At 41.4% G+C, this 144,179-nt stretch overlaps 6 protein-coding genes, 1 long non-coding RNA gene and 5 pseudogenes across 11 annotated transcripts; 7 read left to right on the forward strand and 5 right to left on the reverse strand.

The window, feature by feature from the left end:
- Positions 1-23,099: 23,099 nt before the first annotated feature.
- On the forward strand, positions 23,100-24,528 carry LOC129628243 (RNA polymerase II subunit A C-terminal domain phosphatase SSU72 like protein 3-like). Of its 3 annotated transcripts, none has more exons than XM_055547660.1 (2): positions 23,100-23,881; positions 23,989-24,528. In XM_055547660.1, the coding sequence occupies exon 1, from the start codon at positions 23,267-23,269 to the stop codon at positions 23,849-23,851; it is 585 nt and encodes a 194-aa protein (XP_055403635.1). In that variant the 5' UTR covers positions 23,100-23,266; the 3' UTR covers positions 23,852-23,881; positions 23,989-24,528. The 3 variants fall into 3 exon arrangements, with proteins under 3 accessions (XP_055403635.1, XP_055403634.1, XP_055403636.1); XM_055547659.1 differs by having other exon boundaries at positions 23,105-23,732; XM_055547661.1 differs by having other exon boundaries at positions 23,115-23,556.
- A 4,405-nt stretch (positions 24,529-28,933) lies between these two features.
- LOC129628244 (RNA polymerase II subunit A C-terminal domain phosphatase SSU72 like protein 6-like) lies at positions 28,934-30,310 on the forward strand. Its single transcript, XM_055547662.1, has 2 exons — positions 28,934-29,674; positions 29,774-30,310. Exon 1 carries the CDS (start codon positions 29,062-29,064, stop codon positions 29,644-29,646), a length of 585 nt encoding a protein of 194 aa, XP_055403637.1. The 5' UTR covers positions 28,934-29,061; the 3' UTR covers positions 29,647-29,674; positions 29,774-30,310.
- A 5,167-nt stretch (positions 30,311-35,477) lies between these two features.
- LOC129628245 (RNA polymerase II subunit A C-terminal domain phosphatase SSU72 like protein 3-like) lies at positions 35,478-36,854 on the forward strand (annotated as a pseudogene).
- Positions 36,855-40,672: 3,818 nt separating this feature from the next.
- Positions 40,673-41,893, reverse strand: LOC129627848 (olfactory receptor 52B4-like; annotated as a pseudogene).
- Positions 41,894-56,862: 14,969 nt separating this feature from the next.
- Positions 56,863-67,077, reverse strand: LOC129628248 (uncharacterized). The gene is made up of 2 exons (XR_008702748.1): positions 66,737-67,077; positions 56,863-57,065 (listed from the first exon to the last, which is right to left on the reverse strand). It is a non-coding gene; the product is annotated as an uncharacterized LOC129628248 (long non-coding RNA).
- Positions 65,071-66,014, reverse strand: LOC129628247 (olfactory receptor 52B4-like; annotated as a pseudogene).
- Positions 67,078-70,469: 3,392 nt separating the features above from the next.
- On the forward strand, positions 70,470-71,851 carry LOC129628249 (RNA polymerase II subunit A C-terminal domain phosphatase SSU72 like protein 5-like). Its single transcript, XM_055547665.1, has 2 exons — positions 70,470-71,204; positions 71,305-71,851. Exon 1 carries the CDS (start codon positions 70,590-70,592, stop codon positions 71,172-71,174), a length of 585 nt encoding a protein of 194 aa, XP_055403640.1. The 5' UTR covers positions 70,470-70,589; the 3' UTR covers positions 71,175-71,204; positions 71,305-71,851.
- Positions 71,852-89,083: 17,232 nt separating this feature from the next.
- On the forward strand, positions 89,084-90,128 carry LOC129627849 (olfactory receptor 52B4-like; annotated as a pseudogene).
- Positions 90,129-94,526: 4,398 nt separating this feature from the next.
- On the reverse strand, positions 94,527-99,663 carry LOC129629145 (RNA polymerase II subunit A C-terminal domain phosphatase SSU72 like protein 3-like). Of its 2 annotated transcripts, none has more exons than XM_055548918.1 (2): positions 97,947-99,663; positions 94,527-95,729 (listed from the first exon to the last, which is right to left on the reverse strand). In XM_055548918.1, exon 1 carries the CDS (start codon positions 98,554-98,556, stop codon positions 97,975-97,977), a length of 582 nt encoding a protein of 193 aa, XP_055404893.1. In that variant the 5' UTR covers positions 98,557-99,663; the 3' UTR covers positions 94,527-95,729; positions 97,947-97,974. The 2 variants fall into 2 exon arrangements, with proteins under 2 accessions (XP_055404893.1, XP_055404892.1); XM_055548917.1 differs by lacking the exon at positions 94,527-95,729 and adding an exon at positions 97,314-97,847 and having other exon boundaries at positions 97,947-99,595.
- Positions 99,664-101,566: 1,903 nt separating this feature from the next.
- LOC129629144 (RNA polymerase II subunit A C-terminal domain phosphatase SSU72 like protein 3-like) lies at positions 101,567-103,051 on the reverse strand. 2 transcript variants are annotated; one of them, XM_055548916.1, is made up of 2 exons: positions 102,303-103,051; positions 101,567-102,225 (listed from the first exon to the last, which is right to left on the reverse strand). In XM_055548916.1, the coding sequence occupies exon 1, from the start codon at positions 102,919-102,921 to the stop codon at positions 102,337-102,339; it is 585 nt and encodes a 194-aa protein (XP_055404891.1). In that variant the 5' UTR covers positions 102,922-103,051; the 3' UTR covers positions 101,567-102,225; positions 102,303-102,336. The 2 variants fall into 2 exon arrangements, with proteins under 2 accessions (XP_055404891.1, XP_055404890.1); XM_055548915.1 differs by having other exon boundaries at positions 101,567-102,199; positions 102,303-103,050.
- A 29,730-nt stretch (positions 103,052-132,781) lies between these two features.
- LOC129629146 (RNA polymerase II subunit A C-terminal domain phosphatase SSU72 like protein 3-like) lies at positions 132,782-136,611 on the forward strand (annotated as a pseudogene).
- Positions 136,612-141,277: 4,666 nt separating this feature from the next.
- Positions 141,278-142,638, forward strand: LOC129628251 (RNA polymerase II subunit A C-terminal domain phosphatase SSU72 like protein 3-like). Its single transcript, XM_055547666.1, has 2 exons — positions 141,278-142,018; positions 142,118-142,638. Exon 1 carries the CDS (start codon positions 141,406-141,408, stop codon positions 141,988-141,990), a length of 585 nt encoding a protein of 194 aa, XP_055403641.1. The 5' UTR covers positions 141,278-141,405; the 3' UTR covers positions 141,991-142,018; positions 142,118-142,638.
- The last annotated feature ends 1,541 nt before the right edge of the window (positions 142,639-144,179 follow it).

Raw genomic sequence — 144,179 nt, forward strand, 5'->3', positions numbered from 1 at the left:
CGATGGGGTCAAAAAGAGTCGAACACAACTGAGCATGCATGCATCTTATCTAGCACCCAGCATAATGTCAAGCTCATAAAGTCATCCAATAAATATTTGTTGAATTGATTGATGAAAAGCAAGTTTTTTCTAATTCTAATAAGCTGAAATAGCACATACATACTTCTTAGCAAAAATTTGAAATAGATTTTGTACTAAAACCTATTTACTTAAGAATTTCTTTTTGTAATGGGAAATGTAGCAGCAGGAATTGATCAAATGCTTATAATAATTTGACACATTGCTGACACCTCCAGTGTCCAAATTTTGAGTCTACTTAATTTGAATCTAAGTACACACACCAAATCCTAAGGATGAAATCACCATAATTTTACTTTCTTTATTCAAAGTCAGATCATGACTTATTAACATTCTCAAACAGCCACTGTGAACATCAGTTAGTGTCTAAATCTCTAGTGTGAATAGTGCTGTTGTTGTTTAGTCACTAAGTCGTGTCTGTTTTCAACCCCATGGGAGCCCACCAGGCTCCTCTGTCCATGGGATTTCCCAGGCAAGAATACTGGCGTGTGTTGCTATTTCCTTCTCCAGGGGATTTTCCCAATCCAGGAATCAAATCCACATCTCCCGCATTACAGGTAGATTCTTTACAATTCAGCCACCCTCCTCTACCTGCTTAAGGTCTCTGCCTGAGCCTAAACATTAAACTGACAGGAGACAGATGAAGCAGACAGAAAAGTGCACAAGATTTATTCAATATTTCCCTGTGTATGAGGACCTTCACAACAGAATGAAGCCCTAAATAAGTGACCAGACCAAAAAGCTCTTATATTTTTAAGACAGAGAAATAATAATAACTTTGTGACGAAGTGTCAAGACACAGGGCTTTGAGTGAGGCACAGTAAGTTGTGGGGAAGTGACTAGAGAATATATGGTGCAGGAGTCAGGAACAAGGGGAAATAAGAATTATTTTATCAAACTTGTTTTTTTCAGACCCATTTCAGCATGGCTTCCCAGTCTCTGCAAACAAAGACAGTCTTCTGCTGCTGCTACAGGGAGATCACCTTTCTCCTGGGAAATTGTATAACCTGTTTTTAAGTAGAAAAAGTGGTCAGAGAGCCTCCCTGTCATTCATGGTTTTCCAAGCACCCCTGGAGAAGGGAAAGGCTACCCACTCAAGTAGTCTGGCCTGTAGAATTGCATGGACTGTACAGTCCATGGGGTCACAAAGAGTCAGACATGACTGAGCAACTTTTACTTTCACTGTCTTTTTCACTCCAAATAATCATTATTCCAAAAGTGACCTATTTGGGAATGGCAAGTCCTGAGCTCCTTCATATTCAAGGCCTTACCTGGGTCACCTTGCCTGTCTCTTAAGGACCCTCTCTTACCCCTCATATTCTACTTCTCAGACTGCCTACTTGCTATTTCCAAGTCCTTTGACCTGGGAAACTCTTGCTACTGGTCAACATTCAGCGCAGGAATCAGCTCCTATAGGACAACTCCTCTCACTTCCAGCTGGGCAAAGTGACCATCCTTTGTCTCACAATGCTCCACAGTGTTGTCTACATAATTTATCACAAGGCATTTTAATTGCTAGCTTTTTTGTCTGCTCTAATGTATGGCCTTCCTAAGAGAGGGGGAATATGATATTTATTTCTGTATCTCCAGATTTTAGCTTAGATCTGGTAAGTTATAAAGTAAGCATCCATTAATGTTTGTTGAGTCACTCTTTTTATTTACAGCTTTTAGTTTATTTGTTTAAGGTGTGGTTATTGAGAAATATGGGCTTTCCTGGTGGCTCAGACAGTAAAGAATTTGCCTGTAATGCAGGAGGCCCAGATTCTATCCCTGGGTCAGGAAGATCCACTGGAGAAAGGAATGACTACCCCCTCCAATATCCTTGCCTGGGGGATCCCATGGACAGAGGAGCCTGGCAGGCTAGAGTCCATGAGGTCACAAAGAGCTGGACATGACTGAGCGGCTAACACTACCACGACTAGACTATTAGAAATATATGTCTAAATATGTGGTAATCCTGAGAGTGTTTTTATATAAAAGGCTTGAATCCATTTATACTGTTAACCCTTTCCATACCTGTGGTAGTTGGGGTGGCTTGTGTTGTTTCTAAGCAAGTAGCCGGGGCAGGGAGGTGGGATGACATTTGGGTTTGTGGGCACTATTCAGGCTGAAATACAGATTCAAAGGCCCAGAGTAGGTGAAGGGAAAATCCACATGTGAGACAACTTCTTAAAGCACTTTTCTTGGGTGTTACTCTGGATGGCCACTTCACCCTGAACTTATGGCCATTTTTGTCCTTGTCCTGCCTTTGTGTTACATGCAAAGAGACTTCGTGGGAGTTGTGTAAGCTCCATCTCTATGGAATGTGTTTCCTGGGCACAATTATATCAGTTCTTTCAAAGGGAATGGTGTAGCCTTGGGTTCATGCAATGGTTCTGGTCATATTACCTGTGTGTCTAGCACAGACTCTATTCTATCTTCTAATATAACATGCTGCTGAAGAAGGAACCGGGAATAATGCATGTTGTAGTTCCTAGATTCAGGAGTTGTTTACAATCAGGCAGCTCAATAGACTGTCATGGGTTTCCCTTGCCCAAGAGTCAGTGTCATACCAGTGTACTCTCCCTGGTTAAAAATAGGAACCACATTTCCTGTGTTCACAACCAGTGCTCTACAGGCATTTCTCCTTTTCTTTTCAGATATTAACACTTACTCTTATGATTCACAACTTACAGATGTAAGTTATGGACAAGTTAGATAATGGCACACACAAAAATGTTTTCACTAATAGTTCACTTTTTTTAAATGTACAACTACATAAATGTCTGCCTATATTTATGAGCAGGCTTCCCAGGTGGCTTAGTGGTAAAGAACCCATCTGTCAAAGCAGGTAATGCAGAAGATGCAGGCTCAACCCTTGGGTCAGGAAAATATCATGGAGAAGGAAATGGCAACCCACTCCAGTATTCTTGCCTGGAGAATCTCATGGATAAGAGCAGCCTGGCAGGCTCCTCTATGGGATTGCAAATGCCAGACACAACTAAATATTTATGCACATATTTATGGATATGTTCATTTTTAATCCTCTTAATACCAAATTATTTACCTATCTAGTGGCTGTGTTTAGAGGAACTCTTTTTGTTCCTTCATCATTTAGCTATAATTTACCAATATAAAGTTAATACTTCTAAGGCATACAATGTATTATTTTAATACATTTATTTTGACATGATTAAGAAATCAAGCCAATTAACATATTCTATACCCTTAACTACAATTTATGTCTGTATGTGGTGAGAAAACTTAAGATCAAACCGCTTAAAATTTCAAATATATAATTACAATGCTATCCATTATATCTCTAGAAGTTATTCATCTTGCATAACTGACAAAGGTACCCTTTGTATGTGATTGTCCAGGGATGTCACAAGATGTCTCAAAGGGTGAGAAACTCAGTGAGGAATAGTTGAACAAATTTAAAATCAGAACACTGTATTTATTTCATCTATTAACAAGTCAAGACAGAGACATGAAAGATAAATGGCTTTGGAAATTCACAGGCTCTGTATAAGACATAGCATGCTCAGTCAAACATGGTATTACTTTATCTGTTGATCTGACTGCACAAGATGTAAGTCCCAGAACCTTCTTGGAGAACTTCCACTGGAATAGAATTCACTGTTTCCTAGTATCCAGTTTACCACTAGGGTTTCCACCCACCAATTCTACAGCTCACCTCATGGATACCTACAAAAGCTGAAAATTCTGTTCATCCTCCAAAGTTATCTTTGCCTTGGAATAAATATGTGAGTCACCTGCTCCAGATTTGCTTAGTCTTGATCCCATAAATGATGGGGTTCAGCATAAGTGGAGCGAGAATGTAGACATTAGTCAACAAGATGTGGATATGAGGTGGAATGTACCGACCAAACCTCTGAGTCAGGGTTGTGACAATTCCAGGCCCATAAAAGAGAATGATGATGCAGACATGGGAGCCACACGTGTTGAGAGCCTTGTGATGAACATCTTGGGAAGGGAAGTGGAAGAAAGCATGGAGAATCAGAATGTAGGAAACAAAAAATTAATAATACATCTAAGACCACTGTTGACATTATGACAGCGAGTCCATTGCAGATGTTCATTCTAATGTCATTACAAGCATATTTGGCCAATCCAGGTGTGTGGGATGACATTATTTTGACAGGAAGTCGATCTTTTCAAAAGAAGTATCTTGGGAGAAAATCATACAGTAACTTCTCAGAAAGATGATAACACCAATTTTCCCAATCAATGTATGTGTAAGAATAGTGGTGTATCTCACAGGGTAGCATATGGCAATGTAGCAGTCAAATGCCTTCACCAGAAAAATCCCTGACTCAGAACGAAGATGAAATGGATGAAGAAGAGCTGGGTGATGCAGCAATCCAGGGAGCTCTCCTCAACACCGAACCAGAAGATAGCCAAGGCCTGAGGGACTGTGCATGTGGAGAGAACAATGTCTGCTCCAGACAGCATGCAGAGGAAGAGGTATATGGGGTCATGAAGGTGCCATTCCATGAAGATAATGAAGATCAGTAGGCTGTTCCCAAGCAGGGTGATGACAGAGAAAATGAAGAATGGGTTGGAGATCCACATGTGCTGCTCATCAAGGCCAGGGTTGCCCAGCAAGCAAAAGGCTGTGTGGCTAACACTAGTGTGGTTTAAAGAAAGCATATATGTGGAGACTACCAGAGACATCACCTCAAACTCTCAGACAGGATGAAAATTCAGATTTTCCTGGAATATTCTTTGTGAAGTCACGAAGACTTTTGACATACCTCACACACTTCATCTGTGAACATGTAAAAAAGAAACATGAAAAGCTAGTAGGGTATATTCTGTGCCTCAGTGAGTGATAGTCTAACTAAAAGTTATTCACATCTCCAGAGTATGGAGAGATGAGAACTCTTCTACACTGCTGGTGCGAATGTAAGTTTGTGCAACTGCTATGGAGAACAGAATGGATATTCCTTCAAAAAGCTAAAAACGAAGCTATCACATAGCCCTGCAATCCTATTTCTGGGCATATATCTGGAGAAAAAAACACCATCCGAAAGGATACATGCACTCTAATATTCATTGCAGCACTGTTCACAATAGCCAAAACATGGAAGCAACCTAAATGCCCATCAACAGAGGAATGGATAAAGAAGATATTGTACATATATGCAATGGAATATTACTCAGCTATTAAAAAGAATGAAATAATGCCACTTACAGCACATGGATGGATTGGATTGTCATACTAAGTGAAGTAAGTTGGACAGAGAAGGAAAAATAAAACATGGTATCCCTTATATGCATAATCTTAAAAGAAATGATACAAATGAACTTATTTACAGAACAGAAACAGATTCACAGATTACAGAATGAATTTACGGTTGCCAGGGAGAAAGGGAACTATCACATTGTTAATCAGCTGTGAAAGGAAAGTGAAAGTGAAAGTCCCTCTGTCATGTCTTACTCTTTGTGACCCCATGAATTATACTGTCCTTGGAATTCTCCAGGCCAGAATACCAGAGTAAGTAGCCTTTCCCTTCTCCAGGGGATCTTCCCAACCCAAGGATCAAACCCAGGTCTCTGGCAAAACCAACTTTGTACTTACAATGTCATTAAATATTGAGTTAAATTAATGAAAATTAAAGTTATTTTCAATCTGCTATATCAATGCCTACAATTATTATGTAAAGATGATTTTCAAATTTTTGTCCTTCATATAAGGATGATTTGAATTATATTTATCCCTAGAGTTGTCATAAGATCCATATTATGGAGTTATATATCATGAGTCTTCATTTTTTCCTGAAAGTATGAAAATGTCCATGCACAGTTTGTAGAAACCTTGTGACTCCTGACCTTTGTAATGTATTTAATTTCATTTGCCAGCCTAGATTATCATTCCATTTACTTCTTATTCACCAAAAATTCACATTTATGAGTGTTGAGGGGAAAAAATGCTAATGCTTTTTGTGTATTCTTTTAAAGTAGTTTTACCTGCTCACTGTGAATGCATACATAAACTTTTTAACTTAAAAATAACTTTATATTCAACAAATTATACAAATACTCTTATACATTATTGTTTCTCAAGACAGAGGATGAAATTAATATCACCTTCAAAAAAATTTGTGTTTTGTTATAACTACACACAGCTTTTTAATAAACCAATTCTAAATCACATAACTGTACCTTTTTTATTTGTTTGGTCAAACACCCCTATACTGTTCAGTGTCCCTTACTGAAATGTGTAAAATAAAACTTGACTTTGTTGAACTGCAGGTTTATTTCTGGGGCTCTTACTGATTGGTAAGGACAATGTCACTAATCTCCAACTTCTCAACCCAGTATTTTACCCAAGTTTAATTGTTTTTGACAGCCAGACATTGCTCTGAGCATTGTGATCATGTACTTCCAGCCATAGGAGAAATAAAAATCATTAATTTTGCTGAAATAAACTTTATAGAAATAGCTCTGCTAGATAAAACCTTGAGCAAAATTTTAATTCATACTGATGTCTTAATTTAACAAATTTTCATCTAATTGGTTTCAGTGTAATAAAACACATAAATGATTCTAATATCTATGATGTGTATTTTCTTAACCTTCATACATATATGACCTGGTCAGGAACAAATTGAATATATACTTTCTAGTCTCAAGAATCTCTCCTCTATGAAAAATACTCTCTTAGGAATTTTTTTAACCCATGTGTTATTTGAAAATATTAATATTTTGTTTAATCTCTTAAGTATTAAGAGATTTTCAAGCTAACTTTCTATTATTGATTTCTGGTCTAAGAATATACTTTATAAGATTGACATTTTTAAAATATGTTAAGGTGTGCTTTATGGCCCAGAATGATGTCTAGCATGTCAAATATTCTATGTGAGCTTGAAAATAATCTTTGTTCTGCTATGATTGAAAAGACTGTTCCACAAATGTGTACTAGATCAAGTCAGTTCATAGTTTTGTCCTGACAACTAAATGTTCATGGATTTTCGGACAGCCTGGTCTATCAATTAGTCAAAGAAAGGTGATAATGCCTCCAACTATAATAGTGGATTTGTCTCTTTCTTCATGCAGTTTTATCCAGTTTTGGCTCACATATTTTGGCCTTCTCTTGTCAAGGACATATATGTTTCAATTGTTATGTCTTCTTGAAGAATCAACCATTCTGTCATTATATAATGCACTTCTTTATTCCAGATAATCTTCGTTGTTCTGAAGTGCACTTTATCTCAAGCAAACAGAGCTACCTCAGCTTTCTTTTGTTTAGTGTTTGCAAGGTATATCTTACTCTATCATATTATTTTTAACTCATCTGATTCTTTACAGTTAAGATAGGTTTCTTGTAGACAACATACAGATGGGTTTTTCTTCATTGTGGTAAAAAAAAAAAAATGAGATCTACTGCTTAGCAGAATTTTAAATGCACAGTACAGTGTCATTAACTCTAAGCACAATGTTGTTCAGGAGATCTCTTAGAACTTTTTCATCTTGTGTGACTGGAACTATACCCCCCTGAACAGCAATTGCCGATTCCCCTCTCCCCAGTGCCTGGAAACCAGGATTCTACTTTCTGTTTCTATGAGTTTGACTATTTAAACACCTCATATAAGCAAAATCATGCAGTATTCGTCCTCCTATGACTGGCTTATTCCACTTAGCATGGTGTCCTTGAGATCCATTCGTGTTTTTACAAATGGAGAAATTTTCTTCTTTCTCATGAATGAATAATATTCCCATGTGTGTGTGTGTGTACCACATCCCCCTTATGCATTCATGATACATGGACACTTATGTTATTTCCATATATGGCTATTGTGGATAATGCTGCAATGAACATGACAGTACAGATATCTCTTTAAGATCCTGATTTCAATTATTTTGGCTAGACATCCAGAAATAGGTCTGCTAGATCATCTAGTAGTTTTATTTTTAATTTTCCAAGGACCATCCATACTATTTTCCACAGTGACTGAACCAACTTATATTTCCAACAGTAGTGCACAGTGTTTCACTTTTACCCTCATCCTCACCAGGGTTTGACCTTTCTTTTTTATTAAATAGCCATTTAAGCAAGTGTGAAGTGACACATAAATGTCATTTTTATTTTGATTCATTGATGATTAGTAACATGGAGAACCTTTACATGGACCTGTTGGCCATTTGTATGTCTTCTTTCGAAAAATGTATATTCAGCCCATGAGCCCATTTTTAAATCAGGTGGTTTGGAATTTTTTGCTATTCAGTTGGACGAGTTCCCTACATATTTTGGATGATAACCTCTTCCAAGATATGTTCTACAAAATATTTTCTCTCATTCCATACTTTGATTTTTATTCTTATTTTGTTAGGTGCTTCTTCTGTGCAGAGCATTTGAGTTGATGTAGTCTCACTTTTGATTTTTGCTTTTGTTATTTGTGTTTTTAGTGCCATCCATTAAAACTCATTGCCATGACCAACTCAAGGAGTTGTTTCTCTGTTCTCTTTTAGGAGTTTTATGGTTTGGGTTTGATGTTTATGTCTTTAATCCATTTTGAGGGGATTTTTTTTTTGAGTGATGTAAGATAAGAGTACAATTTCATTTTTTCCTCCTAATTATCCAGTTTTCCTAATACCATTTATCATAGAGTCTATTTTTTCCCCATTGACTGTAGATGACCATACATGTAAGAGTTTATTTCGTGTCATCGATGAAGCCTGTGTGCTCAGAGTAAGGCACGCCTGCTCACATCTTAGTTTAGAACAAAGTTTAGAAATGACTGAAATTGTAAAAGAAAAGCATTACTGCTGGCATGCAAAACCATTATATTTAGAAGGTTATTCTAGAAGTAGAAAGTTTACTCTGTATTGGCTAGTGTATTTTCCTTCATTGACCAACACAGACATTCAGAAGTATATTTGGAACATTAACTATTTTTAAGCACCACATTACAATCTGGGGATGCAGAAAAATTTGGGAAACTTCCAGAATCCTAGAGACTTCAGGTTAACAGAGAAGCAAATTTTAAGTTGGTGATTTTAGAAAATTGGAGATAAAAGTTGATTCTCTCTGAAGAGAGTCTATCTTAGGATATCTATCTCAGTACTGTTATATCTTAGGCTCAGGAACACTATCTTCCATCCCAGGTTACCTCTCTTGCTACCTCTGCTTTTACTTTGAAGTGAGAAAAATCATCTCCTATTTCCATCCTCACAGCAATGAAAGAAATTTTTCTACTCTTAACTTACTGGTCAAGGGAGCCCCGTCACTGGCCTTGACACAGGAAACTCTCTAGAGCATAAGGCTGCTCGGTGAGGAGGAAGAAGCCAAAAAGTCACATTTCTACACAGACAGGGGCTTGAAACACAGGAGATGATAGTCCTAATGACAGTCATGTGTTTGGATAAAAGGGGAAAAAAAGGAAGTGTCTGTTTCTGTTTTTAACTTCAGGAAAAGACCAAACCCATGGAACCCAGGGTTATTTGTCAGGTTGCTCTTCTGATAGAACAACTTTGGTTTAATACATGTTCCTCCTAGATTCCTCCTATAAATCCCCTTCAAATGCCTCATCTCCCATGCTTTCCTCTGAAAGCTAAGAAAGCCTGCTTAAGAAAACCTAAAAGTCTCTTCTTTCCATCCCCTGCTTTGGGAACCCCAGCAAAGACTCTAGTAATCCTTGGGACTCTTCTCATTTTTGCCATGACATATCTGCAGGCTAAGTCAGTATCTCCAGCCTGGTAGAATTATTGGGCTACCTGTCATTTTTTGGAAGGTGTCTCTTTATTTACAAAATTTCAGGAACATCAGACAGACCATGTACTTCTGCCTCCCTTCCCAGACCTCACCCTCCACTGCAACTATAAATAACTAGATTTGGACTTCCTTGGTGGTCCAGTGGTTAAGAATCTACCTGCCAATGCAGGAGACACAGTTTCAATCCCTGGTCTGGGAAGATCCCACATGCCAGGGAGCAACTACTGTCCTGTGCCACAACTACTGAGCCTGAACCCTAGAACCCCAGAGCCACAGCTACTGAGCCTGCCTGCTGCAACTACTGAAGCCCATGTGCCAAGAGCCTGTCTCAAACTCATGCCCATTAAGTCAGTGATGCCATCCAATCATCTCATCCTCTGTCGTCCCCTTCTCCTCTTGCCTTTAATATTTCTCAGCAGCAGGGTCTTTTGAAATGAGTCATCTCTTTGCATCAGGTGGTCAAAGTATTGAAGTTTCAGCTTCAGCATCAGTTCCTCCAGTGAATAGTCAGGATCAATTTCCTTTAGGATTGACTGTTTTCATCTCCTTGTAGTCCAAGAGTCTTCTCCAATACCACAGCTCAAAATCATCAATTCTTCAGTTCTCAGCCTTCCTTATGGCCCAACTTTCACATCCATACATGACTACTGGAATACCATACCTTTGACTATATGGACCTTTGGCGGCAAAGTAATGTCTCTGATTTTTAATACACTCTCTATGTTGGTCATAACTTTTCTTCCAAGGAGCAAGCATCTTTTAATTTCATGGCTGCAGTAACCATCTGCTGATTTTGGAGCCCAAGAAAATAAAGTCTGTCACTGTTTCCATTGTTTCCTCATCTCTTTGCCATGAAGTGATGGAACCAGATGCCATGATCTTAGTTTTCCAAATGTTGAGTTTTAAGCTAGATTTTTCACTCAGCCCTTACCTTGGTTCTTAAACCACTCCTGTCTGTTGCTATCTAATTCACTCACTGGCCTTAGACCGAGTCTTCAGGAACAGACATTCAATTGGAAATGAAATTTACCTTGCTGCATAGTAGAATTTGGACTCTTGAGGGAAGCACTCGCACCAGGGCTCCAGGGAAAGAACTGTCTCCACCAGCCTCGCCCTCTTTCCAAATGTGCTGATTCAGTTCTTCCCCACTTCTTCTGGTTCCCTTTCTCTCTTGCTTATCTCTAGATACCCAATACAAAAATCATTCACCATGTGAACCAACCTTCTTACAACAGCAATATAAATACCTATAATTAAAATGGGCTCATGGTTTTTAAATTTTCATTCTTCATGGAAAGGATTAATGAAATTCACATGAGTTTCAAAGCCCAGAGTCACAAATACTGATGTTTATCTCTGTATCTAAGAGTCCATAAATGTACTAACCTAGCAGTTAATAGGATACATGGGAGTCTTGATTGCCTTAGACACGTTTCTATTTCATTTGCCTAATTAACTCCTTTGCAGTCAAGATTCTTCACTTTTTCATAATTTTCTTTTTTTTACTTTACAATATTGTATTGGTTTTGCCACACTTCAACATGCATCCACCACGGGTGTACACGTGTTCCCATCCTGAACCCCCCTCCCACCTCCCTCCCCATACCATCCCTCCGGGTCATCCCAGTGCACCAGCCCCAAGCCTCCTGTATCCTGCATCGAACCTGGACTGGCGATTCGTTTCTTATATGATATTATACTTACGCAGAGCTTCCTTAGTTTTTAGTGTCCTTGAAATTCACTGAGATTTTTGAATATGGAAATTGATTGGTTTTACCTCATTTGGATATATTGGGGAATTATTTCTTAGAAAACCTTGGCAAAACTAATACAATTATGTAAAGTTTAAAAATAAAATAAAATTAAAAAAAAAAAAGAAAAGAAAACCTTTTTCTCTCTTCTCATTTCAGTTGGAAATCCCAACAACAACACATATGTTAGACCTTTTGACATTGTTGCATCACCATTTGAAAGTCTTTTTATTTTTCTGTATTTTTCCTGTCTTCTCAAGTTGGATAATTCTACTGAAAGATCTATGGTCTATTTCTGCAAGTAGGGTTACCTAGATCAAGGGATAAATGCATTTGTAGTTTTGTCCTATATAGAAAGAGTCCTGTTGAACACATTATGCTACCTTTGAATACTAACAGCCATATGAAAGTAACTCTGTCCTCACAAATTTGCTTGTAGACTATCATCTCAAGTCTTAGAACATTTGTCAGTCTGATAGTGTGTCACGTGTGGCTGACGATCTGCACAAATGGATGCCAATAATTCTTCCCTCTGCTGTCCTTACAAGCCAATTCTTCCATCATGGAGTGAGTGGGTGAAAGTGAGTGAAATTTGCTCAGTCGTGTCTGACTCTTTGCAACCCCATGGACTGTAGCCCACTAGGTTCCTCTCTTCATGGAATTCTCCAGGCAAGAATACTGGAGTGGGTTGCCATTCCCTTCTCCAGGGGATCTTCCCAACCCAGGGATCTAACCTGTGTTTCCCGAATTACAGGCAGATTCTTTACAGTCTGAGCCACCCACTCTGTTACACCTGTGATGGCCTCGTGACTCGCTTTAGCCAATGGAATGAGGTGGAGGTATTATCCTCTGCCTAAAGGATTTACAAAGGTCCGTCTAGTCAAGGCTATGGTTTTCCCTGTGGTCGTGTATGGATGTGAGAGTTGGACTGTGAAGAAAGCTGAGCCCCGAAGAATTGATGCTTTTGAACTGTGGTGTTGGAGAAGACTCTTGAGAGTCCCTTAGACTGCAAGAAGTTCCAACCAGTCCATTCTGAAGGAGATCAGCCCTGGGATTTCTTTGGGAGGAGTGATGCTAAAGCTGAAACTCCAGTACTTTGGCCACCTCATGCAAAGAATTGACTCATTGGAAAAGACTCTGATGCTGGGAGGGATTGGGGGCAGGAGGAGAAGGGGACGACAGAGGATGAGATTGCTGGATGGCATCACTGACTCAATGGACGTGAGTCTTGGTGAACCCTGGGAGTTGGTGATGATCAGGGAGGCCTGGCATGCTGTGATTCATGGGGCCGCAAAGAGTCGGACACGACTGAGCTACTGAATTGAACTGAACTGAACTGAAAGCAGGAACAACAGTCTGAATGTGAATATATAATCAAAAAACAACATCAGGGTAGACTGGACTTGGGAAGTGAAGGATTTGAAATAAATACAAATGAAGCTGCTGCTGCTGCTAAGTTGCTTCAGTCATGTCCGACTCTATGTGACCCCATAGACGGCAGCCCACCAGGCTCCCCCATCCCTGGGATTCTCCAGGCATGAACACTGGAGTGGGTTGCCATTTCCTTCTCCAACAAATGAAGCTACTGACACACTATTATTGTTAGGCTGTTGGCCCTTGGACTATAAAGTATTTCTGTCATTTTTGGATTTTTTAAACTGTTACTGTAAACGTGCACAAATATAGAAAACAAAACGAATGGCTTAACAAATTCCTTTCTCTTTTTTTTTCAACTTTGTAATTGGACGATAATCACTTTACAATGTTGTGTTAGTCTCTACAACAGCATGAAAAGCTGTATGTATACATATATCCCCTCCCTCTTGAGCTTCCCTTCCACCCCTCATCCTACCCTCTGGGTCATCCCAGGGCACTCATAAGCTCCCTGTGCTATACAGCAGCTTCCCATTAGCTATTTTACACATGATAGTGTATATTATAGGACTTCCCTGGTGGCTCAGATGGTAAAGAATCCACGTGCAATGCAGGAGACCTGGATTTGACCCCTGGGTTGGGAAGATCCCCTGGAGGAGGGCATGGCAATCCACTTCGGTATTCTTGTCTGGAGAATCCCCATGGACAGAGGAGCCTGACAGGTTACAGTTCATGGGGTCACAAAGAGTTGGACACAACTGAAAGAGAAAGCACAGCACAGTGTGTATAAATGTCAATGCTACTCCCTCAATTATAAGGCAAACATCACCCAGGCCAAGAAATAAAACTTAGTCAAACACACTGCAGCAATGTCCATGTGCCCAGTCCCAGTCACAAAGCCATCACTGGCACACCTAACCTTGCAAGTTACATGTACATTCATATCTTTCTGCAATTTGCACCCAAATGCTGCTATTTCATCTCAACAATCTCTGAATATTCCATTTGCCTCTGTGTCTTAACTGGTACTATGTTTGTCTACTCAAGAAACCACTTTATTTTCAGTAACACATCTAAATCTTTATTTCCCATTCCTCATAATTAGACAGAAAGATATTGTTAGTTACCATTGCAACTTACAAACATAACTTCCACTCCCTTTATCAAAATGACCAATAGCAGTGGTGTTCATGCCACATGGGAAGTATCCTCCCACAGTATTTAACTAACACCTGATCTAGCCCCATCCTCCCCACACCTCGATATCTTTTAACAGCACACCTGGAGGGCCACAGAGAATTTAGCAGTCTTCTGGTCCGAACTCCGGCTGCTTTTGGTGGATCTGAAGCTAGAAAGACCTTTCCACAATGAGAAGCATCCTCAGTTCAGTTCAGTTCAGTCGCTCAGTCGTGTCCGACTCTTTGCGACCCCATGAATCGCAGCACGCCAGGCCTCCCTGTCCATCACCAACTCCCGGAGTTCACTCAAACTCACGTCCATTGAGTCGGTGATGCCATCCAGCCATCTCATCCTCTGTCATCCCCTTCTCCTCCTGCCCCTAATCCCTCCCAGCATCAGAGTCTTTTCCAATGAGTCAACTCTTCGCATGAGGTGGCCAAAGTACTGGAGTTTCAGCTTTAGCATCATTCTTCCAAAGAACACCCAGGCTGAACTCCTTTAGAATGGATTGGTTGGATCTCCTTGCAGTCCAAGGGACTCTCAAGAGTCTTCTCCAACACCACAGTTCAAAGCATCAATTCTTTGGCGCTCAGCCTTCTTCACAGTCCAACTCTCACACCCATACATGACCACAGGAAAAAACATAGCCTTCACTAAACGGACCTTTGTTGGCAAAGTAATGTCTCTGCTTTTGAATATGCTATCTAGGTTGGTCATAACTTTTCTTCCAAGGAGTAAGCATCTTTTAATTTCATGGCTTCAGTCACCATCTGCAGTGATTTTGGAGCCCAAAAAGACAAAGTCTGACACTGTTTCCACCGTTTCCCCATCTATTTCGCATGAAGTGATGGGACCAGCAGCCATGATCTTCGTTTTCTGAATGTTGAGCTTTAAGCCAAGTTTTTCACTCTCCTCTTTCATTTTCAGCAAGAGGTTTATCAGTTCCTCTTCACTTTCTGCCATAAGGGTGGTGTCATCTGCATATCTGAGGTTATTGATAATTCTCCCGGCAATCTTGATTCCAATTTGTGCTTCTTCCGGCCCAGGGTTTCTCATGATGTACTCTGCATATAAGCTGAATAAGCAGGGTGACAATATACAGCCTTGATGTACTCCTTTCCCTATTTGGAATCAGTCTGTTGTTCCATGTCCAGTTCTAACTGTTGTTTCCTGACCTGCATATAGGTTTCTCAAGAGGCAAGTCAGGTGGTCTGGTATTCCCATCTCTTTCAGAATTTCCCACAATTTATTGTGATCCACACAAAGGCTTTGGCATAGTCAATAAAGCAGGAGTAGACGTTTTTCTGGAAATCTCTTGCTTTTTCCATGATCCAGCAGATGTTGGCAATTTGATCTCTGGATCATCTGCCTTTTCTAAAACCAGCTTGAACATCTGGAAGTTCACGGTTCACATATTGCTGAAGACTGGCTTGGAGAATTTTGAGCACTACCTTACTAGTGGGTGAGATGAGTGCAATTGTGCAGTAGTTTGAACATTCTTTGGAACTGCCTTTCTTTGGGAGTGGAATGAAAACTGACCTTTTTCAGTCCTGTGGACACTGCTGAGTTTTCCAAAATTGCTGGCATATTGCGTGCAGCACTTTCACAGCATTAACTTCAGGATTTGAAATAGCTCCACTGGAATACCATAACCTTCACTAGCTTTCTTCGTAGTGATGCTTTCTAAGGCCCACTTGACTTCTCATTCCAAGATGTCTGACTCTAGGTGAGTGATCACACCATCGTGATTATCTTGGTCATGAAGATCATTTTTGTACAGTTCTTCTGTGTATTCTTGCCACCTCTTCTTAATATCTTCTGCTTCTGTTAGGTCCATACCATTTATGTCCTTTATCGAGCCCATCTTTGCATGAAATGTTCCCTTGGTATCTCTAATTTTCTTGAAGAGATCTCTAGTCTTTCCCATTCTGTTGTTTTCCCCTATTTCTTTGCATTGATCACTGAGGTAGGCTTTCTTATCTCTTCTTGCTATTCTTTGGAACTCTGCATTCAGATGCTTATATCTTTCCTTTTCTCCTTTGCTTTTCGCTTCTCTTCTTTTCACAGCTATTTTTAAGGCCTCCCCAGACAGCCATTTTGCTTGTTTGCATTTCTTTTCCATGGGGATGGTCTTGATCCTTGTCTCTTGAACAATGTCACGAACCTCATTCCATAGTTCATCAGGCACTCTGTCTATCAGATCTAGTCCCTTAAATCTATTTCTCACTTCCACTGTATAATCATAAGGGATTTGATTTAGGTCATACCTGAATGCTCTAGTGGTTTTCCCTACTTTCTTCTCAGACGGTAAAGCGTCTGTCTACAATGCGGGAGACCCAGGTTCGATCCCTGGGTTGGGAAGATCACTTGGAGAAGGAAATTGCAATCCACTCCAGTACTATTGCCTGGAAAATCCCATGGACAGAGGAGCCTGGTAGGCTACAGTCCATGGGGTCGCAAAGAGTCAGACATGACTGAGCGACTTTACGTTCACGTTCAAGTCTGAATTTGGCAATAAGGAGCTCATGATCTGAGCCACAGTCAGCTCCCGATCTTATTTTTGCTGACTGTATAGAGATTCTCCATCTTTGACTGCAAAGAATATAATCAATCTGATTTCGGTGTTGATCATCTGGTGATGTCCATGTGTAGAGTCTTCTCTTGTGCTGTTGGAAGAGGGTGTTTGCTATGACCAGTGCATTCTCTTGGCAAAATTCTATTAATCTTTGCCCTGCTTAATTCCATATCCAAGGCCAAATTTGCCTGTTACTCCAGGTGTTTCTTGACTTCCTACTTTTGTATTCCAGTCCCCTATAATGAAAAGGACATCTTTTGGGAGTGTTAGTTCTAAAAGGTCTTGTAGGTCTTCATAGAACCATTCAACTTCAGCTTCTTCAGTGTTACTGGTTGGGGCATAGACTTGGATTACTGTGATATTGAATGGTTTGCCTTGGAAACGAACAGAGATCATTCTGTCGTTTTTGAGATTGCATCTGAGTACTGTATTCAGACTCTTTTGTTGACCATGATGGCTACTCCATTTCTTCTAAGGGATTCCTGCCCACAGTAGTAGATATAATGGTCATCTGAGTTAAATTCACCTATTATAGTCCATTTTAGTTCACTGATTCCTAGAATGTCAACATTCACTCTTGCCATCTCCTGTTTGACCAGTTCCAATTTGCCTTGATTCATGGAACTAACATTCCAGGTTCCTATGCAATATTGCTCTTTACAGCATCAGACCTTGCTTCTATCACCAGTCACATCCACAGCTGGGCATTGTTTTTGCTTTGGCTCCATCCCTTCATTCTTTCTGGAGTTATTTCTCCACAGATCTCCAGGAGCATATTGGGCACCTACTGACCTGGGGAGTTTCTCTTTCAGTATCCCATCATTTTGCCTTTTCATACTGTTCATGGGGTTCTCAGGGCAAGAATACTGAAGTAGTTTGCCATTCCCTTCTCCAGTGGACCACATTCTGTCAGACCTCTCCACCATGACGTGCCCATCTTGGGTGGCCCCACAGGCATGGCTTAGTTTCATTGAGTTAGACCAGGCTGTGGTCCTAGTGTGATTAGATTGACTAGTTTTCTGTGATTATGGTTTCAGTGTGTCTGCCCTCTGATGCCTCTTGCAACACCTACCATCTTACTTGGGTTTCTCTTACCTTGGACGTGGTGTATCTCTTCATAGCTGCTCCAGCAAAGTGCAGCCACTGCTCCTTACCATGTCGAGGGGTATCACCTCACTGCCACCCCTCCTGACCTTGAATGTGGAGTAGCTCCTCTAGGCCCTCCTGTGCCCATGCAGCCACCGCTCTTTGGAATGGGGTTGCTCCTCCTAGCCACCGCCCCTGGCCTCTGGTGTGAGGTAGCTCCTTGTGGCCGCTGGCCCTGGCCTTGGGTGTGGGGTAGCTCCTCTTGACTGCTCCTGTGCTCTCACAGCCTGGCACTCTCGGCCGCCGCCCCTGACCTCAGACACAGGTTAGCTCCTCTCGGCCACTGCCCCTGACTGTAGACGTGGGGTAGCTCCTCCCAGCCGCCGCCCCCGACCTCGCACCAGAAGCATCCTAAGATACTGATAAAAGGAACGTCCAATAATGGAGATCAGAACTCGGCATCCTGGGATCCCACACACCACAAGTGAGACCAGAAAATGCCTTTGGAATGCCACTAGCAGCTCTCAGTCCTGGCTAAATTCTATATGTAACATCCACAGCTCCATGTAAATGACCTCTGAGTTGTGATCACCTCCTCTAATCTGTCTCTGACTTTCCAGGCAAGGAAGCCCCAGGTACTGCAGGATTTGAGAGGAAATGTGGGCCCAGGCAGCCTCCCAAGCAACCTTTTAAGTTAAGTCATGTCCGACTCTTTGCGAGCCCATGGACTGCGGCATGCCTGGCCTCCCTATCCATCACCAACTTCCGGAATCTACTCAAACTCATGTCCATTGAGTTGGTGATGCCATCCAACCATCTTGTCCTCTGTCACCCCCTTCTCCCCCTGCCCTCAATCTTTCCCAGAATCAGGGTCTTTTCAAATGAGTCAGTTCTTCACATCAGGTTTTACTCACATACTATTCTCATTCTTAGCAACTCCAGCAACCAACACATTTCCAACTCAGTGTCCACAATGTTCAGGGTTTGATGTCTTCCTCAACTACATTTTTTAAAGATTTTTTTTTGATGTGGAACATTTTTCTTAAGTCTACTGAATTTGTTTCAATACTGCTTCTTTTTTTTTTTTTTTTTTTTTTTTTTTTTTTTTTTTTTGGCTTTGAGGGATGTGGAATCTTAGCTCCTTAAGCAGGGCTGAAACCTGTACCCCCTACATTGGAAGGTGAAGTCCCAACCACTGGACAACCAGGGAAGTCCCTCAATTTTTTTTTCTAACTCTTCAATAGACATCAACTTCTACAGTTCCATTGAGACATATACCACTAGATCAAAATATAAACAATAAATTCACCACCATTAAAGTTCTAACTTTCCAATCTTTTTTATATTTTTATAACCTATAGGGCTTCCCTGGTGGCTCAGCAGTAAAAGATCCACCTGCTAATGCAGGAGATGTGGGTTTGACACCTGGATTGGGAAGATCCCCTGGAGAAGGAATGGCAACCCACTCCACTATTCTTGCCTGGGAAGTCCCATGGAGAGAGGAACCTGGCCTACTACAGTACACAGTGTTGCAAAAGAGTAATAAACAACTTAGCGACTAAACAACAGAGAGGATTCTCAAACCATGTTCCAAAAATTTTTTAATTCAGTACCATTCTTTTTAATTTATTCAAGTACACTTTATATTTTTTAAGTAAGTAAATTCTATTTTTAATTTCTTTTACACTGCAAAAGAATACAATGTTGTATTAGCTTCTACTGTACAACAAACTAAATATCTCCACTTTTTTAGGATTCTTTTCCCATATAGGTCATTAGAGACTTTCAGAGAGTTCCTTGTGCTAAAGTAAGTCCTTATTAGTTAACTATTTTATGCACTTTATATTTTGAAATTCATCACTATAATCTCTCCATCTAAGCACCTGCAGCATTTTAATCCTCTGTCATATTTGCCTTGCCTGTATGAACAAAGAGGAACTCAGAAACATATTACATTTTCCTCAAAATGGGTATTCTGGCGAAAATAATATCAGCTGGATAATACATTTCTATATTCAGAAGAACATCCAACACTACCTAAAAACCTACTTCAATTTGGTGTTCCCATCACATGAAATGAGAGCCTCAATAGATTATCCCCTCCAGTCACCAATCCTGACCCTGAGTACCCACCAGCAGCAGAAAGACTAATGATAAAGCCCAAGGAATCTACCAGGAAAGAAACCCTTATGCTCCTACCACCAGCACTGCCACATGCAGATATATACACATAATCACCTGTGGTGAAAGAAAATTGAGTGTTTCTAAATTACTACCCTCTCCCCTCTTCAGCAAGTCTTCTTATTTCACTTAAACATCTCTCTTGATCCCACATCTCCTCCACCTGTCCAAAGCCACAACCCTACTCCTGGGTCCACTCTTTACCTCAGGAATTACTGTACTAGCTGGTACCTCTCCAGGTCCACCCTTCACTCCAATATGCCTACAATGTGTGGAAAAAGTCATCTACTTGGTGACATAGCAAATAACCTAATTCAATCATGCCAACTTCCTCTCCTTTATTTTCTCCTTTAAGATACACAGGCCTTGGTGTTACTGCTGATCACAACCAAGAATAATTCATTTCCCAATAGTGAGGATGCACTTTCAGAGGAGCATAATACTCAAAACAATGAATACCAAGCATGAACAAAATTCTTTGAGGAAAGAATGCTTTTCTCCCTGGAATTTATATCAGTTCAGTTTAGTTCAGTGGCACAGTCGTATCCGACTTTTTGTGACCCCGTGGTGTGCAACACGCCTTGTGCAGGGCTTCCTTGTCCATCACCAACTCCCGGAACTTACTTAAAATCATGTATTGAGTTGGTGATGCCATCCAACCATCTCATCCTCTGTCATCCCCATCTCTTCCCACCTTCAATCTTTCCCAGAATCAGGGTCTTTTCAATTGAGTCAGTTCTTTGCATCAGGATGCCAAAGAATTGGAGTTTCAGCTTTTTTAGCATCACTCCTTCCAATGAATATCCAGGACTTATTTCCTTCAGAATTGGCTGGTTGCATCTCCTTGCAGTCCAAGGGACTCTCAAGAGTCTTCTCCAACACCACAGTTCAAAAGAATCAATTCTTTGGCACTCAGCCATCTTTATGGTCTGACTCTCACATTCATAGGAGACTACTGGAAAAACCATAGCTTTGAGTAGATGGACCTTTGTTGGCAAAGTAATGTCTCTGCTTTTTGATATGCTTTCTAAGTTTTTCAATTTTTTTTTTTCCCAAGGAGCAAGCATCTTTTAATTTCATAGCTGCAGTGATTTTGGAGCCCAAGAAAATAAAGACTCTCACTGTTTCCATTGTTTTCCCATCTATTTGCCATGGAGTGCTGGAACCAGATGCCATAGTCACAGTTTTTTGAATGCTGAATAGTAAGCCAGCTTTCTCTCTCTCCTCTTTCACCTTCATCAACAGGCTCTTCAATTCCCCTTTGCTTTCTGCCATAAAGATGGTGTCATCAGCATATCTCAGGTTATTGATATTTCTCCCTGCAATCTTGATTCCAGCATGTGTTTCATCCAGCTTGGCATTTCACATGATGTACTCTTCATAGAAGCTAAATAAGCAGGGTGACAATATACAGCCTTGACATACTCCTTTCCCAATTTGGAACCAGTCTGGTTCTAACTGTTGCTTCTTGACCTGCATACAGGTTTCTCAGGAAGCAGTAACAGTGTCTGGTATTCCCATCTCTTGAAGAATTTTCCACAGTTTGTTGTGATCCACACAGTCAAAGCCTTTACTGTACTGTAGTCAATGAAGCAGAAGTAGATATTTTGATACTTAGTGATTAAAGTATTATTATTTAGTCGTGTTAGATGGACTGTTCTCCTTTATTTCTGTATTCTCCTGCTTCATGATTAAGCTTATCCTTTAGCTAATTTTTTTCACAGACAAAACCAGGCAGAGGACATAGTGGGGAAAGACCATAGGGTCCTGTTCTGTTTCACTTTGACCCCAAGATCTTGCTATACAAGGTTTGTTAGACACCTTCAGGTTTGTGTCACTACTCTAATAACATTTCATGCTGTATGTAGCTTCTGACTACCTTTTCATTTATGCATGGTGTTTCTTTGACAAGATTTTTCTCTTTTGAATGTCCTGCTTCCCTTGTATTCTTGATGTCCTGTTTTGAACAAATTCTCACAGCTTCCAAGTATCAATCGAGGCTCAGAAACCCCTGCTTTGAGTCAGTTGCTCTCAAACCTTGGTGTACATTGCAATCATCTGAAGGGCTTTGTACATTCCAGATCTCTGGGATCCACTCCCAGATTTTCCAATTTGGTGGCCTGAGGTCCAAAGTTAACTTACCCCACATTCTGGGTCAATGTTAATGTCCTGGCTTTGGGACTCATACTTGGAGAAGATAAAGTATGTTCACTGAGGTAGGATTCCTTCAATGTGACAAATACTACAATTGACAGAGGCACAGAGACAAAAATCTGTGAGTTTCTAAATGGATGCTTCTTCTGAACGATTTTGAAGAGATAAGACTGTGTCTCCTTACTGTTTGGTGTATGGTTCATAATTTTTAGGTCTATAACCTTGATAGGTCACCTCTCCAAACTGACAAAAGAAACGGAATTTAAAATTGCTATATTTCAGCATAGAGTGTTCAGAGAGAGCTGTACTTGACAACATGGGAAAGCCATGGAGGTGGCTCCAGCCCCTGAAGGAACATCATGAACTCAAGAAAATCAAATGGAGGATGTGCGTGTTTTGAAGCTCCTGCAACACTAACAGGAGGGATGTTTTCGAAACAGTTGCTTTGTACACTGGTGAATCATGCTATTATTTATGGGCAAAATTATGTGCTTCCCCCATAATTTAACAAAATTACAATCCTATTTTATCAATTGTAGGATATAAATATGAAACAACTCTTGCAATTATACATATAATGAATTTACTGTAAGTTTGAAAACTTCAAACACACTTTTCATATGCATGTTCTTGGTTCAGTAGAGAGAATAATGACAAGCTTGGAAGTAGCCCAGACACATTGTCTTATATGCATAGTAGCCTCTTCCAAATGTGGTCCAGAGGATGAAGTGGAGACTACAAAACACTCCCACCAGGGATCCAGACCAGGGTGGAGAGCAGACGTTCAGGTAATTGAATTACCAAACTTAGCCTCATATACACAGGCACATACAGGGTTAACTGTACTTGGCAAAGGACTCTGGGGTGGCAAGGAAGCCGGATGGGCACCTCTTGGCAGTCGAATTGGGTGATTGGATCACCGGGTTGTTCTGGTCACCCTATTGGGTCCACTATCTCAATCCAATCACTCAAGAGTTAAGCCAATCACCAAATTAAGAGGTCTCCGCCCACCTTAGGCCCATGCCTCCATATGAAGGCCTTCTCTCTTCTCTGATTCAAATGCTCAAAAATGCACAAAAGTGGACCCAGCCAGTCATCTCCCTGGCCTTCAGAGTCCCTCTCAGACCCTGAAGTCCTCCTGTCCAGCTGGAGTCCCAGCAGGCTGCTTCCATGCCCTCCTCCCCGCTCAGGGTGGCCGTGGTCTGCATGAGCAATGTCAACAGGAGCATGGAAGCCCACCACATCCTCAGCAAGAACGGGTTCCATGTCAGGTCTTTTGGAGCCAGATCCCACGTGAGGCTCCCAGGAGGGGCACACAAGCCACCAGTGCGCTACAACTTCTCCACGCCCTATAAGAAGATGCACAGTGACCTCTCCTCTAAAGACCAAAAGCTCTACAAGAGGAATGGAGTCTTACACATCCTGAAAAGAAATGAGAGAATCAAGCCTGGCCCAGAAAGGTTTCAAGAGTGCCCAGATCCCTTTGACATCATCTTCACCTGTGGGCAGAGGGCCTATAACCGGGTGGTGGCCGACCTGTGTGCCAGGGATCAGGAGACCTGGCAACCTGTACTGGTCGTCAACGTGGACATAGACGACACCCTGGAGGCAGCCAGCCTTGGAGCCTCGATCATCTGTGAGCTCTGCCAGGGTCTCCAGCAGGCAGATGACATGCAAAGTCATCTGGCCGAGCTGCTCCAGGCAGTTAAGGAGAAAACAGGAAGGAGCTTTCTGCACATGGTCGGCTTCTACTGAGGAAGCATCTTGGCTGGTTTCAGCTCCTTTGTCGATAAGAACCCATGCCTGGACTCTTGAGCTGCTGGGTATTTTCTGGGAGAGGCTTCTTCAAAGCCGTTTCTGCTAAAGGCCGTCTCTGTATGATCTGTTGTCAGGTACACCCCACCCAGTGAAGGAGGTGGAGGAGGAGCGCATCGCATGGCATGGGGAACATGGAACACTGGTAGACATGCCAACCCTTCCAATGTGGGGAACGACAGTGTGGAACTGGACCTGGAAGGAAGAACTCAGTGCTCACAGGGTTCTGCAAAGATGTTAATCTTGAAGACTCTCTTTTCTGGATGGACAATCAAGGCTGATCACAGAGCCAGGGACAAGCAATATATTGAAGGATATTCTGAGAAAAAGGAACAATGTCTATTTTATTGATCTATATGGATACTAATTTCGTTTTGTCCTTTCGGCGTGGTATATGGATACGATGGGTTGTTTTTTCTTAAGTGGGATGGGAATAACATTGAGTAGAAATTATATTGAATTCAAAATATTTTTGCTTTTTGATTGTATGTCTTTGATGAATGCCTGCTTTATTAGAAACTTAGGGTAGATCATGTGTAGCTTTTTTGGTGGAAAATCCAAGCATGATTTGTTTAATCCAATAGCGTATTTATGAAATAAAATTATAAATTGGTGTAGTCCATGGTCACATTTATTACTAAAATCCAAGCCCTATCTGTTGAACTATGTAGCTTATTTAAATAAAACAAAATGAAATAAATCAAAATAACTCTTTAATTTAAGAAAAGTTATCCTCTATGACCCACTTCCCAGAATATTGGAAATAAAAGCAAAAATAAACAAATGGGACCTAATTAAACTTAAAAGCTTCTGCACAACAAAGGAAACTATAAGCAAGGTGAAAAGACAGCCTTCAGAATGGGAGAAAATAATAGCAAATGAAGCAACTGACAAACAACTAATCTCAAAAATATACAAACAACTCCTGCAACTCAATTCCAGAAAAATAAACGACCCAATTAAAAAATTGGTCAAGGAACTAAATAGACATTTCTCCAAAGAAGACATACAGATGGCTAACAAACACATGAAAAGATGCTCAACATCACTCCTAATCAGAGAAATGCAAATCAAAACCACAATGAGGTACCATTTCACGCCAGTCAGAATGGCTGCTATCCAAAAGTCTACAAGCAATAAATGCTGGAGAGGGTGTGGAGAAAAGGGAACCCTCTTACACTGTTGGTGGGAATGCAAACTAGTACAGCCACTATGGAGAACAGTGTGGAGATTCCTTAAAACACTGGAAATAGAACTGCCTTATGATCCAGCGATCCCACTGCTGGGCATAAACACTGAGGAAACCAGAAGTGAAAGAGACACGTGTACCCCAATATTCATCACAGCACTGTTTCTAATAGCCAGGACATGGAAGCAACCTAGATGGCCATCAGCAGATGAATGGATAAGAAAGCAGTGGTACATATACACAATGGAGTATTACTCAGCCATTAAAAAGAATACATTTGAATCAGTTCTAATGAGGTGGATGAAACTGGAGCCTATTATACAGAGTGAAGTAGGCCAGAAAGAAAAACACCAATACAGTATACTAACGCATATATATGGAATTTAGAAAGACGGTAATGATAACCCTGTATGCGAGACAGCAAAAGAGACACAGATGTATAGAACAGTCTTTTGGACTCTGTGGGAGAGGCAGAGGGTGGGATGATTTGGGAGAATGGCATTGAAACATGTATAATATCATATATGAAACGAATCACCAGTCCAGGTTCGATGCATGATACAGGATGCTTGGGGCTGGTGCACTGGGATGACACAGAGGGATGGCATGGGGAGGGAGGTGGAAGGGGGGGTTCAGGGAACATGTGTATACCTATGGTGGATTCATGTTGATGTATGGCAAAACCAATACAAAGCTGTAAAGTAATTAACCTACAATAAAAATAAATAAATTTATATAAAAAGAAAAAAGAGAAAAAGTGTCTTCTCATTTCTGGCAGGTGATGGATCTTACCAACTGGGTGTCCTGATTTCCTTTTTTTCAAAGCCTATAAATCCCATGTAGAAAATCATTCTTTTCTCTTGAGAATTTACTTCTTGCTTCAAACATTTGTTGTTTTGTGTTTTGTGTTCCTCCGAAAATGGATCTTCATTGCTTGTCAGTGAAACATTCTTGGTTCTGATCAGCTGTGCCACCAAGTCCTGTGTGACTCACAGGAGAAAATAAAAGAGAGGTAGTTGGGATGGTGAAGTAGTTTACTCACTATCAGAAAGTAAGTGTGGACTTTGTTATCTGTGTAGGCGACATGGAGTGCCATGGGTCTGGAGGGATTAGGGAGTACAGGACACCCTGAGGACAGGAGTGCACTGAGGAGTAGGGAGGTGGCTCTGCCTAGGGGGAGAAGCTGTGGGAGCAGAGGCAGGTGCTGGAGTTGAAAAGACTTGATGAAGAGAAGAGAGAGGGATGGATATAGAAGCACTCTCAATTTCTGTCTTCCCCACATGTGAGCAGGTGCATCTATATTGAAGGGGGCAGTGGTAGGGAGATGATGGTTTTCTTTCCTGGTAGAGTCAGTGGTATTCAAGATCAGTCTCTCATCTGATGGGGGACAGTCACGGTCAGGAATGGAGAGGGAGTAGGAGTCGGCTGAGATCATCTTTTCCAATGATGGGACCACAAAATTGAAGTAGGGAGATTTAGGAGCCCTTTGAAAGAAAGAGAAATGATTTGTCTAGGTGAACTTATTTTGCCAGAAAATCCACATGCAGAAAAAGCTGTTGGTTGAATTCCTGTCTGTAGGGATATGCAGGAGGCAAATATGAGACAGTGCAACTGGTTCAAAGTGCTGTAGATGTTACACAGGAGGGACTATAGTAATGCCACTTAACATAGTAGGTATCCATGGAAAAATAAAGGGAATGGAACTGGATGAAATGCATGCTGAAGCATAGTTTGTCTAAGAGCTATTAGAGTTGAAAAAAATAAAAGATTGGAACGTGGGTGGTTGAAGGTTGGTGAATATCCTGCTTTGGATTTTGATGTAATGGCAGAGATCTGGGTGGAAGTATGGAAACTGCTGTCACAGGGGAGTGTGGAGAAAAAGGCAGCTGGGGAAGAAGTGACAATACCAGATTTTGTCGGTGTTGAATGGGTGATGTGTGCACTTGTAGGGTTTGTTAAGTATTTGACCTGTATTTCTTGATTTTACATCCAGAATTGACAGAATATGGGCTTCCTCAGAGTGGTAAGTCCAGAAAGACAGAAGATAACTTTGAGAAGAGATTGTGTCTACAGGATTGATTTTAAGAAATAAAAAAAGAAAGAAAAGAGGAAGTAATCATAAAAAAGATGTTGACATCATTCAAAAGAGAACTGACTCTAAAGGAAATCAATCTTCGTTTAAATGAAAACATATTCAAGGTTATCTCAAGGTGAAAAACAGGGACGGTGTCCAGTTAAATAGTGCTCAGAATTGGCAGAAAGTGAAAGAAACCGTGCCCTGTAAGGTCTCCTCTGCCAGCACTGCAGACATCAGGAAGGCTTATGGAGTGACACAGGAGCACTGCTCTAGCACTAAGAGCTCAACTGTTGGCTGCCACAGTGCTGGCATGCTGATATGTGCGGGCATGCTGAACAGTGGGGGCATGCTGTCCCCACCCTGAGTCTCAGAGTTAAATTCAGGAGCACACAAAGCAGATCACAAGTAGAGGTTTTCACCACTGTGTGACCCTAGAGCCATCCTATGAAGAGAAAAGACCATGATGAAATAACTTCCTCCTGTAGTATCATGAATGTAGTTTGGACTCTGAGATCTTTCTTCTCTCTCTCTCTCTCTCTCTCTCTCTCTCTCTCTTTCTCTCAGGTCTCAGGCAGTGAATATTAAAAAACATTTTCACATCATATTTGAGAGCTGACTACCTTTTCAGGTATGCCTGGCCTTTTCTCTAATCTGGCTTTTCTCTTCAGAATATTCAACCCCCCATCTAGAGGCAGTGCTTCTCAGGGACTTCCGAGGTCAGTCAAGTTTCTGAAATCTCTGTTACTAATCAACTTCCTCCCAATCTTTAGTGCACATCCTTGTGATCCAATTCAGTGGTCTGGGAGTCAATTCCCAGGTTAAACAAGCTCCCCTTCAGTTCATGCTGATGCTCTGGGGGGTCACACTTTGAGTAGACTTGGGCTGTTTACTGACGTAGGACTCTTTGCACTCGGAGAATCACTGCAACGGACAGAACATTCAGTCTGTGGCTCTATGAAGAGATCTTTGCCCTCGCCATTTGAAGAGACAGCATTAAGTCTCCTTAGTGGTCAATGTCCCGGCCCCAAGTTTAATATCTGTACAGTTGCTTCACCAGCTATGCAAATGGAGAAAAGCAATGAAAAGGCTACTACTTTGAGTATGGAGTGCTCAGACTGAGCTGCTTTTGGAGACAAGATAAGGGAGGAAGATCTGTTCGGTTCACTCCAGAATTCTGATGAATTGAAGGAAAGAGAAAGGAGAAAATGTGGTGTTCTTGCAACTTGTGAAACCCTATCAAATGGCAGCCATATTTTCCAGAGGTTGCTATTGACACTGGTGCATGCTTTTCTTGACTGATAGGAAGAACCATGAATGCCTTCCTAGGATTTAGCACAACTGCTCTACTGGAGTATCAACTCTAACATGAAAATCTGGGGAATAACCACTGTGATTCTTTGCCTCATTGGATTAGGAGGCTCAGGAATCTCAAAGACCTTTTCCACATGCATGTCTTCAGCTCTTTGGAAGGCTGGTGAGAAGCCAGTGAGTAGTCTAGTTGTTTTGCCTGATACCAATTCTAGCCCCATACACACAGGCACAGATAGGGTTAACTGGAGACGGCAAAATGCTCAGGAGGGGGTGGGGGTTGTGTGGGCACCCATTGAGGTTGGGTGATTGCATCACTGGGATTATTCTGAAAACAGCACTAGGTTCTCTGCTCCCAGCCCACCGTTCAAATCCAATCTGTCAAGAGTTAAGCCAATCATCAATCAAGATCTCTACTCCCACTGAGGACAAGTGCCTCCATATAAATGCCCTCTTTCTTCTTTGAGTCTAACACTCCTTGGAAGAGCTGGACCCAGTCGGTCATCCCCTGGCCTTCAGAGTTCCCTCAGCCCCTGAAGTCCAGGCGTCTGGCTGGAGTCCCGAGTGGCCGCCACCATGCCCTCGTATCCGCTCAGTGTGGCTGTGGTCTGCATGAGCAACATGAACAGGAGCATGGAGGCCCACCACATCCTCAGGAGGAAAGGATTCCGAGTCAGGTCCTTCGGAGCTGGGTCTCGAGTCAGGCTCCCAGGAAGGGCACGCAACCTCCCCGTGGTTTATGATTTCTCCACCACCTATGAGGAGATGCGCAAGGACCTTGTGCGCAAAGACCGACAATGCTATAACAGCAACGGCATCTTACACATCTTGGGAAGAAACAAGAGAATCAAGCCTCGCCCGGAAAGATTTCAAGAGTGCCAAGATCACTTTGACCTCATCTTCACCTGTGCGGAGAGCGTCTATGACAAGGTGGTGGAGGAGCTGTTGGTCCGAGAGCAGGAGACCTTCCAGCCTGTGCACGTGATCAACGTGGACATGGCCGACAACGCGGAGGACGCCACGCTTGGGTCTTTCATCATCTGTGAGCTCTGCGAACGCCTCCAGCAGGCAGACAACCTGGAGGACTCTCTGGTCGAGGTGCTCCTGGCAGCCGAGCGGAAAACTGGCAAGAGCTTTCTGCACACGGTCTGCTTCTACTGAGGATCTTGTCTGCTTGCAGCTCCTCTTGGTAAGCACTTGTGTCTGGACATTGGGCTAGGTGGTATTTTCTGTCAGAAGCGGCTTCCAAGGCCTTTCTGCTAAAAGCCATCTACATGACTTTGTCCAGGTACACTCCAGCCTGGGAAGGAAGTGGAGAAGGAAATCGTTTTCTGCCAAAGTAACGTGAACGCCCTGGAGGCATCCAAACCCTTCCATGGTGGGGGACGATGGTATGGATTCTTGACATGGAAGGAACACTTCAGGGCTCACAGGGCTCTGTGAGGAAGTTAACCTAGAGACATCAAGAGACGAAGATTTAAAATGGACAAGTGATGTGCTGAAGGACATTCAGGGAAGAAGAACAAACAAACCCCACACCATTTCCATTCCATCATTTCTTTTTACTTCATCATTTTAATACAAATTCCTTTTGTCATTTTTGTATTGTGCATCAGTATAAATGAATTTTTCTTTTTAGTGAGATAGGATTATATTTAATATTTGAACTTTAAAAATCTAATTTTAGATTGTATATATTTTGGTAACTGCTAGTTTCATAGAAACTCAAGTTTTATAATAGTAGGCATTGATTGCTAAAATGTGAGCACAATCTGTTCAATTCAATATTCATGAAATGAAATAAAAGCTTCTAGTTTATAGAAAATGGATCTCCTAATTTTTGGTAGGGGTTGGATCCTGCAAAAGAAACACCTTGGTTTCTTACTGTTCAAGCTGAATGAATTCCACAGAGTAAAGCACTCTTTCCTCAAGCAGATTTTCTTCATGCATAAAAGGTTCATTGAGTATTGAACTCCTCTAAACGTGGATTCTATGTGTAGGGAAGTGAATCATCTTGGGTCTGACCAGCAATGACACCTAGGCATGTGTAACGTACAGCAGAAATTAAAGGAAGGGGGAGTTGACCTGGTTGAATGAGGTATCTTGCTATGTCAGAAGGTTGATGTGGACTTTATTTACAGAGCAAAGGCAGGATGGACCAAGGGTGTACCTGGAGGCATGGGATGAGCTAGTAGAGGATTTCCCCAGGAGAAGTGTGGATTGAGCAGTAAGGTGGATGCTCTGGACAAGGGGAGAAGCTGTGAGATCATAGCAAGATGGTGGAGTTGAAGGATGGAACATGCTGAAGAGGAGAGGGAGAGGGAAGAATTGAGAAGCAATGTCAATTTTCTGTCTTTCCACACTGGTGACTGGGTGTACTTATCCACATGGGGCAGTGCTGGCGATAGGGAGGTGAGGGTTTCTTTCTGGGTAGATTCAATGAGCTTCAGGGTCAGTCTTTCATCTGATGTTGAGGCAGGTAGGGCAGGAATGGGAAAGGGATCCGATAGTGTGTTGAGATGATCATTTCCAATGATGGGGACACAAAATGGAAATAGGGAATGTTGGGGACCCTTTATAAGAGAGAGAAATGATCTGTCCAGGAGATCTTACTTTTGTCAGAACATTCACTGGAAGGAATTGAGAAAATATTTTCGGTTGATTTCCTGTCTGTAGAGGAATGGAGGAGGCAAATATGATAAAGCACGTAAAAGTGCAGCTGGTGTTCCAAAGGAGTGACTCCAGTGATGAAACTCAACATAGAAAGTGTCCATGGAAAAGTTAAAGGGAATGGAACTGGATGAAATGGATGGTGGGACATGGTTTGTCTAAGAGTCCTTAGAGCCTCAAAAATAACAAAGATTGGAGGGTTGACAGTTGAAGGTTGATGAGTGTCCTGCTTCAGGTTTAGATGTAGTGCAGAGATCTGGATGGATCTTGGGAAGTTGCTGTCTTGGGGGAGGGTGTAGACAAAAGCAGTTGGGCAAATGTAACAACACTGAATATCTTTGGTATTGAATGAGTGATCCTTGTGCTAGTTGGGTTTGCTATGAATGGGGCCTGTTCTAGTGACTTCACATAAAGAATTGTCAGGAGAATAGGAACCCTCTCATGCCAACATGACATGCCAACCCTTCCAATGTGGGGAACGATGGTGTGGAACTGGACCTGGAAGGAAGGACTCAGTGTTCACAGGGTTCTGGAAGGAGGTTAATCTCGAGGACTCTCTTTTCTGGATGGACAATCAAGGCTGATCACAGAGCCTGGGACAAGCAATGCATTGAAGGATATTCTGAGAAAAAGGAACAGTTTCTATTTTGTTGATCCATATGGATACTGATTTCCTTTTGTCCATTTGGCATGATGTGTCGATACGACAGGTTGTTTTTTCTTAAGTGGGATGGGAATACGTTGAATGGAAATTATATTGAATTGGAAATATCTTTGCTTTTAGAGTGTTTGTGTTTGATGAATGCCTACTTTATTAGAAACTCAGGGTAGATCATGTGTGGCTTTTTTAGGGGAAAATCCAAGCATGATTTGTTTAATCCAATAGCTTATTTATAAAATAAAATTAGAAATCACTGTAATCCGTGGTTGCATTTATTACTAAAATAGAAGCCCTATCTGTTGAACTATGTAGCTCATTTAAATAAAACAAAATGAAATAAATCAAAATAAAACTCTTTAATTTAAGAAAAGGTGTCTTCTCATTTGTGGTAGGGGATGGATCTTACCAACTGGGTATCTTGATTTCCTTTTTTTCAAAGCCTATAAATCCCATGTAGAAAAGCATTCTTTTCTCTTGGGAATTTACTTCTCGCTTCAAACAGTCATTGTTTTTTTGTTTTGTGCTCCTCTGAAAATGCATACTCATTGCTCGGCAGTGAAACATTCTTGGTTCTGACCAGCTGTGCCACCAAGTCCTATGTGACTTCCAGGAGAAAACAAAGGAGAGGTAGCTGGTATGGTGAAGTAGTTTACTCACTATCAGAAAGTAAATGTGGACTTTGTTATCTGTGTAGGTGGCATGGAGTTCCATGGATCTGGAGGGATCAGGGAGTACAGGACATCCTGAGGACAGGACTGCACTGAGGACAATGGAGGTGGCTCTGCATAGGGGGAGAAGCTGCAGGACCACAGGAAGGTATTTGAGTTCAAAAGACAAGACTTGATGAAGAGAAGAGAGCGGGATGGATATAGAAGCACTCTCAGTTTCTGTCTTTCCCCATATGTGAGCAGGTGCATCTATATCTGAAGGGGGCAGTAGTAGGGAGATGACAGTTTTCTTTCCTGGTAGAGTCAGTGATATTCAAGATCAGTCTCTCATCTGAGGGTGGACAGTCATGGTCAGGAATGGAGAGGGAGTAGGAGTCAGCTGAGATCATCTTTTCCAATGATGGGATCACAAAATTGAAGTAGGGAGATTTAGGAGCCCTTTGAAAGAAAGAGAAATGATTTGTCCAGGTGAACTTATTTTGCCAGAAAATCCATATGCAGAAAAAGCTGTTGGTTGAATTCCTGTCTGTAGGGATATGCAGGAGGCAAATATGAGACAGTGCAACTGGTTCAAAGTGCTGTAGATGTTACACAGGAGTGACTACAGTAATGACTCTTAACATAGTAGGTATCCATGGAAAAATAAGGGGAATGGAACTGGATGAAATGCATGCTGAAGCATAGTTTGTCTAAGAGCTATTAGAGTTTAAAAAAATAAACAAAAGATTGGAAGGTGGGTGGTTGAATGTTGGTGAATATTCTGCTTCGGATTTTGATGTAGTGGCACAGATCTGGGTGGAAGTATGGAAGCTCCTGTCACAGGGGAGTGTGCAGAAAAAGGTAGTTGGGGAAGAAGTGACAATACCAAATTTTGTTGGTGTTGAATGGGTGATGTGTGCACTTGTAGGGTTTGTTAAGTATTTGACCTGTATCTATTGATTTTACATCCAGAATTGACAGAATATGGGCTTCCTCAGAGTGGTAAGTCCAGAAAGTCAGAAGATAACTTTGAGGAGAAGAGATTTTGTCTACAGGATTGATTTAAAAAAAAAAAAAGAAAGAAAGAAAAGAGGTAGTAATCATAAAAAAAGATGTTGACATCATTCAAAAGAGAACTGACTCTAAAGGAAATCAATTTTCATATAAATGAAAACATATTCAAGGTTATCTCAAGGTGAAAAACAGGGATGGTGTCCAGTTAAATAGGGCTCAGATTTGGCAGAAAGTGAAGGAAACCGTGCCTGTAAGGTCTCCTCTACCAGCACTGCAGACAGAGCACTGCTGTAGCACTAAGAGCTCAACTGCTGGCTGCCACAGTGCTGGCACGCTGAACAAGAACCCCCCTTCCCCACCCTGAGTCTCAGAGAGAAATTCAGGAGCACACAAAGCAGATCACAAGTAGAGGTTTCTGCCACTGTGTGACCCTAGAGCCATCCTATGAAGAGAAAGGACCATGATGAAATAACTTCCTCCTGTAGTATCATGATTGTAGTTTGGGCTCAGAGATCTTTCTTCTCTTTCTCTCTCTCTCTCTCTCTCTCTCTCTCTCTCTCTCTCTCATCTCAGGCAGTGAATATTAAAATACATTTTCACATCATATTTGAGAGCTGACTACCTTTTCAGGTATGCCTGGCCTTTTCTCTAATCTGGCTTTTCTCTTCAGAATATTCAACCCCCCATCTAGAGGCAGTGCTTCTCAGGGACTTCCGAGGTCCAGTCAAGTTTCTGAAATCTCTGTTACTAATCAACTTGCTCCCAATCTTTAGTGCACATGCCTGAAATCCAATTCAGTGGTCTGGGAGTCCAATTCCCAGGTTAAACAAGCTCCCCTTCAGTTCATGCTGTTGCTCTGGGGTCCACACTTTGAGTAGACTTGGGCTGTTTACTGACATAGGACTCTTTGCACTCAGAGAATCACTACAATGAACTGAACACTCAGTCTGTGGCTCTATGAAGACAGCATTAAGTCTCTTTAGTGGTCAATGTCCCAACCCCAAGTTTAATATCTGTACAGTTGCTTCACCAGCTATGCAAATGGAGAAAAGCAATGAAAAGTCTTCTATTTTGAGTATGGAGTGTTCAGACTGAGCTGCTTTTGGAGACAAGATAAGGGAGGAGGATCTGTTTGGTTCACTCCAGAATTCTGATGAATTGAAGAAAAGAGAAAGGAAAAAATGTGGTGTTCTTCCAACTTGTGAAACCCTATCAAATGGCAGTCATATTTTCCAGAGGTTGCTTTTGACACTGGTGTGTGCTTTTCTTGACTGATAGAAAGACCCATGAATGTCTTCCTAGGATTTAGCACACTGCTCTCAGTTCAGTTCAGTTCAGTCGCTCAGTCATGTCCGACTCTTTGCAACCCCATGAATTACAGCACACCAGGCCTCCCTGTCCATCACCATCTCCCAGAGTTCACTCAAACTCATGTCCATCAAAGGCTTGGGCATAGTCAATAAAGCAGAAGTATATGTTTTTCTGGAACTCTCTTGCTTTTTCTATGATCCAGAAGATGTTGGCAATTTGATCCCTGGTTCCTCTGCCTTTTCTAAAACCAGCTTGAACATCTGGAAGTTCACGGTTCACAACTGCTCTGCTGGAGTATCAACTCTAACATGAAAATCTGGGGAACAACCCCTGTGATTCCTTGCATCATTGGATTAGGAGGCTCAGGAATCTCAAAGACCTTTTCCACATGCATGTCTTCAGCTCTTTGGAAGGCTGGTGAGAAGCCAGTGAGTAGTCTAGTTGTTTTGCCTGATACCAATTCTAGTCCCATACACACAGGCACAGATAGGGTTAACTGGAGATGGCAAAATGCTCAGGAGAGGGGGTGGGAGTTGGGCGGGCACATAGTGGCATTGAGGTTGGGTGATTGCATCACTGGGATTGTTCTGAAAACAGCACTAGGTTCTCTGCTCCCAGCCCACCGTTCAAATCCAATCAGTCAAGAGTTAAGCCAATCATCAATCAAGATCTCTCCTCCCACTGAGGACAAGTGCCTCCATATAAACGCCTTCTTTCTTATTTGACTCTAACACTCCTTGGAAGAGCTGGACCCAGTCGGTCATCCCCTGGCCTTCAGAGTTCCCTCAGCCCCTGAAGTCCAGGCGTCTGGCTGGAGTCCCGAGTGGCCGCCACCATGCCCTCGTATCCGCTCAGTGTGGCTGTGGTCTGCATGAGCAACATGAACAGGAGCATGGAGGCCCACCACATCCTCAGGAGGAAAGGATTCCGAGTCAGGTCCTTCGGAGCTGGGTCTCGAGTCAGGCTCCCAGGAACGGCAGGCAACCTCCCTGTGGTTTATGATTTCTCCACCACCTATGAGGAGATGCGCAAGGACCTTGTGCGCAAAGACCGACAATGCTATAACAGCAACGGCATCTTACACATCTTGGGAAGAAACGAGAGAATCAAGCCTCGCCCGGAAAGATTTCAAGAGTGCCGAGATCGCTTTGACGTCATCTTCACCTGTGCGGAGAGCGTCTACGACAGGGTGGTGGAGGAGCTGTTGGTCCGAGAGCAGGAGACCTTCCAGCCTGTGCACGTGATCAACGTGGACATGGCCGACAACGCGGAGGACGCCACGCTTGGGTCTTATCATCTGTGAGCTCTGCAAATGCCTCCAGCAGGAAGTTACCTGGAAGACCCTCTGGTTGAGGTGCTCCTGGCAGCCCAGTGGAAAACAGGCCAGAGCTTTCTGCACATGATCTGCTTCTACTGAAGATCTTGTCTGGTTTCAGCTTCTTAGTCAATAAGAACCTGTGCCTGGATATTGGGCTAGGCGGTATTTGCTGTGCAAGGATCTCATAGCCCTTTTTGCTCAAAGCCATCCTTATGATTTTTTTCAGGTGCACCCCACCCAAGCAAGGAAATGCAGGGGAAAAGCGTTATATGGATAATAGAACTTGAGTCACCGGGAGCCATCAAAAACCTTCCAATGTGAGGGATGATGGTGTGGGGACTTGACTTGGAGGGAACAGTTCAGTGCTCACATGGCTCTGCAAGGAAGTGAACCTGAAGGACTCTGCTTTTCAGATCAACTAACGAAGGCTTATAATGGAGTGGTGGACGTGTTTTGTTCAGTATAATCAGGAAAGAAACTTGTTTATTTCATCATTTTAAAACAATATCCTTTTTGCTCTTTTGTAGTTTTATATAAATACATAAATTTTTATTGAGATGTCATTCTGGTGAATTGTTTTTACTTAGAAATATATTTATATTTAGATTGTATGTATTTTACTAATGCCAATCTTAAGAGAAACTGTAGATTATGGGCGGCATTTACTAAAATCCTGGCATGATTTTTTCAATTAAATAGCTCATGACATTAAGTAAAATAAATTAAAACACTCTGAATTATAGAAAAAGTGTCCTCTTGTTTGTGGTAGTGCAGGGATCTTACAAAGTGAGCCCTCTGGTTTCTTATTGTTCAATCCATGTGAATTCCATGGAGAAAAAGCTTTCTTTCCTAAGAAGTTCTTTCTCCATGCTAGTTGAGTTCCTATCTGTTTGGGCAAGGGATGGCAAAATGACAGACGAGTAAAATGCTGCAGGTACTGCAATGGAGAGATAACAGTGATTAATTATAAAATATAAAGTGTATATAAAATAGAAAACCAAAAAGGACCTTTTCTGGGCTTCCCAGGTGGTGCTAGTGGTAAAGAACCCAGTTGCCAATGCAGGAGACATAAGAGATTCAGGTTTGATCCTTGGCTCGGGAAGATCCCCGGAAGCGGGCATGACAACCCACTCCAGTATTCTTGCCTGGAAAATCCCATGGACAGAGCAGCCTAGTGGGCTACAGTCCATGGGGTTGCAAAGAGTCCAATATGACTGAGCGATGGAGCATGCACGTGCTCAAGGACCTTGTCTATAGCACAAGGAACTCCTCCACTCTGTCGTGACCTATATAGATATATATGGATAAAAAAGGTTGAAAAGAGGGGATATATATGAGTGTGTGTATATCTGATTCACTTTCTTGCACAGTAGAAACTAAAATAACATTCTAAATCAACTATAGACCAAAAAATATTTTTTTAATTTACTTAAAAACATACAATGTGTCTGTGAATAAATTAAAACAAATGTGATGGGAGATAAAGTACATTGTGGAACGTGATTTGTCTAAGTCACCATAAAGGTCATAAAAATATAAAAGTGTTTGGGGAGTTAGAACTTTAAGGTTGGTGAATTTAGTGGTTCACATTTTGATCTAGTGGTAGATTTCTTGTGGAACTATAGAAGCTGGTGTCTCTTGTAGAGTTAGAAAAATGCAGATGAGGAAGTTGTCAAAACCCTGAACATTGTGGGCATTGAGTGGGTGAACTTTTGGTTGCTGGAGTTTCTGTGAATGAAAACAGAAGGTGAGTAAAAGTTTCCTGGGAGGCTGCCTGGGCTCATGTTTCCTCCTGAAACGCGCAGCACCTGGGGCTTCCTTGTGTGGAGAGTTGGAGACAGATTAGAGAGGGTGATGGGAACACAGAGATCATTTACATGGAGTGGTGGATGTTACCTACAGAATTTGGCCAGGACTATAAACTGCTGGTTGGATAAGGGCATAGCAACCCACTCCACTGTTCTTGCCTGGAGAATCCCATGGACAGAGGAGCCTGGCAAGCTACAGTTCATAGTGTCGCACAGAGTCAAACGTGACTGAAGTGACATAGCATGCATGCACTCATGAACTGCCGGCTGCATTCCAAAGGTATTTTCCAGACTTCCTCAAGGTGATTGCAGTCCCAGGATGCTGAGTCCTGATCTTTGTCATTGGATGGTCCTTTTACCAGCCTCTCAGGATGCTCCTCACAGTGGCAAGGTCTTTTCAGCTTCAGATCCACCAAAATCAGCCACAGTTTGGACCAGAGTGCTGGTACATTCTCTGCGGAACTTCTGGCACTCCATTAAAAAAAAAAAAAAAAACCGGAACTGGGGGGCTGGGACTAGAACAGGTGTTGTTAAATACACTGAGAGAATCATTTCCAGGTGGTATTAACACCACTGGTGTTGGTGGTTTTGCTAAAGGAAGGGGAAATTTGTCATTTTCAATGATAACTAACAATAATATGTTTCTAAGTGTGAGGAATGGAAAAATAAAGAATTAGATGTGCTACTGGGCATACAGTGGTTTTTTCTTGACTAGACAAACATAATTCCAGTTAAGACACAGAGGCAAATGACATATTCAGACGGTTGTTGTAGGTGAAATGGCAGCATTTGAATGCAAATTGTTGAAAGACATGAATGTACATGTAATTAGATATGTTAAGTATGCCAGTGATAGCTTTGGGACTTTTTGACAGGGCACGTGGACATGGCTGTGGGTATGTCAGAGCAAGTTGTATTTCTTGATCTGGATGATATTGGACTTTATAGTCCAAGAGCCAACAGCCTAACAATATATGTGTCAGTAGCTTCATTCATAATTTATTTATTTAAAATCCTTCATTTCAGTTGTTTCTTGATTTATATCCCCCTCTGACTGTTGTTCCTGCTTCACTTCACTCTAAATCCACAGGGCAGAGGATATAATACTTCCACATTATTCCACTGGCCAAAGAAAGACATGAGGTGTTCACAGGTACAAGGGAGTGGGGAACAGACTACACCTCATGGAGGACAAATTGGCTTGTGTGGACAGTGGAGGGGTTGGTAGGGAAAGATTATTGGTATGCATTTGTGCAGATAGTCAGCCTTATTTGGAAACACTATCTGATTGAAAATGTCTGAAAGCTTGACAATATAGTCTGAAGGCATCGTGTGAGGACTAAGTTACTCTCAAATATTGCTGGGAGTCATGAAAAATAGTATAGCTTGTACAAAGGGAATTTTTCCACACAAGACAAAACTATAAATGCATTTACCCCTGGACCAAGGTGCCCCCACTTGCAAAAATGGACCATAGATCTTTCAACAGAGTTATCCAACTGGAGAAGAGAGAGAAAATACAGAAAAATAGAAAGACCTTTTTTAAAATATATATATTTTTAATTGGAGGATAATTGCTTTACAATGTTTTGTTGGTTTCTACCATACAATGTGAATCAGCCATAAGTATACTTATATCCCTTCCCTCTTAAGCCTCCCTCCTGCCTCCTCCCTGTTCCACTCCTCTAGGTTATCACAGTGCACCACGCTGACCTCCCTGTGTTATACACCAGCATCCACTAGCTATCTATTTTAAAAATGGTTGTGCATATATGTCAACACTACTCCCTCAATTTGTCCTACCCTCTCCTTCTCCTGGGCTTTTCTGGTTGCTCAATGGTAAAGAATCCGCCTGCAATGCAGGAGACACAGGACACCACTACGCATCTTGTTGTGGTTCTTTCATTACATCTTTAGTTGTGGAGATGCTTTTCTGCTGGTCTTAGGGTCATTTTCATTGATAGCTGTTCCGTAAATGGTTGCAATTTGGGATTGCCCATGGAAGCAGATGAGCTTAGGGTCTCCTGACTCTGCCACGTTGGCTACACCTCTACATATATCAGTGAGTTTTTTACATATGCTTGCTCAGTGTACTCTTACATGTTTGTACTGTATTTGCTCTTGTGTTGAATACTTTCTTCCAAACAGTTGATAATATAAATAAAATGAAAGAATTAGTAAACATTTGCTATGTTTAATGTTTTGAAAGGATAAAGATTTACTGATACATACACTCATTATTTATGGTCACATTATGTTAATGGTGAATACATATGAATTTTAAGATATATATGAATTTTATAATTGTCTAAAAAGCAAAAATATGATGAAAGCTACAACATGGGGGCAAATGGCAGGAAAATGTCTGAATGAGAGGAATAAAACAAGTGTAGCCATTCAAAGCATAGAATACCCTAGTAAATAAGAGTTTAACAATTACCCAGGAAAGGTCACTGTTTCCAGGGCATTACATTCTAACCTCCAGCCTAGGAGTAGGGAGGTGAACTAATCTAGTTATGAATTCTATGTATAAGAAAGTGAACTAAGACCCCAAAGGCAGTGATATCTAATGAGTTATTAAAGACATTGCAAGAAACATTTACAAACCCATCCCTGATAAAATTGCTCTATGACAACAGGACACAGAGTTATTTGATTAGTATTTCCACTGTACCCTTCCATGTCTTGATACAAAAGCTAACCTAAAGCATGATGAGCATTATTGAGGAAAGCACAAGGGTAGTTTCCATTATTATAGTCATATCTGCTTTGGAAACAGCAAATGAACTACCAGGTCCCGAATCTGCTTCATCTTAATCCCATAAACCTTAAGATTTAATGTAGGTGGAATGAGAATATAGACATTGGCCAGAAGAATGTAAATATTGAGTGGAATGTGGTATCCAAACCACTGAGTGAGAACTGAGAAGATCCCAGGTCCATAAAAGAGAATGATGACACAGATATGGGAGCCACAAGTGTTGAGAGCTTTGTGAGGAGCATCTTTGGAAGGGATGTGGAGGACAGCATGGAGAATAGGCATATATGAAACAAAGATTAGCACAACATCTAAGACCAAGGTCGACATTAGGACAAAACATCAAACCATATGTTCTATGTTAAATTGCTCAGATGTGTTCAATTCTTCGCGACCCCATGGACTATACAGTCCATGGAATTCTCCAGGCCAGAATACTGGAGTGGATAGCCATTTCCTTCTCCAGCGTTTTGTTGGATATCATTGCAGGAAATGTTTGCCAGGACAATGTTTACAAGCAGTGTTTGGGAGGATGTTACTTTTATAAAAAGTCAGTCTTTTCAGAAGAAATATTACAGTAAAACTGTACAATAACTTCTTAGGAAGATGGATATATGAATTTTCCCTATCAGTGTATGTGTAAGAACAGTGGTGTATCACAGGGGTTAGCGTATGGCAGTGTAGCAGTCAAATGCCATCACCAGCAAGATCCCAGACTTGTAAATGGAAGAATACCTGAGAAATGCAGCGATCCAGGGAGAGGTCTCCAGCATGGAACCAAAGGATCGCCAAGACCTGAGGGACTCTGCATGCAGAGAGGACAAGGTCTGCTCCGGACAGCATGCAGAGGAAGAGGTACATGGGTTCATGGAGGCTGCACTCGGTGAGGATAATGAAGAGGAACAGGCTATTTCCAAGCAAGGCAGCGGCATAGGAAATAACAAAGGGGATGGAAATCCACATGTAGTGGTCTTCAAGGCCAGGGATGCCCAGCAAGCAGAAGACTGTGTGGCTAGCACCAGTGTGGTTTAAGGTCCTCATATTTGGTAAGTTCTTCCAGAATCTCATGCCTATTCATGGAGACAGAGGAAAATCAAAAATATATGCAAACTTTTCTTTTGTATTGTCACTTGATTTTGGTTCCTACTTCATCCCATTCCATTCTGATGATGTCAGGAATTTTGGATATATATATAAATAAAGATAAGTAAGGTATGACTTGCTATCTGAATGAAGCCTTAATTTCAGGAGCAAGATAGACCCATAAAGCAGTAGAGAAAATTAAATGAGTATGGTAATGATTAACATCTTGTTGTCCAAAATTAAGCCAATACACAAACAGAATGGAAAGAATAATTTACTCTGTATTTGTGTTGGTTTTAAGAATGAGTTTTTTTTTTCTTAACTTACCTAGGAAAATAGTTTTGTGACTCTATGGGTAGGGAATTAAGGGTGGAGCAGAACAAAGGCTTTCCCTGAGCAGGTAGCTATGTCCTATTGTTTTGACTACAGAATAAAGAGTAGGATAGTGTAACATGAGTTTTCAAAGTGTTTTTGAAACTTCATCAATATTTAATGTGTCCCTTGCCAATTTCTTTCTAGGCAACAGTGAAAAAATTCTGGTAATGACCTAAAACACTTGTGCACCATGTATCCAGGCCAGCTGAAGGCTGAGGAGTTCATAATATAGTCCCGTTATCTATTGTACTGCATAAGAAAGAGGAGTTGTGAGGTCACATGGAAGGAGGAGCAGTGGGCCCAAATTCTAAGAGCTCTTGGAGAGGAAGAAAGAAAGGTTCAATTGTTTCAGTTTCTAGAAGAAACACAGGTGGTTTTAGTGGACAGAGGTCTCTTTCCCCCGTGAATCAATATCCAAAATTGCTATTTGTAAAAGGAGTGTTTTTATACTATGAAGGCCAAACTCAAGGGACTACACTTTCCATGCCCTCTCTCACTATGACTAAAGTTGATTCCCATGTCCATCTGCATTCTCATGAGAGGAGCTTGGTGCAAAACTCAGGGAGTTGCAAATTCAGGAATCCATGAAATAATGAAGTATATTGATCAACAACTTTCAAGATCTGCATGTTTTTTAATATTTTATTTTATTTTATTTTTATTTTTATTTTATTTAACTTTACAATATTGTATTGGTTTTGCCATATATCAAAATGAATCTGCCACAGGTATACATGTGTTCCCCATCCTGAACCCTCCTCCCTCCTCCCTCCCTGTACCATCCCTCTGGGCCGTTCCAGTGCACCAGCCCCAAGCACCCAGTATCGTGCATCAAACCTGGACTGGAAACTCATTTCATATATGACATTATACATATTTCAATGCAATTCTCCCAAATCATCCCACCCTCTCCCTCTCCCACAGAGTCCACAAGACTGTTCTATACATCCATGTCTCTTTTGCTGGCTCTTATACAGGGTTATCGTTACCGTCTTTCTAAATTCCATATATATGCATTAGTATACTGTATTGGTGTTTTTCTTTCTGGCTTACTTCACTCTGTATAATAGGCTCCAGTTTCATCCACCTCATTAGAACTAATTCAAATGTATTCTTTTTAATGGCTGAGTAATACTCCATTGTGTATATGTACCACAGCTTTCTTATCCATTCATCTGCTGATGGACATCTAGGTTGCTTCCATGTCCTGGCTTTTAGAAACAGTGCTGCGATGGACATTGGGGTACACGTGTCTCTTTCAATTCTGGTTTCCTCAGTGTGTATGCCCAGCAGTGGGATTGCTGGATCATAAGGCAGGTCTATTTCCAGTTTTTTAAGGAATCTCCACACTGTTCTCCATAGTGGCTGTACTCGTTTGCATTCCCACTAACAGTGTAAGAGGGTTCCCTTTTCTCCACACCCTCTCCAGCATTTATTGCTTGTAGGCTTTTGGATCGCAGCCATTCTGACTGGTGTGAAATGGTACCTCATAGTGGTTTTGATTTGCACTTCTCTGATAATGAGTGATGTTGAGCACCTTTTCATGTGTTTGTTAACCATCTGTATGTCTTCTTTGGAGAAATGTCTATTTAGTTCTTTGGCCCATTTTTTGATTAGGTAATTTATTTTTCTGGAATTGAGCTGTAGGAGTTGCTTGTATATTTTTGAGATTAGTTGTTTGTCAGTTGCTTCATTTGCTATAATTTTCTCCCATTCTGCATTTTTTAACAGGGCATAACTGAAGATCCAGCACACAGTAAATCACAAAGAGTGTTCTCTGCCCTTCCAGGATTGATACTTCTCACCTCTGAATTTATTTGACATATTGGGAAAATCCTCTCTTATTTTTATTCCTGTACCTTTTAAGTAGTGACTAAAGTTGTCCTAAAAATATAATCATGGAACAGAAACTCAGTAGAGGTGTGTGAAGATGTTCCTGCTGTGGGCAGCTACTAAAGCCAGGTCAGTCTGTGACCAAACAGCCATTTTGAGAATAGATCGTTCCCTGAGGAAGCCCATCCTCCTGAAGGAGATGGAAGACACCAAAATAGACATGAAAATGCCATTGGGGGGCGGGGGGATAATGCGTGTGCCATATGCTGAGAAGCTTGTAGCAAAAAAAAGGTTATAAAAGTGAAGCAACATAAATGTTAAGTCATTATAAAGAGGAGCCAATGAGGACCAGCTTAGAGATGATGACGGACACTGGATATTTGGGAGTAAAGAGGAATTTTTCTTCTAGGAGCCAGAGGAGAGATGCTGAGGAGCTCAATGTTTGTGACGTGGTCTATGGGTACATTGTGAGTACTTGATAGCTATTTGTTTACTGAATCAAATCTAAAGCAACTTCTCCAAACCGGCCTCATGCCAGTTCCCCCAGGCTGGATCCAGAGAGCTTCAGTATCATGGAGAATTTACTTGCTTCTCCCTGCTGTGTTCCCGAGAGAGCTGACCCTACTCAGGATACTATTCACCATCTGCCCACTATGTCAGCCATGTGCTTGTGAAAATCTTCTCCCCATATGTGATTTATTTCCTCTGATTTCACAAGGGATCTAATCATCAAAACATGTATCTCAAGAATAGGAGAAAATTTGATTACCTGACCGTGTTTCTCCTATTGATTTTAAACTTTCTGTGGTCTGGGAATTGTCTTTTTCCTTTGTGCAGTTCTAGACCTCAGCATATCAAGGCAAAGTGTAGCTTCTCAAAGTGTTTAACAAAGCAAACAAATGACAAATATCAGGTAGGTGTGCTGAAGGATCAGTGCGGGGTGGCCGTGAATAACCCTCTTTAATGTCTCAGATATTTACACCAGTGAGGATCTGGGGCCAACATAGAACCTCCTCTGGAAGGTCTTAGGGATCCTTGGTACAGTGAGAGCTAATGACGGTTCCCACTTCTTTACACTCTCCTTTCCCAGACAGCAGATTCCATTCTACTGGGACAGCTCATATGTAGGACAGTGGTTCAGTGGTGTGCTGGTAACCCAGCTCAAATGCACATATATATACCTAGTATGTAGATAAATAAGTAAATAAATAAATAATCCTGATTTGCAGTTCTTGCCAATTTCTGTATATGTACTCCCCCAAGGTGTATTTCATGGTACAAGGTGGTATCACTGAGTGTGGAGTTTGCAAGGAATGGGCAAAGGGGCAGGTACAAGTGGATCTAGCACACAACTGCTTTTGTCTCTCTAAATCTGTTTCCTTTACTCTAGACAATGGTCCTAATATTTTCAACACTTTCTTTAGGCTGCATAACATCTAGTCTTGTAATGATCTTATTGCCTGAAATATCACTCCACAGCAATAATAAATGTCACCTGCTTCAGTGGAATTCACATGGGTTAGAATGGGTTAAGCCCCAGCAGAGTTCTCAGAGTGATGGGTGCCAGGAACTGAGCTTTTATGCATTTGCCTGAAAGCCTCAGGGGCAGCTATCACCCTAGGGAGACCAGATTTTGAGTTGTCTTTTCAACAACATCTCTTTATCCCACATACGTGGATCATGTCTTTAGGTCTCTTTAAGCCTTTGTTTTCCACTATTTTTCTCTATACATCCCTTGATCAGATGTGTTCACATACTTATTTCTAATAAATCAATTGTTAGTTTTACTACCCCAAATATTCCTGTTTCTATTTTATGGCAATTAATAAATATCAATCCTGCTTTCAATCAGAACAACTTAAAGATTTACATATTAATTATTTTAAAAACACATTCAGTTCAGTTCAGTCACTCTGTCCTGTCCAACTCTTTGCGACCCCATGAATTGCAGCACTCCAGGCCTCCCTGTCCATCACTATCTCCCAGAGTTCACTCAAACTCACGTCCATCGAGTGAGTGATGCCATCCAGCCATCTCATCCTCTGTCATCCCCTTCTACTCCTGCCCCCAATCCCTCCCAGCATCAGAGTCTTTTCCAATGAGTCAGCTCTTCGCATGAGGTGGCTGAAGTATTGGAGTTTCAGCTTTAGCATCAGTCCTTCCAAAGAACACCCAGGACTGATCTCCTTTAGAATGGACTGGTTGGATCTCCTTGAAGTCCGAGGGGCTCTCAAGAGTCTTCTCGAACACCACAGTTCAAAAGCATCAGTTCTTCTGCACTCAGCTATCTTCACAGTCCAACTCTCACATCCATACATGACCACTGGAAAAACCATAGCCTTGACTAGATGGACCTTTGTTGGCAAAGTAATGTCTCTGCTTTTGAATATGCTATCTAAACACATTACACAGAAGCATTTCTTTGTAATTTAAACAGACTTGAATTAAATTTGTGCTGTTTGGTGGCCAAGATGATGGAATAGGAAGACCCTGAGCTCACCACCTCCTCCATGACCACATCAAAATTACAACTATTTACTGAGAAAATATTGATGGGAAAGACCTGAAGACTAGTAGAAAAGATTTTTCCACAACTAATTGTAAAAAGACCAATAGGAGTGGCAGAAATGCATAGTCAAGATCACAACACCAGGTAGGTGGCCTAAAAGGAGAGGATAATAACAATTGCAGAAGTTCTCCCTAAGGAGAAAGTTGTTTGAATCCTGCATTGGGCTTCCTAGCCTGGGGGTCCTGCATTGGGAAGATAAGTCTTTAGACTGTCTGGCCTGAAGGCCAGCAGGGCTCACATACAGGAAAGCCAGAGGGCTGTAAAAAACAGAAACTTTGCTCTTAAAGCTTGTGTGTAAAATCTCAAGCACAGAGGCAGTAATGTGAAAATAGCCTTAATCAGTCCCATTTGCTGATCTTGGAGAACCTCCTGGAGAAGCAGAAGGCACCTGGGAATTTTCCTAGGGACATAGATGCTGATGGCAGTCATTTTGGGGAGCTCATTCTACTCTGAGGACACTGCTTCTGGCAAATATCATTTTAGAGTCCTCACTCTAGTCTATTATCATCGAGGGCATACCTGCCCACCGGTAAGCTGGCACAAGCTTTGGGCCTCCCTGGTCCCCACACCAGCAACCCTGGGACCCAGCCCCATGCACCAGCAGGATGGCACCCCTTTCAACTCCCCACAGCCAGCCCATGCAGCCAACGGCCATGAAATATGACCCTGCCCACCAGTGAGCCAGCTCCAACCCCAGGACCCCTCAGGCCCTGCAGCCAGCAGCAACAGAACTTTGTTCCAAATTCCAATGGGCTGGCAGCCATCACATGAGGCAGGGCCTAGAAGCCAATCATGCTGGGGGCCAGACCTGCCTATGAACACACCCACAATATTTAACCCTGCCACAACAAAAGGGCCCAAGCAGTTCACATGCAGGACATATGCAGAACACATATTAATAGCTCTGGTGACTGGAGGGTGGTGTGCTGCTAGGTCCATTAGGACATCTTCATAACGCTACTTCTCCAATATCAAGAAACACAGCTGACCTACCTACTATATAGAAATAAACAAAATGAATTAGGCAAAAGGAGAAGAGAGAAGAATGTTACTGACAAAGGAACAAGAAAATCTCCAGAAGAAGAATAAGCCAAGTGGAGATAAGAAATTTACACAATCAAGAGTTCAAAGTAATGATCTAAAGATGCTCAAAGGAAAAAGAATGGATGAACACAGTGAGAAGTTTAACAAAGAGAACATATAAAGAAGAAGCAAAGAGAGCTGAAGAATATAATAACTGAAATTAAAAATATATGAGAAGAATAAACAGTAGATTAGATGATACATAGGAAGTAATCAGTGAACTGGAAGACAGTAGTGGAAAGCACTTCAGATGAAGAAAAAAATGCATTAAATAAAATGACCTGTGGGACAATTTCAAGTACACTAACATTTGCATTATAGGAGTCTCAGGAGCAGAAGAGGGATAATGAGGGGAAAGAACTTATCTGAAGATATAGTAGCTGAAAACCTTCCTAACCTGGGGAAGGAAACAAACATCCAGGTCCCTGAAGCACAGAGTCCCAAACAAGATGCACCCAAAGACATCCACATCCAACCTCATTTTAATTAAAATGGAAAAAATTTAAAATAAAGAGAGAGTCTTAAAAGCAGCAAGATAAAGGCAACTATTCATAACTACATACAAAGGAACTCCCATGAAACCATCAGGTAACTCTTCAGCAGAACCTTTGCAAGTCAGAAGAGAGTGTGGCATAATAATATTCAAAGTAATGAATGGAAAAAAAAAAAAACAAAATACTGTACCTCACAAGGCTACTCTCAGATTTGAAGATGAGATAAAGTTTTTTACAAACAAGCAAAAACTAAAGGAGTTCAGCACCATGAAACCAGCTTTATAATAAAAGTTAAAAGGACTTCTTTAAGTAGAAAAGAAAATATTGCAATTAGAAATGTGAAAATTACAAAGAAAAAATCTCAGTGGTACATGAAACACAGAGGTAAAGTAGTTTATCAACAATTTATAAAGCTAACAGGAAGATTAAAAAAAGAAAAGGAAAGACTTGCCTGGTGGTCCAGCGGTTGTGAATCTGCCCACCAATGCAGGGACACAGAGTGGATCTCTGGTCTGGGAAGATACCACATGTCACAGGGCAACTAAGCCTGTGAGTCACTACTGAAGCCCCCATGCTTAGAGTGCATGCTCTATAAGAGAAGCCATGACAACCTGAAGCCCTAATACTAAAATGAAGAGTAGCCCCTGCTCTCCACAACTAGGAAAGTCCATGAGAAGCAACAAAGACCCAGTGCAACCAAAGAGGGGGCGGAGGTGGGTGGGGGAGGTGTTGGGAGGTGCAGTGCAAAATAGCCTTGAAGGAGAAGGTCCTTGGGGAAATGGCGAAGGGCCAGAAGTCCCCAGGCATTGTGTACTGATAGCTGAAAAACATTTCCTGCCTTTGGCTATGCTAGGCGCTAAGAATTAACGATTAAGCATTAAAGATGTTGCTTGAGAAAATGGGTCATGGAATAAACGCATGGGTCATTAAGAACACGCTGGTCCTTGAAGTATCTTTTACTGATTATATCTTAGCCTTGTACGTGCTCTGCTGGCTGTATGCTCTAGGCTCTTTGTTCCTTACTCCTATAAAAGGCTGGACTGCAGAAATAAAGTTGTCAGTCCTTGCAGAGACTCTCCGAGTGTTGTTCTTTCAGGTTCACCGTTTCCAAGTCCCGGGAAGAAAATTCCCACAAAAGGCAAAATGAATAAAATTGTATATCCAAATAAGTTATTAGGGAATAAATAAAACAAAAAGATGTAAAATATAATGTCAAATAATAAATGAATGTGTATGGGAAGGAGAGGGGGATGCAGTTATTAAAATGGACTTGAATTTAAGATTGTTGTTGATGTTCAGTCACTAAGTCATGTCCAGCTCTTTGTGGTCTCATGGACCACACCATTACAGGCTTCCCTATCCTTCACTGTTCCCCAGACTTTGCTCAAACTCGTGTCCATTGTGTCAGTGATACCATCCAACCATCTCATCCTCTGTTGCCCCCTTCTCTTCCTGCCCTCAATCCTTCCCAGCATCAGAGTCTTTTCCAATGAGTCAACCCTTCGCATGAGGTGGCCAAAGTATTGGAGTTTCAGCTTTAGCATCAGTCCTTCCAAAGAACACCCAGGACTGATCTCCTTTAGAATGGGCTGGTTGGATCTCCTTGCAATCCAAGGGACTCTCAAGAGTCTTCTCAGAAAAATAAACGATCCAATCAAAAAATTGGCCAAAGAACTAAACAGACATTTCTCCAAAGAGGACATACAGATGGCTAACAAACACATGAAAAGATGCTCAACATCACTCATTATCAGAGAAATGCAAATCAAAACCACAATGAGGTTCCATTTCACGCCAGTCAGAATGACTGCGATCCAAAAGTCTACAAGCAATAAATACTGGAGAGGGTGTGGAGAAAAGGGAACCCTCTTACAGTGTTGGTGGGAATGCAAACTAGTACAGCCACTATGGAGAACAGTGTGGAGATTCCTTAAAAAACTGGAAATAGAACTACCTTATGACCCAGCAATCCCATTACTGGGCATACATAGTGAGGAAACCAGAATTGAAAGAGACACTGTACCCCAATGTTCATCACAGTACTGTTTATAATAGCCAGGACATGGAACCAATTTAGATGTCCATCAGCAGATGAATGGATAAGAAAGCTGTGGTATGCATACACAATGGAATATTACTCAGCCATTAAAAGGAATACATTTGAATCAGTTCTAATGAGGTGGATGAAACTGGAGCCTATTATACAGAGTGAAGTAAGCCAGAAAGAAAAACACCAATACAGTATACTAACGCATATATATGGAATTTAGAAAGATGGTAATGATAACCCTGTATAAGAGCCAGCAAAAGAGACACAGATGTATAGAACAGTCTTATGGACTCTGTGGGAGAGGGAGAGGGTGGGATGATTTGAGAGAATGGCATTGAAACAAGTATAATATCATATATGAAACGAATCACCAGTCCAGGTTAGATGCATGATACAGGATGCCTGGGGCTAGTGCACTGGGATGACCCAGAGCGAAGGTAGGGGAGGGAGGTGGGACAGGGGTCCAGAGTGGAAACACGTATATACCTGTGGTGGATTTATGTTGATGTATGGCAAAATCAATACAATATTGTAAAGTAATTAGCATGCAATTAAATAAATTTATATTTTAAAAAAAGAGTCTTCTCCAACACCACAGTTCAGAAGCATCAATTCTTCAGCACTCAGCTTTCTTCACAGTCCAACTCTCACATCCATACATGACCACTGGAAAAAACATAGCCTTGACTAGATGGACCTTTGTTGGCAAAGTAATGTCTCTGCTTTTCAATATGCTATCTAGGTTGGTCATAACTCTCCTTCCAAGGAATAAGCATCTTTTAATTTCGTGGCTGCAATCACCATCTACAGTGATTTTGGAGCCCAAAAAAATAAAGTCTGACACTGTTTCCACTGTTTCCCCATCTATTTGCCATGAAGTGATGGGACCAGATGCCATAATCTTCGTTTGCTGAATGTTGAGCTTTAAGCCAATTTTTTCACTCTCCTCTGTCCTTTCATCAAGAGGCTCTTTAGTTCCTCTTCACTGTCTGCCTGCCATAAGGGTGATGTCATCTGCATATCTGAGGTTATTGATATTTCTCCCAGAAATCTTGATTCCAGCTTGTGCTTCTTCCAGCCCAGAGTTTCTCATGATGTACTCTGCATAGAAGTTAAATAAGCAGGGTGATAATATACAGCCCTGATGTACTCCTTTTCCTATTTGGAAGCAGTCTGTTGTTCCATGTCCAGTTCTAACTGTTGCTCCCTGACCTGCATACAGGTTTTTTAAGAGGCAGGTCAGGTGGTCTGGTATTCCCATCTCTTTCAGAATTTTCCACAGTTTATTGTGATCCACACAGTCAAAGGCTTTGGCATAGTCAATAAAGCAGAAGTATATGTTTTTCTGGAACTCTCTTGCTTTTTCGATGATCCAGCAGATGTTGGCAATTTGATCTCTGATTCCTCTGCCTTTTCTAAAACAAGCCTGAACATCTGAAAGTTCACGGTTCATGTACTGCTGAAGCCTGGCTTGGAGAATTTTGAGCACTACTTTACTAGCATGTGAGACAAGTGCAATTGTGCGGTAGTTTGAGCATTCTTTGGCATTGCCTTTCTTTGGGAGTGGAATGAAACCGACCTTTTCCAGTCCTGTGGCCACCGCTGAGTTTTCCAAATTTGCTGGCATATTGAGTGCAGCACTTTCACAGCATCATCTTTCAGGATTTGAAATAGCTCAACTGGAATTCCATCACCTCCACTAGCTTTGTTCATAGTGATGCTTTCTAAGGCCCACTTGACTTCACATTCCAGGATTTCTGGCTCTAATTGAATGATCACACCATCGTGATTATCTGGGTCATGAAGATCTTTTTTGTACAGTTCTGTGTATTCTTGCCACCTCTTCTTGCCACTTCTGCTTCTGTTAGGTCCATACCATTTCTGTCCTTTATTGAGCACATCTTTGCCTGAAATGTTCCCTTGGTATCTTTGATTTTCTTGAAGAGATCTCTAGTCTTTCCCATTCTGTTATTTTCCTCTATTTCTTTGCATTGATCGCCAAAGGCTTTCTTATCTCTCCTTGCTATTCTTTGGAACTCTGCATTCAGATGCTTATATCTTTCCTTTTCTCCTTTGCTTTTTGCTTCTCTTCTTTTCACAGCTATACGTAAGACCTCCCCAGACAGCCATTTTGCTTGTTTGCATTTCTTTTCCATGGGAATGGTCTTGATCCCTGTCTCCTGTACAATGTCACGAACCTCCGTCCATAGTTCATCAGGCAGTCTATCTATCAGATCTAGTCCCTTAAATCTATTTCTCACTTCCACTGTATAATCATAAGGGATTTGATTTAGGTCATACCTGAATGGTGTAGTGGTTTTCCCTACTTTCTTCAATTTAAGTCTGAATTTGGCAAGAAGGAGTTCATGATCTGAGCCATAGTCAGCTCCCAGCCTTGTTTTTGCTGACTGTATAGAGCTTCTCCATCTTTGGCTGCAAAGAATATATTCCTATATTGTAATTATTTTTTTAAGTAGGTTAAATTAAGATTTTAGTTAGAGTTTCAATATCAAACTCTCAAAAATTAATAGAATGAATATACAGAGAAGGAAACGGATATAGTAGACCTGAAAGGCACTGTGAACCAATTCAATATAGTTGAAATTTATACAGTTTTCACCCACATTTTTCACAGTAGCATACAAATTCTATTCAAGTCCCTATAGACTGTAAACTAGGAGACCCTGGAATATATCTAGGGACATAAAGCAAGGTGAAAATTTTCATGGTTTAAAGGTATTGAAATCATACAAAGTCTGTTCTCTTATCACTGTGAAATTATGTTAGAAATCAATATTAAAAGATATTTGAAAATAACCCACATATTTTCAAGTGCAATGTGACATTTACCAAGAGAGATATTCGACTTAGCCATCGAAAGCCTCAATAAGTCAGACTGAAAAAAGCACCAAGGGTGATTGCAATGAAGAAAACATTTAAATAAGAAATTAGAATCAAAATGAGAAATTAATATTAAAGATACCTTAAATAAAATCCCTTGTATTTAGAAATTAAATGTCCGCTTTTAAATGATGGGTGTATCTAAGAGGCCATAACAAGGAAAATTAAAAATTATTTGTAATAGAATAAAGAGGAAAAGAGAATTTGACAGAATTTGTTCATGCAGCTGAAGCTGCTCAATGCAATTAAATACAATATAGGCCTAGAATAAGGTATGAAAACAAATAATGGACAGTATCATAAAATTTTGTGAAATTTGAACAAAATCTGTACTTCAGCTAATAATATTGTATCATTTGTTAATTTCCTGTTTTTTTAACAGCAAAGTATTTCTTTATATTCTCAAAATTAGTATTTTCAAGCCTTATGCAAGTTTTTTTTTAATCACTAAAATAATAAATTTTCAAATGTTAACAGTAAAGCTAGATGTCAAAATACATGGACCTATAAAGCTTTGAAAGAATATAAATTAGAAATCTAACATTCTATACATACTAAGTCAAACAAGTGGGATCAAAATGTCATAAATTTTTTTACCTAGGCAAAATTCATAAATTTTCTAAACTATATATATTATGCATGCTATATATATGGATATATGTATGTATGTAAAAGCTTTCCTACTACCCTTGATAAAGGCTTGAGAAAGAACAACAACATCAAAAAGAGACAGAGAAATTGAAAAACAAACTAAATGAAATGGGAGCACTGAATATGAAATAGAAAAAGTGAAACAAATTAGATAAAAGTAAAAGATCATCATATAGTCCACTTGTTTTTAAACATGCTTGCTTATTAGAAACACATCTGGTGTTTTGTAGAAGAGCAGTAGTACCTAGACATTTGTATTTTTCAAAATATTTCAAGATAATCCTGATATGCATCTGGACTTTAAAAAGTGATTACAAGTTTTTCTATTAAATGGTAGTTTTAGTGAAATAGAATTGTATTATTTTCTGTTGACCAATCATGATACAATGATATTAAGTGAATAATAGTTGCATAATCACAATAGTAAAGATGTTTATCAGTTTTCACAATCAATAGCCAGACCAAAACAAAAAAATAGAAGATAATTACAATTGCAAGCCATAATGGAAACATGATTAATCTAACAGAATAAAATAATTACATACAATTTGGGGGGTGAAATAGAGTGATGTGGTATGTGGAAGTACATACATGCACATGTTTTCATCTGCCCAGCCAATTCGTCTTTTGGTTGGTGCATTTAATCCATTTACAATTATGGTGATTATCAATATGTATAATCCCACTAACATTTTCTTAACTGCTTTGGGTTTATTTTGTGTAGGTCTTTTCCTTCTCTTGTGTTTCCTGCCTAGAGAAGTTCCTTTAGTATTTGTTGTAAAGCTGGTTGGGTGGAGCTGAATTCTCTTAACATTTGCTTGTCTGGAAAGATTTTAATTTCTCCACCAAACCTAAACACGAGTCTTGCTGGGTAGAGTATTCTTGGTTGTAGTTCTTCCCTTTCTTCACTTTAAATATATCGTGCCATTTTCTTCTGGTTTGTAGAGTTTCTGTTGGAAATCATATTTACTTTTCATCCTATAATAAATGAAATGGTTTATAATTTTGCTTTAAATTATTTGCTACTAGTATTTAAAAATATAGTTTGTTTTTTAAACTTTTATTCTAAAACCTTGCTAAATCTGTTTCAGTGTTGTATGGATTGTTAGCATTTTATATATACTCAATCATTTCATCTGTTAATAATCTATTAACAAATAGTGGCTTATTAATAGTGAGCACCACTGAAGTGATGCTTTTGAACTGTAGTGTTGGAAAAAACTCTTGAGAGTCCCTTGGACTGCAGGGAGATCCAACCAGTCCATCCTAAAAGAAATTAATCCTTAATATTCATTGGAAAGACTGATGCTGAAGCTGAAACTCCAATCCTTTGGCCACGTGACACGAAGAACTGACTCATTTGAAAAGACCCCAAAGCTGGGAAAGATTGGAGGCAGGAGGAGAAGGGGATGACAGAGGATGAGATGGTTGGATGGCATCACCGACTCAATGGACATGAGTTCGAGTAAACTCTGGGAGTTGGTGATGGACAGGGAGGCCTGGCATGCTACAGTCATTGGGGTGGCAAAGAGTCGGACACGACTGAGTGACTGAACTGAAATAGCGGTTTAATTGTCCCTTTCCAACCCGAATATCTTTTGTTTATTTCATTTTTAAAAGTGCATTTCCCATTCACTCAGTGAACGACACCTTGATTGCTTCCAGGTTTTGGCAGTTATAACTAAAGCTGCTATAAATGACCATGCACCAGTTTTTTGTGGATATACATTTTTAGTTCATGTGGGTAAATATCAAGATGTGCAACTGCTGGACTGTATGGTAAGAGGATGTTTAGTTTTGTAAGAAGCTGCTTGTCTTCCTAAGTGGCTGTACCATTTTGAATTCCCACCAGCAATGAATGAGAATTCCTGTTACTATACATCCATGCTGGAATTTGCTGCTGTCAATGTTTTGGATTTTCTCCATCTCATTAGGTATGCAATGGCATCTCATTGTTGTTTTAATTTGCAGTTCTGAAGTGATTATGATATCATTTTATCCCAAAAGAAAGTGAAAGTGAAGTCACTCAGTCGTGTCCGACTCTTTGCGACCCCATGGACTGTAGCCTACAACGCTTCTCCGTCCATGGGATTTTCCAGGCACGAGTACTGGAGTGGGTTGCCATTTCCTTCTCCAGAGGATCTTCCCAACCCAGGGATCAAACCTGGCTCTCCCACATTATAGGCAGATGCTTTACCATCTGAGCCACCCAAATCCAACGTCATCTGGATTTTCTCTTCTGTTGTCCTTTAGGAGTTTTAGAATTTTGCATTTTCTATATAGTTTTTATATAGAAAATCCTAAAGGCTCCACTAAAAAACTATTAGAACTTATCAATGAATTTAGTAAAGTTGAAGGATACAAAGTCAACTTAAAAAAGACAGTTGCATTTTTATACACTAACAATGAACTATTTGAAAAAGAAATAAAACAATCATGCTTGCAATAGAAAAACAGTAAAATACTTAGGAAGAGATCTCTCCAAGGATGTGAATATTTCTACACTGAAAACTCCAAAACTGTGGTAAAATAAATTGAAGGAGACAAACAAATGGAAAGCTTGTTCATGGACCAGAAGAACTGATATAGTTAAAGTGTCCATACTACATAATGCCGTCCACAGTTTCTTTTCAATGCATTGAAATATTCCAGTCACATTTTCCATGGAAACAGAAAAAAGCCCTAGAATTTGTATAAAACGAATAAAAAACAAAAGACACAACATCGTGAAACAGTTATTAACCAATTTAAAAAATAAGTTTAAAGAAAGATAATATCAGGAAAAAAAGGATGCTGACTACCCATAGCAATCCTGAGGGGAAAAAAAAAGACAAATAATTGTGGCAAGTCAATTCAATGGAGGAAACAATAGCCCCTTTTCATGAACCGTGCTGGGAAAACTAGATAGCCACAGACAAAAGAAGAGAAACCCCTACTTTTCACTATATATAAAAATTTGGTCAAAATGGATCAAAAACGTAAATATAAGTGTTAAATCTATAAAAATCTTACAAGAAAGCAGTTATAAGTCTGTTATTGAGTCCTAGCTCACTCTGCTTGCAGCATGACAAGCCAGTAAATCTAAGAAATTTGTTGAGGCAAAGAACAACAACTTTATTCAGAAAGCCAGAAGACTGAGAAGATGGCAGACTAATATCTCAAAATAATAATTTTATTTGGGGTCTGGATGCCAGGTTCTTTTATAAAACAGAGCAGGGGAGGAGCTAAGGAAGTAAAGAAAAAAGGCCATTTTCCTTGCAACTGTCTCCTGGAATGGTCAGCCTCCAGGAAGGGATGGTGTTCAGGCAGAGGGGCAGGGTTCCTTGAGGCAGGCCATTATCTGTAGACAGTATCCTTTTAGTAAACAAAAGCAATGGGAAGAAAAGTAAAAAAATTAGGCATGATACCAAAGCACAAACAAAACAACATAAAATTAGATAAATTCAACCTTATTAAAAGTGAAAACTTTTCTACTTAAAAGCACATTATCAAGAAAGTGAAGAGACAGTCCCTTGAATAGGAGAAAATATTTTCAAATTACCTATCATCTGCTAAAGGTCTAGTATCTAGAATATATTAATAACCATTATGATTCAACAACTAAAACAAATAGCTCAGTTAAAACTATATGATTCCATTTGTGGGGCATTTTGGAAAAGGCAAACTGCTGGATCATGGAAAAAGCAAGAGAGTTCCAGAAAAACATCTATTTCTGCTTTATTGACTATGCCAAAGCTGTTGACTGTGCAGATCACAATAAACTGTGGAAAATTCTGAAAGAGATGGGAATACCAGACCACCTGACCTGCCTCTTGAGAAACCTATATGCAGGTCAAGAAGCAACAGTTAGAACTGGACATGGAACAACAGACTGGTTCCAAATAGGAAAAGGAGTACATCAAGGCTGTATATTGTCACCCTGCTTATTTAACTTCTATGCCGAGTACATCATGAGAAACGCTGGACTGGAAGAAACACAAGCTGGAATCAAGATTTCTGGGAGAAATATCAATAACCTCAGATATGCAGATGACACCACCCTTATGACAGAAAGTGAAGAGGAACTAAAGAGCCTCTTGACGAAAGTGAAAGAGGAGAGTGAAAAAGTTGGCTTAAAGCTCAACATTCAGAAAACGTAGATCATGGCATCTGGTCCCATCACTTCATGGGAAATAGATGGGGAAACAGTGGAAACACTGTCAGACTTTATCTTTTTGGGCTCCAAAATCACTGCAGATGGTGATTGCAGCCATGAAATTAAGAGATGCTTACTTCTTGGAAGAAAAGTTATGACCAACCTAGATAGCATATTCAAAAGCAGAGACATTACTTTGCCAACACAGGTCCATCTAGTCACGGCTATGGTTTTTCCAGTAGTCATGTATGGATGTGATAGTTGGGCTGTGAAGAAAGCTGAGCGCCAAAGAAATGATTCTTTTGAACTGTGGTCTTGGAGAAGACTCTTGAGAGTCCCTTGGATTGCCAGGAGATCCAACCAGTCCATTCTGAAGGAGATCAGCCCTGGGATTTCTTTGGAAGGAATGATGCTAAAGCTGAAACTCCAGTACTTTGGCCACCTCATGCGAAGAGTTGACTCATTGGAAAAGACTCTGATACTGGGAGGGATTGGGGGCAAGAGGAGAAGGGGTCGACAGAGGATGAGATGGCTGGATGGCATCACTGACTCGATGGATGTGAGTCTGAGTGAACTCCGGGAGTTGGTGATGGACAGGGAGACCTGGTGTGCTGTGATTCATGGGGTTGCAAAGAGTCGGACACGACTGAGCAACTGAACTGAACTGAAGCATAGAAAACAGATAAAAGGCTCCCAGGGTTAGTGGAAATAGTTGACTAGGAAGGGGAACCTGGGTGTGTTTTGGTAGGATGATGGAACTCAATATCTTAACTGCTAAGACACTTCAGTTGTGTGCAATTCTTTGTGATCCTATGGGCCATAGCCCACCAGGCTCCTCTGTCTATGGGATTCTCCAGGCAAGAATACTGTAGTAGGCTGCTGTGTCCTCCTCCAGGAGATCTTCCCAACCCAGGAATCAAACCTGGTCTCTTACGTCTCCTGCGTTGGCAGGCAGGTTTTTGACCACTAGCACTACCTGGGAAGCCCCTCACACAGCTGAGGTGCATATCAAGGGAATGATTTCAGTGAGCCCAGACTTTTGCATCTTCCCTTATATAGAAAAGAACTAAATTCCTTATCTCGAGGTACCTGTTTTGTTTTGTTTTTTTAATCAACAGTAATCTTTGAGGTTCCTGACTACCTACCCTTAGTTGCAAAACTTCTATATACCCTGGCTCCTCCACTCGCTTCCTTGGAGGAGTTTCTCAGAACTATCTGGAAATCTGCCTCCTGGGTTGCAGTCCTCATTTTGCCTCAAATAAAGCTTAACTCCAAACATTGTACAAATATTTTTCAACATTTAAAGCCAATAAAAATATAATTTAGTTGAAAATGGTATCTTACCTTTGCATATTGCTATTGGATTTTATTCAGTTTTTGGAAATGATGGATTATCTTACAATTTATAAGATGTATATTTAAAATTTTTTGTGCATAAAAAACATATTCAACCTGACTGCAATTCAGTTGCTCATATATGCAGTAAAAATTTTCAGAATCTGTTTTTACAGAGTACATTAAGGACACAAAATATAGCAGATGTTTATTAATGCTTAATTTCATAACAATTTTATTTATACTGTCAGTTACACAGATGTAAATATTCAAAAAGAATCCACTAGTCTGCTAGAACACAGTATGCCATGTAGCAGTATATTATACAAAGATTCATATAAACCTTAACATTCAACATTCAAAACATTCAAAAAATTTTGGGGCTCCAAAATCACTGCAGATGGTGACTGCAGCCATGAAATTAAAAGATGCTTGCTCTTTGGAAGAAAAGTTATGACCAACCTAGACAGCATATTAAAAAGTAGAAACATTACTTTGTCAACAAAGGTCTGTCTCGTCAAAGCTATGGTTTTTCCACTAGTCGTGTATGGATGTGAGAGTTGGACTATAAGGAAAGCTGAGCACCAAAGAAGTGGTGCTTTTGAACTATGATGTTGGAGAAGACTCTTGAGAGTCCCTTGGACTGCAAGGAGATCCAACAAGTCCATCCTAAAGGAAATCAATCCTGAATATTCACTGGAAGGGCTGATGCTGAAGCTGAAACTCCAATACTTTGGCCACCTGATGTGAAGATCTGACTCCTTGGAAAAGATCCCGATGCTGGGAAAGATAGAAGGCAGGATGAGACAGGGACAAAGGAGGATGAGATGGTTGGATGGCATCACTTAATCAATGGACATGAGTTTGAGCAAGCTCTGGGAGTTAGTGATGGACAGGGAGGCCTGGTGTGCTGCAGTCCATGGGGCTGCAGAGTCAGATATGACTGAGCAAATGAATTGAACTAACATTTATATAATGTCCTTGATGTCAAAGTAACACACTTGTTATATGACATTGAATAAAAAAGGAAGGCATAGAGTATTCACAAAAATCATATGTGAAAATATGCTTAAATGACAAAATATTCTGTAGTTATTAACTATTTTGTTTAGTGGGTATAATTGGTGATCACAGACAGAGTGCCTGATGAACTATGGATGGAGGTTCGTGATATTGTATAGGAGATGGGGGTCAGGACTATCCCCAAGAAAAGAAATGCAAAAAAGCAAAATGGCTGTCTGAGGAGGCCTTACAAATAGCTGTGAAAAGAAGGGAAGTGAAAAGCAAAGGAGAAAAGGAAAGATATACCCATTTAAATGCAGAGTTCCAAAGAGTAGCAAGGAGAGATAAGAAAGCCTTTCTCAGTGATCAGTGCAAAGAAATAGAGGGAAAAAATAGAATGGGAAAGACTAGAGATCTCTTCAAGAAAATTAGAGATACCAAGGGAACATTTCGTGCAAAGATAGGCTCAATAAAGGACAAAAATGATAGGGACCTAACAAAAGCAGAAGACATTAAGAAGAGGTGGCAAGAATACACAGAAGAACTGTACAAAAAAGATCTTCACGACCAAGATAATCATGATGGTGTGATCACTCATCTAGAGCCAGACATCCTGAAATGTGAAGTCAAGTGGGCCTTAGGAAGCATCAGTACAGAGCTAGTGGAGGTGATGGAATTCCAGTGGAGCGATTTCAAATCCTGAAAGATGATACTGTGAAAGTGCTGCACTCAATATGCCAGCAAATTTGGAAAACTGAGCAGTGGCCACAGGACTGGAAAAGGTCCGTTTTCATTCCAATCCCAAAGAAAGGCAATGCCAAAGAATGCTCAAACTACCGCACAATTGCACTCTTCTCACACGCTAGTAAAGTAATGCTCAAAATTCTCCAAGCCAGGCTTCAGCAATATGTGAACTGTGAACTTCTAGATGTTCAAGCTGGTTTTAGAAAAGGCAGAGGAACCAGAGATCAAATTGCCAACATCTGCTGGATCATGGAAAAAGCAAGAGAGTTCCAGAAAAACATATACTTCTGCTTTATTGACTATGCCAAAGCCACTGATTGTGTGGATCACAATAACCTGTGGGAAATTCTGAAAAAGATGGGAATACCAGACCACCTGACCTGCCTCTTAAAAAATCTGTATGCAGGTCAGGGAGCAACAGTTAGAACTGGACATGGATCAACAGACTGGTTCGAAATAAGAAAAGGAGTACATCAAGGCTGTATATTGTCACCCTGCTTATTTAATTTCTATGCAGAGTGCATCGTGAGAAATGCTGAGCTGGAAGAAGCACAAGCTGGAATCAAGATTGCCGGGAGAAATATCAATAACCTGAGATATGCAGATGACACCACCCTTATGGCAGACAGTGAAGAGGAACTAAAGAGCCTCTTGATGAAAATGAAAGTGGAGAGTGAAAAAGGTGGCTTAAAGCTCAACATTGAGAAAACGAAGATCATGGCATCTGGTCCCATCACTTCATGGGAAATAGATGGGGAAACAGTGGAAACTGTCAGACTTTATCTTTTTGGGCTCCAAAATCACTGCGGATGGTGATTGCAGCCATGAAATTAAACGATGCTTACTTCTTGGAAGGAAAGTTATGACCAACCTAGACAGCATATTAAAAAGCAGAGACATTACTTTGCCAACAAAGGTCCGTCTAGTCAAGGCTATGGTTTTTCCAGTGGTCATGTATGGATGTGAGAGTTGGACTGTAAAGAATGGTGAGCACTTAAGAATTGGTGCTTTTGAACTATGGTGTTGGAGAAGACTGTTGAGAGTCCTTGGACTGCAAGTAGATCCAACCAGTCCATCCTAAAGGTGATCAGTCCTGGGTGTTCATTGGAAGGACTGATGTTGAAGCTGAAACTCCAATACTTTGGCCACCTAATGCAAAGAGCTGACTCATCTGAAAAGACCCTGATGCTGGGAAAGATTGAGCGCAGGAGGAGAAGGGGATGACAGAGGATGAGATGGTTGGATGGCATCTCGATGGACATGGGTTTGAATAGACTCCAGGAGTTGGTGATGGAGAGGGAGGCCTGGCGTGCTTTGGTTCATGGGGTCACAAAGAGTCAGACACAACTGAGCAACTGAACTGAACTGAACTGAAAGTGTTCTTTGTTATTTTGTCTTTTAAAATCAGCAGACATTTTTAAAACACTAACCATAATTATTCAAATGCTAAATTAAGTAGAAACCAAACATTAAAATAATGTTAATTTTGTTTGATTTTTAAACACTTCTGAGGCACACTAGGAAAACAGCGGGAAAAGAAGAATCAAAGGAAAAGAGTCATATTTCAATCACTTAAGGAAGCATATGTAAACTAAAAATAATGGATAGGAAAAATGAGGAAATGTTTTAATAAGCATTACTTTCTCAGACAACTGAAAAATTTGAAATATCCTGCATGTTAATAATAGTCAAATGGCTAGGTGAATTATGGTTCTTCCATGAACTGGTTCATTTTATAACCAGCTGAAATTATGTTAAAAATATATTATAAATAATTATAAATATATGTATGTAAAATGTATGTAAAATATAAATAGATTTCACATAAATTATGTTTGTAGTCTATATGAAATAAAGTTTTGGATATGTAAGTTCAGTTCAGTCATTCAGTCGTGTCTGACTCTTTGTGATCCCATGGACTGCAGCACACCAGGCTTCCCTGTCCATCATATCTTTTTGCTTTTTCATACTGTTCATGAGGTTCTCACGGAGAAGGCAATGGTACCCCACTCCAGTACTCTTGCCTGGAAAATCCCATGGACTGAGGAGCCTGGTAGGCTGCAGTCCATGGGGTCGCTAAGAGTCGGACGTGACTGAGCGACTTCCCTTTCACTTTTCACTTTCACGCATTGGAGAACGAAATGGCAACCCACTCCAGTGTTCTTGCCTGGAGAATCCCAGGGACGGGGGAGCCTGGTGGGCTTCCGTCTATGGGGTCGCACAGAGTCAGACACGACTGAAGTGACTTAGCACATGAGGTTCTCAAGGCAATAATACTGAAATTGTTTGCCATTCCCTTCTCCAGTGTTTCATCAGAACTCTCCACCATGACCTGTCCAACTTGGGTGGCCATACACGGCATGGCTTGTAGTTTCATTGAGTTAGACATGTAAAAATAAGTGTAAAAATCAAAGAAAAAAAGGTGAACCACAGTGGCAAATGCAATATGTGTAACTTCTTTATGCATTTCATTATCTATGATCATTTATCTATCTCAGATGATATAATGGATACTTAGGAAGTAATATTTAGAGAATGCTGAGCCTGCTCTTGATTGGGAAATGAACAGTAAATAAAAAATTACATATGAGAAATGCTTTTTGAAAAGAGTATGGCTTTTTAAAATGCTTTTTGACAAGACTACTGGCTAAATTATAGTACATCTTCGTATAAAAACAATGGAAAGATGATAAAAATGCCTGCAGACGTGTACAGTTGGTTGTTTGTTTTTTTTTTTTACAGTTGGTTTTTAAAGAATTTTTTTGAGAGTTATATTTATTTGGCAGGAATTTTTAGGACTTCAAGCCTGAGGAAGCAGTGTGTCAAATAACCCTGAGAGAACTGCTCTGAGGAGGCAGGGTAGGAGGAAGCCAGGTTATATAGAAGTTTTGCAACCAAGGGCAGGTGGTCTGAATGACAAAAGATAATTGTTAATTTAAAAAACCCAGATATACCAAGTTAAGGAATTTAGTGCTTGTCTATATAGGAAGATGCAAGAGTCTGGGCTCACTGAAATCATTCCTTTGATATGCAGCTCAGTTATCTGCAGACACTATCCTGTGTTTTCATATCCTGAGTTTTCTCAGGGCTCATCGGCTCACCATCCTTGGTGGCTGCAATTGCTAATGACTAGAGATGTACAGTTTTAGCATGGGCATATGTCTACATTACTTTGCTAAGTGAGAAAGGTACATTCTGGAATAGTAAGTGGAATATAGTCCAAATTAAAAAAAAATATTTACCTGCACACAAATACACCATAGAAAACATATAGCAATCTTTTGCAAGATATTAGCAGTTATTATCTCCATTTGATAAGAAATAAGTAATTTTATACAGCTTTTATTTCTAATATATTGTCTGATGTGGAATGAGAGAGAATCTTCAAGAATGAGAGCTGTTTGGCTGTGTGAAATATTTCTCATGTGTCATGTAGAATGAATATTGACCATTGAATTTGGCAGGGTAGAGGTCACTATAACATGCGTGCAACATAAAGGGAAAATGATTGGTATGAGATTAAAAAATAGAAAAGTATCAAAACCTGAATATATAGAGAGCTCTTTCAGGTGTTTTTCTGTGATGGAAACAGTGAAAGAAGGAGAAGGAACAGAGGAGGAGGAAAAGGAGACAAGAAAGAGGAGGAGGAGCAAGAGGAGGAAAAGAAGGGATACAGAGGAAAAGCAATGGGGAAATATATGGATGCCAGTGGTTTTTGAGTGCTAGTTTCCCTCCATCCCTCCCTCTGAAACTTTCCTTTCCTTCCTTCCTTCCTTCTCTGTCCTTTCTCCCTCCCTCCTCTGAACCTGGCTTCCTCCCTCCCTTCCTTCTGATAGAAAAAGTAACAGAATGAATGTCGGTAGAGGTGAGCCTGTGAAAATTAAAACTTTGTGATAGAGCAAACAAAGGGAAGAATATACACAGCCATGCCCCAAAATAGATAGGAGGAATAAGAACTGCATAATTATGTCATGGCATGCAACAAACCAGGACAGGAAAGTATAATCTAGCGATTATCCATAATTTGTCTTTTTCCAAATACCTATCTAGACTAAGAATGAATTAAGAAGGTGAGCTGGTTTATTTTTCAGACTCTGAGTGAGAAATGTTGATAAAACAGTAGTTTTGCTTCCATTTCCAAAGTCATATCTTTTTTTGACACAAAACCTGAGATACCTGGTCCCGGATCTGTTTAGTTTTGATCCCATAAATGATGGGATCAGCATAGTAGGAGCCAGAATGCAAACATTGGCCAGTAAGACATGGACATGGGGTAAGATATGACGTGCAAATCGAGGAGTGAAAGCTGAGAAGATCCCAGGTCCATAAAAGAGTATGATGACACAGACATGGGAGCCACATGTATTGAGAGTTTTGTGGCGAGCATCTCGAGAAGGGATGCGGAAAACAGCAGGGAGAATAAGCATATATGATACAAATATTAGCACAACATCTAAGGTCACTGTTGACAATAGGACAAAAAATCCATACCAGAAGTTTACTCGTACGTCATCACAGGAAAATTTGGCCACGGCGATGTGCTCACAAACAGTGGTTGGAAAAATGTTACTTTTACAAAAAGTTAGCCTTTTCAGAAGAAATATTATTGGGAACATTGTACCATAACTTCTCAAAAAGATAGTCACACCGATTTTCCCTATCAGTGTATGTGTAAGAATAGTGGTGTATCTCAGCGGGTAGCATATGGCAATGTAGCGGCCAAATGCCATCACCAGCAAGATGCCTGACTCTGAGATGAAGGTGGAATGGATGAAGAAGAGTTGAGTGATGCAGCGATCCAGGGAGATCTCCCTCGCATTGAACCAGAAGATGGCCAAAGCCTGAGGGACTGTGCATGTGGAGAGGACAAGGTCTGCTCCGGACAGCATGCAGAGGAAGAGGTACATGGGTTCGTGGAGGCTGCGCTTGGTGAGGATAATGAAGATGAGCAGGCTGTTCCCAAGCAGGGCGATGACATAGGAAATGAAAAAGGGGATGGAGATCCACACATGCTGGTCCTCAAGGCCAGGGATGCCCACAAAGTAGAAGACTGTGTGGCTAACACCAGTACGGTTAAAGACAGTCATACCTGGAGCAGATGACTAGGACCTCACCCCCTGTTAACAGACACAATCAAAATTGCAGACTGTACTCAGAGTTCATGGCATCTATCTGATTCTTTTCCACAGTGAGTGAGCCAGGAACAATATAGGATGGGAAGATGAACAAGATATTATCTGTAAAATGAGGTAATAATCTCACAGAGAAAATGAATGTTTAAATAGTTAACTATATATGGTAAAGAAAGATAATAGTAGAACCAAGAAAAAATACTATGGGAACCAGATGGAATGAATAATTCAGTCTATTTGGCTATGGGATGTCATTGGATGGAGGTCAGTTAGGTGGGGAATGACATGAAGTCTTTTGGGAGTTTAAGGATAAGCTTCTGTCATAGAAATATTTAATGCATTTACATATTTTTAAAAGCATTAAGTATTTTAAACAGTTTGCAACCCTGTATGGTTGTGTGATCAATCACATCTACATGCAATGGTAAAAAGATAGAAGCAAAAGTATTTTGGCTGTGATTACAAGTTAAGGAGCTTGGATGCTATCCTGGGAGGAGTTAATTATTATGAGTTTTTAAATTGGAGAACATTAGATATCACTCTGCTTACTTAACACCAGACAAAGGTCTTAATATTTTCAAATGTCTGCTTTGGTTCCCCTAAACAGTTTACTCTTGATGCTGTAATTTTATTCCCTTCTCTAAAGTTTATACAATATCAGTAAATAACTTACTTACGTGCTTCAAACCCAGTCTTCATAGAATACAATGTGATGAATCAAGGAGGACTCTGAGAGCTGGGCATCAGGGAGCAGAGATTTTTATGCATTTGCCTGAAGACTCTGGGGAAGGCTGTTGCCCCAAGGGACCCAGTTTTAAAGCTGTATTTCTATCAACACCCTTTCCATTGTATCCACATGAGTAAAGTTATTATGGTTCTCTGTATCTGTCAAAACCAACCCCCCCTCCACAACTTTTCATCCTTGAATTGGGTGTACCTACATTATTTTCAATAAATGAGATATTTATGTCATTATGAAATGGAGCAGGATCATATGGTCCTTGCCCCTTCCCATGTCCTCTGCCTGCCTTTTGCCTGAGGGAAACCTTAATCAAAGAATACATTTAATCAGAGAAATGCTAAAACAAAGGAAAACTGTCTAAGGAGACTAATAATAATGCAGTCATCAAGCATAGTCAAGGACCTTCAGTTCTTTCTCAAGGGCTGTGGACAATCTGAGCCATATCCTGTGAGCTGTCTTAGAGATACTAAAACCCGAGGTGGAGAAATTACCTACATGATGAGCAGACTGTACCTAAGACATGAGCTTCCACAATTCTGAGAATTGACCTCAAAGGAATTGAAACTAATGGACCCCAGAACTGAAGATTAACTGTACCTAAAGCATTCAAGAAGATGCTGGTCAGACCATTGTGACTATGCTGTTTTTGCATGTAGTGCCACACCCCCACACCACCATGCCCTGCGCCTGCCTGTCTATGAATTCTCTCACCCCCTGCTTGTTCGTGGGGGGAGTTGGCCTTTGGACAGATATCTGCCACCCCTCTCCCCCAGTTGCTGGCATCTGAAATAAAGCAACTTTCCTTTCCATAACCTGGCCTGTTTACTGCCTTTTGAGCAGCGAGCAGCCAGACCCCACACACCATACACTCCTTTTGGTAACAATTACTTTAACTATTCCTGTTTCTATTTTAATGAGAATTAGTAAATATTAATCCTATCTTAATCAGCACAAAAAGACTATCAAATATTCAGGTTATTTTAAGATCACTTATTCCTAAGAGTTTTTCTTTGTAATTTTGACAAAATTAATATGAAATCTGTACCTTACTTTCATACCATTTTCTATTCTAGAAACTGAAATAATGAATTTTAATTGCTAATGTGAGATAATTTAATGGCCTTATTAAAATTTTCATGTCTTTTATGTACTTAAGTGTTAGGCTATAATGAAGAAATAATCTTGACCCTCCTGTTTTTTGGCTGCCTTCAAATCTATAATGAAGACTCAGTTACCACATTTCCCTGTATCTTTTTTTCTGGTAATATATCTCAACCTTCAACATATTCTCTGTTTTATCTTTATTAAATTATCCCAAGTAAGTAGTTATATTTATATTTGTAAAGAAGAGACTACTCTGTATGTGCATGTATAGGATTATAAATTCATAGATTTCAATTTAACATGGTGGATTGAGCTTATACAGGAAGACTCCACACCTACTTAACTTACAGAAATATTTGATAAAATATACATATTTTATTAAGTGCTTTTTAGATATTATTAAAACACATAAAAGCTACATTAATTATTTTTGTTGTTCAATTGCTCAATCTTGTGTGATTCTGCGACCTCATGGACTGCAGCACGCCAGGCTTTCCTGTCCTTCACTATCTCCCAGAATTTGTTCAAACTCATGTCCATTGAGTTGATGATGCCATCCAACCATCTTGTCCTCTACTGCCCCCTTCTCCCGCCCTCAATCTTTCCCAGAATCAGGGTCTTTTCCAATGTGTTGGATCTTTGCATCAGGTGGCCAAAGTATTGGAGCTTCAGCTTCAGCACCAGTCCTTCCAGTGAATATTCACAGTTGATTTCCTTCAGGATTGACTGCTTTGACCTCCTTGCTGTCCAAGGGACTTTCTAGAGTCTTCTCCAGCACCACAGTTCGAAAGCATCAGTCCTTCAGTGATCAGCCTTATTTACGGTCAAAATTATTAAAACACATAAAAGCTACATTAATAAATTATAAATTCCAGTAAAACTTTCATTTAGATTCAGCCACTATTAGTATTTGGCCACATTTCTCTACCTCTTTGCCTCCTCCCCAAACTCCCGCCCCCTCCGCTCCTGGCCCTGTCTCTCTCTCATTCTTAGTCTGATTTTTCTGTTGTGCCATTTAGCAAAATATGCAGTGTCATGACCCTATATTTAGCTGTAACTTCTTAAGGATAATCTTACATATATAGCAGTTCAAAGACCAAATCACAATATTTCACATTGATACAACACTATAATCCAAAATATAGAACATAGTCAAAAGTCACCAATTGTCCACAAATTCTTCTTCAGAGTGATTATTTTTTTTTATCAGATTTACATATCATATCAAATTGTCACATACTTACTTTCCTTCCCGAAGAAGGAGAGTCCAGTCAAGTGACATCCCAGGGACTGTCAATGTCCAGCCAAGTTTCAGAAACCTCTGCCATGGGTAAGTCTTTGGTGGACATCACACCATCCAAAGGGCTTTGTATGTCACAAATCTCTGGGCTCCACTCCCAGATTTTCTCATTTTGTGGTGTGGAGTCTAAAGTTGCCTTTTTCACATATTCCAAGTTGATGTTAATGCTCTGAGTCTGGGATTCACACTTTGACAAGGCTGAGTGTGTTTACTGAGATTGCAGTGTGACAATCACTATGTTGATGGAGACACAGAGATATAAAATATTTGGCTTTCTAAGTGGATGTTTTTCCTGCACCATTTTGAAGGGACGGGACTGTCCCTCCTTACTGTTTCGTGTTTCATTTATAATTTTAAAGTCTATATTCTGATGCTGGGAGGGATTGGGGGTAGGAGGAGAAGGGGACAACAGAGGATGAGATGGCTGGATGGCATCACTGACTCGATGGATGTGAGTCTGAGTGAACTCCGGGAGTTGGTGAAGGACAGGGAGGCCTGGCATGCTGCTTTTCATGGGATCACAAAGAGTCGGACACGACTGAGAGACTGATCTGATCTAATCTCTGATCTGATTCTTTGCTAGGTCAATGGTGCAAAGTAACCAAAGAAATGGAACAAAAAATTGCTATATTTCAGTATAGAGTGGTCAGACAGAGCTCTCCCTGAAGACATGGGAAAACCAGTGGAGGCTACTCCAATTCTTGGAGAATTATCATTCAAGAAAGGATGTGTAATGTTGTAACTCCTGCACACACTATCAGGAGGGGTGTTTTCTAGGAATCACTTTTTACACTGGTGAATCATTTTACTACTTATGGGTAAAACTATCTGTATCCTCTCATGATCGATAGTTACAATTCTAGAGTATCAATTATAGGAAAGAAAGAAAAACAACGCTTGTAATTTTATGTATAATTAAATTAAGTGTAAGCTTCAACATTGCAAACATGTTTTTCACATGCATGTTCTCAGGTCATTGGAGGGGGCTGGGGACAAGCTTGGGAGTAGTCTAGGTATTTTGCATTTTGCCTAAGATCAATAGTAGCCCCACCCACAATTGAACCCAAGGACTAAGTGGAGATTTCAAAACACACCCATGGGGTAGCCACACCCTTTTGGAAAATTAGATTTTTAGGTGATAATCACCAGATTGTTCTGATGCCTGGACTGATCCTCTGGTCAGAGCCCACTATTCAAATCCAATTACTCAAGAGTTAACCCAATTATCAATCAAAAGTTCCCCTCCCACCTGGGGTAGGTGACAATCTGTTCTTTGACACTAGATTAGTCTGAAGAACATGACCTAGGCTGACTTCTCCCTGGTTTCTGCCCTTAAGAGACTCTAAGACCACCCATCAGCCTGGAGTTCCAAGTGGCCAACATAATGTCATCCTCCACACTCAGGGTGGCTGTGGTCTGTATGAGCAACATGAGCAGGAGCATGGAAGCCCACAGCATCCTCAAGAAGAAAGGATTCAACGTCAGGTCTTTTGGAGTGGGATCCCGTGTGACACTGCCAGGACTGGCACCCAACCTCCCTGTGGTATATGATTTCTCCACCACATATGAGCAGATGCGCAAGGACCTTCTCTGCAAAAACAGAATGCACTACAGGAGCAATGGGGTGTTACAGATTTTGGGGAGAAATGAGAGAATCAAACCTGGCCCTGAAAGATTTCAAGAGTGCAGAGATCCCTTCGATGCCGTCTTCACCTGTACTGAGAGAGTGTATAAAGTGGTGGTGAAAAATCTGTGTGCTAGAGAACAGAAGACCTGGCAGCCTGTGTATGCGATCAACGTGGAAATAGAGGACACCATGGAGGCAGCCACACTTGGAGCTCTGATCATCTGTAAGCTCTGCCAGGGTCTCCAGCAGGAGGACGATATGCAAAGCAGTCTGCCTAAGCTGTTCCAGGGAGTGAAGAAGAAAACAGGCAAGAGCTTTCTGCACACTATCTGCTTCTACTGAAGATCTTGGCTGGATTCAGTTCCTTTGTTGGTAAGAACTTGTGCCTGGACTTTTGGGCTAGCTGGTATTTTCTGTGAGAAGAGTCTTCAAAGCCCTTTTAACTCAAAACCATCTGCATGATTTTTTTCAGGTATACCCCACCCAGGGCAGGAAGTGGAAGAGAACATCATTGCATGGCACAAGAAACATGGACTACCAGCAGACACCTGAATGCTTTCAATTGGATAGATGATGGTGTGGGTACTTAATCTGGAAGCTCACATGGCTCTGCAAGGAATTTAACATGAGGACTCCCTTTTCCCGATGGACAAGCCAAGGCTGATCACAGAGTGCCAGACAAGTGATGTGTTGGATATTCCAGCAATACAAAACAAACAAAAAACATTTTCTACTCCATTTATTTATAGTGATAAAATTTTCCTTTTGCTCTTTTGGAGTGGTATACAAATGTGAGTTCTTTTTTTTTTTTTTTTTTTAGTGAGTTAGGATTGTATTGAATGTTTGAACTTAGACCTATGTTGTTTTTAGGTTGTATGCTCTTTCACTGATGCTGACTTTCATAGAAACTCAGGATAGATAACTGGTGGCTTTTATTACTAAAACCCTGGCATGATCTGTTCAATGAAATAGTTCATTAAGGGAAATAAAATGAAATAAAACCTCTAATTTAAAGAAAATGTGTCTTCTCATTTGTGATAGGGGATGGACCTTACCAACTGAGCCTTTTGGTTTCTTATTGTTCAAGCTATATAAATTCCACAGTATATATTCCACCACATATAATACATATATTCCACCAGATATAATGGTCATCTGAGTTAAATTCATCAATTCCAGTCCATTTTAGTTCTTTGATTCCTAAAATGTCGATGTTCATTCTTGCCATCTGTTTGACCACTTCTAATTTATCTTGATTCGTGGACCTAACATTCTAGGTTCCTATGCAACATTGTTCTTTATAGCATCAGACTTTACTTCCATCACCAGTCACATCCACAACCGCACATTGTTTTCACTTTGGCTCTGTCTCTTCATCCTTTTGGAGAAGGAAATGGCAACACACTCGTATTCTTGCCTAGAGAATCCCGTGGACAGATGAGCCTGCTGGGCTGCTGTCCATAGGGTCGCACAGAGTCAGACATGACTGAAGAGACTTAGCATGCATGCATGCACTGGAGAAGGAAATGGCAACCCACTCCAGTATTCTTGCCTGGACAATCCCAGGGATGGGCTGCCATCTATGGGGTCACACAGAGTCAGACACAACTGATTTTCTCCACTGATCTCCACTAGCATATTGGGTACCTACTGACCTGGGGAGTTCATCTTTTGGTCTCCTATATTTTTGCCTTTTCATACTGTTCATGGGGCTCTCAAGGCAAGAATACTGAAGTGGTTTGCCATTCCCTTCTCCAGTGGACCACATTTTGTCAGAGTTCTCCACCATGATCTATCCATCTTGGGGGGCCCTATATGGCAGGGCTCATAGTTTCATTGAGTTAGCCAAGGCTGCAGTCCATGTGATCAGTTTGATTAGTTTTCCATGACTGTGGTTTCCATTCTGTCTGTCCTCTGATGGAGAAGGATAAGAGGCTTATGGAAGCTTCCTGTTGGGAGAGACTGACTGTGGGGGAAACTGGGTCTTGTTCTGTTGAGTGAGACCATGCTCAGTAAATCTTTAATCCAATTTTCTGTTGATGGGTGGGGCTATTTTCCCTTCCTGTTTTTTGACCTGAGATCAAACTATGGTGGAGGTAATGAAGATAATGGCAACTTCCTTCAAAAGGTCCCATGCACACACTGCCACACTCAGTGCTCCTGACTCTGCAGAGGGCCACAACTGATCCACACCTCCAGCAGACACTCTTGGACACTCACAGGCAAGTCAGGATCAGTCTCTGTGGGGTCACATCTCCTTTCTCCTGGGTCCTGGTGCACACAAAGCTTTGTTTGTGCCCTCCAAGAGTCTGTTTCCCCAGTCCTGTGTAAGTTCTGGCGGCTCTATGTTGGGGTTAATGGCGACCTCCTGCAATAGAGCTTATGCCATACCCAGGTCTGCTACACCCAGAGCCCCTGCCCCTGTGGCAGGCCACTTCAGGAGACAAACACTCAAAGGCAGGTCTGGCTCAGCCTCTATGGGTTCTCCTGGTTGCACAAGGTTCTGTTTGAGCCTTCCAAGTGTCTCTGGTGGGTATGGGATTTGAGTCTAAATGCAATTTTGCCCCTCCTACTGTCTTGTTCAGGGCTTCTCCCTTGCCCTTGGATGTGGGGTATCTTTTTTTGGTGGGATCCAACATTCTCCTGTAAATGGTTATTCAGCAGCGAGATTTTTGAGTTCTCACAGGAGAAGATGAGTGCAAGTGGGCCCAAAAGCTCATAGTCAACAAAAGAGTCTGAAATGTAGGACTTGGATGCAATCCCAAAAATGGCAGTGTGATCTCTGTTTGTTTCCAAGGCAAATCATTCAATATCACAGTGATCTAAGTCTATGCCTCAACCAGTAATGCTGAAGAAGCTGAAGTTGAACAATTCTATGAAGACCGACAAGACCTTCTAGAACTAACCCCAAAAGTTGTCCTTTTCATTATAGGGGACTGGAATGCAAAAGTAGGTAGTCAAGAGATACCTGGAGTAACAGGCAAATTTGGCCTTGGAGTACAAAATGAAGCAGGGCAAAGGTTAATAGAATTTTGCCAAGAGAACACACTGATCATAGCAAACATGCTCTTCCAACAACACAAGAAAAGACTCTACATATGCACATCACCAGATGGTCAAAACTGAAATCAGATTGATTGTATTCTTCACAGCCAATTATGGGGAAGCTCTATACAGTCGGCAAAAACAAGACTGGGAGCAGACTGTGGCTCAGATCATGAACTGCTGCTGCTGCTGCTGCTGCTAAGTTCCTTCAGTCGTGTCCGACTCTGGGCGACCCCATAGAAGGAAGACCACCAGGCCCCCCGTCCCTGGGATTCTCCAGGCAAGAACATGGGAGTGGGTTGCCATTTCCTTCTCCAATGCATGAAAGTGAAAAGTGAAAGGGAAGTCGCTCAGTCGTGTCTGACTCTTAGCGACCCCATGGACTACAGCCTACCAGGCTCCTCCATCCATGGGATTTTCCAGGCAAGAGTACTGGAGTGGGGTGTCATTGCCTTCTCTGAGATTATGAACTCCTTATTGTCAAATTCAGACTTAAATTGAAGTAGGAAAAGCCAATAGACCATTCTGGTATGACCTGAATCAAATCCCTTATGATTACACAGTGGAAGTGACAAATAGATTCAATGATTAGATATGATAGAGAGAGCACCTGAAGAATTATGGACAGAGGTTTGTGACATTGTACAGGAGGCAGTGATCAAGACCATTGCCAGGAAAAAGAAATGCAAAAGGGCAAAATGGTGTTCTGAGGAAGCCTTACAAATAACTGAGAAAAGAAGAGAAGCTGAAGGCAAAGGAGAAAAGGAAAGATATACCCATTTGAATGCAGAGTTCCAAAGAATAGCAAGGAGAGATAAGAAAGTCTTCCTCAGTTATCAATGCAAAGAAATAGAGGAAAACAATAAAATGGGAAAGACTAGAGATTTCTTCAAGAAAACTACAGATAACATTGGAATATTTCATGCAAAGTTGGGCACAATAAAGGACAGAAATGGTATGAACCTAACAGAAGCAGAAGATATTAAGACTTGGCAATAATACACAGAAGAACTACACAAAAAAGATCTTCATCCCAGTGCACCAGCCCCAAGCATCCTGTATCCTGCATCGAACCTGGACTGACGATTCATTTCTTATATGATATTATACATGTTTCAATGCAGATTCATGTTGATGTATGGCAAAACCAATACAATATTGTAAAGTAATTAGCCTCTAATAAAATAAATAAACTTAAAAAAAAGAGAGAGAGAGAGAGAGAGACTTAAAAAAAAAAAAGGAAAGAAAGAAAGGTTAAGTGATACCCAGAACTTTCCTGGTGGTCAGTGGCTAAAACTCTGTTCTCTATGCTGGGTGAAGCCAAATAAATAAATAAATATTTATTTAAAAAAAAAAAAAGATCTTCACAACCCAGATAATGAAAATTAAATAGAAAATGCAAAATTCTAAAACTCCTAAATGACAACAGAAGAGAAAGTCCAGATGATGTTGGATTTGGTAGTAACTTTTATGATAAGAAAATATCATGGGGAGGGAAGTGGGAGGAGGGTTCAGGATGGGGAACACATGTATACCTGTGGCAGATTCATTTCAATATATGGCAAAACCAATACAATATTGTAAAGTTAAATAAAATAAAATTTTTAAAAATATATATAAATAAATGCAAAAAAAAAGAAATAAAAGTCAACATTCTGCCATAAAAAAAAAAAAACTCAACTACTTAAAAGAAGGTATTAACTCTGCACACTTTGACTTGCATGATTCCCACAAGGAAACCTTGATGTATCCAAATTTAAAAAATAAAAATAAAAAAAAAGAAAGAAAATAGCATAATCACGGCAGAACTGAAAATTAAAACAACAATGAGATGCCATTGCACACCTAATGAGATGGAGAAAATCCAAAATGTTGACAGCAGCAAATGCCAGCATGGATGTATAGTAACAGGAATTCTCATTCATTGCTGGTGGGAATTCAAAATGGTACTGCCACTTAGGAAGACAAGCAGCTTCTTACAAAACTAAGCATACTCTTACCATACAGTCCAGCAGCTGCACTTCTTGGTAAATACCACATGAACTAAAAATGTATATCCACACAAAAACTGGTTCATGGTCATTTTAGCAGCTTTAGTTATAACTGCCAAAACTTTGAAGCAATCAAGGTGTCCTTCACCGAGTGAATGGAAAATACACTATTAAAAATGAAATAAAAGATATTCAGGTTGGAAAAGGACACTTAAACCACTATTTCAGTTCAGTCGCTCAGTCATGTCTGACTCTTTGTGACCCCAATGACTGCAACACACCAGGCCTCCCTGTCCATCATCAACCCCTGGAGTTTACTCAAACTCATGTCCATTGAGTCAGTGATGCCATTCAACCATCTCATTCTCTGTCGTCCCCTTGTCCTCCTGCCTTCAATCTTTCCCAGCATTGGGGTCTTTTCAAATAAGTCAATTCGTCCTGTAAGGTGGCCAAAGTATTGGAGTTTCAGCTTCAGCATCAGTCCTTCCAATGAATATTCAGGATTGAGTTCTTTTAGGATGGACTAGTTGGATCTCCTTGCAGTCCAAAGGACTGTCAAGAGTCTTCTCCAACACCACAGTTCAAAAGCATCACTTCTTTGGTGCTCACTATTAATAAGCCACTATTTATTAATAGATTGTTCGCAGATGGAATGATTGAGTATATAGAAAATGCTAACAATCCATACAACACTGAAAAAGATTTAGCAAGGTTTTAGGATAAAAGTTTAAAAAACAAACCATATTTTTAAATACTAGTAGCAAATAGTTTCGGAGAAGGCAATGGCAACCCACTCCAGTACTCTTGCCTGGAAAATCCCATGGACAGAGGAGCCTAGTAGGCTGCAATCCATGGGGTCGCTAAGAGTTGGACACGACTGCGAGACTTCACTTTCACTTTTCACTTTCATGCATTGGAGAAGGAAATGGCAACCCACTCCAGTGTTCTTGCCTGGAGAATCCCAGGGATGGGGGAGCCTCGTGGGCTGCCATCTATGGGGTTGCACAGGGTCTGACACGACTGAAGCGACTCAGCAGCAGCAAATAGTTTAAAGCAAAATTATAAACCATTTCATTTATTATAGCACAAAAGTAAAGATGATTTCCAACAGAAACTCTACAAGCCAGAAGAAAATGGCACGATATATTTAAAGTGAAGAAAGGGAAGAACTACAACCAAGAATAATCTACCCAGCAAGACTCACATTCAGGTTTGGTGGAGAAATTAAAATCTTTCCAGACAAACAAAAGTTAAGAGAATTCAGCACCACCCAACCAGCTTTACAACAATTTCTAAAGGAACTTCTCTAGGCAGGAAACACAAGAGAAGGAAAAGACCTACACAAAATAAACCCAAAGCAATTAAGAAAATGGTAGTGGGATTATACATATTGAAGTGAGTGAAGTCGCTCAGTCAGTCCGACTCTTTGCAACCCCATGGACTGTAGCCCACCAGGCTCCTCCATCCATGGAATTTTCTAGGCAAGAGTACTGGAGTGGGTTGCCATTTCCTTCTCCAGGGGATCTTCCTGACCCAGGGTCTCCCGCATTGCAGGCAGACACTTAACAGTCTGAGCCACCAGGGAATCCCTTACATACTGATAATCACCTTAATTGTAAATGGATTAAATGCACCAACCAACAGACAGATTGGCTGGGCAGATGAAAACATGTGCATGTATGCACTTCCGCATACCACATCACTCCATTTCACTCCCCAAACTGTATGCATTTATTTTATACTGTTAGATTAATCATGTTTCCATTATGGCTTGCAATTGTAATTATCTTCTACTTTTGTTTTGGTCTGGCTATTGATTGTGAAAACTGATAAACATCTTTACTATTGTGATTATGCAATTATTATTCACTTAATATCAATGTATCATGATTGGTCAACAGAAAATAATACAATTCTATTTCACTAAAACTACCATTTAATAGAAAAACTTGTAATCACTTTTTAAAGTCCAGATGCATATCAGGATTATCTTGAAATATTCTGAAAAATACCAATGTCCAGGTACTGCTGCTTTTCTACAAAACACCAGATGTGTTTATAATAAGCAAGCATGTTTAAAAATGAGTGGACTATATGATGATCTTTTACTTTTATCTAGTTTGCTTCACTTTTTTTATTTCATATTCAGTGCTCCAATTTCATTTAGTTTGTTTTCCAATTTCTCTGTCTCTTTTTGATGTTATTGTTCTTTCTTAAGCCTTTATCAAGTGTAGTAAGGAAGCTTTTATATACATACATATACCCATATATACAGCATACATAATATATATATTTTAGAAAATTTATGAATTTTGCTTAGCTAAAAAAAATTATAACATTTTGATTCCACTTGTTCAACTTAGTATGAATAGAATGTTAGATTTCTAATTTATATTCATTCAAAATTTTATAGTTCCATGTATTTTGGCTTCTAGTATTACTGTTAACATTCTAGAAAATTTATTATCTTCAATTCAGTTCAGTTCAGTCACTCAGTCATGTCCGACTCTTTGCAACCCCATGAACTGCAGCACACCATGCCTCCCTGTCCTTCACCAACTCCCGGAGTTCACTCAGACTCACGTCCATCGAGTCAGTGATGCCATCCAGCCATCTCATCCTCTGTCGTCCCCTTCTCCTTCTGCCCCCAGTTCCTCCCAGCATCAGTCTTTTACAATGAGTCAACTCTTCGCATGAGGTGGCCAAAGTACAGGAGTTTCAGCTTTAGAATCATTCCTTCCAAAGAAATCCCAGGACTGATCTCCTTCAGAATGGACTGGTTGGATCTCCTTGCAGTCCAAGGGACTCTCAACAGTCTTCTCCAACACCACAGTTCAAAACCACCAATTCTTTGGCGCTCAGCTTTCTTCACAGTCTGACTTTCACATCCATACATGACTATTGGAAAAACAATAGCCTTGACTAGATGGACATTTGTTGGCAAAGTAGTGTCTCTGCTTTTGAATATGCTATTTAGGTTGGTCATAACTTTTCTTCCAAGGAGTAAGCGTCTTTTAATTTCATGGCTGCAATCACCATCTGCAGTGATTTTGGAGCTCAGAAAAATAAAGTCTGACACTTTTTTCACTGTTTGCCCATCTATTTCCCATGGAGTGATGGGACCAGATGCCATCATCTTCATTTTCTGAATGTTGGGCTTTAAGCCAACTTTTTCACTCTCCTCTTTCACTTTCATCAAGAGGCTTTTTAGTTCTCTTCACTTTCTGCCATAAGGGTGGTGTCATCTGCATATCTGAGGTTATTGATATTTCTCCCGGCAATCTTGATTCCAGCTTGTGCTTCTTCCAGTCCAGAGTTTCTCATGATGTACTCTGCATATAAGTTAAATAAGCAGGGTGACAATATACAGCCTTGACGTACTCCTTTTCCTATTTGGAACCAGCGTGTTGTTCCATGTCCAGTTCTAACTGTTGCTTCTGGAGCTGCATATCTGTTTCTCAAGAGGCAGGTCAGGTGGTCTGGTATTCCCATCTATTAGTGATTTAAAAAAAAAAATTTGAATGAGTCTTCAAAATTCTAATCCAATATTGAGAATATAAAGAAATACTTTGCTGTTAAAAAAAAAAAACAGGAAATTAACAAGTGATACAGTATTATTAACTGAAGTACAGATTTTATTCATCAAATTTTGTACATCTTCCCTCATAGCTCAGTCGATAAAGATTCTGCCTGAAATGTAGGAGACCTGGGTTCAATTCCTGGGTTGAGAAGATCCTCTGGAAAAGAAAATGGCAACCCACTCCAGTGTTCTTGCCTGGAAAATCCCGTTGACAGAGGAGCCTGGTGGGCTACAGTCCACGGGGTCGCAAGAGTCACACATGACTTAGCGACTAAACCACCACCACCACCACAGATTTGGTTCAAATTTCACAAAATTTTATGATACTGTCCATTATTTGTTTTCATATCTTATTCAAGATCCCATATTGTATTGAATTGCACTGAGCAGCTTCAGCCTCATGAAACAAAGTCTGTCAAATTCTGTTTTCACTTTTATTCTATTACAAATAATTTCTAATTTTCCTTGTTATGGCCCTCTTAGATACACCCATCGTTTAAAAGCGGACATTTAATTTCTAAATAAATTTCTAAAAGGGATTTTATTTAAGGTATCTTTAATATTAATTTCTCATTTTGATTCTAATTTCTCATTTAAATGCTTTCTTCATTGCAGTCACCCTTGGTGCTTTTTTCAGCCTAACTTATTGAGGCTTTCAAAGGCTAAGTTTAAAATCTCTCTTGGTAAATGTCACATTGCACTTGAAAATATGTGAGTTATTTACAAATATCTTTTAATGATTTCTAACATAATTTCACAGTGATAAGAGAACAGATTCTGTATGATTTCAATACCTTTAGAACATAAAAGTTTTGCACCTTGCTTTATGTCCCTAGATATTTTCCAGGGCTTCCTAGTTTACAGTCTATAGGCACTTGAATAGAATTTGTATGCTACTGCTGTGTGAAAATTGTATAAATTTCAAATATTTTGAATTGGCTCACAGTGCCTTTCAGGTCTACTATATCCTTCTCCTTCTCTGTATATTCATTCTATTAATTTTTGAGAGTTTGATATTGAAACTCCAACTAAAATCTTAATTTACCTACTTAAAAAAATAAGCACAATATATAGAGGAACTACATGTATTTCCCAAGTCTCCTGTAAATGTGTTATCATACTTTCATAATTTAAAAAAGATAAAAATTTTTTTAAATAAATATATTGTAGTAAAGTCATTTTAAAAGGCAGACATGATAAATTACCCCAAAATTTAAACAAGTTAATAGCTGTATGTGGGAAAGAAAAGGGACATGGTCCAGTTGGAAGGGTGGTCAACTGAGCAGAAAGCAGCTTTGAAAGAGCAAAAAGTCTAATGACCCTGAGGAGCACTGGGAAGTATTAATAGACGTGGGGTACTTCTGCAGCCTGTCAATGAGTCCCAGGGATTGCTAACAGAATGTTTACAAAACCTACTGAGTTCTATGGTTTTTCCGGTAGTCATGTACAGATGGGACAGTGGGACCATAAAGAAGGCTGAGCTTCAAAGAAGTGATGCTTTTGAACTGTGGCGCCAGAGAAGACTCTTGAGTGTCCCTTGGACAGCAAGGAAATCAGTCAATCCTAAAATAAATCAACCCTGAATATTCTTGGAAGGACTGATGCTGAAGCTGAAGCTCCAATACTTTGGCCAGTTGATCTGAAGAGCTGACTCATTGGCAGACTCTGATGCTGGGGCGGATGGAGGGCAGGAGGAGAAGGGGGTGACAGAGGATGAGATGGTTCGATAGCATCACTGACACAATGGACGCAAGTTTAAGCAAACTCTGGGAAATAGTGAAGGATAGGGAAGCCTGCAATGGTGTGGTCCATAGGCCACAAAGAGTTGGACATGACTTAGTGACTGAACAACAACAACAATCTTAAATTCAAGTCTATTTTAATAACACTGCAACCCCCCCCCCAACACACATATTCATTTACTATTTGACATCATATTTTACATCTTTTTGTTTTATTTGTTCCCTAACAACTTATTTGGATATACAAACTTTTACTCCTTTAGTCTTTTATTTTCCTTGGTTGCACTGGGTCTTTGTTGCTGCTCATGGACTTTCCCTAGTTGTGGAGAGCAGGGGCTACTCTTCATTTTAGTATGAGGGCTTCTCATTGCTGTGGCTTCTCTTGCTATAGAGCATGTGCTCTAGGGCATGGTGGCTCCAGCAGTTACTGGCTCACAGGTTTAGTTGCCCTGAAATGAGGTATTTTCCCAGACCAAGGATCCACTCTATGTCCCTGCATTGGTGGGCAGATTCACAACCACTGGACCAGCAGGGAAGTCTCTCCTTTTCTCTTTGTAACCTTCCTGTTAGCTTTTTTAAAAAATATAAATTTATTTATTTTAATTGGGGGCTAATTACTTTACAATATTGTATTGGTTTTGCCATACATCAACATGAATCTGCCACAGGTGTACCTGTTAGCTTTATAAATTGTTGATATACTACATTACCTCATATTTGATGTACCATTGAGATTTTTCCTTTTGTAATTTTCACATTTCTAATTGCAATATTTTCTTTTCTACTTAAAGAAGTCCTTTTAACTTTTATTATAAAGCTGGTTTGCTGGAGCTGAACCTCTTTAGTTTTTGCTTGTTTGAAAAACTCTTTATCTCATCTTCAAATCTGAAAATAGCCTTGCCAGGTACAGTATTTTGGTTTTTTCCATTCATTACTTTGAATATTATTATGCCACACTCTCTTCTGACCTGCAAAGCTTCTGCTGAAGAGTCACCTGATGGTGTCATGGGAGTTCCCTTGTATGTAGCTATCAGTAGTTGTCTTTATCTTGCTGCTTTTAAGACTCTTTATCTTTAATTTTTTCCATTTTAATTAAAGTGTGCATGGATGTGGACATCTTTGGGTGCATCTTGTTTAGGACTTTGTGCTTCAGGGACCTGGATGTTTGTTTCCTTCCCCAGGTTAGGAAAATTGTCAGCTATTATATCTTCAGATAAGTTCTTTCCCATCATTATCTCTCTTCTGATTCTAGACTCCTATAATGCAAAAGTGTACTTGAGATTGTCCTAGAGGTCACTTAAAACTTCATTTTATTTAATGCTTTTTTTTTCCTTCATCTTAAGTGCTTTCCACTACTGTGTCTTCCAGTTCACTGATTACTTCCTTTTTTCAGTTCAGTTCAGTCACTCAGTCCTGTCCGATTCTTTCGGCCCACATGAACAGCAGCACACCAGGCCTCCCTGTCCATCACCAACTCCCGAGTCTACCTAAACCCATGTCCATGAGGTGGTGAGCTAGGGGTCTTCCTATTCCATCATCTTGGCCATGAAACATAGTACAAATTTAATTCAAGTCTGTTTAAATTACAAAGAAATGCTTTTGTGTAATATGTTTTTAAAATAATTAACTTGTAAATCTTTAAATTGTGCTGATTGAAAACAGGATTGATATTTATTAATTTCCATAAAAATAGAAACAGAAATATTTGGAGTAGTAATACTAACAATTGATTTATTAGAAATAAGTGACACTGGATGCTTGGGGCTGGTGCACTGGGATGACCCAGAGGAATGGTACAGGGAGGGAGGAGGGAGGGGTGTTCAGGATGGGCAACACATGTACACCCACGGAGGATTCATGTTGATGTATGGCAAAACCAATACAATATTGTAAAGTAATTAACCTCCAATTGAAATAAATAAATTTATATTTAAAAAAAGAAATAAGTATGTGAGCATATCTGATCAAGGGATGTATAGAGAAAAATAGTGGAAAACGAAGGCTTAAAGAGACCTAAAGACATAATCCACATATGTGGGATAAAGAGTTGTTGTTGAAAAGGCAACTCGAAATCTGGTCTCCCTAGGGTGATAGCTGCCCCTGAGGCTTTCAGGCAAATGTATAAAAGCTCAGTTCCTGGCACCCATCACTCTGAGAACCCTGTTCTGACTTAACCCATTTTAGCCCATGTGAATTCCACTGAAGCAGGTGACATTTATTATTGCTGTGGAGTGATATTTCAGGCAATAAGACCATTATAAGACTAAATGTTATGCAGCCTAAAGAAAGTGTTGAAAATATTAGGACCATTGTCTAGAGTAAAGGAAACAGATTAGAGAGACAAAAGCAGTTGTGTGCTAGATCCACTTGTACCTGCCCCTTTGCCCATTCCTTGCAAACTCCACACTCAGTGATATCATCTTGCAGCATGAAATACACCTTCAGTTCAGTTCAGTTCAGTTGCTCAGTCATGTCCAACTCTTTGCAACCCCATGAATCACAGCACGCCAGGCCTCCCTGTCCATCACCAACTCCCAGAGTTCACTCAGACTCAGGTCCATCGATTCAGTGATGCCATCCAGCCATCTCATCCTCTGTCGTCCCCTTCTCCTCCTGCCCCCAATCCCTCACAGCATCAGAGTTTTTTCCAATGAGTCAACTCTTCACATGAGGTGGCCAAAGTACTGGAGTTTCAGCTTTAGCATCATTCCTTCCAAAGAAATCCCAGGACTGATCTCCTTCAGAATGGACTGGTTGGATCTCCTTGCAGTCCAAGGGACTCTCAACAGTCTTCTCCAACACCACAGTTCAAAACCATCAATTCTTCAGCGCCTAGCCTTCTTCACAGTCCAACTCTCACATCCAAACATGACCACAGGAAAAACCATAGCCTTGATTAGGTGGACCTTTGTTGGCAAAGTAATGTCTCTGCTTTTGAATATGCTGTCTAGGTTGGTCATAACTTTCCTTCCAAGGAGTAAGCGTCTTTTAATTTCATGGCTGCAGTCACCATCTGCAGTGATTTTGGAGCCCAAAAAGATAAAGTCTGACACTGTTTGCACTGTTTCCCCATCTATTTCCCATGAAGTGATGGGACCAGATGCCATGATCTACGTTTTCTGAATGTTGAGCTTTAAGCCACCTTTTTTCACTCTCCACTTTCACTTTCATCAAGAGGCTTTTTAGTTCCTCTTCACTTTCTGCCATAAGGGTGGTGTCATCTGCATATCTGAGGTTATTGATATTTCTCCTGGCAATCTTGATTCTAGCTTGTGCTTCTTCCAGTCCAGAGTTTCTCATGATGTACTCTACATAGAAGTTAAATAAGCAGGGTGACAATATACAGCCTTGATGTACTCCTTTTCCTATTTGGAACCAGTCCGCTGTTCTATGTCCAGTTCTAACTGTTGCTTCCTGACTTGCATACAGATTTCTAAAGAGGCAGGTCAGGTGGTCTGGTATTCCCATCTCTTTCAGAATTTTCCTCAGTTGATTGTGACCCACACAGTCAAAGGCTTTGGCATAGTCAATAAAGCAGAAGTATATGTTTTTCTGGAACTCTCTTGTTTTTTCCATGATCCAGTGGATGTTGGCAATTTGATCTCTGGTTCCTCTGCCTTTTCTAAAACCAGCTTGAACATCAGGAAGTTCATGGTTCACGTATTGCTGAAGCCTGGCTTGGAGAATTTTGAGCATTACTTTACTAGCGTGTGAGATGAGTGCAATTGTGCGGTAGTTTGAGCATTCTTTGGCATTGCCTTTCTTTGGGAGTGGAATGAAAATGGACCTTTTCCAGTCCTGTGGCCACTGCCGAGTTTTCCAAATTTGCTGGCATATTGAGTGCAGCACTTTCACAGCATCATCTTTCAGGATTTGAAATAGCTCAACTGGAATTCCATCACCTCCATTAGCTTTGTTCGTAGTGATGCTTTCTAAGGCCCACTTGACTTCACATTGCAGGATATCTGGCTCGAGGTCAGTGATCACATCATTGTAATTATCTGGGTCGTGAAGATCTTTTTTGTACAGTTCTTCTGTGTATTCTTGCCACCTCTTCTTAATATCTTCTGCTTCTGTTAGGTCCATGCACTTTCTGTCCTTAATCGAGCCCATCTTTGCATGAAATGTTCCCTTGGTATCTCTAATTTTCTTGACGAGATCTCTAGTCTTTCCCATCCTATTGTTTTCCTCTATTTCTTTGCATTGATCACTGAAGAAGGCTTTCTTATCTCTTCTTGCTATTCTTTGGAACTCTGCATTCAGATGCTTGTATCTTTCCTTTTCTCCTTTGCTTTTCGCTTCTCTTATTTTCACAGCTATTTGTAAGGCCTCCCCAGACAGCCATTTTGCTTGTTGGCATTTCTTTTACATGGGGATGGTCTTTATCCCTGTCTCCTGCACAATGTCATGAACCTCATTCCATAGTTCATCAGGCACTCTATCTATCAGATCTAGTCCCTTAAATCTATTTCTCACTTCCACTGTATAATCATAAGGGATTTGATTTAGGTCATACCTGAATGGTGTAGTGGTTTTCCCTACTTTCTTCAATTTAAGTCTGAATTTGGCAATAAGGAGTTCATGGTCTGAGACACAGTCAGCTCCTGGTCTTGTTTTTGCTGACTGTATAGACCTTCTCCATTTTGGCTGCAAAGAACATAATCAATCTGATTTCAGTGTTGACCATCTGGTGATGTCCATGTGTAGAGTCTTCTCTTGTGTTTTTGGAAGAGGGTGTTTGCTATGACCAGTGCATTTTCTTGGCAAAACTTTATTAGTCTTTGCCCTGCTTCATTCCGTATTCCAAGGCCAAATTTGCCTGTTACTCCAGGTGTTTCTTGACTTCCGACTTTTGCATTCCAGTTTCCTATAATGAAAAGGACATCTTTTGGGGGTATTAGTTCTAAAAGGTCTTGTAGGTCTTCATAGAACCATTCAACTTCAGCTTCTTCAGCGTTACTGGTTGGGGCATAGACTTGGATTACTGTGATATTGAATGGTTTGCCTTGGAAACGAACAGAGATCATTCTGTCGTTTTTGAGATTGCATCCAAGTACTGCATTACGGACTCTTTTGTTGATCATGATGGCTACTCCATTTCTTCTGAGGGATTCCTGCCTGTAGTAGTAGACATGATGGTCATCTGAGTTAAATTCACCCATTCCAGTCCATTTGAGTTCACTGATTCCAAGAATGTCAACATTCACTCTTGCTATCTCTTGTTTGACCACTTCTAATTTCCCTTGAATCATGGACCTGACATTCCAGGTTCCTATGCAGTATTGCTCTTTACAGCATTAGACCTTGCTTCTATCACCAGTCACACCCACAACTGGGTATTGTTTTTGCTTTGGCTCCATCCCTTCATTCTTTTTGGAGTTATTTCTCCACTCATCTCCAGTAGCATATTGGGCACCTACTGACCTGGGGAGTTTCTCTTTCAGTATCCTATCTTTTTGCCTTTTCATATTGGGGGAGTACATACACAGAAATTGGCAAGCACTGCAAATCAGGACTATTTATTCATTTACTTATTTATCTACATACTAGGTATATATATGTGTATTTGAGCTGGGTTACCAGCACACCACTGAACCACTGTCCTACATATGAGCTGTCCCAGTAGGATGGAAAGTGCTGTCTGGGAAAGGAGAGCGTAAAGAAGTGGGAACCATCATTAGCTCTCACTGTGCCAGGGATCCCTAAGTCCTTCCAGAGGAGGTTCTATGTTGGCCCAGATCCTCACTGGTGTCAATATCTGAGGCATTAAAGAGAGTTATTCACGACCACCCCGAACTGATCCTTCAGCACACCTGCCTGATATTTGCCATTTGTTCGCTTTGTTAAACACTTTGAGAAGCTACACTTTGCCTTGATATGCTGAGGTCTAGAACTGCACAAAGGAAAAAGACAATTCCCAGACCACAGAAAATTTAAAATCAATAAGGGAAACACGGTCAGGTAATCAAATTTTCTCCTATTCTTGAGATACGTGTTTTGATGATTAGATCCCTTGTGAAATCAGAGGAAATAAATCATATATGGGGAGAAGACTTTCGCAAGCACATGGTTGACATAGTGGGCAGATGGTGAACAGTATCCTGAGTAGGGTCAGCTCTCTCGGGAACACAGCAGGCAGAAGCAAGTAAATTCTCCATGATACTGAAGCTCTCTGGATCCAGCCTGGGGGAACCGGCATGAGGCAGTTTGGAGAAGTTGCTTTAGATTTGATTCAGTAAACAAATGGCTATCAGTACTCACAATGTACCCATAGACCACACCACAAACATTGAGCTCCTCAGCATCTCTCCTCTGGCTCCTAGAAGAAAAATTCCTCTTTACTCCCAAATATCCAGTGTCCATCATTATCTCTAAGATTGTCCTCATTGGCTCCTCTTTATAATGACTTAACATTTACGTTGTTTCATTTTTATAACCTTTTCTTGCTACAAGCTTCTCAGCATATGGCACACACATTATCCCCCCGCCCCTCAATGGCATTTTCATGTCTATTTTGGTGTCTTCCATCTCCTTCAGGAGGATGGCCTTTCTCAGGGCACAATCTATTCTCAAAATGGCTGTTTGGTCACAGACTGACCTGACTTTGGTAGCTGACCACAGCAGGAACATCTTCACACACCTCTACTGGGTTTCTGTTCCACGATTATATTTTTAGGACAACTTTAGTCATTACTTAGAAGGTAACAGGAATAAAAATAGAAGAGGAATTTCCCAATCTGTTAAATAAATTCAGAGGTGAGAAGTATCAATCCTGGAAGGGCAGAGAACACTCATTGTGACTTACTTTGTGCTGGATCTTCAGTTATGCCCTGTTAAAAATGCAGATCTTGAAAGTTGTTGATCAGTATACTTCATTATTTCATGGATTCCTGAATTTGCAACTCCCTGAGTTTTGCACCAAGGTCCTCTCATGAGAATGCAGATGGACGTGGGAGTCAACTTCAGTCATAGTGAGAGAGGGCATGGAAGATGTAAGCCCTTGAGTTTGGCCTTCATAGTATAAAAACACTCCTTTTACAAATAGCAATTTTGGATATTGATTCACGGGGGAAAGAGACCTCTGTCCACTAAACCACCTGTGTTTCTTCTAGAAACTGAAACAATTGAACCTTTCTTTCTTCCTCTCCAAGAGCTCTTAGAATTTGGGCCCACTGCTCCTCCTTCCATGTGACCTCACAACTCCTCTTTCTTATGTAGTACAATAGATAACGGGACTATATTATGAACTCCTCAGCCTTCAGCTGGCCTGGATACATGGTGCACAAGTGTTTTAGGTCATTACCAGAATTTTTTCACTGTTGCCTAGAAAGAAATTGACAAGGGACACATTAAATATTGATGAGGTTTCAAAAACACTTTGAAAACTCATGTTATACTATCCTACTCTTTATTCTGTAGTCAAAACAATAGGACATAGCTACCTGCTCAGGGAAAGCCTTTGTTCTGCTCCACCCCTAATTCCCTACCCATAGACACAAAACTATTTTCCTAGGTAAGTTAAAAAAAAAAACAACTCATTCTTAAAACCAACACAAATACAGAGTAAATTATTCTTTCCATTTTGTTTGTGTATTCACTTAATTTTGGACAACAAGATGTTAATCATTACCATACTCATTTAATTTTCTCTACTGCTCTATGGGTCCATGTTGCTTGTGAAATTAAGGCTTCATTCAGAAAGCAAGTCATACCTTACTTATCTTTATATATATATATATATATATATATCCAAAATTCCTGACATCATCAGAATGGAATGGGATGAAGTAAGAACCAAAATCAAATGATAATTCGAAAGAAACGTTTGCATATGTTTTTTATTTTCCTCTGTCTCCATGAATAGGCATGAGATTCTGGAAGAACTTCCCAAGTATGAGGACCTTAAACCACACTGGTGGTAGCCACACAGTCTTCTGCTTGCTGGGCATCCCTGGCCTTGAAGACCACTACATGTGGATTTCCATCCCCTTTGTTATTTCCTATGCCGCTGCCTTGCTTGGGAACAGGCTGTTCATCTTCATTATCCTCACCGAGCACAGCCTCCATGAACCCATGTACCTCTTCCTCTGCATGCTGTCCGGAGCAGACCTTGTCCTCTCCATGTGCAGAGTCCCTCAGGCCTTGGCGATCCTCTGGTTCCATGCTGGAGAGCTCTCCCTGGATCGCTGCATTTGTCAGGTATTCTTCCTCTCTTCCACTTTCATTTACGAGTCTGGGATCTTGCTGGTGATGGCATTGCAATATGCTACCCCCTGTGATACACCACTGTTCTGACACATACACTGATAGGGAAAATTCATATATCCATCTTCCTAAGAAGTTACTGTACAGTTTTTCCTGTAATATTTCTCCAGAAAAGACTGACTTATTATCAAAATAACATCTTCCCAAACACTGCTTGTAAGCACGTTGTCCTGGCAAACATTTCCTGCAACGATATCCAACAAAATGCTGGAGAAGGAAATGGCTATCCACTTCAGTATTCTGGCCTGGAGAATTCCATGGACTGTATAGTCCATGGTGTCGCGAAGAGTTGAACACATCTGAGCGACATTCACATAGAACATCTGATTTGATTTTTTGTCCTAATGTTAACCTTGGTCTTAGATGTTGTGCTAATCTTTGTTTCATATATGCCTACTCTCCGTGCTGTCCTCCACATCCCTTCCCAAGATGCTCCTCACAAACTCTCAACATATGTGGCTCCCATATCTGTGTCATCATCCTCTTTTATGGACCTGGGATCTTCTCAGTTCTCACTCAGTGGTTTGGATACCACATTCCACTCCATATTTACATTCTTCTGGCCAATGTCTATATTCTCATTGCACCTACATTCAATCCCACGGTTTATGGGATTAAGACCAAGCAGATTCGGGACCTGGTAGTTCATTTTCTGTTTCCAAAGCAGATATGACTATAATAATGGAAACTACCTTTGTGCTTTCCTCAGTAATGCTCATCATGCTTTAGGTTAGCTTTTGTATCAAGATGTGGAAGGGTACAGTGGAAATACTAATCAAATAACTCTGTATCTTGTTGTCATAGGCCAATTTTATCAGGGATGGGTTTGTAAATGTTTCTTGCAATGTCTTTAATAACTCATTAGATATCACTGCCTTTGGGGTCTTAGTTCACTTTCTTATACATAGAATTCATAACTAGATTAGTTCACCTCCCTACTCCTAGGCTGGAGGTTAGAATGTAATGCCCTGGAAACAGTGACCTTTCCTGGGTAATTGTTATACTCTTATTTACTAGGGTATTCTATGCTTTCAATGGCTACACTTGTTTTATTCCTCTCATTCAGACATTTTCCTGCCATTTGCCCCTATATTGTAGCTTTCATTATACTTTTGCTTTTTAGACAATTATAAAATCCATATATATCTTAAAATTCATATGTATTCACTGTTAACATAATGTGAACATAAATAATGAGTGTATGTATCAGTAAACCTTTATCATTATAAAACATTAAACATAGCAAATGTTTACTAAACTTTCATTTTATTTATATTATCAGCTATTTGGAAGAAAATATTCAACACAAGAGCAAATACAGTACAAACATGGAAGAGTACACTGAGCAAGCGTACGTAAAAAAACACACTGATATATGTAGAGGTGTAGCTAACTTGGCAGAGTCAGAAAACCCTAAGCTCACCTGCTTCCATGGACAATCCCAAATTGCAACCATTTACAGACAGCTATCAAGGAAAATGACCCTAAGACTAACAGAAAAGCATCTCCACAACTAAAGATGTAATGAAAGTACCACAAGATGCGTAGTGGTGTCCTGTGTCTCCTGCATTGCAGGAGGATTCTTTACCATTGAGCATCCAGAAAAGCCCAGGAGAAGGAGAGGGTAGGACAAATTGAGAGAGTAGCATTGACATATATGCACCCCCATTTGTAAAATAGATAGCTAGTGGGATGCTGCTGTATAACACAGGGAGGTCAGCGTGGTGCACTGTGATAACCTAGAAGAGTGGAACAGGGAGAAGGCAGGAGGGAGGCTTAAGAGGGAAGGGATATATGTATACTTATGGCTGATTCTGGAGAAGGCAATGGCACCCCACTCCAGCACTCTTGCCTGGAAAATCCCATGGATGGAGCAGCCCAGTGGGTGCAGTCCATGGGGTCGCTGAGTCGGACAAGACTCAGCGACTTCACTTTCAGTTTTCACTTTCTTGCATTGGAGAAGGAAATGGCAACCCACTCCAGTGTTCTTGCCTGGAGAATCCCAGGGACGGGGGAGCCTCATGGGGTGCCATCTATGGGGTCACACAGAGTCGGACACAACTGAAGCGACTTAGCAGCAACAGCAGCGGCATGGCTGATTCACATTGTCTTATGGCAGAAACCAAAAAAACATTGTAAAGCAATTATCCTCCAATTAAAAATATATTTTTTTAAAAAGGTCTCTCTATTTTTATGCATTTTCTCTCTCTTCTCCAGTTGGATAACTCTGTTGAAAGATCTATGGTCTATTTTTGCAAGTGGGGGCACCTTGGTCCAGGGGTAATGCATTTGTAGTTTTGTCTTGTGTGGAAAGATTCCCTTTGTACAGGCTATACTATTTTTCATGACTCCCAGCAATATTTGAGAGTAACTTAGTCCTCACAACGATGCCTGCAGACTATATTGTCAAGCTTTCAGACATTTTCAATAGGATAGTGTTTCCAATAAGGCTGACTATCTGCACAGATGCATACCAATAATCCTTCCCGACCCAACCCCTCCACTGTCTACACAAGCCAATTCCTCCTTCATGAGGTGCGATCTGTTCCCCACTCCCTTGCACCTGTGATCACCTCATGACTTTCTTTGGCCAGTGGAGTAATGTGGAAGTATTATATCCTCTGTCCTGTGGATTTAGAGTGAAGTGAAGCAGGAACAACAGTCATAAGGGGGATATAAAATCAAGAAACAACAGGTAGGGGTAGGGATTTGGGAAATGAGGGATTTTAAATAAATTGATTTAAATAAATTGATTATGAATGAAGTTACTGACACTTATATTGTTAGGCTGTTGGCTCTTGGAATATAAAGTATTTCTGTCATTTGGGGATTTTTTTTAATTGTTATTGTAAATACACACACAAATACATAAAACAAAACAAATGCACAGCCTAACAAATTCTTGTAAGGCAAATATCACCCAGATCATGAAATACAACTTGCTCTGACATACCCACAGTCATGTCCACATGTCCCGTCAGAGTCCCAAAGCTATCACTGGCATACTTAACATATCTAATTACATGTACATTCATGTCTTTCAACAATTTGCATTCAAATGCTACCATTTCACCTACAACAACCGTCTGAATATTTAATTTGCCTATGTGTCTCAACTGGAATTATGTTTGTCTAGTCAAGAAACCACTGTATGTCCAGTAGCACATCTAAATCTTTATTTTTCCATTCCTCACACTTGGAAACATATTATTGTTAGTTAGCATTAAAAATGACAAATTTCCCCTCCCTTTAGAAAAACCACCAACACCAATGATGTTAATACCACCTGGAAACTATTCTTTCACCGTATTTAACAATAATGGCACCCCACTCCAGTACTCTTGCCTGGAAAATCCCATGGATGGCAGAGCCTAGTGCGCTATAGTCCATAGGGTCACGACTGAGCAACTTGACTTTCACTTTTCACTTTCATGGATTGGAGAAGGAAATGGCAACCCACTCCAGTGTTCTTGCCTAGAAAATCCCATGAATGGCAGAGCCTAGTGCGCTATAGTCCATAGGGTCACGACTGAGCAACTTGACTTTCACTTTTCACTTTCATGGATTGGAGAAGGAAATGGCAACCCACTCCAGTGTTCTTGCCTGGAAAATCCCATGGATGGCAGAGCCTAGTGCGCTATAGTCCATAGGGTCACGACTGAGCAACTTGACTTTCACTTTTCACTTTCATGGATTGGAGAAGGAAATGGCAACCCACTCCAGTGTTCTTGCCTGGAGAATCCCAGGGAGGGCGGAGCCTGGTGGGTTGCCATCTATGGGGTCACATAGAGTCAGACACGACTGAAGTGACAGCAGCAGCAGTTCTAATCCCAGCCCCCCAGTTCCGGGTTTTTTTTTTTTTAATTTTATTTTATTTTTAAACTTTACATAACTGTATTAGTTTTGCCAAATATCAAAATGAATCCGCCACAGGTGTACATGTGTTCCCCATCCTGAACCCTCCTCCTTCCTCCCTCCCCATTCCATCCCTCTGGGTCGTCCCAGTGCACCAGCCCCAAGCATCCAGTATCGTGCATCGAACCTGGACTGGCAACTCGTTTCATACATGATATTTTACATGTTTCAATGCCATTCTCCCAAATCTTCCCACCCTCTCCCTCTAAAGAGACACTGATGTATAGAACAGTTTTGTTTTTTTTTTTTAAAGGAGTGCCAGGAGACCTGCAGAGAACTTAGCAGCGCTCTGGTCCAATCTGTGGCCGACTTTGGTGGATCTGAAGCTGAAAAGACATTGCCATAGTGAGGAGCATCCTAAGAGGCTGGTAAAAGGACCATCCAATGATGAAGATCAGGACTCAGCATCCTGGAACTGCAATTACCTTGAGGAAGTTTGGAAAATACTTTTGGAATGCTGCCGGCAGTTCATGAGTGTATGCATGCTAAGTCACTTCAGTCACGTCTGACTCTGTGCAATGCTATGGACTGTAGTCTGCCAGACTCCTCTGTCCAGGGGATTCTCCAGGCAAGAACAGTGGAGTGGGTTGCTATGCCCTTATCCAACCAGCAGTTCATAGTCCTGGACAAATTCTGTAGTAATATCCACCGCTCCATGTAAATGATCTCTGCATTCTCATCACCCTCTCTAATCTGTCTCCAACTCTCCACACAAGGAAGCCCCAGGTGCTGCGCGTTTCAGGAGGAAACATGAGCCCAGGCAGCCTCCCAGCAAACTTTTACTCACCTTCTGTTCTCATTCACAGGAACTCCAGCAACCAAAAGTTCACCCACTCAATGCCCACAGTGTTCAGGGTTTTGACAACTTCCTCATCTGCATTTTTCTAACTCTACAAGAGACACCAGCTTCTATAGTTCCACAAGAAATCTACCACTAGATCAAAATGTGAAACACTAAATTCACCAATCTTAAAGTTCTAACTCCCCAAACATTTTTATATTTTTATGACCTTTAAGGCGAATTAGACAAACCACATTCCACAATATACTTTATCTCCCATCACATTTGTTTTAATTTATTCACAGACATATTGGATGTTTTTAAGTAAATTAAAAATATATATATTTTGGTCTATAGTTGATTTAGAATGTTATGTTAGTTTCTACTGTACAAGAACTAGTGAATCAGTTATACACACACTTATATATATCCCCTCTTTTCAACCTTTTTTATCCATATATATCTATATAGGTCACTACAGAGTGGAGAAGAGTTCCTTGTGCTATAGAAAAGGTCCTTGAGCATGTGCATGCCCCGTCGCTCAGTCATATCGGACTCTTTGCAAACCCATGGACTGTATCCCACTAGGCTCCTCTGTCCATGGGATTCTCCAGGCAAGACTACTGGAGTGGGTTGCCATGCCCGCTTCCGGGGACTTCCAGACCCAAGGATCAAACCTGAATCTCTTATGTCTCCTGCATTGGCATCTGGGTTCTTCACCACTAGCACCACCTGGGAAGCCCAGAAAAGGTCCTTATTAGTTATCTATTTCATATACACTTTATATTTTGTAATTAATCACTGTATCTTTCCATTGCAGTACCTGCAGCATTTTACTCCTAGTCATTTTTGCCATCCCTTGCCCACCGGATAGGAACTCAACTAGCATGAAGAAAGAACTTATTAGGAAAGAAAACTTTTTCTCCATGGAATTCACATGGATTGAATAATAAGAAATCAGAGGACTCACTTTGTAAGATCCCTGCGCTACCACAAACAAGACAACACTTTTTCTATAATTCAGAGGGTTTTATTTCATTTTACTTAATGTCATGAGCTATTTACTTGAAAAAATCATGCCGGGATCTTAGTAAATGCCACCCATAATCTTAGCTGTTTCTCTTAAGATTGGCATTAGTAAAAGACATAAAATTTTTTTTAAGTTTAAAATATCGTATTGGAAAAAAAAAGACATACAATCTAAATATAAATATATTTCTAAGTAAAAACAATTCACTAGAATGACATCTCAATAAAAATTTATATATTTATATAAAACTACAAAAGAGCAAAAAGGATATTGTTTTAAAATGATGAAATAGACAAGTTTCTCTCCTGATTATACTGAACAAGCACTTCCAGCATTCCATTATAAGCCTTCATTAGTTGACCTGAAAAGCAGAGTCCTTCAGGTTCATTTCCTTGCAGAGCCATGTGAGCACTGAACTGTTCCCTCCAAGTCAAGTCCCCACAGCATCATCCCTCACTCTGGAAGGTTTTTGATGGCTCCTGGTGATTCAAGTTCCATTATCCATATAATGCTTTTCTCCTGCATTTCCATGCTTGCGTGGGGTGTACCTGAAAAAAATCATAAGGATGGCTTTGAGCAAAAAGGGCTATGAGATCCTTGCACAGCAAATACTGCCTAGCCCAATGTCCAGGCACAGGTTCTTACTGACTAAGAAGCTGAAACCAGACAAGATCTTCAGTAGAAGCAGATCATGTGCAGAAAGCTGTTGCCTGTTTTCCACTGGGCTGTCAGGAGCACCTCAACCAGAGGGTCTTCCAGGTAGTCCACCTGCTGGAGGCATTCGCAGAGCTCACAGATGATAAGATCCAAAGGTGGCATCCTCGGGGTCATCGTCCATATGTCAATAAGAGGGTTCCTATTCTCCTGACAATTCTTTATGTGAAGTCACTAGAACAGGTCCCATTCACAGGGAACCCAACCAGCACAAAGATCACCCATTCAATACCAAAGATATTCAGTGTTGTTACATTTGCCCAGCTGCTTTTGTCTACACCCTCCCCCAAGACAGCAACTTCCCAAGATCCATCCAGATCTCTGCACTACATCTAAATCTGAAGCAAGACACGCATCAAATTTCAACTGTCAACCCTCCAATCTTAATTATTTTTGCAGCTCTAAGGACTCTTAGACAAACCATGTCCCACCATCCATTTCATCCAGTCCCATTCCCTTTAACTTTTCCATGGACACTTTCTATGTTGAGTTTCATCACTGGAGTCACTCCTTCAGAACACCAGCCGCACTTTTACATGCTTTATCATATTTGCCTCCTCCATTCCTCTACAGACAGGAAATCAACCGAAAATATTTTCTCAATTCCTTCCAGTGAATGTTCTGACAAAAGTAAGATCTCCTGGACAGATCATTTCTCTCTCTTATAAAGTGTCCCCAACATTCCCTATTTCCATTTTGTGTTCCCATCATTGGACATGATCATCTCAACACACCATCGGATCCCTTTCCCATTCCTGCCCTACCTGTCTCAACATCAGATGAAAGACTGACCTTGAAGCTCATTGAATCTACCCAGAAAGAAACCCTCACCTCCCTACCGCCAACACTGCCCCATGTGGATAAGTACACCCTGTCACCGGTGTGGAAAGACAGAAAATTGACATTGCTTCTAAATTCTTCCCTCTCCCTCTCCTCTTCAGCATGTTCCATCCTTCAACTCCACCATCTTCCTATGATCCCATAGCTTGTCCCCCTGTCCAGAGCGTCCACCTTACTGCTCAATCCACACTTCTCCTGGGGAAATCCTCTACTAGCTCATCCCATGCCTCCAGGTACACGCTTGGTCCATCCTGCCTTTGCTCTGTAAATAAAGTCCACATCAACCTTCTGACATAGCAAGATACCTCATTCAACCAGGCCAATTCCCCTTTCCTTTAATTTCTGCTGTAAGTTACACATGCCTAGGTGTCATTGCTGGTCAGACCCAAGATGATTCACTTCCCTACACATAGAATCCACGTTTAGAGGAGTTCAATACTCAGTGAACCTTTTATGCATGAAGAAAATCCGCTTGAGGAAAGAGCGCTTTACTCTGTGGAATTCATTCAGCTTCAACAGTAAGAAACCAAGGTGTTCCTTTTGCAAGATCCAACCCCTACCAAAAATTAGGAGATCCATTTTCTATGAACTAGAAGCTTTTATTTCATTTCATGAATATTGAATTGAACAGATCGTGCTCACATTTCAGCAATCAATGCCTATTATTATCAAACCTGAGTTTCTATGAAACTAGCAGTTACCAAAATATATACAAAATAAAATTATATTTTTAAAGTTCAAACATTAAATATAATCCTATCTCACTAAAAAGAAAAATTCATTTATACTGATGCACAATACAAAAATGACAAAAGGAAATTGTATTAAAATGAAGTAAAAACAAATGATGGAATGGAAATGGTGTGGGGTTTGTTTGTTCTTCTTCCCTGAATGTCCTTCAGCACATCATTTGTCCATTGTAAATCTTGGTCTCTTGATGTCTCTAGGTTAACTTCCTCGCAGAACCCTGTGAGCCCTGAAGTGTTCCTTCCAGGTCAAGAATCCATACCATCAACTCCCACCGTAGAAGGGTCTGGATGCCTCCAGTGCATTCATGTTACTTTGGCAGAAAAAGATTTCCTTCTCCACTTCCTTCCCAGGCTGGAGTGTACCTGGACAAAGTCATGTAGATGCCTTTTAGCAGAAAGGCCTTGGAAGCCGCTTCTGACAGAAAATACCACCTAGCCCAATGTCCAGACACAAGTGCTTACCAAGAGGAGCTGCAAGCAGACAAGATCCTCAGTAGAAGCAGACCGTGTGCAGAAAGCTCTTGCCAGTTTTCCGCTCAGCTGCCAGGAGCACCTCGACCAGAGAGTCCTCCAGGTTGTCTGCCTGCTGGAGGCGTTCGCAGAGCTCACAGATGATGAAAGACCCAAGCGTGGCGTCCTCCGCGTTGTCGGCCATGTCCACGTTGATCACGTGCACAGGCTGGAAGGTCTGCTCTCGGACCAACAGCTCCTCCACCACCTTGTCGTAGACGCTCTCCTCACAGGTGAAGATGACGTCAAAGCGATCTCGGCACTCTTGAAATCTTTCCGGGCGAGGCTTGATTCTCTCGTTTCTTCCCAAGATGTGTAAGATGCCATTGCTGTTATAGCGTTGTCGGTCTTTGCGCACAAGGTCCTTGCACATCTCCTCATAGGTGGTGGAGAAATCATAAACCACGGGGAGGTTGCGTGCCCTTCCTGGGAGCCTGACTCGAGACCCAGCTCCGAAGGACCTGACTCGGAATCCTTTCCTCCTGAGGATGCGGTGGGCCTCCATGCTCCTGTTCATGTTGCTCATGCAGACCACAGCCACACTGAGCGGATACGAGGGCATGGTGGCGGCCACTTGGGACTCCAGCCAGACGCCTGGACTTCAGAGGCTGAGGGAACTCTGAAGGCAAGGGGATGACCAACTGGGTCCAGCTCTTCCAAGGAGTGTTAGCCTCAAAGAAGAAAGAAGGCATTTATATGGAGGCACTTGTCCTCAGTGAGTGGAGAGGTCTTGATTGATGATTGGCTTAACTCTTGACTGATTGGATTTGAACGGTGGGCTGGGAGCAGAGAACCTAGTGCTGTTTTCAGAACAATCCCAGTGATGCAATCACCCAACCTCAATGGGTGCCCACCCAACCCCCACCCCCATCCTGAGCATTTTTCCATCTCCAGTTAACTCCATCTGTGCCTGTGTGTATGGGGCTAGACTTGGTATCAGGCAAAACAACTACTCACTGTCTTCTCACCAGCCTTCCAAAGAGCTGAAGACATGCATGTGGAAAAGGCCTTTGAAATTCCTGAGCCTCCTAATCCAATGATGCAAAGGATCACAGTGTTTGTTCCCCAGATTTTCATGTTAGAGTTGATACTCCAGTAGAGCAGTTGTGCTAAATCCTAGGAAGGCATTCATGGTTCTTCCTATCAGTCAAGAAAAGCATGCACCAATGTCAAAAGCAACCTCTGCAAAATATGACTGCCATTTGATAGGGTTTCACAAGTTGCAATAACACCTCATTTTCTCCTTTCTCTTTCCTTCAACTCATCAGAATTCTGGAGCAAACAGAGCAGATCCTCCCCCCTTATCTTGTCTCCAAATGCAGCTCAGTCTGAGCGCTCCGTACTCAAAATAGAAGCCTTTTCATTGCTTTTCTCCATTTGCATAGCTGATGAAGCAACTCTACAGATATTAAACTTGGGGTCAGGACATTGACCACTAAGGAGACTTAATGCTGTCACTTCAAAATGGCGAGGGCAAAGATCTCTTCATAGAGCCACAGACTGAATGTTCTGTCCATTGTAGTGATTCTCCAAGTGCAAAGAGTCCTACATCAGTAAACAGCCCAAGTCTACTCAAAGTGTGACCCCCAGAGCATTAGCATGAACTGAAGGGGAGCTTGCTTAACCTTGGGAATTGGACTCCCAGACCACTGAATTGGATTGCAGGGACATGCACTAAAGATTGGGAGCAAGTTGATTAGTAACAGAGATTTCAGAAACTTGACTGGACCTCGGAAGTCCCTGAGAAGCACTGCCTCTAGATGGGGGGTTGAATATTCAGAAGAGAAAAGCCAGATTAGAGAAAAGGCCAGGCATACCTGAAAAGGTAGTCAGCTCTCAAATATGATGTGAAAATGTTTTTTAATAGTCACTTCCTGAGACCTAACTCATCCTGCCTGGAAAAACAGAGAGAGAGAGAGAAGAAAGATCTCAGAGCCCGAACTACATTCATGATACTACAGGAGGAAGTTATTTCATCATGGTCCTTTCTCTTCATAGGATGGCTCTAGGGTCACACAGTGGCGAAAACCTCTACTTCTAATCTGCTTTGTGTGCTCCTGAATTTATCTCTGAGACTCAGGGTGGGGACAGGGGGTTCTTGTTCAGCATGCCAGCACTGTGGCAGCCAGCAGTTGAGCTCTTAGTGCTAGAGCAGTGCTCCTGTGTCACTCCATAAGCCTTCCTGATGTCTGCAGTGCTGGTAGAGGAGACCTTACAGGGCACGGTTTCTTTCACTTTCTGCCAATTCTGAGCACTATTTAACTGGACACTGTCCCTGTTTTTTTCACCTTGAGGTAACCTTGAATATGTTTTCATTTATATGAAGATTGATTTTTTTTCTCTTTTTTTTAATTTTATTTTATTTGTAAACTTTACAATATTGTACTAGTTTTGCCAAATATCAAAATGAATCTGCCACAGGTATACCTGTGTTCCCCATCCTGAACCCTCCTCCCTCCTCCCTCCCCATACCCTCCCTCTGCGTCATCCCAGTGCACCAGCCCCAAGCATCCAGTATCGTGCATCAAACCTGAACTGGCAACTCATTTCATACATGATATTATACATGTTTCAATGCCCTTCTCTCAAATCTCCCCACCCTCTCCCTCTCCCACAGAGTCCATAAGACTGATCTATACATCAGTGTCTCTTTTGCTGTCTCGTACACAGGGTTATTGTTACCATCTTTCTAAATTCCATATATATGCATTAGTATACTGTATTGGTGTTCTTCTTTCTGGCTTACTTCACTCTGTATAATAGGCTCCAGTTTCATTCACCTCATTAGACCTGATTCAAATGTATTCTTTTTAATGGCTGAGTAATACTCCGTATGTACCACTGCTTTCTTATCCATTCATCTGCTGATGGACATCTAGGTTGCTTCCATAACCTGGCTATTATAAACAGTGTTGGGATGAATATTGGGGTACACGTGCCTCTTTCAATTCTGGTTTCTTCTGTGTGTATGCACAGCAGTGGGATTGCTGGATCATAAGGCAGTTCTATTTCAAGTTTTTTTTTTAAGGAATCTCCACACTGTGCTCCATAGTGGCTGTACTAGTTTGCATTCCCACCAACAGTGTAAGAGGGTTCCCTTTTATCCATACCCTCTCCAGCATTTATTGCTTGTAGACTTATGGATAGCAGCCATTCTGACTGCTATGGTACCTTATTGCAAATGGTGAAATGGTACCTCATTGTGGTTTTGATTTGCATTTCTCTGATAAGGAGTGATAGTGAGCATCTTTTCATGTGTTTGTTAGCCATCTGTATGTCTTCTTTGGAGAAATGTCTATTTAGTTCCTTGGCCCATTTTTTGATTGGGTCGTTTATTTTTCTGGAATTGAGCTGCAGGAGTTGCTTGTATATTTTTGAGATTAGTTGTTTGTCAGTTGCTTCATTTGCTATTATTTTCTCCCATTCTGAAGGCTGTCTTTGCACCTTGCTTAGAGTTTCCTTTGTTGTGCAGAAGCTTTTAAGTTTAATTAGGTCCCATTTGTTTATTTTTGTTTTTATTTCCAATATTCTGGGAAATGGGTCATAGAGGATACATTTTCTTAAATTAAAGAGTATTATTTTCATTTATTTCATTTTGTTTTATTTAAACAAGCTACATAGTTCAACAGATAGGGCTTGGATTTTAGTAATAAATGTGACCACAGACTACACCAATTTATAATCTTATTTCATAAATGAGCTATTTGATTAAAAAAAATCATGCTTGGATTTTCCCCAAAAAAGCTACACATGATCTACACTGAGTTTCTAATAAAGCAGGCATTCGTCAAAGACATACAATCTAAATGCAAAAATATTTCCAGTTCAATATAATTTCCACTCAATGTATCCCATCCCACTTAAGAAAAAACAATCTGTCGTATCAACACACCATGCTGAAAGGACAAAAGGAAATTAGTATCCATATAGATCAATAAAATAGACACTGTTCCTTTTTCTCAGAATATCCTTCACTGCATTGCTTGTCCCAGGCTCTGTGATCAGCCTTGATAGTCCACCCAGTAAAGAGAGTCCTCGAGATTAACCTCCTTGCAGAACCATGTGAGCACTGAGTTCTTCCTTCAAGGTCCAGTTCCACACCATTGTTCCCCACATTGGAAGGGTTGGCATGTCTATGGGTGTTCCATGTTCCCCGTGCCATGTGATGCTCTCCTCCTCCACCTCCTTCACTGGGTGGGGTGTACCTGACAACAGATCATACAGAGATGGCCTTTAGCAGAAACAGCTTTGAAGAAGCCTCTCCCAGAAAATACCCAGCAGCTCAAGAGTCCAGGCACGGGTTCTTACCGACAAAGGAGCTGAAACCAGCCAAGATGCTTCCTCAGTAGAAGCAGACCGTGTGCAGAAAGCTCCTTCCTGTTTTCTCCTTCGCTGCCTGGAGCAGCTCGGCCAGACGACTTTGCATGTCATCTGCCTGCTGGAGACCCTGGCAGAGCTCACAGATGATCGAGGCTCCAAGGCTGGCTGCCTCCAGGGTGTCGTCTATGTCCACGTTGACGACCGGTACAGGCTGCCAGGTCTCCTGATCCCTGGCGCACAGGTCGGCCACCACTCGGTTATAGGCCCTCTGCCCACAGGTGAAGATGATGTCAAAGGGATCTGGGCACTCTTGAAACCTTTCTGGGCCAGGCTTGATTCTCTCATTTCTTTTCAGGATGTGTAAGACTCCATTCCTTTTGTAGCGCTTTTGGTCTTTAGAGGAGAGGTCGCTGTGCATCTTCTTGTAGGACGTGGAGAAGTCGTAGAGCACGGGTGGCTTGTGTGCCCCTCCTGGGAGCCTCACGTGGGATCCGGCTCCAAAAGACCTGACATGGAACCCATTCTTGCTGAGGACACGATGGGCTTCCATGCTCCTGTTGACATTGCTCATGCAGACCACGGCCACCCTGAGTGGGGAGGAGGGCATGGCTGCAGCCTCTTGGGACTCCAGCTGGACAGGAGGACTTCAGGGTCTGAGGGGGACTCTGAAGGCCAGGGAGATGACCGGCTGGGTCCACTTTTGAAATGAGCATTTGAATCAGAGAAGAGAGAAGGCCCTTATATGGAGGCATGGGCCCAAGGTGGGCGGAGACCTCTTGACTGATGATTGGCTTATCTCTTGAGTGATTGGATTTAGACAGTGGACCCAATGGGGTGACCAGAACAACCCGGTGATCCAATCACCCGATTCAACTGCCAGGAGGTGCTCATTCGGCTCCCTTGCCACCCTGGAGTCCTTTGCCAGGTACAGTTAACCCTGTACATGCCTGTGTGTATGAGGCTAAGATTGGCAATTCAATCACCTGAAAGTCTGCTCTCTACCCTGGTCTCCTCCCGTGTGGGAGTGTTTTATAGTCTCCGCCTCATCCTCTGGGTCACATTTGCAAGGGGCTACTAAGCATATTAGACTTATCCAGACTACTTTCAAGTTTGTCATCATTCTCTCTAGTGACCTGAGAACATGCATGTGGAAAGTATGTTTGAAGTTTTCAAACTTACAGTTAATTCATTATACATAGAATTGCAGTAGTTTTTTCATATTTATTTCCCTCAGTTGATAATCTAGAATTGTAATTTTGTTAAATTACAGGGGAAACAGATAATTTTGCCCATAAATAATAAGATTCACCAGTGTACAAAGCAACTGTTTGGAAAACATCCCTCCTGTTAGTGTTGCAGGAGTTTTAAAACACGCACATCCCCCATTTTATTTTCTTGAGTTCATGATGTTCCTTCAGGGCCTGGAGCCACCTCCATGGCTTTCCCATGTTTTCAAGTACAGCTCTGTCCACTCTATACTGAAATATAGTAATTTTCATTCCATTTCTTTTGTCAATTTACAGAGTTGACATAGCAAGTATATAGACCTAAAAATTATGAGCCATACACCAAACAATAAGGAGAGACAGTCTTATTCTTTCAAAATGGTTCAGGAGTAACACCCATTTAGAAACTCACAGATTTTTGTCTCTGTGCCTCTGTCAATTGTAGTGATTGTCACATTGAAGGAGTCCTACCCCAGTGAACACACTTGATCTTCTCCAAGTATGAATCCCAAAGCCAGGACACTAACATTGACCCAGAATGGTGGGTATGGTAACTTTGGACCCCAGGCCACCAAATCGGAAAATCTGGGAGTGAAGCCCAGAGATCTGGGATGTACAAAGCCCGTCAGATGATCACAATGTACACCAAGGTGTGAGAACAACTGACCCAAAGCAGGAGTTTCTGAGCTTTGATTGATACTTGGAAGCTGTGAGAACTTGTTCAAAACAGGGCATCAAGAATACAAGGGATTCATTTTGATATTTGGCAAAACTAATACAGTTATGTAAAGTTTAAAAATAAAATTAAATTAAAAAAAAATAAAAAAAATGGTTAAGAGGACAAAAAAAAAAAAAAAGAATTCAAGGGAAGCAGGACATTCAAAAGAGAAAAATCTTGTCAAAGAAACACCAGGCATAAATGAAAAGGTAGTCAGAAGCTACATACAGCATGAAATTTTATTAGAGTAGTGACACAAACCTGAATGGGTCTAACAAACCTAGTATAGCAAGATCTTGGGGTCAAAGTGAAACAGAACAGGACCCTATGGTCTTTCCCCACTATGTCCTCTGCCTGCCTTTGTCTGTGAAAAAAATTAGCTAAAGGATAAGCTTAATCAGTGAAGCAAGAGAATGCAGAAATAAAGGAGAACAGTCCATCTAACAAGACTAAATAATAATAGTTGAATCATTAAGTATCAAAACATCTATTTCTGCTTCATTAACTACAGTAATCCTTTGACTGTGTGGATCACAACAAACTGTGGAAAATTCCTAAAGAGATGGGAATACCAGACACTGCTACTGCCTCCTGAGAAACCTGTATGCAGGTCAAGAAACAACAGTTAGAGCCAGACATGGAACAACAGACTGGTTCCAATTTGGGAAAGGAGTATGTCAAGCCTGTATAGTGTCACCCTGCTTATTTAGCTTCTGTGAAGAGTACATCATGCGAAATGCCAAACTGGATGAAACACAAGCTGGAATCAAGATTGCCTGGAGAAATATCAATACCCTCAGATATGCTGATGACACCACCCTTATGGCAGAAAGTGAAGAGGAATTAAAGAGCCTCTTGATGAAGGTGAAAGAGGAGAGTGAAAAAGCTGGCTTAAAACTCAATATTCAAAAAACTATGATCATGGCATCGAGTTCCAGCACTCCATGGCAAATAGATGGGGAAACAATAGAAACAGTGAGAGCCTTTATTTTCTTGGTCTCCAAAATCACTGCAGATGGTGACTGAAGCCATGAAATTAAAAGACACCTACTCCTTGGAAGAAAAGTTATGACCAACCTAGGCAGCATATCAAAAAGCAGAGACATTACTTTGTCAATAAAGGTCCGTCTACTCAAAGCTATGGTTTTTTCAATAGTCATGTATGGATGTGAGAGTTGAACTGTAAAGAAAGCTGAGTGCTGAAGAATTGATGCTTTTGAACTGTGGTGTTGGAGAAGACTCTTGAGAGTCCCTTGGACTTCAAGGAGATCCAACCAGTCTATCCTAAAGGAAATCAGTCCTGAATATTCATTGGAAGGACTGATGCTGAAGCTGAAACTCCAATACTTTGGCCACCTGATGCGAAGAGCTGACTCATTTGAAAAGAACCTGATGCTGGGAAAGGTTGAGGGCAGGAGGAGAAGGGGATGACAGAGGATGAGATGATTGGATGGCATCACCAACTCAATGAACATAGGTTTGGGTGGCCTCCGGAAACTGGTGATGGACAGGGAGCCCTGGCGTGCTGCGGTTCATGAGGTTGCAAAGCGTCGGACATGACTGAGCGACTGAACTGAACTGAACTTTGAGAAAATACACAGGAATTCATGATATATATCTTCCTCTGGAGCTCTGAAAAATCTATTTCAAAGCTTTGCAAACCCAGGTTTTCAACTTTAACAGTAATTTCTTGTTCAACCTCCTAAGTTGAAGGACAGTCACAGAGTTGAAAGAAAAGCTCTCATGTTAGGATGTCATCCAGTATAGAGCTGGAATACTGCAGTGAGTAGAAATACAAGAAAATCAATGTTTTCATGCAATAAAAACATTTCAATACTTGTTTTAGGCTCCAAATGCAGAATTTCTGAAACAACATAGATATACTAATGGATGCACCAGCATACCAACATTTAATTTTTTTTTCTAATTTTTCCTTCCACATTAAACACTGTGATTTTGTACAAGGAATTAATCTAATTTGACCACAAGTATTCAGAATTACTTTTTTCTGTCAGCTTTCTCCTCAGCTTCCTGAGTTCCAAACGCTCTTATCCCTAAAAATATCCTTGAGACACTAAAGTGGGTTCTAGCCCATAGTTCAGATTTTAACCTCAGAAATAAGCCCAGATCTGGCTGGAAGACAGTCTTGGAGTAAAAGAATGAGGAACAGTAGCCACTGTATGTTACTGTTCATGGTCCCTCAGATCTGAATGATAAGCGGCCACCTGAGAAAACAACGTCTTTGGGCATGAGAAGGCTTGGGTTTCCTCTACCTGAGTCTATGTTTCCCAAAGGGAAAAGAGAGGGGAGTATAAATTAGGAGTATGGGGTTAACAGATACAAACTACATACAGAAAATAGATAAGCAACAAAATTTTACTATATGCCCCAGGGAACTATATTCAATAACTTGAAATAACCCAAAACAGAAAAAAATCTGGAAACATGTATATGTATGTATACAACTGCATCACTTTGCTGTACACCTGAAAACTTACACAATATTGTAAATCAACCAGACTTCGATTTTTTAAGCTTTTTTTTCCTATAGCCAGTAAGTTTTGAATGTTATAAGTGTCTTTATTATCACTTTTTTTTTTCATTTTTTTAAGTCTATTCTGGAAAAAGTACATTGCCCTCAAAATTCTTATGTCTTTTTGTAATTACCCCTACAAAAAAAAATCCATATTCTCCAGACACTTTTTTATGTGAAGTCAGTGGACACTCTCTTGTATTAGTATTTCTGTGGCTGAATAGTTTATGTCCAAATTACTTCAAGAACACAGGCCACAGTTTATGCCTCATGTACTTTGGGACATCAGTGAACTGAAATTTTTTAAAGCTACATGTGTTCATGTGAATTCTTTGAATTTCTTACAGAAAGTTTTGTAGTGCAGTTGTTTAACTTTTCACAGTTAATAGTTGACTCAAGATAAGGGTCCAATTTTATGTTTTTGGATGTTGATATCCAGTCTTCCCAAAACTACTGAAGAGAAACTATCCTTTCCCCATTGTGTGTTCTTGGCACCCTTGTTAAAGATGAGTGCCTGCCAGTGCCACACTGTAGCTTTCTGTATATTTTGAAATCAGGAAGTGTTATGTCTCCAGTTGTGTTCTTCTCACTCAGTATTGTTTGGCTATTTGGGGTCTTTTCAGGTTTCATATGAATTTTAGGATTATTTTTCTATTTCTATTTAAAATGGCTATGGAAAAATCTCAAACAAATAACCTAATAATACATCGAATTCAAGTCGAGAATAATAACAAATAAAGCCTACAGTTATCAGAAGGAAAGAAATCATAAAAATCAGAAGCAAAATACATGAAATAGAAATTTAAAAGAAACAATAGAAAAAAATCAATAAACTTAAAGATGGTTCTTTGAGAAAATAAATAAAACTGATAAATCTTTAGCCAGATCCATCAAGGAAAAAAAGGGGGAGAGGGCTCAAATCAATAAGAGTGGAAAATAAAAATGAAGAAGTTACAATCGACATCACAGAAATATGAAGAACCAAAAGATACTACTACAAACCACTATATGCTAATAAAGCGGACAACCTAGAAGAAATGGACACATTCTTAAAAAGGTACAATCTCCCAAGACTGAGCCAGGAAGAAATAGAATATGTGAACAGACCAATTATAAGTACTACAACTGAGTCTGCAATTTAAAAATTCCCAAGAAACAGAAGTCCAGGAACAGAAGGATTCACAGGCAAATTCTATCAAACATTTAAATAAGAGTTAGCACTTACTCTTCTTAAACTATTCCAAAAAATTGCAGAGGAAGAAACACTTCCAAACTCAGTCTATGAGGACACCATCATCCTGATACCAAAACCAGACAAAGATATCATAAAAACAAAGAAAATTACAGGCCAACATCACTGATGAACAAAAATGCAAAAATTCTCAACAAAATACTATCAAATCAATCAATCAAGCAAAACATTAAAAGGATCATACAAAAAGGGATCCCTCTTACACTGTTGGTGGGAATGCAAACTAGTACAACCACTATGGAGAACAGTGTGGAGATTCCTTCAAAAACTGGAAATAGAACTGCCATACGACACAGCAATCCCACTGCTGGGCATACACACTGAAGAAACCAGAATTGAAAGAGACACATGTACCCCAATATTCATTGCAGCACTGTTTATAATAGCCAGGACATGGAAGCAACCTAGATGTCCATCAGCAGATGAATGGATATGAAAGCTGTGGTACATATAAACAATGGAGAATTCCCCAGCCATTAAAAAGAATATATTTGAATCAGTTCTAGTAAGGTGGATGAAACTGGAGCCTTTTATACAGAGTGAAAGAAGCCAAAAAGAAAAACACCAATACAGCATACTAACACATATATATGGAATTTAGAAAGATAGTAACGATAACCCTGTATGCGAGACAGCAAAAGAGACACAGATGTATAGAACAGTATTTTGAACTCTGTGGGAGAGGGAGAGGGTGGGATAATTTGGGAGAATGGCATTGAAACATGTATAATATCATATAAGAAACAAATCTCCAGTCCAGGTTCGATGCAGGATACAGGATGCTTGGGGCTGGTGCACTGGGATGACCCAGAGGGATGGTACGGGGAGGGAGGAGGAAGAGGGGGTTCAGGATGGGGAACACGTGTATACCTGTGGCAGATTCATATTGATGTATGGCAAAACCAATACAATAGTGTAAAGTAATTAGCCTCCAATTAAAATAAATAAATTTAAATTAAAAAGAAAAAGAAAAGAAAAATACCAATACAGCATACTAACGCATATATGGAATTTAGAAAGATGGTAATGATAACCCTGTATGCGAGACAGCAAAAGAGACACAGATGTATAGAACAGTCTTTTGGACTCTGTGGGAGAGAATGAGAGGGTGGGGTGATTTGGGAGAATGGCATTGAAATATGCATGACATCATATATGAAATGAATCGCCAGTCCAGGTTCAATGCATGATACAGGATGCTCAGGGCTGGTGCACTGGGAGGACCCAGAGGGATGGTATGGGGAGGGAGGTGGGAGGGGGGTTCAGAATGGGGAACATGTGTACACCCATGGTGGATTCATGTTGATGTATGGCAAAACCAATACAATATTGTAAAGTAATTAGCCTCCAATTAAAATAAATAAATTTATATTTTTAAAAAATAAATAAAATAAAAGTAATTATGCTCCAAAAAAAAAAAGAAAGCATCAATTCTTTGGTGCTCAGGTTTCTTTATAGTCCAACTCTCACATCCATACATAACTACTGGGAAAACCATAGCCTTGGCTAGACGGACCTTTGTTGGCAAAGTAATGTCTCTGCTTTTTAAAATTCTGTCTAGGTTGGCCATAACTTTTCTTCCAAGGAGTAAGCATTTTTTAATTTCATGGCTGCAGTCACCATCTGCAGTGATTTGGGAGCCCAAAAAAATAAAGTCCGCCATTGTTTCCACTGAAAAAAATAAATAAATAAATAAAAGGATCATACACTATGATCAAGTAGAACTTATCTCAGGGATAAACATAGGCAGAAGACTCTGTGATATAAATCACAGCAATATTTTTTTGACTCCATCTCCTAGAGTAATGAAAATGAAAGCAAAAATAAATAAATGGAACCTAACTAAGCTCAAAACCTACTTCACAGCAAAGAAAACCATAAATAAAACAAAAAGACAACCCACACAATGGGAGAAAATATTTGCAAATGAAGTTACCCACAAGGGATTAACCTCTAAAACATAAAAACAGCTCATACAGCTCAATATGAAAAAAAAAAAAATTAAAAAATGGGCAAAAGGTCTAAATAAACATTTCTACAAAGAAGACATACAGATGACCCCAAAGCACATGAAAAGATGCTCAATAATGCTGATTATTAGAGAAATGCAAATCAAAACTACAATGAGGTATCACCTTACCTCAGAATGACCATCCTCAAAAAGTCTACAAACAGTAAATGCTGGAAAGAGTGTGGAGGAAAGGGAACTCTCCTACACTGTTGGCAGGAATGTAAATTGGTACAGCCACTATGGAGAACAGTATGGAGATTCCTAAAGAAACTAAGAATAGAGCTACCACGTGACCCAGCCATCCCACTCCTGTGCATATATCCAGAGAAAACCGTAATCTGAAAGGATACATGCACCCCAGTGTTTACTGCAGTACTGTTTACAGTAGTCAAGACATGGAAGCAACCTAAATGTCCATCAACAGAGGACTGGATAAAGAAGACGGGACATATATACCATGGAATATTACTCAGACATAAAAAGATGAAATAATGCCATTTGCAATAACATGAATGGACCTAGAGATTATGATACTAAGTGAAGTAAGTCAAAGACAAATATCACATAATACTGCTTATATATGGAATCTAAAAATGGAATACAAATAAATTTGTTTGAAAAACTGACATATTAAAAAAAAAAAAAAGAAAAACTGACATAGATTCACAGACATAGAAAACAAACATGATTACAAAGTGGGGGAAGGAATAAATGAGAAGTTTGGGGTTAAAATATACACAGTGCTATATATAAAACAGATAATCAATAAGGACTACTATATAGCACAGGAAAATATACTCAATATCTTATAATCACCTATAAAGAAAGAGAATGTTAAATAAATAAGGATGTATATGTTGCTGTTGTTTAGTTGCTAAGTCATGTCTGACTCCTTTGCAGGCCCATTGGACTGTAGCCCAACAGGCTCCTCTGTCCATGGGATTTTCCAGGCAAGAATACTGGAGTGGGTTGCCATTTCCTTCTCCAGGGGATCTTGCTGACCCAGGGATCGAACCTGTATCTCTTGCATCGGCAGGCAGATTCTGTACCACTGAGCCACCTGTGAAGCTCAGTATAACTGAGCAAGATCCTTTCTCTATAGTTTATTTTCTCTAATATGTAATTTTCATAAATGTAGTTTCCTACTATAAGCATCCATATAATCTTTGAATCCTAGTATGAAGGGTTACATTTCACAACGAATGCATTTTTTAATTTAATAAAAATTTATTACAAGAAAACTTCTTGCAAAAGGATTAATCTGGGAATCAATTTTATGATGACAAAGGAGAGAATATGCATGTATCTAATATAAATAGGAACTTTGTCCCACTCCCACCTTAATAATGTTATAGTTGTTTTTGTGCCTGCAGGCTCAGTAGTACAGTCGTGTCCAACTCTTTTCAACCCACTGGACTACCAGGAGTCTGCCAGGCTCCTCTGTCCATGGGATTCTCCAGGCAAGAATACTGGAGTGGGTTGTCATGCCCTCCTCCGTGGGATCGTCCCAATCCAGAAGTTGAATATGAGTCTCCTATGGCTCCTGCATTACAAGCAGATTCTTTATCACTGAGCCACCAGGGAAGCCCATAGCTGTTTTTATGACTTTTTAAATAATCTGTAACTCTCTGTCACGACAAAGGATAAGTTTTCCCAGAGGACTTAAATTCAAATCTGCTTATGTTACTACCTCTCCTTTTCATGCTTTTCATAAAATGTTATTTTACTTTGTATTCTCCACCTTGAATTGAATTTTTAACCAAGGATGTATTAAAGTGTTTGGGGCTCATCAGTTTTTCAGCATCCAGTTGGTGCCTTGAAAGGGAGAAGCTTGAAAGGAATAAATATGGGGGCTGTGTGTTGGTCTCCCTCTGGGGCCCCTGAAGTGAATGTGAGCACTGCAGATACTGGCAAGGGCTCCACATGCAGCGGGACCTGTGCTTTGGTGAGGCATGACCATCACAGCCAAGGCCCTGGGACCAGCGAGTCCAGAAAATGTGTTCTCCAAGCACGGTCTGTTCTTTCCAATTTTCCCCCTCTTCAGGGTGCTCTCATGAACAATTCTTTGAAGATCACACCCCACCACCACCTCCATTCTGGGACTAGAAGACTTCTTGGCAATTGGTCAGTTCTATTGGGGTGGGGGGCTGGCATCATGGGGCTGCAGAAGTTATCAGTGAGCAGCCCTGAGGGGGAAATGAAAGGAGCCCTTCACTGAACTGAAATTTGTGCCACTGAGGTAATCTTTCAAAGAATAAGAGGTTGTTTCACCACATGAGATGGATACAGTTCCTAAGTGACATTTATTGACCTTTTATGACAGTGACTTACATAGGTATGCCTGCAGAGAACTCAAGAGACTGAGCTTTGAGGCACACAGTTTTCTCACAGTATACATTGAATTTGTTAAAGAAACTATTTGATTTCCACCAGCAACTATTCTAATCACTTTACAAATGTGATTCACTTGACAAAAATTAATTTAGCCCATGCTATGATCAAAACACTGTTCGAGGCATTTGGGAGGTATCAGTGGAAACGGGGCATTTTGAAAAAAAAATTCTGCCTTTGTGATGCTTATCGTGTTGAGAGGGGAAAGAGACAATAAACAATAAAACAAAAATAAGCAACTTGTATCAAGTGTTAGAAGACAATAAGAGCTATGGAAATAGAAAAATGTAGAGGGCAAGAGGATTAGGGGTATTAAATAAGGGTCTGAGTCAATATCCTGAGAATATGAGATTTAAGGTAAGACTAGAGGGAAGAGAGAGAGAGACAGCCAAGTCAGTCCTGGGGAACATAGTTTGGGGAAGAAAGACCAGTCATACCAACTGTGTTGGGGAGAAATCAACTATGAATTACTCAAATCTCAACAGGGAGGGGACTTCCTGGTGGTCCAGTGGTTAAGACCTCCCCCTCCAATACCAGGAACACAAGTTTGATCCCTGGTTAATAAGCTAAGATCCCATTTACCTCCTGGCCAAAAAACAAAACATAAAACATAAGCAATGTTGTAACAAAATCAATAAAGACTTCTAAAAAGAGAGAGAGAGCAGGGAGGCAGTTGTAGCTGTGAGAGAAAGCAAGGGTTGAGTGTTACATAATCCTTCTAAATTGCATCTCCAGACCATCCAGAGTGAAACAGTGAAGAGTGCACCAACAGGCTTCATCCCTCACTGCTCAGAGGTTTACTCCGTGGGGCATGAATGTTTTGCATCGCAGGTTGTTTATATACAAGCACCAAGGGAAGTCCTTGCATAACCTCAGATATGCAGATGACACCACCCTTATGGCGAAGTGGAGAACTAAAGAACCTCTTGATGAAAGTGAAAGAGGAGAGTGAAAAAGTTGGCTTAAAACTCAACATTCAGAAAACTAAGATCATGGCGTCTGGTCCCATCACTTCATTGCAAATAGATGGGGAAATAGTGGAAACAGTGACAGAGTTTATTTCTTTAGGCTCCAAAATCACTGCAGATGGTGACTGCAGCCATGAAATTAAAAGATGCTTATTCCTTGGAAGAAAAGTTATCACCAACGTAGACAGCATATTAAAAAGCAGAGACATTACTTTGCCAACAAAGGTCCATCTAGTCAAAGCTATGGTTTTTCCAGTAGTCATGTATGGTTGTGAGAGTTGGACTATAAAGAAAGCTGATGTATACCTGTGGCGGATTCATTTTGATATTTGGCAAAACTAATACAGTTATGTAAACTTTAAAAATAAAATAAAATTTAAAATAAAATAAAATAAAATAAAAAAGAAAGAAAGCTGAGCGCTGAAGAATTGATGCTTCTGAACTGTGGTGTTGGAGAAGACTCTTGAGAGTCCCTTGGACTGCAAGGAGATCCCACCAGTCCATCCTAAAGGAAATCAGCCCTGAATATTCATTGGAAGGACTGATGCTGAAACTGAAAGTCCAATACTTTGGCCACCTGATGCAAAGAACTGACTCATTGGAAAAGACCCTGATGCTGGGAAAGATTGAGGGCAGGAGGAGAAGGGGACGACAGAGGATGAGAGGGTTGGATGGCATCACCGACACAATGGACATGAATTTTAGTAAACTCCAGAAGTTGGTGATGGACAGGGAGGCCTGGCGTGCTACTGTCCATAGGATCACAAAGAGCTGGACACTACTGAGTGACTGAACTGAACTGTAAGGGCAGTCCAGCAACAGCCTCAACAGGGAGGCCCCCAGGTGGAGCCCGGAGGCTCACAGCACAGGCTGGAGAGGTGCTGCCAGGCTGTGTGAAGCTGGACAAAGCTGCTGGCCCCAGCAGCCACTGTAAAAGAAGCTGGAAAAAGAAGTGGATGAGCCAGGAGGATCTGAAATGGTGCATGAAAGATTCCTGGCTCAGTACTCATAGATATTGATTTACACATTTATAAAATTAAATTTCTTGAATAAGTGCTAGGTAGCAGGCCTCCTAGCTCTTTTCTATTTCATGTTGTATATTCACTGGCCACTATAAAATTGATACGTGGGGCTTCCCTGGTGGTCCAGTGATTAAGAATCCACCTGCCAGGGGACACAGGTTCAATCCCTGGTCTGGGAAGATTCTGCATGCCTCAGGGCAGCTAAGCCCGTGCACCACAACAAAAGAAGCCACCTCAATGAGAAACCCAGATGCACCGCAACTAGAAAGTAGCCCCTGCTCACTGCAACTAGAGAGAGCCCACCCACAGCAACAAAGACCCAGCGCAGCCAAAAAAAAAAATGAATAAATACACGAATAAGTTTTAAAGAATAATATGTGAAAGTATGCTTGGTTTTGAAAAACATACAGAAGTAGAAAAATACATTGAAGCTTCAAAATTAAAAAAGCAAGAAAGAATATTTACAGTGTGTTCACTTTTTATAAAAGATAGAAGGGAAAAAAAAAAGAAAATGTATTTGCAATCTGCACAAGTATACCAATAAAAACTTAGGGAGGTAACCCAGAAACTACTGAGATTGATCTTCTCCAGGGAGTGGGTAGAAATGGGTGAGAAGAATAAGATGGTAACAACAGGGTAGGAAACGTGGAGGGGTGACACTTAGTAGAGTTTGTGGTTTTATGTTCTTAGAGTTCATGCAAATGTTTCACATACTCTAATTTTTAATGAACAAAAATCAAGGAGAAAACGGAGAAACCCTAATGTAGACTACAAATGGGGGCAAGTGAACCTAACTTTATTTACAATGAAAGGGACGAAAACGTAAGTTTTGAACCAATATTTTGCCTTGAAACCTCCAGGTTCTAACAAACACTGGGTTCTAGGTAGTAGATTTTGTTTCAACAGCACAATGAGTTAGCAAGTCTGAAACTACATCCTGTATATTCTAGGATTAAGCAAACATGGAAATATATTGTAGATAACTGGAGTCTGATTTTTCACTGTTAGAGAAAGAAAAGACATAAGTGGGAAGAGAGGAAGTTAAAACGAATATTGGTTGTTTGAGTGGACCTGGAGGTATGGACTCCTCTTGTTAAGATGGATAAAGAGAAGATACACAGAAAAACAGATAAGATGATTGATCAATGTGGGTAACTGTGTTTGTGTGTGTATATTTAATTATATATTTGTGTATATAGATAGAGAGAGAGAGAGTGAAGTCGCTCAGTCGTGTGTGACTCTTTTTGACCCCATGGACTATAGCCTACCAGGCTGCTCCATCCATGGAATTTTCCAAGCAAGAATACTGGAGTGGGTTGCCATTCCCTTTTCCAGAATATATAGAGTTTATATATATTAATAGATCACATACACACATATGTAAACATTCATTTTCTACTAACAAGCAACAGCATTTCTTAGAAAAATACCTTTTTACAGAGCTTGGGCAGAGAAAGTACAAGATGACCCTGGAATAGCTTGCTATGCCTTAAAGTAGGGACGTGCTCAGAGAAGGATGGGGCCATGACACAGGGACACAGGAGTCCACCTAGAGGAGCTCAAACTCAGGGGTAAGAACTGGGCAGGTGGGGGGAAGGTGGCTTCCAGAAACTCCTTAGAAGGGGCACAGACCATATGTAATTAACTGTGACATTTCAAAAACAACAGTCCTCCTCCATCTCACTTTCCCACTCTTGGGAGACAAAGGAATGCCTGTGGAGCTACTGGGAGGGGAGCCCCTGCCTTCTCTGTCTCCAGGATGGCAGTGGTGGGAGCAGCCCTGGATTCAGACTGTGGGTATCAACACTGGAAGGAAACATCAGAGGATATGGACTTCCTTGGTGGTCCAGTGGTTAAGACTCCACACTCCCAATGCAGGGCACCTGGGTTCAATTCCTGCTCAGGGAACTGGATCCCGCATGCCACAACTAAAGATCCTGCACATGGCCACAAAGATCCTGCGTGCTGCAGCTAAGACCCAGCGTGGCCAAATAATAATAATAATAAATACAATACTTAAGGAAAAAGAAGAGTATGATCTCAGGAAACAAAACACACAGCAGGGAGGGTTTTTGACCACCAGACAGCTCTGGTAAACCTGAAGGACCCCCAACTCTGGGGCAGCTGATCACATCCATCTCCTTGTTTAACACCTTCCCCACACTCACAGCACAGACGCTGACCGCTGGCCAGCACCACCAACCCACTCAACTCTGCAGTGCCTGCCTAGATGTTGGGGGAAGGGTGACAAGGTGGGACCACAGCTCGTCCAGATGTTTGTATAAGCAGCAAATCTCCTACCCCACAAACTCGCACACCTCTAGGAGCCCCCTGAATCATGGACCTGGGACAGGACTTTTTGCTCCTCTGTTTAAGAACACAGGCCAGGGCAATGCACAGACTTCAGAACTATGGAAGGCAGAGAGTTTTATTTATATTCCTCTTTGCAGCTCCAATGGGCTTCCCTGGTGGCTCAGATGCTGAAGAGTCTGCCGGCAATGTAGGAGACCCGGGTTCGATCCCTGAGTCAGGAAGATCCACTGGAGAAGGGAATGGCCACCCACTCCAGTATTCTGGCCTGGAGAATCCCATGGACAGAGGAGCCTAGTGGGCTACAGTCCATGAGGTCACAAAGAGCCAGACACAACTGAGCAACTAACACACACACAATCGCAGTGTCAATAGGCACATAGCTGGTGTCAGAGGAATCATCAGCTTTCCCCAGGTTTCACCTTCATGTAAGTGAGAACTTAGAGCCAGAATCAGCCAAGATTCCACTGCGCCAGGACCACTGCAAGGTGGCCTCATCCCCAGGTGGGTCCCAAACCTCCCTGTCATCTCACTCACCCGCCAAACAAGTCTTACTTAAAGATCTAACCCTTTGCTAGAGGTTTTGGGTTTCAGTGTAAACCAGAGTGAACCAAACTGTCTCGTGGCTCCCACAGCAACGGGATAGGGGCCCACCCCAAACCTGACCAAGCACACACACACACACACACACGTCTACACCTGTAGGGGGAGAGGGGAGTAGAGATGAGGGGAACAGGACGAGTAGGAGCTAAGAGCTGCTTGCAGCAGCTGCAGGACTGCACCTGGACTGTGGCTTTTCAGGGTGACCTCAGTGAGGACTGGGGCCTGAGTTCTACCCAAGGAGAACAGCAAGGGTCCCCCTTGGGCCCACCACCCCCAAGGAAAGGAAGCCTCTCCCAGTGAACAGTTGCATCGTTAGGGTCCCAGCTCCCTCCCTGAGTTGTCAACTCCACACTGCCCCCCACCACTTTCATAAGGGTCCTCTGGACCTTGGCATCTTCCTCTCAGCCTGGACGGCAGCACCTGCCTCGGCCACACCCATTGGCCTCTCAGCAACTAACCTCAGGCCACAAAGACACCACTCTCCTCTTCTGGTGGAGGAGAAGTTCTTCTCAGGTCCTGATGCAGTGGCACAGCAGGGTGGGTGGGAGGAAGTAAGTGCCAGAGTCCACAAATTGATCTGCTGGAACCAGTCCCACAGTGGGAGGCCTGGTAGAAGTGTTAGTGTTAGTCACTCAGTCATGTCCAACTCTTTTTGACTCCATGGGCTGTAGCCCACCAGGCTCCTCTGTCCATGGGATCCTCCAGGCAAGAATACTGGAATGGCTAGCCGTTCCCTTCTCCAGGGCATCTTCCCAGCCCCAGAATTGAACCCAGGTCTCCTGCATTGCAGGCAGATGCTTTACCTTCTGAGCCACTAGGGCAGCCTAATGGAACTCAGTCCCACTGTGGGAGGCCTGGTAGAGGATGGCCCAAATCCACAGGGCACACCAGAGGAAGAACCCCCATAGCACAAAGCCCCCGTCAGCCCTGGGGCCAGGCAGACCCACTGAAGGATGGGCAGGTCAGGACAGGGAGCCAAGGTAATCACTGAATCATCACAGAGTCTAATACAAACCACCCAAGAAGGATTAGCTAGTTCACCAAGATGTGCAAATTTCATTTTGCCTCCTTCAGTTTGGGGAAACAGCATTTCCCCAAATTTTGGCACTGAGGATGTGGTGCAGAACCAACTGCCGGGTCAGCTAGCCCACCCCGGCACCACCTTCACCTGTGTCTATGAGTGCCCACCATCCGGCAGCTTCCCAGCCACTCCCAGCCCCGAACATCCCATGAGGCCTAAGATTCAGGAGACCAGCCTGACTGCGCTTTCTCATGGCCCTTATAGATCAACCTCCAAGCTGCTGCTCTTGTAAGAGAACTTCCCTGTCAGTTTCAGAGCCACCCAGTGGGCCCCACAGCAGCTGAAGCTTCTTCTCACCCCTCGGATGCCTTCCCTGGAAGAAGAGGCCCCATGGACACCCTTAATAGACAGCCACACATGTGCCCCATCAAGACCCTCAGGACATGGGCTCCCACGAAGCCCTGGCCGAGGGTCTAAAGGCAGAGTCAGAACAAATTAGTCAGGAAACCTGGGCCTTCGATATTAGAGCATCACTTCCTTTTTGAGGGGCTTCTGAGCATCTGAGAAGTGAAAAGGCAAAGAAGAAAAAGAAAGACATACCCATTTGAATGAAGAGTTCCAAAGAATAGCAAGGAGAGATAAGAAAGCCTTCCTCACAAATCAGTGCAAAGAAATAGAGGGAATAAATAGAATGGGAATGACTACAGATCTCTTCAAGAAAATTAAAGATATTAAGGAAACATTTCATGCAAAGATGGGCACAATGAAGGACAGAAATGGTATGGACCTAACAGAAGCAGAAGATATTAAAAAGAGGTGGCAAGAATACACAGAAGAACTATACAAAAAAGATCTTCACGACCCAGATAATCACGAAGGTGTGAACACTCACCTAGAGCCAGACCTCCTGGAATGTGAAGTCAAGTGGGCCTTAGGAAGCATCACTACGAACAAAGTTAGTGGAGGTGATGGAATTCCAGTTGAGCTGTTTCAAATCCTGAAAGATGATGCTGTGAAAGTGCTGCACTCAATACGCCAGCAAATTTGGAAAACTGAGCAGTGGCCACAGGACTGGAAAAGGTCCGTATTCATTCCAATCCCAAAGAAAGGCAATGCTAAAGAATGCTCAAACTACCGCACAATTGCATTCATCTCACATGCTAGCAATATAATGTCCAAAATTCTCCAAACCAGCCTTCAACACTATGTGAACCATGAACTTCCAGATGTTCAAGCTGGATTTAGAAAAGGCAGAGGAACCAGAGATCAAATGGTCAACATTCGTTGGATCATCGAAAAAATGAGAGAGTTCCAGAAAAACATCTATTTCTGCTTTATTTTCTATACCAAAGCCTTTGACTGTGTGGAGCACAAGAAACTGTGGGAAATTCTTCAAGAGATGGGAATATCAGACCACCTCACCTGCCTCCTGAGAAATCTTTATGCAGGTCAAGAAATCTGTATATAGTTAGAACTGGACATGGAACAACAGACTGGTTCCAAATCAGGAAAGGGGTACGTCCAGGCTGTGTACTGTCAGAGTGCTTATTTAATTTATATGCAGAATACATCATGTGAAATGCCAGGCTATATGAAGCACAAGCTGTAATGAATATTGCTGGGAGAAATATCAATAACCTCAGATATGCAGATGACACCACCCTTATGGCAGAAAGCGAAGAACTAAAGCACCTCTTGATGAAAGTGAAAGAGGAGAGTGAAAAAGTTGGCTTAAAACTCAATATTCAGAAAACTAAGATCATGGCATCCAGGCCCATCACTCCAGGGTAAATACATGGGTAAACAGTGGAAACAGTAACAGACTTTAAATGGGGGGGGGGGGTCTCCAAAATCACTGCAGATGGTGACTGCAGCAATGAAATTAAAAGACGCTTGCTCCTTGAAAGAAAAGTTATGACCAACCTAGATAGCATATTAAAAAGCAGAGACATTACTTTGCCAACAAAGATCTGTCGCATCAAAGCTATGGTTTTTCCAATAGTCATGTATGGATGTGAGAGTTGAACCATAAACCTGAGTGCTGAAGAATTGATGCTTTTGAACAGTGGTGTTGGAGAAGACTCTTGTGGATCCCTTGGACAGCAAGGAGATCCCACGAGTCCATCCTAAAGGAAATCAGTCCTGAATATTCATTAGAAGGACTGATGCTGAAGCTGAAACTCCAATATTTTGGCCAGCTGATGAAAAAGAACTGATTCATTTGAAAAGACCCTGATAATGGGAAAGATTGAGAGCAGGAGGAGAAGGGGATGACAGAGGATTGAGATGGTTGGATGGCATCACTGACTCAATGGACATGAGTTTGATTAAACTCCGGGAGTTGGTGATGGACAGGGAAGGCTGGCATTCTGCAGTCCATGGGGTCACAAAGAGTCCGACATGACTGAACGACTGAAATGAAGTGAACTGAACTGAACTAAGCATCTGATGAGATAAACTACAAAAGTGCTTTGTGAGGCACTTCATGGGAAATAGATGGGGAAACAGTGGAAAGAGTGTCAGACTTTATTTTTCTGGGCTCCAAAAATCACTGCAGATGGTGACTGCAGCCATGAAATTAAAAGACGCTTACTCCTTGGAAGGAAAGTCATGACCAAGCTAGATAGCATTTTCAAAAGCAGAGACATTACTTTGCCAACAAAGTTTCGTCTAGTCAAGGCTATGGTTTTTCCTTTGGTCATGTATGGATGTGAGAGTTGGACTGTGAAGAAGGCTGAGTACCAAAGAATTGATGCTTTTGGACTATGGTGTTGGAGAAGACTCTTGAGAGTCCCTTGTACTGCAAGGAGATCCAACCAGTCCATTCTGAAGGAGATCAGTCCTGGGTGTTCTTTGGAAGGAATGATGCTAAAGCTGAAACTCCAGTACTTTGGCCACCTCATGCGAAGAGTTGACTCATTGGAAAAGACTCTGATGCTGGAAGGGATTGAGGGCAAGAGGAGAAGGGGAAGACAGAGGATAAGATGGCTGGATGGCACCACTGGACGTGAGTCTCAGTGAACTCTGGGAGTTGGTGATGGACAGGGAGGCCTGGCGTGCTGCGATTCATGGGGTCGAAAAGAGTCGGAAACGACTGAGCGACTGATCTGATCTGATCTGATCCCTGGTGGCCCAGTGGTTAAGAATCCACCTTGCACGGCAGGAGACTTGGGTTCAATCTCTGGTCTAGGATCTAAGATCCCACATGGCGTGGGGCAACTAAACCCAAGCGTGGCAACTACCGAAGCCTATGTTCTCTGGAGCCTACACGAAACAACTAGAGAGCCCATGCTCCACAACACAAGATTCCACATGAAGTGAGGAACATCCCATATGCCAAAGATATAGATAAATAAATGTTTTTAAAAAAATAAAGAAAATGCTTTGTGAACAGTTAAAGCACCCTGCCAACACCAGGAGAGTTTAAGGGGGGAAATCCAGGAAAGTGACCGGGTGCTGGACTAGCAAGAGAGGTGCTCTGGAAGCCCCCAGGGAAATTATATGGGGAATGAGACCACCCAGGAAAGATTCCAGAAAAATGGGTCCAGTACCAGTGATGGAAGCAGGCTTCCCTCATAAAGATACCCCACGTGCAGCTCTGCCCCGGGAGGACTCATTGCCAGGAGCGGGCCACAGGGAAGATATTAGCTGTGGCAGGAACTGGCCAAGAGAAGCAGGGACTCAGCCTGCCAACTGCTCCACCCGCAGAGGCCAGAGGAAGAAATGGCCCACGGCCTCCAGGAGGCACCAGCTCCCAGCAGGACTAGGTTCCCAGGACTGCAGCCTGGGGCTTGTGCCAGGGACAGCAAGCAGGGAACCCAGGCAACTGGGGTGTGCTTTGCCAAACAGATGGCCCTCCCCGGAAGAGGAGATGCCAGAGCCTGTGGGAACCCCAGTGGGCTGGACTTGGCACTCACAACCCCTTTACTACAGCTGAGGACCTGCCAGGTTTTGCCACTCTGTCCCCACAGTGGAGAGACCAGACACTCAGAACAGAGTTCCTCACCCTGCTGTCCCCACCCTGATCCATCAGTGATTGTTAAAAGACTTAATGGTGCATGGAAAGATGGAGACATCACTACTGATCATACAGATGCAAATCAAACCACAATGAGGTATCACACCAGTCAGAATGGCCATCACCAATAAGTCTACAAACAATAAATGCTGGAGAGAGTGTGGAGAAAAGGGAGCCCGTCTACACTGTTGGTGGGAATGTAAAATTGTACAGCCACTATGAAGAATAGTGTGGAGTTTCCTTTCAAAACTAAAAATAGAAATACCATATGATCCTGCAGGGCTTCCCTGGTGGCTCAGACAGTAAAGAATCTGCCTGCAATGAAGGAATCATAGAAGACTCTGGGTCAGGAAGATCCCCTGGAGGAGGGCATGGCAACCCACTCCAGTATTCTTGCCTGGAGAACATGGAGAGGAGGCTGGGTAGCTACAGTCCATGTGGTCAAAAAGAGTCAGACATGCCTGAAGCAACTTAGCACATACACACACCTGGTCCTGCAATCCCACTTCTGGGCATATATCCAGAGAAAACCATAAATCAAAAAGATGCATGCATTCCAATGCATGAATTGGATGCAGCACTTTACAATGGCCAACATGTGGAAGCAACCTAAATGTCCTTCAACAAAGGAATGGATAAAGATGTGATTGTACATATATACAATGGGATGTTCAGTTCAGTCGTTCAATTGTGTCTGACTCTTTGCGACCCCATGAATCGCAGCACGCCAGGCCTCCCTGTCCATCACCAACTCCCGGAGTTCACCCAGACTCACATCCATTGAGTCAGTGATGCCATCCAGCCATCTCATCCTCTGTCGTCCCCTTCTCCTCCTGCCCCCAATCCCTCACAGCATCAGAGTTTTTTCCAATGAGTCAACTCTTCGCATGAGGTGGCCAAAGTACTGGAGTTTCAGCTTTAGCATCATTCCTTCCAAAGAACACCCAGGGCTGATCTCCTTCAGAATGGACTGGTTGGATCTCCTTGCAGTCCAAGGGACTCTCAACAGTCTTCTCCAACACCACAGTTTAAAAGCATCAATTCTTCGGTGCTCAGCCTTCTTCAGAGTCCAACTCTCGCATCCATATATAACCACTGGAAAAACCATAGCCTTGACTAAATGGACCTTTGTCAGCAATGTCTCTGCTTTTGAATATGCTCTCTAGGTTGGTCATAACTTTTCTTCCAAGGAGTAAGCGTCTTTTAATTTCATGGCTGCAGTCACCATCTGCAGTGATTTTGGAGCCCAAAAAGATAAAGTCTGACAATGTTTCCACTGTTTCCCCATCTATTTCCCATTAAGTGATGGGACCAGATGCCATGACCTTCATTTGCTGAATGTTGAGCTTTAAGCCAACTTTTTCACTCTCCTCTTTCACTTTCATCAAGAGGCTTTTCAGCTCCTCTTCACTTTCTGCCATAAGGGTGGTGTCATCTGCATATCTGAGGTTATTGATATTTCTCCCGGCAGTCTTGATTCCAGCTTGTGTTTCTTCCAGCCCAACGTTTCTCATGATGTACTCTGCATAGAAGTTAAGTAAGCAGGGTGACAATATACAGCCTTGATGTACTCCTTTTCCTATCTGGAACCCTTCTGTTGTTCCATGTCCAGTTCTAATTGTTGCTTCCTGACCTGCATACAGGTTTCTCAAGAGGCAGGGCAGGTGGTCTGGTATTCCCATCTCTTTCAGAATTTTCCACAGTTTGTTGTGATCCACACAGTCAAAGGCTTTGGCATTGTCAATAAAGCAGAAATAGATGTTTTTCTGGAATTCTCTTGCTCTTTTGATGATCCAGCGGATGTTGGCAATTTGATCTCTGGTTCCTCTGTGTTTTCTAAAACCAGCTTGAACATCTGCAAGTTCACGGTTCACGTATTGCTGAAGCCTGGCTTGGAGAATTTTGAGCATTACTTTACTAGCGTGTGACATGAGTGCAATTGTGTGGTAGTTTGAGTATTCTTTGGCATTGCCTTTCTTGGGGATTGGAATGAAAACTGACCTTTTCCAGTCCTGTGGCCACTGCTGAGTTTTCCAAATTTGCTCGCATATTGAGTGCATCACATTCACAGCATCACAGCATTTTGAGATTGTATCCAAGTACTGCATTTCAGACCCTTTTGTTGACCATGATGGCTACTCTATTTCTTCTAAGGGATTCCTGCCCACAGTAGTAGACATAATGGTCATCTGAGTTAAATTCACCCATTCCAGTCCATTTTAGTTCGCTGATTCCTAGAATGTCTACATTCACTCTTGCCATCTCCTGTTTGACCACTTCCAATTTGCCTTGATTCATGGAACTAACATTCCAGGTTCCTATGCAATATTGCTCTTTACAGCATCGGACCCTGTTTCTATCACCAGTCACATCCACAACTGGGTATTGTTTTTGCTTTGGCTCCATCCCTTCATTCTTTCTGGAGTTATTTCTCCACTGATCTCCAGTAGCATATTGGGCACCTACTGACCTGGGGCGTTCCTCTTTCAGTATCCTATCATTTTGCCTTTTCATACTGTTCATGGGGTTCTCAAGGCAAGAATACTGAAGTGGTTTGCCATTCCCTTCTCCAGCGGACCACATTCTGTCAGACCTCTCCACCATGACCCTCCTACCTTGGGTGGCCCCAGGGGCATGGCTTAGTTTCATTGAGTTAGACCAGGCTGTGGTCCTAGTGTGATTAGATTGACTAGTTTTCTGTGATTATGGTTTCAATGTGTCTGCCTTCTGATGCCCTCTTTCAGCACCTACCATCTTACTTGGGTTTCTCTTACCTTGGACGTGGGGCATCTCTTCACAGCTGCTCCAGCAAAGCGCAGCTACTGCTCCTTACCTTGGATGAGTGGTATCTCCTCACCGCCACCCCTCCTGACCTTGAACGTGGAGTAGCTCCTCTAGGCCTTCCTGTGCCTGTGCAGCCAGCGCTCCTTGGGCGTGGGGTTGCTCCTCTTGGCCGCCACCCCTGACCTCGGGCATGGGGTTGCTCCTTCCAGTGGCCGCCCCTGGCCTCGGGTGTAGGGTAGCTCCTCTCGACTGCTCCTGCACTGTTGCAGCCTGGTACTCTCGGCCACCGCCCCTGACCGTAGACGTGGGGTAGCTCCTCCCGGCCGCCGCCCCTGACCTCGGACCAGAAGCATCCTAAGATACTGGTAAAAGTAACGTCCAATGATGGAGATCAGAACTTGGCATCTTGGGACCCCACACACCCCAAGTGAGACCTGAAAATGCCTTAGGAATGAAACCAGCAGCTCTCTGCTGCTGCTGCTAAGTCACTTCAGCCACGTCTGACTCTGTGAGACCCCATAGATGGCAGCCCACCAGGCTCCCCTATCCCTGGGATTCTCCAGTCAAGAATACTGGAGTGGATTGCCATTTCCTTCTCCAATGCATCAAAGTGAAAAGTGAAAGTGAAGTCACGCAATCATGTCCGACCCTTCACGATCCCATGGACTGCAGCCTACCAGGCTCCTCCATCCATGGGATTTTCCAGGCAAGAGTACTGGAGTGGGGTGCCATTGCCTTCTCCGACCAGCAGCTCTCAGTCCTGGCTGAATTCTATAGGTAACATCCACAGCTCCATGTAAATGATCTCTGAGTTCTGATCATCTCCTCTAATCTGTCTCTGACTTTCCAGGCAAGGAAGCCCCAGGTGCTGCAGGGTTTGAGAGGAAATGTGGGCCCAAGCAACCTTTTAAGTTAAGTTAAGTCATGTCTGACTCTTTATGACCCCATGGACCGCAGCACACCTGGCCTCCCTATCCATCACCAACTTTCGGAGTCTACTCAAACTCATGTCCATTGAGTTGGTGATGCCATCCAACCATCTCATCCTCTGTCATCCCCTTCTCCCCCTGCCCTCAGTCTTTCCCAGAATCAGGGTCTTTTCAAATGAGTCAGTTCTTCGCATCAGGTTTTACTCACATACTATTCCCTTTTTGGATGTGGAACTATTCCACTTTTTTGGATGTGGAACATTTTTTTAAGTCTACTGAATTTGTTTCAATACTGCTTCTTTTTTTTTTTTTTTTTTTTGGCTTTGAGGGATGTGGGATCTTACCTCCTTTAAGCAGGGCTGAAACCTGTACCCCCTACAATGGAAGGTGAAGTCTCAACCACTGGACAACCAGGGAAGTCCCTCAATTGCTTTTTTCTAACTCTACAATAGACATCAACTTCTACAGTTCCATTGAGACATATACCACTAGATCACAATATAAACAATAAATTCACCACCATTAAAGTTCTAACTTCCCAATATTTTTTATATTTTTATAACCTATAGGGCTTCCCTGGTGGCTTAGCAGTAAAAGATTCACCTGCCAATGCAGGAGATGTGGGTTTGACACCTGGATTGGGACGATCCCCTGGAGAAGGAATGGCAACCGACTCCACTGTTCTTGCCTGGGGAATCCCATGGAGAGAGGAACCTGGCCGTCTACACTACACAGGGTTGCAAAAGAGTAATAAACAACTTAGCAACTAAACAACAGAGAGGACTCTTAAACGATGTTCCAAAACCTTTTTAATTCAGTACCATTCTTTTTAATTTATTCAAGTACACTTTATATTTTTTAAGTAAGTAAATTCTATTTTTAATTTCTTTTACACTGCAAAAGAATACAATGTTGTATTAGCTTCTACTGTACAACAAACTAAATCAGATATATATATATATATATATATATCTCCACTTTTTTAGGATTCTTTTCCCATATAGGTCATTAGAGACTTTCAGAGAGTTCTTTGTGCTAGAGTAAGTCCTTATTAGTTAACTATTTTATGCACTTTATATTTTGTAATTCATCACTATAATCTCTCCAACTAAGCACCTGCAGCATTTTATTTTATTTTATTTTATTTTATTTTTAAACTTTAAAAAATTGTATTAGTTTTGCCAAATATCAAAATGAATCCGCCACAGGTATACATGTGTTCCCCATCCTGAACCCTCCTCCCTCCTCCCTCCCCATACCATCCCTCTGGGTCGTCCCAGTGCACTAGCCCCAAGCATCCAGTATCGTGCATCAAACCTGGACTGGAAACTCGTTTCATACATGGTATCATACATGTTTCAATGCCATTCTCCCAAATCTTCCCACCCTCTCCCTCTCCAACAGAGTCCGTAAGACTGTTCTATACATCAGTGTCTCTTTTGCTGTCTCGTACACAGGGTTATTGTTACCATCTTTCTAAATTCCATATATATGCGTTAGTATACTGTATTGGTGTTTTTCCTTCTGGCTTACTTCACTCTGTATAATAGGCTCCAGTTTCATCCACCTCATTAGAACTGATTCAAACATATTCTTTTTAATGGCTGAGTTATACTCCATTGTGTATATGTACCACTGCTTTCTTATCCATTCATCTGCTGATGGACATCTAGGTTGCTTCCATGTCCTGGCTATTATAAACAATGCTGCGATGAACATTGGGGTACACGTGTCTCTTTCCCTTCTGGTTTCCTCAGTGTGCAGGCCCAGCAGTGGGATTGCTGGATCATAAGGCAGTTCTATTTCCAGTTTTTTAAGGAATCTCCACATTGTTCTCCATAGTGGCTGTACTAGTTTGCATTCCCACCAACAGTGTAAGAGGGTTCCCTTTTCTCCACATCCTCTCCAGCATTTATTACTTATAGACTTTTGGATCGCAGCCATTCTGACTGGTGTGAAATGGTACCTCATAGTGGTTTTGATTTGCATTTCTCTGATAATGAGTGATGTTGAGCATCTTTTCATGTGTTTGTTAGCCATCTGTATGTCTTCTTTGGAGAAATGTCTATTTAGTTCTTTGGCCCATTTTTTGATTGGGTCATTTATTTTTCTGGAGTTGAGCTGTAGGAGTTGCTTGTATATTTTTGAGATTAGTTGTTTGTCAGTTGCTTCATTTGCTATTATTTTCTCCCATTCTGAAGACTGCCTTTTCACCTTGCTAATAGTTTCCTTTGATGTGCAGAAGCTTCCCATTTGTTTACTTTTGCTTTTATTTCCAATATTCTGGGAGGTGGGTCATAGAGGATCCTGCTGTGATGTATGTCAGAGAGTGTTTTGCCTATGTTCTCCTCTAGGAGTTTTATAGTTTCTGGTCTTACATTGAGATCTTTAATCCATTTTGAGTTTATTTTTGTGTATGGTGTTAGAAAGTGTTCTAGTTTCATTCTTTTAAAAGTGGTTGACCAGATTTCCCAGCACCACTTGTTAAAGAGATTGTCTTTAATCCATTGTATATTCTTGCCTCCTTTGTCAAAGATAAGGTGTCCATAGGTGCGTGGATTTATCTCTGGGCTTTCTATTTTGTTCCATTGATCTATATTTCTGTCTTTGTGCCAGTACCATACTGTCTTGATAACTGTGGCTTTGTAGTAGAGGCTGAAGTCAGGTAGGTTGATTCCTCCAGTTCCATTCTTCTTTCTCAAGATCGCTTTGGCTATTCGAGGTGTTTTGTATTTCCACACAAATTGCGAAATTATTTGTTCTAGCTCTGTGAAGAATACCATTGGTAGCTTGATAGGGATTGCATTGAATCTACAAATTGCTTTGGGTAGTATACTCATTTTCACTATATTGATTCTTCCAATCCATGAACATGGTATATTTCTCCATCTGTTAGTGTCTTCTTTGATTTCTTTCACCAGTGTTTTATAGTTTTCCATATATAGGTCTTTAGTTTCTTTAGGTAGATATATTCCTAAGTATTTTATTCTTTCCGTTGCAATGGTGAATGGAATTGTTTCCTTAATTTCTCTTTCTGTTTTCTCATTATTAGTGTATAGGAATGCAAGGGATTTCTGGGTGTTGATTTTATATCCTGCAAATTTACTATAGTCATTGATTAGTTCTAGTAATTTTCTGGTGGAGTCTTTAGGGTTTTCTATGTAGAGGATCATGTCATCTGCAAATAGTGAGAGTTTTACTTCTTTTCCAATTTGGATTCCCTTTATTTCTTTTTCTGCTCTGATTGCTGTGGCCAAAACTTCCAAAACTATGTTGAATAGTAACGGTGAAAGTGGGCACCCTTGTCTTGTTCCTGACTTTAGAGGAAATGCTTTCAATTTTTCATCATTGAGGATAATGTTTGCTGTGGGTTTGTCATACATAGCTTTTATTATGTTGAGGTATGTTCCTTCTATTCCTGCTTTCTGGAGAGTTTTTATCATAAATGGATGTTGAATTTTGTCAAAGGCTTTCTCTGCATCTATTGAGATAATCATATGGTTTTTCTTTTTCAATTTGTTAATGTGGTGTATTACATTGATTGATTTGCAGATATTGAAGAATCCTTGCATCCCTGGGATAAAGCCCACTTGGTCATGGTGTATGATCTTTTTAATGTGTTGTTGGATTCTGATTGCTAGAATTTTGTTAAGGATTTTTGCATCTATGTTCATCAGTGCACCTGCAGCATTTTAATCCTCTGTCATATTTGCCTTGCCTGTCTGAACAAAGAGGAACTCAGAAACATATTATATTTTCCTCAAAATGGGTATTCTGGTGAAAATAATATCAGCTGGATAACACATTTCTATCTTCAGAAGAACATTCAACACTACCTAAAAACCTACTTCAATTTGGTGTTCCCATCACATGAAATGAGAGCCTCAATAGATTATCCCCTCCAGTTACCAATCCTGACCCTGAGTACCCACCAGCAGCAGAAAAACTAATCATAAAGCCCAAGGAATCTACCAGAAAAGAAACCCTCACGTTCCTACCACCAGCACTGCCACATGCAGATATATACACATAATCACCTGTGGTGAAAGAAAATTGAGTGTTTCTAAATTACTACCCTCTCTCCTCTTCAGCAAGTCTTCTTATTTCACTTCAACATCTCTCTTGATCCCACATCTACTCCACCTGTCCAGAGCCACAACCCTTCTCCTGGGTCCACTCTTTACCTCAGGAATTACTGTACTAACTGATATATCTCCAGGTCCACCTTTCACTCCAATATGCCTACAATGTATAGAGAAAGTCATCTACTTGGTGACATAGCAAATAACCTAATTCAATCATGCCAACTCCCTCTCCTTTATTTTCTCCTTTAAGATACACAGGCCTTGGTGTTACTGCTGATCACAACCAAGAATAATTCATTTCCCAATAGTGAGGATGCACTTTCAGAAGAGCATAATACTCAGAACAATGAATGTTAAGCATGAACAAAATTCTTTTGAGAAAAGAATGCTTTTCTCCCTGGAATTTATATCGGTTCACTTTAGTTCAGTGGCACAGTCGTATCCAACTTTTTGCGAGCCCATGGTGTGCAACATGCCTTGTGTAGGACTTCCTTGTCCATCACCAACTCCCAGAGCTTACTCAAAATCATGTCTATTGAGTTGGTGATGCCATCCAACCATCTCATCCTCTGTCGTCCCCATCTCCTCCCACCTTCAATCTTTCCCAGCATCAGGGTCTTTTCAAATGAGTCAGTTCTTGGCATCAGGAGGCCAAAGAATTGGAGTTTCAGCTTTAGCATCACTCCCTCCAATGAATATCCAGGACTTATTTCCTTCAGAATTGGCTGGTTGCATCTCCTTGCAGTCCAAGGGACTCTCAAGAGTCTTCTCCAACACCACAGTTCAAAAGAATCAATTATTCGGCACTCAGCCATCTTTATATGGTCCGACTCTCACATTCATACATGACTCCTGGAAAAACCATAGCTTTGAGTAGACAGACCTTTGATGGCAAAGTAATGTCTCTGCTTTTTGATATGCTAAATTTTTCAGGTTTTTTTTTTTTTCCCAAGGAGCAAGCATCTTTTAATTTCATAGTTGCAGTCACCATCTGCAGTGATTTTGGAGCCCAAGAAAATAAAGGCTCTCACTATTTCCATTGTTTCCCCATCTGTCTGGTTCTAACTGTTGCTTCTTGACCTGCATACAGGTTTCTCAGGAGGCAGTAACAGTGTCTGGCACTGAATTTTGACAAAGGCTTTCTCTGCATCTATTGAGATAACCATATGGTTTTTACTTTTCAATTTGTTAATGTGATGTATTACATTGATTGATTTGCAGATATTGAAGAATCCTTGCATCCCTGGGATAAAGCCCACTTGGTCATGGTGTATGATCTTTTTAATGTGTTGTTGGATTCTGATTGCTAGAATTTTGTTAAGGATTTTTTTACATGGAGAAGAGAAGAGGGAGGAGGGATTTAGAGGTGACCCGAATGAGATGAGGTGGAATCAATAGAGGACAGAGTGGGCTAGCCAGTAATCACTTCCTTATGTGCACTCCACAACTGGACCTCTCAGAGATGTTCACAGAGTTATACAGAGAAGAGAAGAAGGAGGAAGGAGACAGAGGTGGCCAGGAGGATAAAAGGGGGGAATGAAAAGGAGGGAGACAGATCCAGCCAGTAATCAGTTCCCTAAGTGTTCTCCACCATCTGGAACACACAGAAATTCACAGAGTTGGGTAGAGTAGAGAGGGGGGAGGAGACACAGGCGACCTGGTGGAGAAAAAGGAGAGTTCAAAGGGAGAGAAAGCAGTCAAGCCAGTAATCTCACTCCCTAGTGAAAAATGGGTCCTGAAGATTGGGTTCTTAAAGGTACAAAATTGGTAACAAATACATAAAAGCAAAAATTAAAAATCTAGAGTTTGGAATTTCAAAAATATGATGTTAAAGAAAAGAAGAAGGGAAAGAAAGCGAGAAAAAAAAAAAACAAGGTCGCAAAAATTATAAAGAAACTATAGGTACAAAATTGATAACTAATACCAAAAAGCAAAAGTTAAAAATCTAGAGTAGAGTTTGGAATTTCAAAAATACAATGTTAAAAAAAGAAGAAAAAGAAAGAGAGAAAAAAAAAAAGTCGCAAAAAATTATAAAGAAAATACTAGTACAAAATTGATAACAAATACCAAAAAGCAGAAATTAAAAATCTAGAGTAGAGTTTGGAATTTCAGATATACAATGTTATATAAAATAAGAAGAGAAAGAAACAGAGAGAAAAAAAAAGTTACAGAAATTATAAAAAAAACTATAGGTACAAAATTGATAACAAATACCAAAAAGCTAAAATTAAAAATCTAGAGTAGGGTTTGGAATTTCAAAAATACAATGTTAAAGAAAAGAATTTTAAAAAAAGTCAAAAAAATTATGAAAAATATATATATGAAGTTTGTTTTAAAAAAAGAAGGATCTTCTTTTTTTGCAAAGTAATAGGTTATAAAAGTGAAAATTAAAGGAATAATAGAGGACTTAAAATTTTTTTTTAAAATTAAGAAAAAAAAGAAAGAAAGAATGATCGTAAAAATAGTAAAAATATATCTAGGACTTTCTCTGGTTTTGATGTGAGTATTGTGGGTTCAGTTCATTTTGGGCTAGTTCCTTGGTCTGACATATATTTCTCAAGATCTATAGGCCCCTTCCTATGTAGTTGGTACTAACCACAGGGTTTTAATCTATTGCCTGTAGCTTCCAAGGCGGTTCCCTCTGTTTTAGCTTCTTCTGTTTGCTGGTCTCTTCTGTTTGTCTGGTTTCCACCCTGACACAAAGGGGACCATGGAGGACACTTTTTTTTTTTAGGCTCACTTGTTCAGTCACACTGTGGGGAGGGAGGGAGGGATGCTGCAAACAAATAACACTGGCGTGTGCTCGCAGTGCCTCAGCCACACTGGGTCTGCCCCCGCTCACGGGGCGTGTAGCCTCCCTGTCCACACTGCTCAGGTTCTAGGTTGCTCTGCCAGGAACCATCCATGGCCGGCCCTGGGCTGCCTGTACCTACCACGTCCAAGCCGCTCAGGTTCAGGCACTCCGGTAGTCCTCAGAGGCCCAGACTCGGTTGGGCCTGCGTTTTGTGCCCTTCCCAGGTCCGAGCAGCTCAGGTGATGAGGTGTTTGGTGAGCGCGATTGCTGTGACTTATCTCCTCCCCGCCGCTCGTTTATCTAGGTGTACAACCGGCGCACCTTCTCAGGCAGATGTTGACCGTCCAGACCCCCAAGAAGTTTTAGTTAGCAAAGAAGCCTGCCTACAGTTTTATAGATAATGTCTCTCTGGGGCTGCGATTGCCCCCTTCCGGTTCTGGCTGCCTGTCACCGGAGGGGGATGGTCTGCAGCCGGCTATCTCTGTTCAGTCCTTTGTTCCGTGTGCGGGCCTGGTGGTGTCTTAGGTTAGGGCTGGCTTTTCGCGTGGTAGATATCCCACAGTCTGGTTTGCTTGACCAAATTATTTCACTCAGATAGCGCTCAGGGTATTCAGGCCAGATCTTTACTCTAAGTGATGCAGCCGGCACCGCTCCTCCCTGCCCAACCCCCTCTTGCTAGTGGTGTGTGCAGGCGTCTGCGTTGCTTCTCCGCTGGGGGAGTTACTGTAGGGCTCGCAATCTGGGGGTTTTAATTGTTTATTTATTTTTCCTCCCTGTTATGTTGTCCTCTGTGCTTCCAAGGCTCAGCACAGATTCGGCAGTGAGAAGGTTTCCTGGTGTTTGGAAACTTCTCTCTTTTTAAGACTCCCTTCCTGGGATGGAACTCCGTCCCTCCCTCTTTTGTCTCTTTTTTTGTCTTTTATATTTTTTCCTACCTCCTTTCAAAGACTTGGGTTGCTTTTCTGGGTGCCTGATGTTCTCTGCCGGTATTCAGAAGTTTTTTTGTGGAATTTACTGGGTGTTTAAATGCTCTTTTGATGAATTTGCGGGGGAGAAAGTGTTCTCCCCATCCTACTCCTCCGCCATCTTAGCTCCTCCCCTCTATGCCTGGAGTTTCTTTGACAAGATCTTTCTCTTTTGAATGTCCTGCTTCCCTTGTATTCTTGATGCCCTGTTTTGAACAAATTCTCACAGCTTTCAAGTATCAATCGAGGCTCAGAAACCCCTGCTTTGAGTCAGTTGCTCTCAAACCTTGGTGTACATTGCAATCATCTGAAGGGCTTTGTACATCCCAGATATCTGGGCTTCACTCCCAGATTTTCCAGTTTGGTGGCCTGGGGTCCAAACTTACTTTACCCCACATTTTGGGTCAATGTTAATGTCCTGGCTTTGGGACTCATACTTGGAGAAGATCAAGTGTGTTCACTGAGGTAGGATTCCTTCAGTGTGACAATCACTACAATTGACAGAGGCACAGAGACAAAAAATCTGTGAGTTTCTAAATGGATGCTTCTTCTGAACTATTTTGAAGAGACAAGACTGTGTCTCCTTACTGTTTGGTGTACGGTTCATAATTTTTAGGTCTATAACCTTGATAGGTCACCTCTCCAAACTGACAAAAGAAATGGAATTTAAAATTGCTATATTTCACTATAGAGTCTTCAGAGAGAGCTGTACTTGACAACATGGGAAAGCCGTGGAGGTGGCTCCAGTCCCTGAAGGAACATCATGAACTCAAGAAAATCAGATGGAGGATGTGCATGTTTTGAAACTCCTGCAACACTAACAGGAGGGATGTTTTCCAAACAGTTGCTTTGTACACTGGTGAATCATGCTATTCTTTATGGGAAAAATTATGTGCTTCCCCTATAATTTAACAAAATTACAATTCTAGATTATCAATTGTAGGAAATAAATATGAAACAACTCTTGCAATTATACATATAATTAATTTACTCTAAGTTTGAAAACTTCAAACACACTTTTCACATGCATGTTCTCTGGTCAGTAGAGAGAATGATGAAAAGCTTGGAAGTAGCCTGGACACATTGTCTTATATGCATAGTAGCCTCTTCCAAATGTGGCCGAGAGAATGAAGTGGAGACTACAAAACACTCCCACCAGGGATCCAGACCAGGGTGGAGAACAGACGTTCAGGTAATTGAATTACCAAACTTAGCCTCATATACACAGGCACATACAGGATTAACTGTACCTGGCAAAGGACTCCGGGGTGGCAAGGAAGCCGGATGGGCATCTCCTGGTAGTTGAATTGGGTGATTGGATCACCGGGTCATTCCGGTCACGCCACTAGGTCCATTATCTAAATCCAATCACTCAAGAATTAAGCCAGTCACCAAAGAGGTCTCTGCCCACCTTGGGCCCATGCCTCCACATGAAGGCCTTCTCTCTTCTCTGATTCAAATGCTCATTTCAAAAGTGGACCCAGCCAGTCATCTCCCTGCCTTCAGAGTCCCCCTCAGACCCTGAAGTCCTCCTGTCTAGCTAGAGTCCCAAGAGGCTGCAGCCATGCCCTCCTCCCCACTCAGGGTGGCTGTGGTCTGCATGAGCAATGTCAACAGGAGCATGGAAGCCCATTGCGTCCTCAGCAAGAATGGGTTCCATGTCAGGTCTTTTGGAGCCAGATCCCACGTGAGGCTCCCAGGAGGGGCACGAAAGCAACCCGTTGCTCTACGACTTCTCCACGTCCTATAAGAAGATGCACAGCGACCTCTCCTCTAACGACCAAAAGCGCTACAAAAGGAATGGAGTCTTACACATCCTGAAAAGAAATGAGAGAATCAAGCCTGGCCCAGAAAGGTTTCAAGAGTGCCCAGCTCCCTTTGACGTCATCTTCACCTGTGGGCAGAGGGCCTATAACCGGGTGGTGGCCGACCTGTGCGCCAGGGATCAGGAGACCTGGCAGCCTGTGCCAGTCATCAACGTGGACATAGACGACACCCTGGAGGCAGCCAGCCTTGGAGCCTCCATCATCTGTGAGCTCTGCCAGGGTCTCCAGCAGGCAGATGACACGCAAAGTCATCTGGCTGAGCTGCTCCAGGCAGCGAAGCAGAAAACAGAAAGGAGCTTTCTGCACATGGTCTGCTTCTACTGAGGAAGTATCTTGGCTGGATTCAGCTCATTTGTCAGTAATAACCCGTGCCTGGACTCTTGAGCTGCTAGGTATTTTCTGGGAGAGGCTTCTTCCGTTTCTGCTAAAGGCTATCTGTGTATGATCTGTTGTCAGGTACACCCCACCTAGTGAAGGAGGTGGGGGACAGCATCACATGGCACGGGGAACATGAAACACCCATAGACATGCCAACCCTTCTAATGTGGGGAATGATGGTGTGGAACTGGACCTGGAAGGAAGAACTCAGTGCTCACAGGGTTCTGCAAGGAGGTTAATCTCGAGAACTTTCTTTACTGGATGGACTATCAAGGCTGATCACAGAGCCTGGGACAAGCAATGCAATGAAGGATATTCTGAGAAAAAGGAACAGTGTCTATATATTGATCTATATGGATACTAATTTCCTTTTGTCCTTTTGGCATGGTGTATCAATATGATGGGTTGTTTTTTCTTAAGTGGGATGGGAATACATTGAATGGAAATTATATTGAATTAGAAATATTTTTGCTTTTAGAGTGTTTGTCTTTGATGAATGCCTACTTTATTAGAAACTCAGGGTAGACCATGTGTGGCTTTTTTAGGGGAAAATCCAAGCATGATTTGTTTAATCCAATGGCTTATTTATGAAAAAAAATTAGAAATCATGACTCAGAGGGATGGTATGGGGAGGGAGGAGGGTTCAGGATGGGGAAAATGTGTATACCTGTGGCGGATTCACGTTGATATATGGCAAAATCAATACAATATTGTAAAGTTAAAAAATAAAAAAAAAGAAGAAAGAGGAAACAAAAAAAGAAATAACCATAGCCCATGGTCACATTTTTACTAAAAGCCAAGCCCTATCTGTTGAACTATGTAGCGTATTTAAATAAAACAAAATGAAATAAATCAAAATAAAACTCTTTAAGAAAAGGCGTCTTCTCATTTGTCATAGGGGATGGGTATCTTGATTTCCTTTTTTCAAAGCCTATAAATCCCATATAGAAAAGCATCCTTTTCTCTTGAGAATTTACTTCTCGCTTCAAACATTCACTGTTTTGTGTTTTGTGCTCCTCTGAAAATGGATCCTCATTATTTGGCAGTGAAACATTCTTGGTTCTGACCAGCTGTGCCACCAAGTCCTGTGTGACTCACAGGAGAAAATAAAGGAGAGGTAGTTGGGATGGTGAATTAGTTTACTCACTATCAGAAAGTAAGTGTGGGCTTTGTTATCTGTGTAGGTGGCATGGAGTGCCATGGATCTGGAGGGATCAGGGAGTACAGGACATCCTGAGGACAGGAGTGCACTAAGGAGTAGGGAGGTGGCTCTGCATAGGGGGAGAAGCTGTGGGACCAGAGGCAGGTGTTGGAGTTGAAAAGACAAGACGTGATGAAGAGAAGGGAGAGGGATGGATATAGAAGCACTCTCAATTTCTGTCTTTCCCCACATGTGAGCAGGTGCATCTATATCTGAAAGGGGCAGTGGTAGGGAGATGACGGTTTTCTTTCCTGGTTGAGTCAGTGGTATTCAAGATCAGTCTCTTACCTGAGGGTGGACAGTCATGGTCAGGAATGGAGAGGGAGTAGGAGTCAGCTGAGATCATCTTTTCCAATGATGGGACCACAACATTGAAGTAGGGAGATTTAGGAGCCCCTTGAAAGAAAGAGAAATGATTTGTCCAGGTGACCTTATTTTGCCAGAAAATCCATATGCAGAAAAAGCTGTTGCTTGAATTCCTGTCCATAGGGATATGCAGGAGGCAAATATGAGACAGTGCAACTGGTTCAAAGTGCTGTAGATGTTACACAGGAGTGACTACAGTAATGACTCTTAACATAGTAAGCATCCATGGAAAAATAAGGGGAATGGAACTGGATGAAATGCATGCTGAAGCATAGTTTGTCTAAGAGCTATTAGAGTTGAAAAAATAAACAAAAGATTGGAAGGTGGGTGGTTGAAGGTTGGTGAATATTCTACTTTGGATTTTGATGTAGTGGCAGAGATTTGGGTGGAAGTATGGAAGCTCCTGTCACAGGGAAGTGTGAAGAAAAAGGCAGCTGGGGAAGAAGTGACAATACAAATGTTTGTTGGTGTTGAATGGGTGATGTGTGCACTTGTAGGGCTTGTTAAGTACTTGACCTATATCTATTGATTTTACATCCAGAATTGACAGAATATGGGTTCCTCAGAGTGGTAAGTCCAGAAAGACAGAGAACAGAAGAGATTTTGCCTACAGGATTGAATAAAAAAGAAAGAAAAGAGGTAGTAATCATAAAAAAGATGTTGACATCATTCAAAAGAGAACTGACTCTAAAGGAAATCAATCTTCATATAAATGAAAAATATTCAAGGTTATCTCAAGGTGAAAAAACAGGGATGGTGTTCAGTTAAATAAGGCTCAGAATTGGCAGAAAATGAAGGGAACCCTGCCCTGTAAGGTCTCCTCTACCAGCACTGCAGACATCAGGAAGGCTTATGAAGTGACACAGGAGCACTGCTCTAGCACTAAGAGCTCAGAGTTGACAGCCACTGTGCTGGCACGCTGAACAAGAACCCCACTTCCCCACCCTGAGTCTCAGAGAGAAATTCAGGAGCACACAAAGCAGATCAGAAGCAGAGGTTTTCACCACTGTGTGACCCTAGAGCCATCCTATGAAGAGAAAGGACCATGATGAAGTAACTTCCTCCTTGTAGTATCATGAATGTAGTTCAGACTCTGAGATCTTTCTTCTCTCTCTCTCTGTTTTTCCAGGCAGGATGAGTTAGGTCTCAGGCAGTGACTGTTAAAAAACATTTTCACATCATATTTGAGAGCTGACTACCTTTTCAGGTATGCCTGGCCTTTTCTCTAATCTGGCTTTTCTCTTCAGAATATTCAACCTCCCATCTAGAGGCAATGCTTCTCAGGGACTTCCGAGGTCCAGTCAAGTTTCTGAAATCCCTGCTATTAATCTACTTGCTCTCAATCTTTAGTGCACATCCCTGCGATCCAATTCAGTGGTCTGGGAGTCCAATTCCCAGGTTAAACAATCTCCCCTTCAGTTCATGTTGATGCTCTGGGGGTCACACTTTGAGTAGACTTGGGCTGTTTACTGACATAGGACTCTGCACTCAGAGAATCACTGCAATGGACTGAACACTCAGTCTGTGGCTCTATGAAGAGATCTTTGCCCTCGCCATTTTGAAATGACAGCATTAAGTCTCCTTAGTGGTCAATGTCCCGACCTCAAGTTTAATATCTGTACGGTTGCTTCATCAGCTATGCAAATGGAGAACTCAATGAAAAGTCTTCTATTTTGAGTATGGAGCGCGAAGACTGAGCTGCTTTTGGAGACAAGATAAGGGAGGAGGATCTGCTCGGTTTGCTCCAGAATTCTGATGAATTGAAGAAGAGAAAAAGGAGAAAATGTGGTGTTCTTGCAACTTGTGAAACCCTATCAAATGCCAGTCATATTTTCCAGAGATTGCTTTTGACATTGGTGCATGCTTTTCTTGACTGATGGGAAGAACCATGAATGCCTTCCTAGGATTTAGCACAACTGTTCTCAGTTCAGTTCAGTTCAGTTCAGTCGCTCAGTCATGTCCGACTCTTTGCCACCCCTGGCTGTAGCACGCCAGGCCTCCCTGTCCATCACCAACTCCCAAAGTTCACTCAGATTCACGTCCATCGAGTCAGTGATGCCATGCAGCCATCTCATCCTCTGTCGTCCCCTTCTCCTCCTGCCCCCAATCCCTCCCAGCATCAGAATCTTTTCCAATAAGTCAGCTCTTCTCATGAGGTGGCCAAAGTACTGGAGTTTCAGCTTTAGCATCATTCCTTCCAAAGAACACCCAGGAATGATCTCCTTCAGAATGGACTCGTCAGATCTCTTTGCAGTTCAATGGACTCTCAAGAGTCTTCTCCAACACCACAGTTCAAAAGCATCAATTCTTCAGCACTCAGCTTTCTTCACAGTCCAACTCTCACATCCATACATGACCACTGGAAAAACCATAGCCTTGAATAGATGGACCTTTGTTGGCAAAGTAATGTCTCTGCTTTTGAATATGTTATCTAGGTTGGTCATAACTTTTCTTCCAAGGAGTAAGCTTCTTTTAATTTCATGCCTGCAGTCACCATCTGCAGTGATTTGAGCCTCAAAAATAAAGTCTGACACTGTTTCCACTGTTTCCCTATCATTTTCCATGAAGTGATGGGACCAGATGCCATGATCTTCATTTGCTGAATGTTGAGCTTTAAGCCAACTTTTTCACTCTCCTCTTTCACTTTCATCAAGAGGCTTTTGAGTTCCTCTTCATTTTCTTCCATAAGGGTGGTGTCATCTGCATATCTCAGGTTATTGATATTTCTCCCAGCAATCTTCATTCCACCTTGTGCTTCTTCCAGCCCAGCGTTTCTCATGATGTACTCTGCATAGAAGTTAAATAAGCAGGATGACCATATACAGCCTTGATGTACTCCTTTTCCTATTTGGAACCAGTCTGTTGTTCCATGTCCAGTTCTAACTGTTCCTTCCTGACCTGCATATAGGTTTCTCAAGAGGCAGGTCAGGTGGTCTGGTATTTCCATCTCTTTCAGAATTTGCCCGATTATTGTGATCCCCACAGTCAAAGGCTTTGGCATAGTCAATAAAGCAGAAATAGATGTTTTTCAGGAATGCTCTTGCTTTTTTGATGATCCAGCAGATTTTGACAATTTGATCCCTGGTTCCTCTGCCTTTTCTAAAACCAGCTTGAACATCTGGAAGTTCACGGTTCACAACTGCTCTGCCGGAGTATCAATTCTAATATGAAAATCTGGGGAACAATCACTGTGATTCTTGCATCATTGGATTAGGAGGATCAGGAATCTCAAAGACCTTTTCCACATGCATGTCTTCAGCTCTTTAGAAGGCTGGTGAGAAGCCAGTGAGTAGTCTAGTTGTTTTGCCTGATACCAAGTATAGCCCCATAAATACAGGCACAGATGGAGTTAACAGGAGAAGGAAAAATGCTCAGGAAGGGGTGGGGTTTGGGTGGGCACACAGTGACATTGAGGTTGGGTGATTGCATCAATGGAATTGTTCAGAAACCAACACTGGGTTCTCTGCTCCCAGCCGATCATTCAAATCCAATCAGTCAAGAGTTAAGCCAATCATCAATCAAGATTTCCCCTCCCACTGAGGACAAGTGCCTCCATATAAATGCCTTCTTTCTTTTTTGACTCTAACACTCCTTGGAAGAGCTGGACCCAGTTGGTCATCCCCTGGCCTTCAGAGTTCCCTCAGCCCCTGAAGTCCAGGCGTCTGGCTGGAGTCCCAAGTGGCCGCCACCATGCCCTCGTATCCACTCAGTGTGGCTGTGGTCTGCATGAGCAACATGAACAGGAGCATGGAGGCCCACCGCATCCTCAGGAGGAAAGGATTCCGAGTCAGGTCCTTCGGAGCTGGGTCTCGAGTCAGGCTCCCAGGAAGGGCACGCAACCTCCCGGTGGTTTATGATTTCTCCACCACCTATGAGGAGATGCGCAAGGACCTTGTGCGCAAAGACCGACAACGCTATAACAGCAACGGCATCTTACACATCTTGGGAAGAAACGAGAGAATCAAGCCTCGCCCGGAAAGATTTCACGAGTGCCGAGATCGCTTTGACATCATCTTCACCTGTGAGGAGAGCGTCTACGACAGGGTGGTGGAGGAGCTGTTGGTCCGAGAGCAGGAGACCTTTCAGCCTGTGCACGTGATCAACGTGGACATGGCTGACAATGCGGAGGACGCCACTCTTGGGTCTTTCATCATCTGTGAGCTCTGCGAACGCCTCCAGCAGGCAGACAACCTGGAGGACTCTCTGGTCGAGGTGCTCCTGGCAGCCGAGCGGAAAACTGGCAAGAGCTTTCTGCACACGGTCTGCTTCTACTGAGGATCTTGTCTGCTTGCAGCTCCTCTTGGTAAGCACTTGTGTCTGGACATTGGGCTAGGTGGTATTTTCTGTCAGAAGCGGCTTCCAAGGCCTTTCTGCTAAAAGCCATCTACATGACTTTGTCCAGGTACACTCCAGCCTGGGAAGGAAGTGGAGAAGGAAATCTTTTTCTGCCAAAGTAACATGAACGCCCTGGAGGCATCCAAACCCTTCCATGGTGGGGGACGATGGTATGGATTCTTGACCTGGAAGGAACACTTCAGGGCTCACAGGACTCTGCGAGGAAGTTAACCTAGAGGACTCCATTATCCACATCAAGAGACCAAGGTTTACAATGGACCAGTGATGCCTTGAAGGACATTCAGGGAAGAAGAACAAACAAACCCCACACCATTTCCATTGCATCATTTCTTTTTACTTCATCATTTTAATACAATTTCCTTTTGTAATTTTTGTATTGTGCATTAGTATAAATGAATTTTTCTTTTTAGCGAGATAGGATTATATTAAATGTTTGGACTTTAGAAGTCTATTTTTAGTTTAGAAACTCAGGTTTGATAATAGTAGGCATTGATTGCTAAAATTTGAGCATAATCTGTTCAATTCAATATTCATTAAATGAAATAAAAGCTTCTAGTTTATAGAAAATGGATCTCCTAATTTTTTGTAGGGGTTGGATCTTACAAAAGGAGCACCTTGGTTTCTTACTGTTCAAGCTGAATGAATTCCACAGGGTAAATCGCTCTTTCCTCAAGTGGATTTTCTTCATGCATAAAAGGTTCATTGAGTATTGAACTCCTCTAAACGTGGATTCTCACACGCTAGTAAAGTAATGCTCAAAATTCTCCAAGCCAGGCTTCAGCAATACGTGAACCGTGAACTTCCAGATGTTCCAGCTGGTTTTAGAAAAGGCAAAGAAACCAGAGATCAAATTGCCAACATCTGCTGGATCATGGAAAAAGCAAGAGAGTTCCAAAAAAACATCTATTTCTGCTTTACAGACTACGCCAAAGCCTTTGTGTGGATCACAATAAACTGTGGAAAATTCTGAAAGAGATGGAAATACCAGACCACCTGACCTGCCTCTTGAGAAATCTATATGCAGGTCAGGAAGCAACAGTTAGAACTGGACATGGAACAACAGACTGGTTCCAAATAGGAAAAGGAATACATCAAGGCTGTATATGGTCATCCTGCTTATTTAACTTCTATGCAGAGTACATCATGAGAAACGCTGGGCTGGAAGAAGCACAAGGTGGAATGAAGATTGCTGGGAGAAATATCAATAACCTGAGATATGCAGATGACACCACCCTTATGGAAGAAAATGAAGAGGAACTCAAAAGCCTCTTGATGAAAGTGAAAGAGGAGAGTGAAAAAGTTGGCTTAAAGCTCAACATTCAGCAAATGAAGATCATGGCATCTGGTCCCATCACTTCATGGAAAATGATAGGGAAACAGTGGAAACAGTGTCAGACTTTATTTTTGAGGCTCAAATCACTGCAGATGGTGACTGCAGGCATGAAATTAAAAGAAGCTTACTCCTTGGAAGAAAAGTTATGACCAACCTAGATAACATATTCAAAAGCAGAGACATTACTTTGCCAACAAAGGTCCATCTATTCAAGGCTATGGTTTTTCCAGTGGTCATGTATGGATGTGAGAGTTGGACTTTGTAGAAAGCTGAGTGTCCAGCCATTAAAAAGAATACATTTGAATCAGTTCTAATGAGGTGGATGAAATTGGAGCCTATTATACGGAGTGAAGTAAGCCAGAAAGAAAAACACCAATACAGTATACTAACACATATATATGAAATTTAGAAAGATGGTGACGACAACCCTGTATGCAAGACAGCAAAAGAGACACAGATGTATAGAACAGTCTTTTGGACTCTGTGGGAGGTGGGGGGGGGAATGATGTGAGAGAATGGCATTAAAACATGTATAATATCATATAAGAAATGAATTGCCAGTCCAGGTTTGATGCAGGATACAGGAAGCTTGGGGATGGTGCACTGGGATGACCCAGAGGGATGGTATAGGGAGGGAGGTGGGAGTGGGGTTCAGGATAGAGAACACGTGTACACTCGTAGCAGATGCATGTTGATGTATAGCAAAACCAATACAATATTGTAAGGTAAAAGATAATAATAATAACAATTTTTTAAATTAAAAAAAAAAGAAAGC

Source organism: Bubalus kerabau, chromosome 15 (assembly GCF_029407905.1).
Source record: "Bubalus kerabau isolate K-KA32 ecotype Philippines breed swamp buffalo chromosome 15, PCC_UOA_SB_1v2, whole genome shotgun sequence".
Taxonomy (NCBI): domain Eukaryota; kingdom Metazoa; phylum Chordata; class Mammalia; order Artiodactyla; family Bovidae; genus Bubalus; species Bubalus kerabau.

What these genes read in the sequence shown, in the direction of transcription:
- LOC129628244 (XM_055547662.1), top strand. Translation starts at nt 29,062, where the DNA reads ATGCCCTCGTATCCGCTCAGTGTGGCTGTGGTCTGCATGAGCAACATG.
- LOC129629144 (XM_055548916.1), bottom strand. Translation starts at nt 102,921, where the DNA reads ATGCCCTCCTCCCCACTCAGGGTGGCCGTGGTCTGCATGAGCAATGTC.
- LOC129628243 (XM_055547659.1), top strand. Translation starts at nt 23,267, where the DNA reads ATGCCCTCCTCCCCGCTCAGGGTGGCCGTGGTCTGCATGAGCAATGTC. An exon ending in CCTTGGAGCCTCGATCATCT is followed by an intron (nt 23,733 to 23,988) that starts GTGAGCTCTGCC and finishes ATCTGTTGTCAG; the next exon opens with GTACACCCCACCCAGTGAAG.
- LOC129629145 (XM_055548918.1), bottom strand. Translation starts at nt 98,556, where the DNA reads ATGCCCTCGTATCCGCTCAGTGTGGCTGTGGTCTGCATGAGCAACATG.
- LOC129628249 (XM_055547665.1), top strand. Translation starts at nt 70,590, where the DNA reads ATGTCATCCTCCACACTCAGGGTGGCTGTGGTCTGTATGAGCAACATG.
- LOC129628251 (XM_055547666.1), top strand. Translation starts at nt 141,406, where the DNA reads ATGCCCTCGTATCCACTCAGTGTGGCTGTGGTCTGCATGAGCAACATG.